This window comes from Pecten maximus, chromosome 11 (assembly GCF_902652985.1).
Source record: "Pecten maximus chromosome 11, xPecMax1.1, whole genome shotgun sequence".
NCBI classification, from domain to species: domain Eukaryota; kingdom Metazoa; phylum Mollusca; class Bivalvia; order Pectinida; family Pectinidae; genus Pecten; species Pecten maximus.
This window is the reverse complement of record NC_047025.1, coordinates 24,507,746-24,616,204: the sequence shown is the minus strand read 5'-3', so window position 1 is coordinate 24,616,204 and position 108,459 is coordinate 24,507,746. Positions and strand designations below refer to the sequence as shown.

Sequence of the window (108,459 nt, the reverse complement as noted above, 5' to 3'; positions counted from 1 at the left end):
GTTACCCATCGTCAATAGGAATTCTTTAATATATTTATACAGAACAACAATTTATCTCGGACACAAAACACGGGGAGAGACTTACAGTATTTCAGGTTAAAAAGATTTCCTATTCAATTTCTTAATCTTTTACAGTTGTTCCCAATGCAACATGACTTTTGGGTATTGAAAAATTTGAAGTATTTTCTGAGGTAGTCAAATCTACTTATTAAGTATGCAAAAAAAAAAAGCAACGCAAAAAATCTACTTATTGAATGCAAAAAACAGCAACGCAAAAGCTAAGAATCTAAAAATGGAAATGTGTTGTCTTTCTCAAGTTTCTGCATTGTGGCTGAAAACATTTTTGACAGATGTATAAAGATAACTGATATTTTATGAGATGATGTTAAATAATGCAATAACAACGGATAGATTTAGGCATACCATGTTACAACATAGCAAATACACACCTTCTCCACTAGATTCTGGATTGTAGAATTCGAGGCAATGGATTTTGCAGTTTCCAGATCAAGAGCAGCTTCACAATCTTTCACACTAGGTAAGCCAGTGGGCTGGGGCTTACTTGACTTGAACTTCTTCGCTTTGCTTTTCCCCATTATCTCTTATTTTAGGCCTATATGTTATTACACTATAATGACAACTAGTATCGGGCATATCGCCGATTTATTCATTCTCAGAATACACACGTGTCTGCTAAACGTATGGAAGTCGCCATTACAATCCGGAAGTTGTGAAAGAAAGGGATGCACTACAGTCAGATAAAAAATACCGGATTATAAACGTCATGCAGGAATTGGAAATGGAAAGTGTCCAGGGAGATACTTTTCACGCCCAGGAATTCGTTAATGACGATTTTTTGAATTTTTTTTCTGTAACGTACATATTGTCCCATTATCTACCATCATGCAAAATCTCACTTCGATCGGACCAGTGCATATTATTAAAATGCACCGATGAAGTTGCAGTGCAGCGTGCACTCGGGTGTCCCGGGCGTATTTTACACGCCCAGGAAGTCGTTGATTTAAATTTTTTGATTATTTTTTCTGAAACATACAGATTAAACCTTTATCTAACATCATGCAAAATTTCACTTCGATCGGACGTGTGCATAATACTAAATTTTACCATTAATCTTACGAAGTTACGATGAAATTGCCCTGTATTTCGGCTGCGGTCAGCACGTGAGTGTCCAGGGCGTATTTTTCACGCCCAGGAAGTCGTCGATTTATTTTTTTGATTATTTTTTTCTGAAACATACATATTATACCTTTATCTAACATCGTGCAAAATTTAACTTCGATCGGACGAGTGCATAATACTAAATTTTACCATAAATCTTACGATGTTACGATGAAGTTGCCCTGTAGTATTACGGTGTACCTAATGAGTGACCAGGGAGTGTCCAGGGACATTTTGCACGCCCAGGAATTCGTTAATGAAGATTTTTTAATAATTTTTTCTGTAATATACTTATGAGACCATTATCTAACACCATGCAAAATTTCACTTCGATCGAATGATTATATAATATGGAAATGCACCTCTGAAGTTGCAGTGCAGCGTGCACTGGGGTGTCGGGCGCGCCCAGGAATTCGTTAATGAAGATTTTTTAAATTTTGTTTCTGTAACATATTAATAACATCATTATCTAACACCATGCAAAATTTCACTTCGATCAAATGATTTTATAATACGGAAATGCACCACTGAAGGTGCATTAAAGCGTGCATTTGAGTGTCCGGGGCGTATTTGACACGCCCAGGAAGCCGTTATTGAAGATTTTTTTGATTTTTTTTTCGGTAACATACAGATAATACTTTTATCTAACATCGTGTAAAATTTCACTTCGATCAGGCGATTGCATAATACTAAATTTTGCCATTAAATCTTACGAAGTTACGATGAAGTATTACGGCTGCGGTTGGCACATGAGTGTCCAGGGAGGTTTTTACACGCCCAGGAAGCCGTTAATTTATATTTCTTTATTATTTTTTATGTAACATACAGATTATATATTTATCTAACACCATGCAAAATTTCACTTCGATCGGACGAGTGTATATTATAGTATTTTGTTACTGAATCCAGCCTTAGGTGATCACTTCATTGTCCAGGCCATTTTATATCTACCTGTGATCTGACAAATTAATCCCGTAGCGCCGCCCACCTGCGGTGTGACCGGTAATTGTATTGGTTTACATAACAACTTGACATGTCCCTGTTAATTGATATATAACATATTGCAACCCGGAATAAAATACAAATAAAAACTTACTATTTCATCAGTTACGATTATTCCTTCAGTTCCGTAATTAGAACGTTTAATAACATCGTAAACTTTGAGTTTTAAAATAAATACGAAAATCATACATTCCAAGTTAAATACTAACATTATTTTTACAATATAAATAGTTTTAATGAGTGACAAACCCGCGTGTTCGGCTTATCTAGGTAGACACTCGCTAGATAACATACAATCAGAGGCAAAAATATATTGTTTTATTATTCTAGTACAATTAACGACTTAAAAATAAATATAGCAATTATTTATCAATCTCCTGCAAATCAAATAGAATATAACGCATTATGACAGAATTAATTGTAACGTTATAACTCCGTTGCCATACCTGATAAATGTATTAAAATCGGCTATAGACTTATTTAACATGCCCGTATTCTGGTTCGCCCAATAGGAGAAAGTCGGAGGTTTGATTTTTGCGGAAAGGTTATAACAATGTAAATTGTAAATAGAAAAACAACCAAGGACCTTTAGGGTCGTTCAAGGATTACCACACATATAATCAGGAGAATTAATTTTAAAATTTGCTCTGAAAAGGTCATAGTTAAGAGAGCTAGCACGGTTCTTCAAACGGCTATGCAGTATTTTTAACATGCGGGAGCCACACACCAAGATGCCTTTATTATTGGACACTTCCTAGGTATATTTCTTTTAATGAACTTCTAAGTAGACGAATCCTTTAATATCTGGATCGTTCCAGTTTGATGGACGACGGAAAGAAGGAAATACGCATATTTTCTAATCGAAAGTTAGGTTGTCTCAGATGATGGGAATCTAAAATATTACGGATTTCTGCTAATCTTTCTGGCATGATGTCACAAAGAATATTTATATCTATACCATTTTTGGTAGAGAAGAATAAAGACATTCTCTGCGTTTCTTCTATAAATCGGCAAAAGTTCCAGCCTATCACAAGGAGACTTAACACGAACACACCGCAGCCTCCCAAAACACACATACGCAATCACCACACGCATGTATGTCGCACGCACGGGAGGCTGTCCTTAAATGACCTTAGCTGTTAATAGGACGTTAGACAAAATAAATCAAACAAAATTATGTACACGTCTCTAATATGTCAATTGTGGAAACCTGAAATAAAATACTTATAAAAACGTATTATTTCATCAAAACCATGAATACATTCTTACAATTTCGAAGTGATCAATAAATGCATTAATATTTTATAAAATAATAATTGACCGAGTCAAGTGAAAAAGATCATCTATCGGTGACTCCGCCCACCTGCGGTGTAGTCTAATTGGATTAGTTTATATAACTTTGGCGCCTGTCTAGCTGTCAACTAACCCGCGTCTCCGCCTCACTTGTGTTCAATGGAAGACGAGTGACAGGTGACGAAAGCCATCAGTAGGCGGAGTCACGTAACTAACAAATTAGGTGTCGCGCTGTTTGTCCCTCACCATCAGTTTGCTTATTTCTATTCTAATATAAAAAGAATATTTTGTTGCTACCAGAAAAATGAAAAAATAAAGTCATTTTATTACCAAATGTAATTTTCTGCATCTTGTACTGCTGCAACAACACGTGTACAAAAATGACCGTTTGTTGCCCGAGTGAATAATCATCAATTACTGTTATTGATGACTACGTAATACCACCAATTGGCTTTTTGAAGTGTAAGTTCTATCGATTTAAGTTGTGCATTTTCGAGATTTTTTTTAACACATTTCGTGAAGGGGTCGGCTTTGAAAAGGGCCGTTTTAGAGGTACTGATCGTTTATTGTCGGAACAATGTGGTAGGGTAGGGTTTATCTAGATCCCAAGAAGATGGTTCTAATCACACTAGGTATCAGCCCAATATGGTCGGATAAAAAATAAAATCAGTGGCCTTTTTATTTTGGATATGAGGGACTTAAGATTTTTAATTGATCTGTCCTTGGTTAAACAAATGTAGGAGTATAGTATGTCCCTGCATGTACAAACTTGTACACATTTATCTTCCCGAAATGGCACGAATTATCACCTTTTATTTCAGTTAAAATCCATCGACCGTTTTTTCTATTATTTGATACGAATCTCGTATCATGATTCACAATTTGGTTGCAGACTCTAACTTTGAAATACTGCAATACATTTTGACAGATCATAATATTTTTTACACGCGGACTCCTCTGTACACTCCATGTAAAACATTTATTTCATACAGTTTTCGATGCCATTTCACATTCTTATCCCATATGCACGTTCTTTTTATCATTATATCAACAAGTTTTTATCAGTATTTCATTTCGAGTTTCAAACTTTGAAATAGATTTTGAAGAACTGTTTATTGGATATGGGACAGTTTCCAATGCCAGTTGACTGTTTTATTTGTATTTCATTTCAGATTTCAATCTCTCTAATTTATATGATTATAATATACACGCATTTCAAAAGAATCATATGTTAGATATGATTTTTTTTCTTCCTTTAATTTCTCTTAAAAGTCTGTTGTCTAATACCTTTATTTAATACATTACTGTTTCATTTTCTATGTTATACTACTTGTACTTATACTTCCTTGCTGTGTTAACAATCAATGTTTGAAATGAGAAAAACAATAAATAATATACTTACACGAAAGAAACATCTACATATGTGTACATGTATTTGTTTTAATTTACTTGTATACTTTAATTCTTATGACGTTTCTTACGACGTTGAAACAGAATCCCATTTTTTAGGCAAATATATCTTTTATAACCAAGAACATTAAAAACTTTATAATCATGACAAAACAGTGAATGCTGACTTTCTAAATTACTGTTATGATTCTAAATTTTATTTCTTAATGACAAAGGAGAAAGTACAGCCGGTTTTAGCTAGCACAATATTTAACCTTTTAAAGAAGAGACAGGACAGGAAAAAGGGTAAGAAATGCCAAGACAACTGCCAAAAAAATGAAAGTTTAGGATACTCTAAAAGTAAAATTTGTTTTTTTCAAAAGGTTTCATACAAAGTTTAAACACTCTAAAGGGAATATTGCAATAGAAAAAATATATACAAAATAAATTGATTGTAAGCTCTTATAAGATTTGTAATTATACTGTTAAAAGAAATAATGCTGCATATTAAAAACAAAAATCACACTGTACATAGCATTATTATCAGGCAATCCTGTCAGAATTTTTCACATCAGAATAGTTTTACAGCAGTTTATTAAAAAATGTAATTATATAAATATCCAATTGAACAATTTATCAATAACTAAGTAACTAGCAACAACAAAAATTAACTAAAAGTCTAAAACAGTTAGTATATATAACTCATGTAAAGGCATTCAATAAATAAATATCATAAAAAATAATACATTAATAAAGATGAATAGATCATGACTTACAATAACTATTATGCAAAGTACAATGCAGAAATTGGTTAAGATATTAAATCATCATCAAACATTGTGACATTATTCAGTAAAAAATACACATAATATAAGTTTTATAATAAATTACATCTTCATCTATAATCAAATAAATAATGTTTTAATGCAAAGTGAGGAAATTATTCCAAATAGTATATTCTGATTTTATACTTGAAAAACTTTATCATAAACAATATCTTAGTGTTAAGAAATAAAATAAAATTATGGAGAGTCAAAAAAATAAAGTAAATGTGTTGCATATAGCCAATATATTAGTTATACTCATTATAAAATAAATAAATAATGGACTCTTTGTAGAACCGCGTCCTCATCGCAGTCTGGTAACATTCTTATTTTAACAATAGAGTTACTTCCCTTCCAATCTTTGGAGTACACTACTTCGTAAGATTAAACGGTAAAATTTAGTATTATGCACTCGTCCGATCGCAATGACATTTTACATGGTGTTAGATAAAGGTATAATCTGTATGTTACAGAAATAATAATAAAGAAATATCAATCAACGACTTCCTGGGCGTGTAAAAACCTCCCTGGACACTCATGTGCCAACCGCAGCCGTAATACAGGGCAACTTCATCGTAACATCGTAAGATTTAATGGTAAAATTTAGTATTATGCACTCATCCGATCGAAGTTAAATTTTGCACGATGTTAGATAAAGGTATAATATGTAGCCTATGTTTCAGAAAAAATAATCAAAAAATCTAAATCGACGACTTCCTGGGCGTGAAAAATACACCCTGGACACTCACGTGCTGACCGCAGCCGAAATACAGGGCAATTTCATCGTAACTTCGTAAGATTAATGGTAAAATTTAGTATTATGCACACGTCCGATCGAAGTAAAATTTTGCATGATGTTAGATAAAGGTTTAATCTGTATGTTTCAGAAAAAATAATCAAAAAATTTAAATCAACGACTTCCTGGGCGTGTAAAATACACCCGGGACACTCCGAGTGCACGTTGCACTGCAACTTCATCGGTGCATTTACATAATATGCACTGGTCCGATCGAAGTGAGATTTTGCATGGTGGTAGATAATGGGACAATATGTACGTTGCAGAATTTTTTTTCAAAAAATCTTCATTAACGAATTCCTGGGCGTGAAAAGTATCTCCCTGGACACTCATTACTCCCTGGTCACTCATTAGGTACGCCTATGTAGTATCATTTTACTTAATGATAATATTGCTTACGTTTTATGTCTGTTGGTCAATAATAAAATTATCAAGGGGAGGGCCATTGGGTTATCTTTTGTTTTATTCCTGACCACAGGAAAGTGTCAAGCCCCTGTGGATTTAAATATTACCATCACCAATCAAAATAAATGTATAAATTACATTTTACATGTCCTATCGTGTCCACAAGCCGCCCGATTCCGGTTGATCCTGTATTAATCGTCTTTTGGCCCTGTGCATTTTTATGAAAGAAAATCCACGTATTTCATACCTCTTATGTTTTTTAAATGCCAATTCAACAATAAAAATAGGTACATAACTAACCTTTTAAAGGTCTGACACTGACCACAAATATGCCTCTTGATTCTGCTTGGTCCGGTAAATCGTCGTTTACTTTAAACATATTTTATTGGCAAAATAGAGACAAAGGATTAGGCACAATTTTTTTTCAACTTATAGACACCCATTCCCATCATACAAATACATTACATTGAGATAGGCATTGACATATAGAATATTTAACATAGACACAGGTCCGCAAGAAAGAGTACGTACGTGAATACACATAAAAAAAACATGCTATTACTGGATTTGATGTAAACTTTATTTCATTTCTTTTGATAGATTATATGACAACATTTTTGTAACAACAAACAGAAACAGGACATGGAAACAAGCTTGAAAGCTAATACTAGTCCACTTCCTTCAATTGGTGGATTTGATGTAGTTTTTGCACCTATCGGAACACAAGAGAGTTTTGGTCTACAGAAAGATCTGAATTTCCAAACAAGAGAAGTTCTAAATAAAAAGTCCAAACCTAAGGCATTTCAACTTTGAAACATATTTAATATTTCCAGTTCATATAATATGCATTGAAACAAAAAGTGAAAGGCGTTTTCGCAAGGATGTCCACATGTGAAAAACGGATCATTAATAAGATTTACTCGATACAGATCATATTTGTATTTGAGAACAATACATTTGTGCCCCAATCTAGCATATAAAAATGTTTAACTTTCTTTCACCATAGCTGTAGTCGTAAGGTGGAGATGTATAGGGCGCCATTTTATTATTTATTCCCATTTGGTGATATCACCTATTCGAATGGGTGATATCACCTATTCGAATAGGTGATATCACCAATTCATTTTTCAAATAAATGATATCACCCATTCGAATAGGTGATATCACTTAATGAAACGAATAGGTGATATCACTCATTCGAAAAGGTGATATCACTTAAAAATATTCTTAAGTGATATCACCTATTCGTATAGGTGATATCACTCCTTCGAATAGGTGATATCACTTAAGAATTTTATAAGTGATATCACCTATTCGAATTGGTGATATCACCTATTCGAATGAGTGATATCACCTATTCGTTTCATTAAGTGATATCACCTATTCGAATAGGTGATATCACTTATAAAATTTGGAAAACTATATCAGTCGTTTGTATTGATTCTAAAGTGATATCACTTATTCGAATAGGTGATATCACTTATGAAATTTTATAAGTGATATCATCTATTCGAATGAGTGATATCACCTATTCGAATTGCTCTTGAGACAAATTCAACATGAACTGCTTTGCAGTTCATTAAAGTCTTAAGAGCAACTCAATTCATGACCCCATGAAATCGACCAAATCAAGATTCAATCCTTAAATATGTAATCCTTAGTAACTGGGATCAATCTAGGAGCAAATTCCCCGGTAGATAAACCTCTCTGAAGCCAAAAAAACCCCTTCGGAGCTACAAAATAGACGGGTTTAAAAAAAAAAATTATTTTCTCAAAATTGTTTATTGTCAATTTTGATGGTTTTAGATACATACCATTTTACACGTATTTCCGTTTTTAGAACTTTGTATATTACATTAGTAAGAAGCAGACTTGAGCACTGTGCAGAAACCTGGCCTCCTTATCAGTCCACTTTTATCAAGCATTTAGAAATGGTCCAAAGATTAAAAAAAAATGTTTTAAAGCCAAAATAAGATTTGATAACAAATCTTATACAAATGTTTGTAAACATTTTAATTTAGCAAGTCTCGAATGTCGATGGAAATACTTCAACACTGTTTTCCTTTTTAACTATGATGTGTCCATAACATCTTTGACTGCTCTTATCTGATCAATTCTGTATCTCACCATTCACCTAGTCGACATCTTAGGAATAATGCAAAATCTTTATTTTGCAACTCATTAAACAGACTTAATATTCCTGAATTCAGCCTTTTTATGAGAAGCCAAAATATTTTAATGTTATCATGGGCACTTACAATGTAGACAGTATATGTGCCATTCTCTGTCAATTTTAAGGAACAGCTGAAAAAAAGTACTGTTTTAGGCAATTGTTGCTTTCTATTTTGTGTTGTTATTGCTTCTCTTTTTGTGACTATATTATAATTAATTTGCATGTTGTTATCAATTCTATTATAGGACCACACCAAGTAGTAGGGTCTGTTGAATTGAAATAAATTGAAATAACTTTTCAAAATAGTGCATAATTTCTATATACTTCAATTTGATTGACAAAACTTTCTGCAATTTCGGTTCTAAACACATGCTTTTCTGAAATTTACACATGATACATGTAATTGTTTGATAACTGTTGGTTTACTAAAAAGATTACGGCAATTTCTGCCTCTAATTACAATAGTTGAATTTTACCAAAACATTTAAATATTTTCCCCTATCTGAAAAAAGGTAGCTTCCCCCAAAACCTTGATTGTTTCCTGAATAAAGTTTCTTGTATCTTGTAAGGCCCGGTCCTGTCCGATCCTATAAATTTCTAACGCGTTTTTTATCCCAATATTAGCGTGTCCCGACTTTGCACAGCTCCTTTGTTTCCGGTGGTTTTCTAGCATGGCGAGTCACGGCAGAACTCATGGTTGGCCTAAACAGAGCTCAAATACAGCATCGTATGCGGCGAAATATGGCATCACACATCCGTCAACAACTTTGGACAGACCCATTGACTTGTAAGAATCAAATGATCACTCAAATTATGTGTGCTTCTGCGAAATCGTATCATAACAAACCGCTGTAAACAAACCGGTACAAGCTTACATTGTACCGACAAACAATAATAATTGTTATCATTTATTTACATTCATAGATGGTTTTATTGCTTGTTTCTCTGAAACACTTGTGATTTAATTCGAACATATTCATGTGTAATTAAAATCATGACGTTCCAAAACTAGATTTGCACGTAAATGCTATGCCAAAAATATAGCATTTCTTGGCGGGGAAATTCGTAATTAAACTGAAAGTGCAAAAGTGGAACATGCATAAATTATTCATTATTATATGCAATATTATCCAAAGGTTACAGAAACGTATACTTTACTTTAACTACATTATTGATACAACTGCAGTTATATAAAACATGAAAATATGTGTAAGATCGGACTCAATTTTCTTATTTCCTGTTGGACAGCTGACCATCAATTATGCAAAAAAGACCAAGCTTAATTAATTGTGTAAGATGCAAATAAGGCCAAGCTTGATTAACTTTATAAGGTGTCGAGTGTGAAAGTCTACAGTAACGTTTCACTACAGGTATATTTAGTAAGGTAATCTGGTCAACTAATCAGGAAGGGGGTTTTGCACATCAGCATGCTCAATGCTGTTGTGAGTTTTCATTAGTGTAGGTAGCTCAATATTGGTAGAGCATCTGGCTTGTGTTTGGAGGTCCCGGGTTCATACCAGGTCTGGAAGAGCATTTTTCTTCACCTATTACATATGACTCCCAACTAAATACCCATGGAAGTGGTATAATGTTTCGACGGGGTCGAAGACTTTGTTGCATTTTCCTTTCCTTTAACATTAGTATAAAATATACCACTTCATCTAGCTACTTCTGCAGATTGAAGGCTCTGTAATCTTAGGTTGTGGCATAGACCATAATAAATTAGATAAAAAATGAATCCAAAAGAAAACAGTCCCAGTCCTATAAAAACTTATATAATTATTTATAGAATTTTGGATATATGACAATTAATTGTTCTGCTTTGTTTTGAAAAAGACTGCAATTTGTAACTTTTAATGTGATTTTGTGATATAATCCACATTATTATCTTCCTAGATATCCACTGACAAATTACACATTTGGAACCAAAGAACCTTTGTATGAGAAAGACAGTTCTGTGCCAGCACGTTTTGCTCGGATGAGGGAGGATTTTGATAAAATAGGGATGCGACGATCAGTGGAAGGGGTCCTCATTGTACACGAGCATGGACTACCCCATGTGCTTCTCCTCCAGCTTGGCACCACCTTTTTCAAATTGTGAGTATATAAAGATTAGACAGATTTAAATTAGATCACATATATATCTGGAAATTGTAAAATCAGTTTACTGATTTAGAGATATTTATAATCGATTATCATTTCTAGTTCTGTTCTATCAGTTGATTCTTTACTTTTGCGGATTGAATGCTCTGTAATTTTAGGTTGTTGCATGAGTCATGAAAATAGATGAAAAAAAACCTGACACACATTAATAGCTGGAGTACTTGAATTGCTTTGAATGGTCCCTGAATACGATAATTCTTCATACATAAACTACCAGAACATAAAAAAAAAGAAAAGTGATGAAAATAAATTTAAGTTATCAATCACCTATGGTAATTGTCACTCTTTATAATTACCGGGTAGTGAGCTTTTGTGGTAATTGCAGTGAATCTGAACATGTATATGTAGGTGATAATTATATATATTACCATGCATCCATGTTTGTAGAGCAACTCACTTTGAATTGCCGTATACAAATAATAAATGTATTTGTAACTATTGTTTGACAGACTCAGAACTAGTGCCTCTGATTAAGACTATCTTTACTGTATAAGTACAAATATATTTTGTAGACCTGGGGGCGAGCTGAATGCACAAGAGGATCAAGTGGAAGGACTAAAACGTTTATTAACAGAGGTATATATTGTATTACTGTTCACCTGGTAAAATTGACATTGTAAATGAATAATTGATCATCATCATACTAAGTTTTCTAGAGATCACATCAGATAATAAAAGATAATTTTTGAAAAAAGAGAAAAGGAGTATGGTATTGAATGAGAGTAAATTTGACTGGTTTAGATCTATACACTTCCCCAGCTGCATCTCGTCCAGAGCAGTATAATACATTTTGTATTTTAAAGTTGAGAACTTTAACTTGATTGAAACATTGTATCATGTAGTTTTTTGTTAATTTTTATAATATTGTTCAGAGATCGCCCGATGACTGAAGTAGTGTCCATGAAAAATAAATTTTATGCTGTATACAGTGGAAAAATTTCAACCTTGGAAAGTTGAAAAATCTACTTCACATGGTTGCAGTTGGAATGTGCATATTTATCTAGATTAGTCGGGGTAAACTCCTACATTCTCAATATTTGTTTCTAGACATGTTGTTTTGTTTCCAGACATATTTATCTAGATTAGTCGGGGTAAACTCCTATATTCTCAATATTTGTTTCTAGACATGTTGTTTTGTTTCCAGACATATTTATCTAGATTAGTCGGGGTAAACTCCTATATTCTCAATATTTGTTTCTAGACATGTTGTTTTGTTTCCAGACATATTTATCTAGATTAGTCGGGGTAAACTCCTATATTCTCAATATTTGTTTCTAGACATGTTGTTTTGTTTCCAGACATATTTATCTAGATTAGTCGGGGTAAACTCCTATATTCTCAATATTTGTTTCTAGACATGTTGTTTTGTTTCCAGACATATTTATCTAGATTAGTCGGGGTAAACTCCTATATTCTCAATATTTGTTTCTAGACATGTTGTTTTGTTTCCAGACATATTTATCTAGATTAGTCGGAGTAAACTCCTATATTCTCAATATTTGTTTCTAGACATGTTGTTTTGTTTCCAGACATATTTATCTAGATTAGTCGGGGTAAACTCCTATATTCTCAATATTTGTTTCTAACTAGACATGTTGTTTTGTTTCCAGACACTAGGAAGACAAGATGGTGGTACCATGGAGTGGGTCATTGAAGATACGATAGGCAATTGGTGGAGACCTAACTTTGAACCACCACAGGTAAAATTCTAATAGCATCGTGGGTGTGATATGTAATGGTGTTTCGATTAGTTGTTTTAGATTTTTGACCAATTAATTGAGTAAAGAATCTGTAATAAAGTTTCATTAGAAATACCTGACATCATGATACACGTAAGAATATTAATGGATTGGAAAAAAACTGGTTGCTTGATTGTGGTTATCACTTATATAATAAAACACACTTAAAGCACTAGAACAGCACAATAGGCACTAGGAAGTAATGTAAAACAAGGTTTGAATACCAAAGAAAGAAACCCTGGTAATTAAAGATTAATCAAGTTTAATTGATTTGATAGACAAAACGGATGATCGATCTGGAAATTTCAACCAATTCCCATCATTAGTGATATGCTTATATTACCAATGCAAAATACACGGATGAGTTGTCTTCAAAGTAAGTGCTTTAACTAAAAAAAACATTCAAAGGTAACAGGTAATAAGTATGAATTACCTGTTACCTTTGAATATGTCAGTGGCATTTCTGTCCCATTTCGATATTGGCTGGTTTTCATTTCCATTTGTGGAATTATTTAAGCTAAAATTTTCAATTGACATCAGATTTTGTGTAGCATCATTTCTGCCAAGGCAAATTATAATGGGAAAAATGCACTAATAAAATAATTAATGGAATATTTGCTAGTACAATTTTGTTTTGTTTGATATTTCAGTATCCCTATATCCCAGCACACATCACAAAGCCAAAAGAACACAAGAGGCTTTTTCTGGTCCAGCTCCCAGAGAAAGGTAAGATGGAAAACATTTATTTCTCATTTATTCCCCTGATTTGACAATAGGAAAATTAGTATTTTTCAAAATATCTGTCAAACATTATAACATTGGAACACACGCAATTAGATAAATATGGACAAGTTTGGATGTAATTGTTATTGTGTCACATAAAGATTAAATTACTTTTTGTTGACATATAAAATATGACCTCTGCATTGAAATCAAGAAGACAAATTTCAAGAACAATTTTTCCTCTGTTACCTGGTATAAAACCATCTCTCTTGATAAATGACTACCATAATTAAATCTGGAGAAGATTATAAAAAAACATTTATCTTGATAATTGGCTACCGTCATCTGGAGAAGATTATGAAAACATCTCTCTTGATAAATGGCTGCCATAATCTGGAGAAGATTATGAAAACATCTCTCTTGATACATGGCTGCCATAATCTGGAGAAGATTATAAAAATGTAGAAAACAGAGATTTTCAGTAACTTGTCTGTGTGTGTGTTTGTATGTACCTTCAGTTTATATCATATTTCAGCATTGTTTGCGGTACCCAGGAATTACAAATTAGTAGCTGCTCCTCTGTTTGAATTATACGACAACTCAGCGGGCTATGGACCAATCATATCCAGTTTACCACAAGCCCTAAGCAGGTAGGAGCAATCTTTACAAAAGTAACAACAAAAACAGTTATATTAAAGATATCTTTATGCGACATCATGCTGTAAGAATCAAGGAATGTTACTTTATTGTTTTTAGTTTAATTTTCTTAGTCGTGTTTTGTCTTTGTACTCTTTCTTTAAGCTTATAACATTTTATTGTGAAGTTCTTCTAAAATTGATTGGCCAGTAATAGGTGGATTATGACATGATTATATTGGGGGGGGGGGGGGGGGGGGGGGGGGGGGCATAAATACTCATATTTGATTATAGACGGTTAATGGTTAATGGGGTTTATATACATTTAACCCAATAGGAAAATAACTTAAGATGGTTTAGAGTTTAGAATACATAACTATCATCTTCTATATGTTATGTATATATCTGAATAGCCCTTTAAGGAAATTTACTAAAGAGAATCATGAATGAGCAATCCCTCTGATCCCAGGAATGTAAAACGGGGCCCTATGTGTTGTGTATTTGTAGGTAGTAAAACGGGGCCCTATGTGTTGTGTATTTGTAGGTAGTAAAACGGGGCCCTATGTGTTATGTATTTGTAGGTAGTAAAACGGGGCCCTATGTGTTGTGTATTTGTAGGTAGTAAAACGGGGCCCTATGTGTTGTGTATTTGTAGGTAGTAAAACGGGGCCCTATGTGTTGTGTATTTGTAGGTAGTAAAACGGGGCCCTATGTGTTGTGTATTTGTAGGTAGTAAAACGGGGCCCTATGTGTTGTGTATTTGTAGGTAGTAAAACAGGGCCCTATGTGTTGTGTATTTGTAGGTAGTTTTGTAGGCAACAATGAATTCATTTAAGAAACAAAACTGGCGTTCTATGTCCTATACTGTAGATAGGAAGGTACACTTTATATATGTTGATTACGGTTCTAAGAGATGATGATGAAAAGAAAATTGTCATTGTCTTATAGGGAATTTTCAAAGAAGAATCTTCAATATGAGTTATGCCCCCTTATCAAGGAAAGGAAATTGAGGTCCATTGCCTGTATTGATTTTGTAGGTGTTGAAAGACTAGGTTAAATATTTTGAGAAGAGAGGTGTATTCTGGTAGCTCTAATAGAGACCACAATGTCAAAGTACAATCTTGTGATATCAATGGTTCTGGCATGTTACATGCTGGCATTAAGAATATATTGATTCTGAAAATGAAAGTTTACTAATTACTAATGATAATGTAATGGTAAGGTTGATGTGTGTTTCATTTCTTGGAGATGCCAGCAATGTTTTGCACACTCAAAATGAAAACATCTTGTCTCAAAATTATGATGAAAAAAGGTTGATTTCACTCATATGAAATTGTATTTCAAGCTAGAATATAAGGCCCATTTCTATATGTATGGGAGTAGACTATGTCAGGTTTACATGTACCTGAGTTCATTATTCACACACATCAGATTTGTTAATCAGTAAATTCAGACCCTGACTACAGGTACCCAGTAAATCAGACAGCAGTTGGGAGAATTAAACATGGAGCCTGTGCACATTCATATCGTTATAGGTAAACATGAAATGAATAGTTTGCTTATACAGATGATGGTATTGATAAAACACTTCTATTTAGTTAATATAAACATTAAAAAAATGTTTGGTCTTGATGACAAATACATGTATTTCCAACTTACCATTGCTGCACCTTATGAACAGCCAACAATTAAATACATTTTAACCCATTGGATGTAGAAGTGTTGCTCCCCTTTAGATGCTAGGCTGTGATTGCAGTCATCATGTATTTAACTCAGCTGAGGTAAATTGGTATTCTATAAGAGTTACTCCCCTTTATCTGACAGACTTTGCTTGCATGTAACATCATGTTGTAAGGATCCAAGGATGTTACTTTATTGTGACATCATGTTGTAAGGATCCAAGGATGTTACTTTATTGTGACATCATGTTGTAAGGATCCAGGGATGTTACTTTTCTGTGACATCATGTTGTAGAGACCAACCAACCAATTGTTTTCCCATAGACCTTAGTGTTAACGTTTTGGATTATTTCATTCAAATTCTTGAATTGAATATGACGATTATGGTTTTAATATAACAAAAGTTTAGGGTCTGATATAACACCTAATCAAAAAAAAAAGTTGGGTCCTTCAGCTCAAATTTTCTCCAGGGTAGCCATTTTGAAAATAGGTGAATTTCGCAGTAAAAATTCTCAAAAATCTTAAATGTTTACCTGTTTACTATTATTACGTGAACTTTTGGGGAAAAAACCAATCGGACTTAAGAAATTTATATCAACATTTCTTATTGATAGTTACCTATCAGGCTACATATCTATTTTCTCACTTCATAACATACTGGCCAATCAGTGGCTGCCAGACATTTTATCCTTGGCTCAACGTTCTATACACAGGGGCTGTTTCAAAAATATATTTTTTTCAATTTGTTGGTTGTTCCCTATAGCATCTTTCACATTTTTCAAAGATAACTTTTCTGGAACAGGATAGAACCATAGGATATGCTATTAAAATATGCAGTGCCTGACTGCAAGTCTTAGGCTGGTAGGTTGATTCTTCTATTGGTACCGGATATGAAATTCTTAAGAGAAAACCACATTAAAATTGAGTTAATTTTGAAATGTAAATTTTAATATCTTGATAAGCTTTGAATTTAAAGTGATGGCTTTTGGTTAATAGCCAAGTATAGAAATCGTGCTACTCAGAAATATAAACAAATAAGATATAGAATAAAGATCAGGGGGAGATAACTCAATGTTATCTCCTCCACCCCCTAATTTCTGGTCTTTTTGTAAAAAACGAAGAAAAAAAGGCCGAACGAGAAAAAAAATTAGGAGTGGAGCCATTATTTAGATAAAAGAGTCGAAACACAGACACGGAACCGGGCAGGTGACAACAAAAAATAACCAGATATATCACCAAACACTGAACTGGGGTAGTGACAACAGAACAACCAAACATATCACCGAATACCGAATCGGGGTAGTGACAACAGAACAACCAGACACACACCCACACATTGAACCGGGGTAGTGCCAGCAGTACAACCAGCATACCACCGTACCCCGAGCCACGATATATACCGCTACAATTGAAATATAGAATGTATGTCCGTATCTGTCCGGTCTATGGTCCTCCTTGTAACACTACATGTGTCATATTTTCATCATCAATCCCCCCTGAATCTCAATTTCTCTCTAAATTCTGCTACAATGCCTCCAAGATGAGAATCCCGTCCGAAAATGTGCTAGTCGGTCCCATCATCTGGTTTCCAGGGACGCTAGATGGCACAAAATGTCATATGCGGTAGCTATATGTAGAGACCAACCAACCAATTGTTTTCCCATAGACCTTAGTGTTAACGTTTTGGATTATTTCATTCAAATTCTTGAATTGAATATGACGATTATGGTTTATAACAAAAGTTTAGGGTCTGATATAACACCTAATCAAAAAAAAAAGTTGCGTCCTTCAGCTCAAATTTTCTCCAGGGTAGCCATTTTGAAAATAGGTGAATTTCGCAGTAAAAATTCTCAAAAATCTTAAATGTTTACCTGTTTACTATTATTACGTGAACTTTTGGGAAAAAAACCAATCGGACTTAAGAAATTTATATCAACATTTCTTATTGATAGTTACCTATCAGGCTACATATCTATTTTCTCACTTCATAACATACTGGCCAATCAGTGGCTGCCAGACATTTTATCCTTGGCTCAACGTTCTATACACAGGGGCTGTTTCAAAAATATATTTTTTTCAATTGGTTGGTTGTTCCCTTGTAAGGATCCAGGGATGTTACTTTTCTGTGACATCATGTTGTAAGGATCCAGGAATGTTACTTTATTGTGACATCATGTTGTAAGGATCCAGGAATGTTACTTTATTGTGACATCATGTTGTAAGGATCCAGGAATGTTACTTTTCTGTGACATCATGTTGTAAGGATCCAGGGGTGTTACTTTATTGTGACATCATGTTGTAAGGATCCAGGAATGTTACTTTATTGTGACATCATGTTGTAAGGATTCAGGGGTGTTACTTTTCTGTGACATCATGTTGTAAGGATCCAGGGATGTTACTTTATTGTGACATCATGTTGTAAGGATCCAGGGATGTTACTTTATTGTGACATCATGTTGTAAGGATCCAGGGATGTTACTTTTCTGTGACATCATGTTGTAAGGATCCAGGGATGTTACTTTATTGTGACATCATGTTGTTAGGATCCAGGGATGTCACTTTATTGTGACATCATGTTGTAAGGATCCAGGAATGTTACTTTATTGTGACATCATGTTGTAAGGATCCAGGGATGTTACTTTATTGTGACATCGTGTTGTAAGGATCCAGGAATGTTACTTTTCTGTGACATCATGTTGAAAGGATCCAGGAATGTTACTTTTCTGTGACATCATTTTGTAAGGATCCAGGGATGTTACTTTATTGTGACATCATGTTGTAAGGATCCAGGATGTTACTTTATTGTGACATCATGTTGTAAGGATCCAGGAATGTTACTTTATTGTGACATCATGTTGAAAGGATCCAGGAATGTTACTTTTCTGTGACATCATGTTGTAAGGATCCAGGAATGTTACTTTATGGTGACATCATGTTGAAAGGATCCAGGAATGTTACTTTTCTGTGACATCATGTTGTAAGGATCCAGGGATGTTACTTTATTGTAACATCGTGTTGTAAGGATCCAGGGATGTTACTTTGTTATTGTGACATCATGTTGTAAGGATCCAGGAATGTTACTTTATTGTGACATCATGTTGTAAGGATCCCGGAATGTTACTTTGTTATTGTGACATCAATATTATTACAATAGCTAGCCTTGTTACATTTTGAGCATGTTTAAGTTGAAATAGGAAACATGAAAGAGCTAAAATTTGGAATACCATATTGTTCAATTCTAGGTTGTAGTGATAGTGTCAACAGATGTTGTGGTTTGTAATGTAAGACTGCTGTCCCATCAGACCAGTTTGAATATTTAATCTGAACGAAGTGATAAAAGTTTAATACAGAGGACTTATATAGAGGTTATTTCAATACAGATAGAAGTTGGATTTATAGTATGGTTTGTTATTTGGAAATAAGGTTTGTCTGTCTGGCTAAATAAATCTGAGAACAGCTCGTGGTGTGAGGTACCGGTGTACATGCTACTGGTGAATGACAGTTCTGGGAATAGACCTTCCGATACATGCAACGTCTTTTCTGATAGCAAATTCTATATAGGTAATTAATAGATATAAGATTTACATGAGCTTGGAATATAAATATAAAAACAATATTGTGTATTTAGAGAGAAAATCCTGAGTTAATTACAATAAGCCATTATCATTTAATTAACTAATCTCAGTACAGTTTAATTAATGATTCTATCAAAAAAAAATCAACTTGGTACAATTTCTGAAAATGATGGGTGATGTCTTTGTGATTATTTTTCCTGAGTGCTGTTAAACTGTCTGCTGGGAAAAAGTTGTGAATCATTTACTATTGAGTCATTACTGACATACTCCCTTTAGAAAATATCTAAAAGTGTTTGTGGAGAAAAATGACCATCCAACATGAGTCATGTGACTGCTATTCACATTCTGAGTCATGTGACTTTTCTACTCAATTCAAGTGATTTATTTTTCTTGGTCATTTAAATTTGGCTTTCACAAACTTTTTTGGTTGAAAATTCAGACAATTTAGAATACTGTATTTATCTTAAAATAAACTCCCTTCCCTAGTATAAAAGTTAAGTATTCAAGTTTTGAGAGGGTTTATCAAAGTGAACCACTTTGTATTTTAAAATTACGCTTCTGCAAAAATTTGCAGGCATGCAGGGGCTTATTTGTGGATAAATACAGCTAATTCTGTTTTAGTATCTGGAAAGAATCTTGTACTTTTATTTCAATATCTCAGTTTCCACTTAAGCCATCATTTTATTTTAGTTTTATCTGTTTATACTTGTTAAAAGGTCACTGAATGAATTATTTTTTTATTATAATTTTTTCTAACATGTCTTTTCTCTTCTTCCTAAACAACTTTCTTCTTCCTGATGTTTCCCTGGACACTGCCTTAATTTTGGCCTTAAGTTGAGCATTCTCCCCTGCGAGGAAAACTTTGGGTTCTGTCCCCTGGCTGAGATATACAACTGTACGAGAGTCTATAAAAATGGTAGTTAATACGCCTGCTTATAATTAATGCTCAGCAGTTTAGGAGTGGGATGACTGGTTCGTCCATTGTCAGTACAATGCGACTAGATGAGGTGTTCTGTTGGATGTCTTTGGCAGTATGCTTCATTGAGGAACCACCATAAAGTTACACGCTATCACAAAAAGTGACAAACAGGAATATACAACAGTCTTCCAAAACACATACACTACGCACATGCATCTCGCACACAGCGGAGGCTGTCATTAAATGTCCATAGCTATATTGATAGGACGTTAACCGTGCAAAACCAAACCAAACATGTCTTTTAACTATCTATATATATAGTCTAATTAACCACTGATACTACTGGAGGGGCCTACAGGTTTGCACTCTGTCCATTTGTCAGTATTTGCGTTCTTTTAGTATTGAAATAATTACCCAGGTATTCTGTCTGACCATACATACATGGGAATTGAAAAACATGTGTTTTTAGGCCCCCGCCTTGAAATGGGGCTAGGGGCATTAAGTGTTACCCATGTCCGTCTTGTCCCGTTCTGTCCCATTCCAATACAATCTAACTAGCTAATCTCTGAACTGCTCATGCGATCCTCCCCAAACTGTGTTTCAGGGTTTCAAGTGGCAGCAAGGGCATTTATGTCTTACAGACATTTTCTGGTTTTTAGTACAAGCTGTATGAGAAAAGACTTCCAGACTTGAGAAAATACTTAATATTACAAAAATAAGTTTTTGCAGCCTTGGGGACTAATGTTCTCAGATTTGATAAGAACACTAGTTGGCACTCATGTACTTGTACTACAGTTGTGAAATATCATTACCTGGTGGTTACCCAATTACCTCCCTTAGACCCAGACGCTCAGTAATATATTATAAAACTTTACCACTTCAATTTTTAGTTCAAAGTTCCTTTATTACCTACTTCCAAACTGTAATACCTTAATTAACATTATCAGTTTCATCTAAGTTAATTATTTCATTTTAAAAAGTGTCTGTGAATCCAGCAAAGTTTCAATCTTTGTTATAATCAGACTGAATGATATTGTCTGGGTGTCGTTGTCGTTGTGTCTCAATAATTGGTAAAATTCCTATTGTGTACAGTGATGGGTTGTTTGGATTCTACCTGGAATAAGCCACAGGAAACTGTTGGTAATGTTGTACTGTACTGATATTTAGAAAATGTAAGTACTTACAATCTCCTCGTGAGGTAATTCCAAATCCTGCCAATTAATGCCAGACAGGAATTGGCATTGGTACGGAATATAAGTCTGATCGCAAAGAAAAAAAGGAGAACAGAACTTATCTTGAGCATAAAATTGAAACTTGAAATCAGAGTCTATATATAATGTGCTTCAAGATTAAAAGAGGTTTCACTTTTGTTTAAAGTTATATACAGAAAAAATAAAAAATAATCAATATTTATATATTTTTGTAATTAACATAGTTGCATTAATAATGATTCAACCCAGAACATTAGTTTGGCAAACCAGTACTCAAAATATTAGTTCATTAATTTTCAGAACATTATGAAACGTTTTGTTGATGTTGATCCCCACTCAAGTTACATGTAATTATAAATTGCCTGACTCTATCATATCTCAGAAGACAACAGTAAAAAAACCTTATCCTGCTTGCTGTAAAGAGGAAGTTTAATATAAAACAATTATCAAACATCAATAATTAAACAGTGATTCTTAGTTCCAATTAATTTGCCATCACAAGTAGGTAATATTGTTGTATTTGTATTATAGTTGCCAAAGTATCCTATGAAATCATCTGCATACAAAGATTAAAAGAATTTTGCAGATCAGTTGAAGATTTCTATTAAGATAATCAACAGATTGTCAAAAATTAAAAGATCTTTAAAAATCAACTGAAGATTTCCATCAAAATCATCTTCAGTCAAAAATGTCAATGATGTACAGATCAATTTCCATCAAAACCATAGACAAGAGACAGTCAACAATTGAAAAAGAAATACAGATCAATTAAAGATTCCATCAAAATCATATATACAAATTCAAAAAAAATTTAAATTACAAATCACAATTGAAGATTTCCTTTTAAAAAAAACATCTATAGATTATCAAAATTTACATATAGGGAGTCTCAGGATTGTGTCATCAAGACATATATAGCTGCCTACAAAATTAACAATTTACAGATGTCAGGATCTATTTAACAAAATTTCCTATAACATTATCAACAAAGAGTAAAACAAAATATCAATTTTTTTTTTTTACAGTTGACTTTTAAATTACGAGTGTGTGTCTTTCTATAAAACAAGATTTAGTTCTACTCTTGTGTGATAAAATCAAAGTCTTATACACACAAAATATCTGATATTTTTGTAAAACAAATAAATAGAAGGGCAATGCTGCTGGATGGTAAAATAACAGTACCGATGTTACAGGAGACGCTGGACATGTAATGATGGCATATTTGTTCTTTCTTGTGACCTTTTCAGAAATGTACTGTGGAGAGTCCAAGAGATAAACAGGCCCCTTTGGCCTCTTCTCTGCATGTCCATTAATTACAGGCATCAAGTACTTGTGTGAGCGGTCTGACCCCCCATGGTGTGAATATGTACAGCTGTATACCGTATACATCACCGGGGCCAAAGGGCCTCCAGTCTCGTAAGCATTCCCCATGGGTGCTTTGCTGTCGCCTCCGTCTGCGCCTCCGCGTGCACTCATACGGGGCGCGCAGCACTGTCTGTCGTCTGACAAGCATAGACTTGTGAAAGGCGACAGACAGAGTGCCAGACAATTGTCTCACCCGATGCACCAGATCCTCACAAATCCAAATTAAAGACACATGTCTGTTGTGACAGTTATTAAGCCGTGCCCCTAGAGATGCAGCGATCTGACCAGAGTGATATGGACATGTTGGATGAGTCACACCTACCCATCTTCTACTCCCCATCGTCCCCATCCGCCTTGGTCCCACCTAATCCTGTTCCTTTCCTGTTCTGCCCCTCAACGGCACGAAAATCATCTCAAGTGCATACAGAATCGGTGACAACTCCCATCATTTTTTTCTGGCTTAGATGTTAGGCTGTCATTAATTACTAGGCAAAAAGTGGATTGGGGGAACTTCCTATGATTTCAGTGCCTCAAGAAATAATGAAGAAATTAAGCCCCATTTGCATACAATGAAAGACATGGTTGGCAGTTTTACACTAATCAGTCATGAGTCAGAAGGGTCCATCTGGCATTTGCTAGGGTTTTACGTTTTTATCTAATTTTTAGACTTTCCATCACTTAATAATTTACCATTTAAAATAATTGAATATCTTTTAAGGGTTTCATTTTCTTTCATAATTGTTGGTAGCCATCAAGTGCTAAATCAGATCTGTGTCATGCTGACGACTCGCTCGCTAACAACTTAGTCGTTATTTATAAGAATAATGACGCTCGCTGCACTTTAGTATCCGTGGTTGCTTGGTGCTTTGTCATAGAAATGTAGAGAAAACTTTCTCTCAGCCCAAAAAACAATTAACAATTAATACTCCTATATAAAACTTCATCAGTGACATTTTCCTCGAAGTTGTTAAATTATTAGTTAATGAATGCATTTCAAAACAGCTGAGAAACCAAAATTACAACTTGAAATAATACTGTCATATTTTTGTTACCATGGAAATCTACAGACCTGAAATTTCGAGGAAAGTGGTAAATTGAAATTTATTTCTCAGATGTGTCATCTTTGAATGAATAGTGTTATTTTTGTTTGGTTGTTAATGTTTCTTATTCTTGCTGATCAAGGAGGGTAAGATGTCTGCATGTTGCTGCAATCTGACGTGTCATCATCAAAATCATGATTGAAATCACGATTGAATATGAAATAGTACTGTGTAGACAATTGATCGTCGAATTAGTGTAGACAATTAATCATCAAATTAGTGTACACTATTAATCGTTGAATTAGTGTAGACTATTAATCGTTGAATTAGTGTAGACTATTAATCATTGAATTAGTGTAGACTATTAATCGTTGAATTAGTGTAGACAAATAATTAATCATCAAATTAGTGTAGACAAATAATTAATCATCAAATTAGTGTAGACAATTAATCATTGAATTAGTGTAGACAATTAATCATTGAATTAATGTAGACAATTAATCGTCGAATTAGTGTAGACAATTAATCGTTGAATTAGTGTAGACAATTAATCGTCGAATTAGTGTAGACAATTAATCGTTGAATTAGTGTAGACAATTAATCGTTGAATTAGTGTAGACAATTAATAAATCATCGAATTAGTGTAGACAATTAATCGTTGAATTAGTGTAGACAATTAATCGTTGAATTAGTGTAGACAATTAATCGTTGAATTAGTGTAGACAAATAATCGTCGAATTAATGTAGACAATTAATTAATCGTTGAATTAGTGTAGACAATTAATCGTTGAATTAGTGTAGACAATTAATCGTCGAATTAGTGTAGACAATTAATCATTGAATTAGTGTAGACAATTAATTGTCGAATTAGTGTAGACAATTAATTGTCAAATTAGTGTAGACAATTAATCGTTGAATTAGTGTAGACAATTAATTAATCATTGAATTAGAGTAGACAATTAATCGTTGAATTAGTGTAGACAATTAATTGTCGAATTAATGTAAACAACTAATCAGTTAATATTTAGCATTGTAACATAATTGATGTAAATTGTGTGCAAGCACTGAAATCCAGAGCTGTAAATATGTTGCAAATACAGAGCAACCCGCTTATTTGCATAGCCCTTTTTCCATGACAAAATATGCAAATAACCGGAGTATTCGTATAGGCGGAGTTGGGTTTTGGCCCCTCTTATACACTATGTAGATCGTCAGGTCGGTACTCAAAATGGGCGCTATGTGATTGTTTACGTTATTTGCATTAAAAATATATTTAAAAAAAAAGACAGAATTTAAAATATAAGAGTAAATAAGAAATACATGGGTTGTTATTCTTTGTAAATGTACAAATATTTGTATATACTTCATCGTTTACTACTTGTCACTCCGAGTCTCTGGGTCCGATATCGGTCATACACACGTGGGTTGGCACTACGATGTACAATGTCATCGTTTCAATTAACATTCATTATCGTCTCGAGATGCGTTTTGTTCCTGCTATGAGTATATTAGTTGTTTGACCATAGATGATGAACTGCTTAAGCAATAGACTGTCTTAAATGACCGTGAGATGTGTATTGTCGTTTTGGTTTGTTTTGGAAAATGGCGCACACACACAAAGAGTTGTCGTTCATTACACATATGTCCCCACAATGCAACGCGCCTAGTGAACAATCATGGCGATCGCAACCTGCCTCAGTGAGTGTTCAAGTGCACAGAACACAGGATTGGATCGATGATATGATAAATAAACAAATCTTATCAAAAGATGAGACATATAAATATTTTATTCAGTAATTCTTCTGCACATTGCTACTGATATGGTATGGATAATAACTTAATGTCGATATCGATGCATCGAACGTAAACTGTAATGACGAAGTGTGAACCAATGATAAGATAACGTTGTACATCGTGTCGAATCAATATGTAAGTTAAAACACTTTTCATAAAACTTTTCTTACGGGAAAATCACAAAAATACCCTAAAATCAATTAAAATTTTTCGATTTTTTGGAATTTTTATATGCATATAAGCGGGAGTCGGTGTTTTAGTCGATGCAAATACACGGGATTAAAATACAAAGATAAAGAAGAAAAAAATAGGGACCTGAGAATTTTATGCAAATAAGCAGGATATTCAAATAACCGATATGCAAATAAGTGGGCTCCTCTGTAATCATATTAATAATTGTCGAACTTATGTCATAGTGAGTCAGGTTTCAAGATGTTAGTTTTCCTACACACAGATATTGTTTTCACCATTAAGAATGACAAGTAATCAGTTAAGCTATTTATCTAAATGTATGTGATCAGTGATATAGTCAAGTTAGTCAACTGACCAAGTCTCACTACAATTGTTTAAAAAAAGCAAAAATTAGCTTCAATTAAATCAAAGTTTTTTCACACTAACAAATATAACTTACCATGAAAATTAACCTAATAAATCCTTGCTGTGATATGACCATTAACAATATAAGCAAATCAACATACTTTCGCTGTAGATATATAAAAACTATTGATCAGATAGAAGTTTTGATATTTTTTTTTTGACCTTGGACAACTTTTATTCAAATATCTGAAAACAAAATTACTCAGTCCTTTTAAAAATGCACCCCACATCTTTTCAGAAAGGAAAAAGTAAAATACTTGTAAATTGCACATCTGTCATATTTACAAATACATTATATAGAATTTATTCTGTAACCATGGTACTTGTTAAAAAATAATAGCTTTGTGTTATCTATGGTAAGGAATGACAGACAATGAGGTTGCTAGGAAGAAACGACATAGGGTGACAAACCGACTTTGGTTCAGCCTGGCACTAACGGCCGATTATATGTAGCCTCCATATGAATAAGTGTAAGAAATGAAGATAGATTAGGGTTGTACCGGCTGTATAGGGGCCGAGTTTGAGAGGAGACTATAGTTACAATCCCACTGAATTGTTGTCCAGATCCTCCCCATTGATCATAATCTGCAGGCTCCGATATCGCTTGTTGACTAGAGTTGAACTCACTAAGATACACAACTTTGTCCTCTGCAGATTTGAAGCTTATTGGAGCCTCATCTGTGTATTTTATTGAGTTGGCAATGATGAATATATTTTCTTTCACAGTTTATATAAATATATAGCGTTGGAAATCACTATAAGAGTCATGTTCATGATCGATCATTACTATCTCTTAAAGAATCAGTGATCAAAATCAATCATCAACAGAAAAGGAAATATCTTCAACAGAATTAGCTCAAATGACAGAATTTTAAATGTTGTGGATAATATTGGATTAAGGCATCGAGCTATATATATATGTGTGATTTGTTCATTTATTCATTTTTCAAGTCTTCTGTAAATCTCAATAACCCTTGAAAATTTCCATGTGATAGTCAAACAATAATCATTGATTAAATCATGATCAATTAGTCATAGTAATAGGTAAAACTACTAATCATTGATTAAATCATGATCAATTAGTTATAGTAATAGGTAAAACGACAATCATTGATTAAATCATGATCAGTTATAGTAGTCATAGTAAGAGGTAAAATGACTAACCATTGATTAAATCATGATCAGTTATATAATTAGTCATAGTAAGAGGTAAAACAATTAACCATTGATTAAATCATGATCAGTTAGTCATAGTAAGAGGTATAACTACTAATCATTGATTAAATCATGATCAATTAGTCGTAGTAAGAGGTAAAATCCCCCTACCATGGGTTTATAAAAGTCTTAACTCCAGATTTGAGGTTAAGTGTCAGAAAAATGGTTGTTATTTTAGAAATTCAGTGGTTATGATTTCAATAAGTTACGACAATTATAAGTGGAAGCAACCTGTGGAATTTTTAGTTCATGTTTGGAATTGATACAATACAGATCTAGAGTTAAAACATTTAGATATTTCAAAATATTTTTACACATGCAGTATCTTTTTATTTGATGTTCTCTTGATCATTCTTGCAATGTATGACTATCTCCAAGTATATCCATACATTTTGATATGCATGCCTTGAATATCAAAATGAATACTTTTTGCTCTAGCCTACATATAATTATATATTTTTAGCCCACCATCTGGGCTTGTTTTGGATACATTTACTCCTATATAAATTAAGTTTCACTAAAATTCCTTTGACATTGCCAAAATCTAGTTGGATTGATCAGGTTTGATAAAAACTTCAACATAAATAGTCTTTGTGAAAACTTGCACATTTGATGAATTTATCAACGGGTAGCCAGCAACTCGATACATCTGTGTGTAAATTAAACAAACTTTATCAAATAATGTGATTCCTCATTTTGAACTTAAAAGGATTGTAAATATCTGTAGGATTCGCTCATCATCAGTATTGGTGGACACTTAGAAATGAAGGACAGAAACACAAAACTCTTTAAAAAATCTAGATAATTTAAATTTCAATACATCAGATGTAATGGAGAAAACATTTCGTGTGACACGTAATATACAGATATGTATATATCACAATCAACAGTAATTATGGAGGAGACATCGTCAGATTCACTTTTCACACAATCGATCTTAGTCAACAGAGTGCTTTAATTGCTATTGTCTTGTGCCGACAACTTTTCAGAGCAGACAAAAGCCATCCAGTATAAAAAACCATTATACATGCACCCCCTATTGTATGCAAATGAGTCCTACTTTCTTATTGTCGCTAGCTGTTGGCAGATCTTATGCCTGTCAGTATTGGTCATGATTCATCCAGTTCATAATTGTTTGTACAGCCTCCCGAACATTTTTTCCCTTGACAAACTTAATTTTGCTGTGAATTCTTGATTCCTTTGTTCCGTATCTGATGTAATGTTTAAGCCTGATTGCTTCTTCTGCAGACATGCGTTTAGCATTTACTGTGACAAGTTTGGTGGAAAAGAGACAAATTTCCAACCACCTGGTCCAATGGTTGACTTTGAATTGGTGACGGTGGTGCTTAAGCACGTGTCAAGTGAGACGATGTCCTTCCAATACACAAAATTTAATTGTCTTCAACGCACAAAGACTGCTCATGTGTGTGTCTGGTACAATGTATGCAAACAGCTATTCCTATTCTATCTGTTTTTGTGTCCTCAATACAGTGTTGTGTCCTCAATACAGTGTTGTGTCTGTAATACATACAGTGTTATGTCCCCAATACATACAGTGTTGTGTCCCCAATACATACAGTGTTGTGTCCCCCAATACATACAATGTTGTGTCCCCAATACATACAATGTTGTGTCCCCAATACATACAGTGTTGTGTCCCCAATACATACAGTGTTGTGTCCCCTAATACATACAGTGTTGTGTCCCCAATACATACAATGTTGTGTCCCCAATACATACAATGTTATGTCCCCAATACATACAATGTTATGTCCCCACTACATACAGTGTTGTGTCCCCAATACATACAGTGTTGTGTCCCCAATACATACAGTGTTGTGTCCCCAATATATACAATGTTATGTCCCCAATACATACAGTGTTGTGTCCCCAATATATACAATGTTATGTCCCCAATACATACAGTGTTGTGTCCCCAATACATACAATGTTGTGTCCCCAATACATACAGTGTTGTGTCCCCAATACATACAGTGTTGTGTCCCCAATACATACAGTGTTGTGTCCCCAATACATACAGTGTTGTGTCCCCAATACATACAGTGTTATGTCCCCAATACATACAGTGTTGTGTCCCCAATACATAGTGTTATGTCCCCAATACATACAGTGTTGTGTCCCCAATACATACAGTGTTGTGTCCCCAATACATACAGTGTTGTGTCCCCTAATACATACAGTGTTGTGTCCCCAATACATACAATGTTGTGTCCCCAATACATACAATGTTATGTCCCCAATACATACAATGTTATGTCCCCACTACATACAGTGTTGTGTCCCCAATACATACAGTGTTGTGTCCCCAATACATACAGTGTTGTGTCCCCAATATATACAATGTTATGTCCCCAATACATACAGTGTTGTGTCCCCAATATATACAATGTTATGTCCCCAATACATACAGTGTTGTGTCCCCAATACATACAATGTTGTGTCCCCAATATATACAATGTTATGTCCCCACTACATACAGTGTTGTGTCCCCAATACATACAGTGTTGTGTCCCCAATACATACAGTGTTGTGTCCCCAATACATACAATGTTGTGTCCCCAATATATACAGTGTTGTGTCCCCACTACATACAGTGTTGTGTCCCCAATACATACAATGTTATGTCCCCAATACATACAATGTTATGTCCCCAATACATACAGTGTTGTGTCCCCAATACATACAGTGTTATGTCCCCAATACATACAGTGTTGTGTCCCCAATACATACAGTGTTGTGTCCCCAATACATACAGTGTTGTGTCCCCAATACATACAGTGTTGTGTCCCCAATATATACAATGTTATGTCCCCAATACATACAATGTTGTGTCCCCAATATATACAATGTTGTGTCCCCAATACATAGTGTTGTGTCCCCAATACATACAGTGTTGTGTCCCCAATACATACAATGTTATGTCCCCAATACATACAATGTTATGTCCCCAATACATACAGTGTTGTGTCCCCAATACATACAGTGTTGTGTCCCCAATACATACAGTGTTGTGTCCCCAATACAAACAATGTTGTATCCCCAATACATACAGTGTTGTGTCCCCAATACATACAGTGTTGTGTCCCCAATACATACAGTGTTGTGTCCCCAATACATACAGTGTTGTGTCCCCAATATATACAGTGTTGTGTCCCCAATACATACAGTGTTATGTCCCCAATACATACAGTGTTGTGTCCCCAATACATAGTGTTATGTCCCCAATACATACAGTGTTGTGTCCCCAATACATACAGTGTTGTGTCCCCAATACATACAGTGTTGTGTCCCCAATACATACAGTGTTGTGTCCCCAATACATACAATGTTATGTCCCCAATACATACAGTGTTGTGTCCCCAATACATACAGTGTTGTGTCCCCAATACATACAATGTTATGTCCCCAATACATACAATGTTGTGTCCCCAATACAATGTTGTGTCCCCAATACATACAGTGTTGTGTCCCCAATACATACAGTGTTGTGTCCCCAATACAATGTTGTGTCCCCAATACATACAGTGTTGTGTCCCCAATACAATGTTGTGTCCCCAATACATACAGTGTTGTGTCCCCAATACAATGTTGTGTCCCCAATACATACAGTGTTGTGTCCCCAATACATACAGTGTTGTGTCCCCAATACATACAGTGTTGTGTCCCCAATACATACAGTGTTGTGTCCCCAATATATACAATGTTATGTCCCCACTACATACAGTGTTGTGTCCCCAATACAATGTTGTGTCCCCAATACATACAGTGTTGTGTCCCCAATACATACAGTGTTGTGTCCCCAATACAATGTTGTGTCCCCAATACATACAGTGTTGTGTCCCCAATACAATGTTGTGTCCCCAATACATACGGTGTTGTGTCCCCAATACATACAGTGTTGTGTCCCCAATACAATGTTGTGTCCCCAATACATACAATGTTGTGTCCCCAATACATACAGTGTTGTGTCCCCAATACAATGTTGTGTCCCCAATACATACGGTGTTGTGTCCCCAATACATACAGTGTTGTGTCCCCAATACATACAGTGTTGTGTCCCCAATACATACAATGTTGTGTCCCCAATACAATGTTGTGTCCCCAATACATACAGTGTTATGTCCCCAATACATACAGTGTTGTGTCCCCAATACATACAGTGTTGTGTCCCCAATACATACAGTGTTGTGTCCCCAATACATACAGTGTTGTGTCCCCAATACATACAGTGTTGTGTCCCCAATACATACAGTGTTGTGTCCCCAATAAATACAGTGTTGTGTCCCCAATACATACAGTGTTGTGTCCCCAATACAATGTTGTGTCCCCAATACATACAGTGTTATGTCCCCAATACATACAGTGTTGTGTCCCCAATACATACAGTGTTGTGTCTGTAATACATACAGTGTTGTGTCCCCAATACATACAGTGTTGTGTCCCCAATACAATGTTGTGTCCCCAATACATACAGTGTTGTGTCCCCAATACATACAGTGTTGTGTCCCCAATACATACAGTGTTGTGTCTGTAATACATACAGTGTTGTGTCTCCAATACATACAATGTTATGTCCCCAATACATACAGTGTTGTGTCCCCAATACAATGTTGTGTCCCCAATACATACAGTGTTGTGTCCCCAATACATACAGTATTGTGTCCCCAATACAATGTTGTGTCCCCAATACATACAGTGTTGTGTCCCCAATACATACAGTGTTGTGTCCCCAATACATACGGTGTTGTGTCCCCAATATATACAGTGTTGTGTCCCCACTACATACAGTGTTGTGTCCCCAATACATACAGTGTTGTATCCCCAATACATACAATGTTGTGTCCCCAATACATACAGTGTTATGTCCCCAATACATACAATGTTGTGTCCCCAATACATACAGTGTTATGTCCCCAATACATACAGTGTTGTATCCCCAATACATACAGTGTTGTGTCCCCAATACATACAGTGTTATGTCCCCAATACATACAGTGTTGTGTCCCCAATACATACAATGTTGTGTCCCCAATACATACAGTGTTATGTCCCCAATACATACAGTGTTGTGTCACCAATACATACAGTGTTGTGTCACCAATACATACAATGTTGTGTCCCCAATACATACAGTGGTGTGTCCCCAATACATACAGTGTTATGTCCCCAATACATACAGTGTTGTGTCCCCAATACATACAGTGTTGTGTCCCCAATACATACAGTGTTGTGTCTGTAATACATACAGTGTTGTGTCTGTAATACATACAGTGTTATGTCCCCAATACATACAGTGTTGTGTCACCAATACATACAGTGTTGTGTCACCAATACATACAGTGTTGTGTCACCAATACATACAGTGTTGTGTCACCAATACATACAGTGTTATGTCCCCAATACATACAGTGTTATGTCCCCAATACATACAGTGTTATGTCCCCAATACATACAATGTTGTGTCCCCAATACATACAGTGTTGTGTCCTCAATACATACAGTGTTGTGTCCCCAATACATACAATGTTATGTCCCCAATACATACAGTGTTGTGTCCCCAATACATACAGTGTTGTGTCACCAATACATACAGTGTTGTGTCACCAATACATACAGTGTTGTGTCCCCAATATATACAATGTTGTGTCACCAATACATACAGTGTTGTGTCACCAGTACATACAGTGTTGTGTCACCAATACATACAGTGTTGTGTCCCCAATACATACAATGTTGTGTCACCAATACATACAGTGTTGTGTCACCAATACATACAGTGTTATGTCCCCAATACATACAATGTTGTGTCCCCACTACATACAGTGTTGTGTCCCCAATACATACAGTGTTGTGTCACCAATACATACAGTGTTGTGTCACCAATACATACAATGTTGTGTCCCCAATACATACAATGTTATGTCACCAATACATACAGTGTTGTGTCCCCAATACATACAGTGTTGTGTCACCAATACATACAGTGTTGTGTCCCCACTACATACAGTGTTGTGTCCCCAATACATAGTGTTGTGTCCCCAATACATACAGTATTGTGTCTGTAATACATACAGTGTTGTGTCCCCAATACATACAGTGTTGTGTCACCAATACATACAGTGTTGTGTCACCAATACATACAGTGTTGTGTCACCAATACATACAGTGTTATGTCCCCAATACATGCAATGTTGTGTCCCCACTACATACAGTGTTGTGTCCCCACTACATACAGTGTTGTGTCACCAATACATACAGTGTTATGTCCCCAATACATAAAGTGTTGTGTCCCCACTACATACAGTGTTGTGTCCCCAATACATACAATGTTATGTCCCCAATACATACAATGTTATGTCCCCAATACATACAGTGTTGTGTCCCCAATACATACAGTGTTGTGTCTGTAATACATACAGTGTTGTGTCCCCAATACATACAGTGTTGTGTCCCCAATACATACAGTGTTGTGTCCCCAATACATACAGTGTTGTGTCTGTAATACATACAATGTTGTGTCCCTAATACATACAGTGTTGTGTCCCCAATACATACAATGTTATGTCCCCAATACATAGTGTTGTGTCCCCAATACCAACAGTGTTATGTCCCCAATACATACAGTGTTGTGTCCCCAATACATAGTGTTAATTTGTGTCCCCAATACATACAGTGTTATGTCCCCAATACATACAGTGTTGTGTCCCCAATACATACAATGTTATGTCCCCAATACATACAGTGTTGTGTCCCCAATACAAACAGTGTTATGTCCCCAATACAAACAATGTTGTATCCCCAATACATACAATGTTATGTCCCCAATACATACAATGTTGTGTCCCCAATACATACAATGTTGTGTCCCCAATACATACAATGTTATGTCCCCAATACATACAGTGTTGTGTCCCCAATACATACAATGTTATGTCCCCAATACATAGTGTTGTGTCCCCAATACCAACAGTGTTATGTCCCCAATACATACAGTGTTGTGTCCCCAATACATAGTGTTAATTTGTGTCCCCAATACATACAGTGTTATGTCCCCAATACATACAGTGTTGTGTCCCCAATACATACAATGTTATGTCCCCAATACATACAGTGTTGTGTCCCCAATACAAACAGTGTTATGTCCCCAATACAAACAATGTTGTATCCCCAATACATACAATGTTATGTCCCCAATACATACAATGTTGTGTCCCCAATACATACAATGTTGTGTCCCCAATACATACAATGTTATGTCCCCAATACATACAGTGTTGTGTCCCTAGTATGCATGTATACAATGAAATACAGTGCCGTTTATTAAAATAAATTGAAATAAAAACTAGATAAAAACAAAGTATATTCAATATTTTGCCTCCATTTCAGTACACTACAATCAGTAGATAGCTTTCCTGAAATCTGTCCCATTGACATATTGACTTGTTGGATTATTTTGAGGTTTTTCAGAGTTTCAGGAAGATCAAATAGACAGTTTGATAGTGGACTGATTTTGAAAATTTTGCTAACTGTTTTGAGGATTTGTATAATGATCAGACTGTTTTTGAGTATTCAGCTTACAGTTTTTGAAGATTTTAGTGTTTTAGGGTGGTATGGTTGTGATGCCAACTACTGATTATGTTGGCCGGAGGGTTACAGATGCGTCCGTTACAAACGTGTGCCTGTAATGGCTCCCCCCTTACCGGCCAAACAAAGCAGCGACACTTGTCCCCCATCTTAATTTACACGGATTTGCTGTTGCTTTGTCTAGCCAAATCTTTGTCAGTAGTAATTACTGGCGTGTTGACTGCTGGGGGCAGGCCAGGGAGAGCTAAGCGGGGCATTGATCATGACGGAAGCGTCAAGGATTGTCAGCACTAAATGGACACCTCTTACACACGCCTGATTAATCTTCAGTGTTCATGTTTAAATAAAATGCCATATAATATAAAATAATGATCAGTAATGAATATATTTTTGTACAAAGAAATGGTCACCTTCATCCTTATATTCTGATAAAATGGCAAATAATTTCAAAGCTGAAAGAAATCAGTATATATTCATATGAAGTAGTCCTGTCTCCATGCATTTTTCATATTTAATATTTTTTCTACAGTACTAAAGTTGATTGCCTTTTCATTTGAGATGAAGAATGAATTGATCAAATATCAAAATTTTACCTATCTTTTGGCAAAGACTCGATCCATATTGTATTTTAAGCTCTCTTTTTTGTTAATTTAGATAATTCCCTGTGAAATATGATTCTTCAACCAGGAGATAGATATCAGCTGGAGTAACATGAATCTTTATTTAATGGTATACAAGGTTTCACTAAAGCAATTGAGCCAAATGACAAAAAAACAACAAAAAGAAATATTTGTATTAAAGTCCTGCAAAATTAAGATAAAACCCTCAAAGCAAATTTATAACTCTCCAGTATAATAATTGAATGACGAACGCTGAGACTGGGGGGCATTTATTGCTTTTATAGAATTTTGATCCTAGCGAGATTTCTTTTGTCACCAAAATTGTTGCCAATTCCTGGAGGACTGATTAATTACTTCTGTAAAAAGGAGAGGCTGCCAGTCAGAAACCATTAAGTATCAAAATTGTACAAGACACAAAATAATTTTTTTGACAGAATGACATTTTCGGGAATAAAGAAGTGTCCTAAGCACCACAAGTGACCATCTCCAGCCACAGTTGACCACATGGCTAGAGGTTTCCTTCACTAGTATTGATATCTTTTTGTCATCTTCATTAATTATGTACCATCTGTTGAGATGTCCCTTGTTCTTTGTTGGTAGTGCTAACAACAGTTCCTGGTTGAAGCATGGGGGTTCATTTAACTAATACTGGTCACTGACCTTGGGATATCATCCTCTTGTACAGATTTTGTGAGTTTCAAGTGTGGAATTTGATATATTTACACAAAGACAAATTATCAGAGACCCATAATAATATCCAATTTTGATATGGATACAACTTTTGACATCTAGTACTGTAGTCATACTTTGGTTTGGTTTGTTTTTGTTTAACGTCCTATTAACAGCCAGGGTCATTTAAGGACGGGCCAGGTTTTGGAGGTGGAGGAAAGCCGGAGTACCCGGAGAAAAACCACCGGCCTACAGTCAGTACCTGGCAACTGCCCCACGTAGGTTTCGAACTCGCAACCCAGTGGTGGAGGGCTAGTGTTAAAGTGTCGGTATACCTTAACCACTCGGCCACCGCGGCCCCTCTGTAGTCATACAATGTTTGATCTCTATGTAAGTCTGTTGTCACTACAATGTTTGACATCTAGTACTTTAGTCATACAATGTTTGATCGTGACCTCTATGTAAGTCTGTTGTCACTACAATGTTTGATCTCTATGTAAGTCTGTTGTCACTACAATGTTTGATCTCTATGTAAGTCTGTTGTCACTACAATGTTTGATCTCAATGTAAGTCTGTAGTCACTACAATGTTTGACCTCTATGTAAGTCTGTTGTCACTACAATGTTTGACCTCTATGTAAGTCTGTAGTCACTAAAATGTTTGATCTCTATGTAAGTCCGTAGTCACTACAATGTTTGACCTCTATGTAAGTCTGTAGTCACTACAATGTTTGATCTCTATGTAAGTCTGTAGTCACTACAATGTTTGATCTCTATGTAAGTCTGTTGTCACTACAATGTTTGATCTCTATGTAAGTCCGTAGTCACTACAATGTTTGATCTCTATGTAAGTCTGTTGTCACTACAATGTTTGACCTCTATGTATGTCTGTTGTCACTACAATGTTTGACCTCTATGAGCATTAAGGTAAGCTATGTTATGTATATAGAATCTGAAATCTTTGTAAAATTTAGAAGTGACCAATTTTATTTCAAATTGCCCCTAAGCTACCTAAGCCTCATATATTCAATTAGAATGTAATCTCAAGCATTTTTAAAAGTGAAGAATAGTTTAAATGCCAGTAACCATTTTCGACCCCTATCTTTCAACGACTTTGTTTCGGTGTAGAGATGGGACAACAGCATGCTAGTGTCTTTGACCTCAGTGTGAGGACAATGTGGTCAATGATTATAGATAGAGCCCGTAGGATATAATGACCATCACTGAATGGTCATTGTTGACCACAGGTATTGGGTAACTATTGTTTTGGCAAGAATCCTTTCTGACCGGTTCGTAAGGACATGTGGTCATTTGGCGTGTGTGATTATTCTGGACATGGACAGAGAGAAGCCAAAGCTGTCTGTTAAGTGTTATCTATTTTTACCATTGTTTTGGTGAGATGACCGGCAGTGTTGGGTAACTATTGTTTTCTTCCGAATCTTTTGTTACTGGTGTTAAGCCATTCATATTTCACCTGATCTTGACAGATGAGGCAGATGACCATTCTGTCTTGACCATTGTGTTTTTGGATGACCAAGAGTGTTGGGCAACTATTATTTTGTTCAATACCTTCAAGACCTGTGGTCAGCGTTGTTTTTGAATTTGATTTTTGCCTGGAGATTTATTTGGTTATAAATCCTTTGAATTGCATGGCCAGCAGGTGATCCCTGCATTGACTTCCTAGATTAAGACACTATGTATTTCATGCAATTATGGAGTGGTCAGTATTTAAGATTTCAAGTTTGGCCTGGAGGAAATGAACTATTTAATAGAGGGATTTTCATATTAAGCAGATGATATTAGAATCGTAACACCTGTGTCCAATGGATTCGTGAAAAAGAAGGAATTATAAGTACAGATTTTGTTTGACTCTTTTATATATCGTAGACAATGTAATCAATAATTGCTATCAATTATTTTAAATAACTTTCATGTTTTAATTGGCATTAGTTTTTATCTCATCCTTGTAGGACCTATAACTGTAGATATATAGTTAACAGTAACTTAGCTACTTTGAATTGGTATTGGACTTATAAAACAACTTTTTCAAGGTGGTGTATTTTCTCTTGTTTTCAAGGAAAGAAGAAAAATGCGGAAAAATCATGCAATATCTTGAAAAGAAATTTCTGCAAAAAATATATCCTGATTACTTAAAAAGTTTGTTTTATTACACATACATCATGATGCACTGAAATAAAAAAAATTACAGTATGCAAAAACTAAAAACAACGCATGAACTTTTTGAAAGTTTATCAGATGTATTATTAATTGATACTTTGATCAGTGATGAAATTTAAGTGATTTTCAAATTGAAGTATACACCCAAATTATGGACTTAGAAGGATTTTGTTTACATAGCATGTGTTATAGAAGGATTTTGTTTACATAGCATGCGTTATGATCGTGAAGTTTATCAAGTGTTGATGTCATTTTAAAAATCCTCTCTTTGAAAAACGACCGATCCTACATTAGGGTTACCATTGAGGATATGTACAAGTTGCCGTTATAATCCTGCACTCTGAAGACACGTACAGCGCTTTGTTATAAGGACTCTTGATCTGTTGCATGAATTAGTTCATAAATAACATTTACCTCTCGAAAATGTTTTGATCCAATGACCTAAAGTGAGAAAATGTTTAGTTCCAATGACCTAAAGTGAGAAAATTGCAGAATAGAATCGTGAGAAAACGGAAATCGTCGGAAAAGATTTAACTTTCCAAAATCCTTTTTCCAAGTGATTATTTGTTGCCCTTACCAACACCCCCATGTGTGAGGTAATCGGATTAAGACGGGGAGACAAAATACACTGCAACAAGAGGAGTCCATCATAACGGCGATAATGTAATTTGCCGAGCCCCAGGGTACAGTGTATTTGATTCCCAGTGGTTGTCATTTGGTACAATACAGCCCTAAAATAGGGATAGTCTCCATCAGTGTTGTCAAATCAGTTACGGACAATATCTGTGGTTGTCCACCTTATAAATGTTCTACGAGGAATAGTCATTCACATTCAACAACAAACCACATGATCGGGACAAGTCCTGGAAATCAAAGTTAAATAGCTAAGGTACGGGGTAACCTTTTGTCTCCAGTGCTTCAACAGGTTCATCTTAAAGTATAAACTTAAATAATTTTTTTCTTATAATTAATAATTCAATATTCTTCACCATGTAAAAAGTCCAAATAGAAATTCTCTAAATGCAATGGACAATACTGTACAGTTATTGGTATATATTTGATGGGGATTTATAATTTTGCTTAATTCTTAATGCAAAAATTTATACCCTGCAGTGAATATCAATATATATAAAGAAATGTTTAGAAGCATTTACTGCAGAATGTTTATGCGGCATGATTGTTGGAAATTTAACCCCCATGAACTTGGATCTGACTTATATATATAATAGACAACCCAGAAAATAAAACCCCCATGAAAATATAATAGACAGCCTAGAAAATAAATCCCCGATGAAATTTAACAAATATATAGTATGGAAGCTGGAGGTGTGTTGTCCATCATGGTGGTGTCTGAAAAAATGTTGGAAACTATAACTTTCACAGTATATATTCTCTAGGTTCTGTATTGGGTCTTTGTTTGTCTAGATGTTACCTTCACACATATATTAAAGTAACATTAGTTATAAAAATTGTACTTTCATTTGCTGCTTGTGCTAGCATATAATTTTATTTGAAGAAGATGCACCAGAAAATGGATTTAATTAATTCCTTGCCTGGATCAGGTATTGTGTTTATAATTGGTTAAGATGCTGGTTATAACACTCATCTGTTATAGTGTTTTAAGATGTCTAGGCCATTTGTTTACATTTTTTGATTCATCGCCTGTGATATCCACCAGCCAGTATGTCCAGTGGCTGAGCAAAAGCTGGACAGCAGGGGAGGCATTGTCTATCAAACTGGTCAACAGACGCTGCTTCTGTCGCTTGGTCAGATCTGGAGGTCAATATCCCATCAGCCAGGTCATTTTTAGGACACTGACCATTTTAATAGGGTGCATACTTTAATTGGATTAGCAGGTTAGCTAGCGCTCTTGGTTAAATTATGCTAATTCATAAAGCATGAATATCCATGCGAATAATGATTTATTAAGAAGCTTGAAGCTATAAGGTTTATATGAATATTCATGATTTAAACCTGAAGGTTTATGCAATTCTATGATTAAGATCTAAAACATTTCTTCTAAGGTATCAGCACTATTTTGAATTGAAAAATTGCAAAAGAATTGTTGCACCAAGCTGGAATTGAAACCATATTGACTAAAATATTAAATTCCTACAGACACTGCTCTATATAGAGTAATGATACCAGTTAAGAAAAAGAAAACCATTTAACTAGACTTTGGTAAGGTAAGCTGATAAGGAGTAATTAAAAAAATGTCCAGTTTTGTAAATTATTTAGGCATTTAACTTTAATTAATTATAAATTTTAATTACAGTTGTATCCAATGAGAACATCAACCTCCTAAATTAAGTCAATTTCCCCTAAATTTGTGGTGACATGTGATTTGTTGTAAAAAACAAAATATGTAATTGATCAGTATAAACATGACAATGAGTTTATACAATCTTGAACAATTAATCCCCTGGCTGAGTAAGCTGGCGTTTCCCCTTCAAATTGCTGAAGTTGGCCTGAGCACCATATAGAACATAGAAGTTGAAGAATAATGTTGTTGATATAGATATTTGATTTAAAGGGGGATAACTTATGAGTCTCGACTAACAACATTTTGTCTGTATGTACATGTGTACACTTGATTTGAAGTCAGAATTGCCTGAGGTGAACTGCTGACCGGAAGCCTGTGATATTTTTAGGTTATGATTTAGACTATAAATGAATCTGATCAGCCATATTGTCAAAAGTTTTATTTGTTGATGACCGCTGGTCACTGTAAAATATTCTGACCATTGGTCAAGATGAACAGATGTCCTCAAAGTAGCCTTTATCCTTGATTGACCTCAGACTGAGGGGATTTCAGATTCATCAAAGCTCGAGGATACTGAATAAATATGTAGATCTAAAAATACATTATAGTCATCTCATCATAAGTATTTAGTAAATTACTCATATCATTTTGAATTATATTTTAAAATTTTCTGTTTTTAAAACTAAAACTACCTCTGGCCAAATTAACTGTATTTGATCACAACTGAACACTGTTGATGAGTGGTCAGTTGGCCAGAGTTGATGGAGTGTCAGCTGACTTGATTTTGTCCTCAGCTACATTCGCGGCTTGACCTTGAACAGAGATGGTTCAGGTATTCTATTTTGAACTTTGACTTCTAAAATACTCACTGACCACAAAGACTACAATAGTATAACTGTTGCTGACCAATGGTGTCCGGAGACAACCTTTTGATCAATTGTTGAAATTGGGCAGATGGTTTTAAACAGCCTTTATGCCAAATCTGACCACTGGTCAATTCATGCCTCTGGAATTTAGGTGGCAGCTGAGTTTTGTCCTTAACTGGTCGTATTTTTGTAAATTATAATTTTAGTGAGGTGAAATCTTGGCCATGTGTGGTCATTTTATTTCTAAACGTGACCATGCTGTCTGTGTTTTTCTGATGTCCTTTGATATATATAATTGTAGCAAATTTCATGAATTTCCTATATAACTTAATTAGAGCCATGCATTAAATTTGCTCTGTAATATTATTTTCAAAATTATTGCTGTAAATGTCAATATATATATTGATTCAACTGTAAATATTCACATAAACACATAACCGTATATACAAGCATGTACGTCATATCATTGGTTTAAAAATTTGTTATCAGGCCATATGATGTTAAAAATAACATCCCCACTTGTAATGTTGCTTTTATTATGGAGTTAAAAATCTGGAGTTGTGGTTAATTAAGAGTAATGAAATTTTATTTATCTTTTTTTCTTTGTGTGTGCTAATATCTCCAAAGCATAAAACATATATTTAAGTTTATCCTTAATTAAAGCTGCTGAATATCTAAACCTGACATATTTAAAATTATTACCGTCTTGGGTGGTTGGGAGGTGGTAAAATGTAAAGAATATAAATGATAAGTGATGTTGATTTTTTTTTTTTTTTTTTTATCATATGTCCGGGGTTTTTTTTTCATTTAAATCGACCAGTATTAGCATGACTGTTGATCATGCCTTGTCCTCAGCAACCTTTCCCCCATTTTCCACTTGTATATTTGGCTTCACATTAAATTGCCTCGGACAGACCGCTCATAAAGACAACAATGACCTAAACTGTTGCTGACCATTGGTTGAAAGACATGGTCTTGACCAGTGGTCAAGTAAGCAGGTGTCCTAAAATAGCCTTTATCCTGGTCTGACCAGTTACCTTGATTGACCAGTGTCCATAATTTTAGCGCCCTTTTCTGAAAACTGACTACTGACCACTTGCAGTCTCTGAATTTCTCTGGAGCAGATGATGCCTTAATCTTCCAACACCTGTCTGATTGTAATTATGTAAATTAGTAAATACAGGTGATGATTGGCCAAGCACTATCCTGATAAATTTGTAGAGGAAAATTTACCAGTTCCTCCTTACCTATTACCAAAAATTTTGTAATTCACTGAAATTTACTGTAACTTTTTTATATTGTGTAACTGTATATCTTGATATAACTATTATTAAACGAAATCTGCGATCAGAGGATCTGCAATGTTTCCTCGCTAAATCATCGTCTGTTTTCATTGATATATCTGCCAGTATATGATTTGCAATGAGTAAATGTATGAAACTTTCTTTTATATTGAATATTTCACAAGAATGTGATTTTTGTCCTGATGAAAATCAGTAGGTGATTATTATCAGTACGATTATGATAATAATTTGGGGGGAAAACCGATCATTAATATTTACTTAATTACATTGATGACATGACAGTAAAAACAAAACAGGTAGATGTAAGGTATTGTTTTAATTCCTTTATTACGTATACCCTGAGGGTTGTTTCCCAGAAAATTTAATTGACATATGTTTCTTCCATCTAATAAGTGGGTCAATCACAACAGCCTTCTGAGTGGTGCTGAAGAGGGAGGGCGGAACCAGTCAACTAAGTAAATTTTAGATCATCCACTCTGAAGGCTGCTGTGATTGGTTCACCTACCTGATTTTATCTATTGCTATATCACCCGGAATACCATTGGGTATCCAGCTGACTAGTGAAGGAACTTATAGATAACCCACCAAAACAGAACCAACGACGAACTTATAGATAACCCACCCAAAAAAATCAATGACGAACTTATAGATAACCCACCCAAACAAAACCAACGACGAACTTATAGATAACCCACCCAAAAAAATCAACGACAAACTTATAGATAACCAACCCAAACAAAACCAACGACGAACTTATAGATAACCCACCCAAAAAAATCAACAACAAACTTATAGATAACCCACCCAAACAAAACCAACGACAAACTTATAGATAACCCACCCAAACAAAACCAACGACAAACTTATAGATAACCCACCCAAAAAAAATCTACGACGAACTTATAGATAACCCACCCAAACAAAACCAACAACGAACTTATAGATAACCCATCCAAACAAAACCAAAGACAAACTTATAGATAACCCACCCAAACAAAACCAACGACAAACTTATAGATAACCCACCAAAATAAAACCAACGACGAACTTATAGATAACCCACCAAAATAAAAGCAACAGCGAACTTATAGATAACCCACCCAAACAAAACCAACAACGAACTTATAGATAACCCACCCAAACAAAACCAACAACAAACTTATAGATAACCCACCCAAAAAAATCTACGACGAACTTATAGATAACCCACCCAAACAAAACCAACAATGAACTTATAGATAACCCATCCAAACAAAACCAACGACAAACTTATAGATAACCCACCCAAACAAAACCAACGACAAACTTATAGATAACCCACCAAAATAAAACCAACGACGAACTTATAGATAACCCACCAAAATAAAACCAACGGCGAACTTATAGATAACCCACCCAAACAAAACCAACGACGAACTTATAGATAACCCACCCAAACAAAACCAATGGCATTGGCTCTATTACCTGAATTTTTTTCTATATATTAACTTTAATTGATGCAGGTAACTGGATTTTTGATGGATTCCAAATCCAGGTTTTTAAACTGTGTTCTATGATTTTCACATTTTTTTCCCCCATACATACAAATGGTCTAATGTGTATACATTGCAAATGTCTATAGTATTTTCCAGCACCTGAAAAATCTGCATTCTAGATTCTTTTGTGATTTCTTATCTTTCAAATGTTAGCTGTTTAAAAGTTTCAGATATGTGAAAAAAATCTAATTTGCAGTAATTTAGGAATTATCATGTGAATAAGGAAAAAAACTGTGGATAACATGATATTTATTTATTTATGTATAAACAATATCATTGCTTAGTTTACTGAAGAAAAATACTGATTTAGTAGAATGCTTAAAGAATCCATAATCATGAAAATAAATGTCCTAAAAAATCAGATGATGACATATCATAATGTTTATTTGACAATTCTTTTGTTTGAAATGTAGCTTTGATATACTTCATTGTTAGTACAGGTGGTGAGTGATTCTTATCGTAATCAGGGGACAAAAAAACCCAATTCATTACCATCGATAATGAGGGAGAGATTCTGAACACGATTCGGGGACTAAGCCTCCACGATTCATTACACTGATATAGGGTTTTTTAATTACAGATAATCCCTAATCTCCTTTACTTTACTGGGTAAAAAATCTGGATTTGTAACACATAATCATCGTAATTCTCAACAGGGGAGATAACTCACTTGACAAGTGGAGTGAAATGCCCAGTGATAAACATATTGTCACCATGACTCAAAGCAAGGTTGTGTTGTGTCTAATTATGTGACGGCGAGTCGTAAATGTCGGACTAGCGGTGAAGGCCAGCCTCCCTCTAGAGCTATACAACCCTTACCAGCTTGCCAGATCAGCATTAATCATATTTTCATTGCTATCCAGGGATTCTAGTAAATCTGGATATTGAAATGTTTCAATTTGTTCTAATTGATTAAAAAGAAGGATGCTTGCAGATGTTTAAATGTTTCTGCCCAAAGAAAATAATGTAACCAGCAGAAAGCTTAGAAAAGTGTTTTGTATACGATAACTGCAGGCAGCATAGGAGAGATTGTTCTTAGTTCAAATCAAAATATGTAACACCTCTCTTTCTCTCTAAAACCAATTTGTAAATATGTAAATAAAGTCTACTGATATTGGAAAAAAAACTTTATAAAAGGGGGTGTATAACATTGCCCTTTGTATATATAAGTTACAAATAAAAATATGTTTTAATCAAATTAATGATCAGTTTCTTATAACTGATGCCTGGTGGCCATTGCATAATATGGTCTGAATGAAGGTAAAACAATTTGATCCAGGGTCATCCATATCAGTTTAAGAATATTCAGAACATCATGATTGGTATATGTCTTACTACTTTGAATTTTTTTTCAATATTTATTCTAAAAATCTATTGTAATTAATGAGCAATTAATAAAAAAAAAAAGAGTAAAACTTTGGACTGTATGTTTTTAAGTTTGGCTCCTTGGCATGCATCTATTAAGATTTCTGAATTTATCTTTGGACGTTACTTGCATTGAGAAATAAGTGTGAAGTTATGAAAACGTAAATATTCTTGGCTTGAATTTGTTCTGTCTGAATTAACTCGGATTTGACACATCATAACTGTATTAAAATGTAGATGTAATAATATATAGCCTGCATGGACCTGCACAAAATTTCTTACTGATATAATTCAGAAGATGAAATCAGTCCCAAAGGGCCTGACTGATCGCTATTTCTCCCTGTATTAGTGGGGTACAGATGGTCACATGACACAATGCCAATATTAATATTAGTTACTCAAAAAATAACTCTAATATTATCTAGTTTCTCAAACATAGAAAAGTGATTTTGGATATTATTATTCACCAGGGTGGGTATTTGGCAGATTGGATTGCACAAACATCCTTCTCTATTCCTATATAGTTATATGTGCTATTACCTCTTTTGGGGTGGAAGTTATTGAAAGAGAAAAAAAGGAATATTAGGGAAGGAGATGGGGGAGGTAATTATTTTACATACAAAGAGGAGGGAGTGTTTACGTTTTTCATGCAAGTGCATAAGGAAATTTAGTCCTAGCTGTGTTGTTAAATTAAAACATTTTTGCTTTAGTTTAATGTTTAAGTTTTAATTTGCTTCTGGAATATTTTATATAAAATTTTGATTTGGAAATTTAGTATTTTTAATTATAAGAGATAACATTTGGACGTACATGACCTGTTGTGTTTCAAGACCCATAAAGTTTATATATATCTATTGGATTTGAGATGTCTATTGGAGTCAGGATGCATAACTAACTCCATCTGTTTTCCTTCTTTATTCCCTAACAATTTAGTCTGTTTGTTTGGCAACATATGGATTACAATGGATTTCAAATTGTGTATGGTTATAGAAGTTCCAGTAGAACTGTTGCTGATAAGGTTAAATCTTATAATGAACAAGAATAGCTACAAACAATCATAAATTTTACAGCACACAAAAGGAATTTAGACCACCTCGAGAACAGGTAATTGTTTCAGCTGACGCAGCGTAGAAAACTCTGACGCCCTCTTAGACCTAAATTCAATGTGCAAACACATACATCTAGATCTGAAGACATTAGAAATATGTCTCGCTATCGGGGGAACGTAATTAAACCTCAATCTGTTTGTTTGTTTTGTAAATTTGTATCAATTAGAGATAATTTCCGCCAGGTACTGTGGCTTTATTTTATCTGTCCAAGTTAAGTTTGACTCAAGGTTTGCCATTTTTCTTAACGCACAAAATATCAAGATTCATTGCCCCATGAACACAATACAAATTGAGTAAGGGGAAAAGGAATTGCAACGAAATCTAGAAAGAGGCCACAATGATGTATTGCTGAAAGTTAATTAGCCATACTGATCAACAGTGTGAGCCGACCTCCACAGGTTTTTTCTGATTGTTGGCTAATGTCGTGCAGTAATTGTGATACACGGAGTATTCTACACACTAATTCATGGGGCTGTAAGGGAAAAAAATATAGCCACATGGTGCAGTGGTGCTTTAAGATAACTCTTACGATTTTTTCTGATAAGGTGTTATTCTATAAATAAAATAGTCTCACAGATGTGACCTCTTAGTATCAGTTTAAAAGTTAAAAATTTGTATGTTAAATTGTCTGTTTGTCAGTTTGTATATCACATTGTCAAGTGTATGTTTTATACTCTTTCACTTAAACTAAGTTTTTCATCGATACCTTACTCTTCATACGGAAGTCAGAATCTCAGATATCTAAAGAGTTGTGGGCCTTTGTTTACCATATCCACAACTGTCAAACTACTTCTACTTGCTTATTTTTTTGTAAATCCATAAATTTGGAATGGCAGAGTATTAATATTGGCCCATTGTTCATCTGATTCCAAAGTTTGGATGAAGATTGGGAAACAACTAATTGATTGGTGTACGGTCTGTCTCTTGTTAAGTTGTAAATGATTTGTTTACTTATTTACTGGGTTTATTGCCCCTTGAACAACCAGCTGGGTAATTTTGAGGCAGAATCTCCTTGTAGTAGCTGGTGACTACTTAACTAAATAAAACATATGGGAAGCTGTTGTATCCAGAGTAATTGGGGTTGTTAAGTGTGTGTTGCTCCAAGGAAAACACCACAACAACATTCTCAGGGAATCGAGGCTCACTATTCACCTGAGCTTATATATAATTACATCTTCTACCCTCTACCACCAGATCAATCATGATCACAGTAAACAATAAGCCTCGTAAATAATACATATGGTGAAAAAGAACTCACTTTAAACATTTGTTCATATTGTTCAGAAAAAACAAGGCAAGGCAATATGTTTTAAATAGCACACACATCCTCTTTTTATGAAAAAAGGTAGCTGGGGTGTGTGCTTATCGGGGTAGGTGTGCTTTTGTTGAATCTATACCATTAAGTTGTGAATTTAAGAATTATGTTATAGAATAAAAATGACTAAATATTTTCATATTTCATCTCACATGGTTTAGTACCATTGAAATGGATCAGTAGCTTAAAACATTATATTTTTACTCTTGTACTTTTACATAAAACAATTGGTTTGGTTGAGAAGAATTTTATTGCAGCAGATAATTAAAATTATTAACAAGAATGTGTATCAGGAGGTTAGTATTTGACCTTTTTTGTACTTTTATCTTCCATTTTAATCAGATCAATTAAATATAAAATGTAATTTGGGGGCAGACATCTCAAAAGGAAAATAACTTCACCTTTTTTAGTTTATATATAATCTCAGTAAAGCTAATCTGTGGTTGTCGTCTCTTATAGTTGTTGATAAATTATGGCTTTAAGATCTGTGTGTAATTGACGTTTACTGGTGGACTGGAGTTGTCCTGATTCGACCTTTCTGATAAATCTGACCTTAAATGGCTTGTTTGATGAGAGTGCCTGTCCTCAAATGCCATTTCAGATGAAGATTGCCTTAATTGACCTTTAGCAGGAAGATGTCCTGAAATGTACTTTTGTTAGATTAAAGGGCTACTGCTATCTCTATACGAATTAAGTCCTTAGAAACCTCAAGTTTCAATTGGAAATGCATGAAATTTTTTGTATTCACTGATATAAATGATTCTTTTCTTTCTTGTCAATAAATGAAATTATTTTTTTTCTGCAATTGACCACCTGCTTTTTTTCAACCTCTTTTGATATTTCTATTGTGCTGTATTTATTATTTTGTAAATTACATTTGAATTTATTCCATTTTGTTCAAGGCATTCATAGAAAGACATCCCACTACATACATTTCTGCAGCATTAAATGCTAATGCTGCCCAATTTGAGTATGCAAGCTGCTTATTAGAATAGCAGAAACAACTGAAGAAAAGGCAAACATTTCACATTGAGCGAATTATGAATGGGAATTATATAGAAATTGGACACATACTGATTTAGGCCCTTAAAGTGATGACTTGGTGTATAAGCCACCTGCAATGGTGAAGTTTTCGTTTGTTTTGAGGGTATTGTTTGTAGCCATTGAGGTTAGAGATAGCCTACAAGTTCAATAGCTGCTGCCCATACACTCAGCATTCACAGTATGATATATGATATAGGAGAGTCAACTTATATGACTATAGTTCTGACCAATGTTAATAGCAAATAAATGGTTTTATATTGATTGTGTGGCTTAAATAACTATGGAGAGTGCTTGAATTAAAGCTGCCTGATATTAATATTTACATGATTAATAAATAAACAGATATAAATTGGTATAATTGAGAAAATATATATAAATAATGAAGATATTTCAAAATCAATTCTGAGATAGAGAAAATCTTCAATTTAAAATCTTTGTTACTTTAAAGGGAAAAAAAAATTAAAAAAAAGGGGAAAACCTATTTTATGATGATACCTAGATGATAGCTTTAGGAGTAGAATGTGGGATATCTCTAAAGCAGATCTGTTGTTTGAAATGCATTGTGAAACTTACTTAAGATGAGAAAATATTATATTTAAAAAAATTATCTTCTAAATTTCCTATAGGAGATGTTCAATTTTCTTTTTTAATCTTACAATTAAATTAATGTAAAAGATGCTGGTACTAAGATATTGGAGAATGAGGTTTTGTGTTGAATGCAGGATAATACTAAAACTAAACCAGGCTAACACGAATAGCAAAAGGAACATTTCCCCAAATAATTTCATTTTGTAAATCTTATTAATCTTAAACTACATGTAATTGCTTTAATTAGTGCTAGTGCACTGCATTTTTCAAATTGGAAATCTGCCGTTAGATGATATAACTTTATTTTTTAACATTTATTGCACTGTTGGCATACTAATATAGAATATATGTATATCCTGTTGTGTTTATACCACAGTAAAAAAAAACAATAAAAATGCTGTTAAGTCTCTATATGAGATCTTTATTCTTCTTTTACAAACAAATTATCTTTCCGTTTTGGGATGATGTCAATCTGTTTCTAGCAGGAGAATCATGGATCTCTCTCATGGGCTATAGAACTCGGAGAAAATGGAGGATCATTGAATTTTTTTTAATTTTTTTTTTTTTTTTTCACAAATTCTACTTTCACAGTTGTACTCTTACAGGCTTGGACATTAATGTCACACATTACAGGGAAAGGAAACAAGCAGCACTAGTTGTCTTTGATTTTTTATTTGCCATACAATTTTGATAACTTGTTGTCAACTTGAAACTGCCGTGCTATATTAAAAGTCTTTATTTTTTTTCTGAGTTTGATTTTGAACCACAAAACCTGATGATTTAAAGAAAATGGTTTAAAATACTCTCTTGGTGTACCATCATTTGGCAATGATTGTGCTTCCCACATTTCCTTTTTATGTTTTCTTCTTTAAAATGAATCAATTTGTCATTGCTACTGCATTAGAAGGTCAGGAATCCTGTTTACATTTTCTGTAGATTTGTAAGTGTTTGACAAACAGAAGCTGTTTTCACCCTTGACATCTTGTCTTTATGATAAGTATATGAGCTTGCTGGGACCAACTTTACTGAAACTTTCCATGCTTTGTCAGAATTTCATTAATTGTCCCCAGTGAATTTTCAGCATTGTGTGTAATATATCATCCGCTGTATTCCTTCCTTCTTCAAGGACTGTGTTTTTTATGGCAGCCATGTTGCTTTCAGTAAGACATCATTGCTCATCCAGTCTGTTAACTTTGTATCATTTATTGACATCATTGCTGTTAACTAGATTTATATTGCCTCAGGTAAACACCGTTAACCGACATTGTAGAATGGCAGTAAACATCAGAAAGCTTGGAGTGTATCCCTGGTTACAGATATATATATATGGTTTGTTTTTATGTCTAACCTACATCACCCTGATTTTACCACTTTTGTTAAGCTCTCACTTTGGTGAAAATAGATGTTGTGAATTATGAATAGACTCAATATGTTAAAAATTAATGTTGAAAACCTCAAACATTTTTAAATAGATCTTTAAGTTGAGGGAAATCGTAAATATGGTTTACTCTCAGCTTTGTGTGCTGGGTTTATAATGCTCTGTAAGTAGCTATATAAATAGAGGATATCTAACTGTGTCCTCAGTAATATCAAATCTATTTCACGAGTGGGGCTAATATTTTGATATTTTTCACTCGTGAAAAATATTCAAATATTAGCCCCACTCGTGAAATAGATATCCTCTATTTATATAGCTAACACATGAGTGAAATATATTTGGTATTACTGAAGATACTGTTAGATATTCTGTTTATTACATTTTATAGCAAAATATACTGCGTCAGCTCAACTCTCCCAGAATTCATTGCAGTCCCCTATCAATGGCTCAAAAATGTACGCCAAATCATGATGTTATGTATTCTATCTTGCAGTATAACGTCAAATAACATGACTGAGAGTTATATGTTAATCATTATTTTCCAAATTGCTGTTTGTAAGCAGTCAAATCAGAAAAAAGTGATATTCTTCACTAGTGAAAAATATCAGTTTTATAGAATGAATAATTTTCGATATTTCACTGTTAAAAATGTAATAATTTTGAGGTGGGGTTTCCATGAAGTAGCTGTTGGTAACCTCACTTGTCGTGTCCAAAGACAAAATCATGACAGCACAATCAAGCTGAATGGTCTGATCACAATATAATGAGGAACACAAGTCATATGTCTTTAGAAAATCATTGAGGAAAATCTGAAGCAGTGTTAAATCAGTGAAAACATCTTAAGTTGAGGAAAATCTCAATGTTGATTCATGTTTTGGGGATTCTAAAGTTGAAGAAAAATTAAGAATTATGTTTAATAAGTGTTGTTAAATGTTGTCTTGTAGATTTCAGCAATGACAAATAGAGTAATTTACAGAATTGTTTGAAAAAGTTACTTTGCATATTATAAGTAATTGATGCAGCCTAATACAGCTTTGAAGTTGTGTTCAAGCTCTGAGGGAAATCTAAGTATATTTTTTAAGCACAGTTAAAAAAGAATGCATAAAGAATCCACCAGATTTACATGAGCAATACAAAAAATGAAGAGTTACTTCCCTTGTTCAGATATTTTTCTCTCATTCTGATGCTGTGCATTTTTAATTTGGGCATAGCAGTAATGGCAGAAAATTAGAACAGCAATGAAGTTATTTTATTTCACTTTATTGCAGGAAATTAGTTAATGCGCTATATTTTAAAATTATTTTTAAAAACATTTTGGAACACAATGTATTCGAGCTACAAATAGTAAGAATTAAACAAGAAATATATTGAATACTGGTATGTACATGTATGTTATAATAAGAATAACTTTTTTTCAAGATTTTTTTATTCTATTTGTTTTTAGAAAATTACACTCAGATGTATGCCAAAACTTTTATTGCATTTTTCATGGTTAATTGATTGAATTATCTTCTTTATAACATGGGTTGGTTGGTCATGCAGTATTATGACACTATGATGTAATACATTATCAGGTAGCTTTGTGGCAGTCAGTAGCAATATTTCAGACTTTGACGAATATTGCTGAGTTATAGGCCTGTTACACCTTGGTATTAAGATAATTTTATCAGTTAACATACAGAAAGTGCTAAAAGACATGTTGACATTTTTCCAAGAGTCTAAAATTCCTCTGAATTGATCATAAGAATGAAGGTCTACTGTATTTATTGGAGTTTAAACCATTAGTCACCGGCGGTGTTGGTAGGGCTAGGTTTAATGTAATTTTTTGCCTCCAATCACCACTCTCATCCTCTAATAAACAGTAGTAGAAATGAGGCCTTCTGTAATATTTTCACTACTCTCATTCTGTTTCTTAGACATTCTGGATATAGCATATAAACAAAATCAACTTTAATTGGTTGATAATGACATTACAAGGTATTCTATCTGTAAAATGAAAATGTGTTGTGGTGTATTTATTGTTGTGATTTCTATATAGATATGTAGATTCTGGTCTAAAACTAGAATCATGCATAATATAATTATGAATAATTTCAAGGTTTGATTATTTGGGACAATTAGACCCACGAAGGATTTACACCTGGATATAGTACCTGTAACATTTCCATGGTAACTGTTTTGGGATAAATTTACTGTAATTTTGAGCTGAAGTCGACATCATCTTTGTGATATCGGACTGTACCTGATGTTGGTGTATATGCCTGGTGATAGATATATTAGCCGAGTCCCTCGCCTTTTAAAACATTAATACTGCTCAGGGTTGAAATTGTCTGATGTAGTGTATGTATCTGGCAACAAGCCCAAACCCTCCTCACTCATCTATTGTAGATCATCAGTGCTTACAACTATTATTGCATATCCATACTATGGAACACGTAAAACTTTTGGGGTGGGCTAATTCTGTGACAATGAGCTAGCAGACTCATAGCAATGGTACTAATGGCCCTGTCACACTGTTGCGTATGAGAGAAACGTATGAGTTGCGTATGATAATTCATAATATAATTTTCATACGCACAAAAAGCCCTTGACAATAGAGAATTGTGGGTATACTTACCGTATTGAACCTATGAGTAGCATATGAGTAGCGTATGGCCAGCGTATTGAAAGCGTATTGACAGCGAATGTCAGCGTATGACCAGCGTATGAACAGTTTATGGCCAGCGTACTCTGCGTATGGCTAGCGTATGAGTAGCGTATGAACTGTGTATGCCCAGCGTACCGTCTATCACATGACAAAGTGCCTATATAAAGGCGGAAACATTGCTGCATTATTGCAGTAGACGGCAGACGATCAACATCTCCATCATGCCTCCTAAGAAGCAATCATCGTCTGCCCGGGCTGTACGATACACCTTCCGCCAACGTATGGCAACTTATAATGTCCAGCGTACTCGACCTATGAGTAACGTACCTATATCGTACCTCTAGCGTATTCAGCGTATGCCTAGCGTATGCTTAGCGTATTAACCATACGTCTGCATACGCACAAAATTTTTGAACATGCTCAAAAATTTATTTCTGCCTCAGCGTATGCCAGCGTATGCCAGCGTATGCCAGCGTGTTTGAAACGTATACAACCTATGCCTAATGTACCCCTAGCGTATGTCAGCGTATTCCAGCGTATGAGTGATAATTTTTCATACGCTGGCATACGTAGTACGATACGCAACAGTGTGACAGGACCATAAACAATGGATATAGGTACGTAGGCTTGTTACCTGACAATGCCAGATAAGTGGATACTATCATGCTATATTATGTGTAACCCCCTATAGCTACCTATAATGCAGAAATAAGTGCAGTACAGTACCTTATTTTCACCTGTAATAAGCCCCATACATTCTACTACAGTTGAATAGAAATGCCAATTCTATTGAATTGTACTGCTATATAAGCCTTGCATACCAAACATTGAGTAGGATCTGTGGTTGATGGTAGGATACATACTGGTGGATTATAAGAAATTATATTGCCTCAACCAGGACTTACATTGCAGGTTAAATACAGTACTTCAATGATTTTGCCTTTTTTTGTGAATTTGTCATTTGAATTTTATTGGTCTGAGAGCAAAGAGACTAAAAGTTCTTCACTTTACAGTACACATATGATTTGAGACAGAATAGATTCCAAATACATGATGTGAAATCTAATTATGACATTAAAATGCTTAGCGATATTAGTAGATATTTTCAGAGGTGACTGGTACAAATCGTTATCGACTCCCAAGTGATCATCTTTAACCAAGGCACAGAACCAGGAAAAAGTTCAGACACATTAGAAGGAAATGTTGGGAAAAACCTCACAGGAATAATTTGATACTTAGAGAAATTTTATCTTTATATTTTTTGTTTATATTTGTATGAGGAAGTTATTGTTATGATCTAGATTTCCTGTGTATGATATTGTACCCCAAATACTGTGACTGGATTCATTATCAATTACAGTATATTTACTTTGTTGGTTTAAAAGACTCGTTATTACAGTAATAGGATAGTGGGATTACTGGCCCTTTACAGGAATAGGATATAGTGGGTTTACTGGCCCTTTACAGGAATAGGATAGTGGGATTACTGGCCCTTTACAGGAATAGGATAGTGGGATTACTGGCCCTTTACAGGAATAGGATAGTGGGATTACTGGCCCTTTACAGGAATAGGATAGTGGGATTACTGGCCCTTTACAGGAATAGGATAGTGGGATTACTGGCCTTTTACATGAATAGGATAGTGGGATTACTGGCCCTTTAAAGGAATAGGATAGTGGGATTACTGGCCCTTTACAGGAATAGGATAGTGTGGGATTACTGGCCCTTTACAGGAATAGGATAGAGTGTGATTACTGGCCCTTTACAGGAATAGGATAGTGGGATTACTGGCCCTTTACAGGAATAGGATAGTGTGATTACTGGCCCTTTACAGGAATAGTATAGAGTGGGATTACTGGCCCGTTACAGGAATAGGATAGTGGGATTACTGGCCCTTTACAGGAATAGGATAGAGTGGGATTACTGGCCCTTTACAGGAATAGGATAGTGGGATTACTGGCCCTTTACAGGAATAGGATAGTGGGATTACTGGCCCTTTACAGGAATAGGATAGTGGGATTACTGGCCCTTTACAGGAATAGGATAGAGTGGGATTACTGGACTAAGATAGAGTGGGATTACTGGCCCTTTACAGGAATAGGATAGTGGGATTACTGGCCCTTTACAGGAATAGGATAGAGTGGGATTACAGGACTAAGATAGAGTGGGATTACTGGCCCTTTACAGGAATAGGATAGAGTGGGATTACTGGCCCTTTACAGGAATAGGATAGTGGGATTACTGGCCCTTTACAGGAATAGGATAGTTGGATTACTGGCCCTTTACAGGAATAGGATAGAGTGTGATTACTGGCCCTTTACAGGAATAGGATAGAGTGGGGTTACTGGCCCTTTACAGGAATAGGATAGAGTGGGATTACTGGCCCTTTACAGGAATAGGAAAGTGGGATTACTGGCCCTTTACAGGAATAGAACAGTGTGATTACTGGCCCTTTACAGGAATAGGATAGAGTGGGATTACTGGCCCTTTACAGTAATAGGATAGAGTGGGATTACTGGACTAAGATAGAGTGGGATTACTGGCCCATTACAGGAATAGGATAGTGGGGTTACTGGCCCTTTACAGGAATAGGATAGAGTGGGATTACTGGCCCTTTACAGGAATAGGATAGAGTGGGATTACTGGCCCATTACAGGAATAGGATGCAAGGAAATAGAGTGGGCCACTGCCCTTACAGGAATAGTGACTAGTGGGATTACTTGGCCCTTACAGGATAGGAAGAGTGGGATTACTGGCCCTTTACAGGAATAGAAGGGATAACTGGCCCTTTACAGGAAAGGAGAGTGGATACTGGCCCTTTACAGTAATAGGATAGAGTGGGATTACTGGACTAAGATAGAGTGGGATTACTGGCCCATTACAGGAATAGGAAAGTGGGATTACTGGCCCTTTACAGGAATAGGATAGTGGGGTTACTGGCCCTTTACAGGAATAGGATAGTGGGATTACAGGACTAAGATAGAGTGGGATTACTGGCCCTTTACAGGAATAGGATAGAGTGGGATTACTGGTCCTTTACAGGAATAGGAAAGTGGGATTACTGGCCCTTTACAGGAATAGGATAGAGTGGGATTACTGGCCCTTTACAGTAATAGGATAGAGTGGGATTACTGGACTAAGATAGAGTGGGATTACTGGCCCATTACAGGAATAGGAAAGTGGGATTACTGGCCCTTTACAGGAATAGGATAGTGGGGTTACTGGCCCTTTACAGGAATAGGATAGTGGGATTACAGGACTAAGATAGAGTGGGATTACTGGCCCTTTACAGGAATAGGATAGAGTGGGATTACTGGTCCTTTACAGGAATAGGAAAGTGGGATTACTGGCCCTTTACAGGAATAGGATAGAGTGGGATTACTGGACTAAGATAGAGTGGGATTACTGGCCCATTACAGGAATAGGATAGTGGGATTACTGGCCCTTTACAGGAATAGGATAGTGGGATTACAGGACTAAGATAGAGTGGGATTACTGGCCCTTTACAGGAATAGGATAGAGTGGGATTACTGGCCCTTTACAGGAATAGGATAGTGGAATTACTGGCCCTTTACAGGACTAAGATAGAGTGGGATTACTGGACTAAGATAGAGTGGGATTACTGGCCCTTTACAGGAATAGGATAGTGGGATTACTGGCCCTTTACAGGAATAGGATAGTGTGGGATTACTGGCCCTTTTCAGGAATAGGATAGAGTGGGATTACTGGCCCTTTACAGGAATAGGATATAGTGGGATTACTAGCCCTTTAAAGGAATAGGATAGAGTGGGATTACTGGCCCTTTACAGGAATAGGATAGAGTGGGGTTACTGGCCCTTTACAGGAATAGGATAGTGGGGTTACTGGCCCTTTACAGGAATAGGATAGAGTGGGGTTACTGGCCCTTTACAGGAATAGGATAGTGGAATTACTGGCCCTTTACAGGACTAAGATAGAGTGGGATTACTGGCCCTTTACAGGAATAGGATAGTGGGATTACTGGCCCTTTACAGGAATAGGATAGAGTGGGATTACTGGCCCTTTACAGGAATAGGATAGTGTGGGATTACTGGCCCTTTTCAGGAATAGGATAGAGTGGGATTACTGGCCCTTTACAGGAATAGGATATAGTGGGATTACTAGCCCTTTACAGGAATAGGATAGAGTGGGATTACTGGCCCTTTACAGGAATAGGATAGAGTGGGGTTACTGGCCCTTTACAGGAATAGGATAGTGGGGTTACTGGCCCTTTACAGGAATAGGATAGAGTGGGGTTACTGGCCCTTTACAGGAATAGGATAGTGGGGTTACTGGCCCTTTACAGGAATAGGATAGTGGGATTACTGGCCCTTTACAGGAATAGGATAGTGGGATTACAGGACTAAGATAGAGTGGGATTACTGCCCATTACAGGAATAGGATAGTGGGGTTACTGGCCCTTTACAGGAATAGGATAGTGGGATTACTGGCCCTTTACAGGAATAGGACAGTGGGGTTACTGGCCCCTTATAGAACTAAGATAGAGTGGGGTTGTTATATACTGGCCCTTTATATATAATTACAGGACTATAGGATCGAGTGGGGTTACTGGCCCCTTACAGGACTAAGATAGAGTGGTGTTACTGGCCCCTTACAGGACTAGGATCGAGTGGTGTTACTGGCCCCTTACAGAACTAAGATAGAGTGGTGTTACTGGCCCCTTACAGGACTAAGATAGAGTGGGGTTACTGGCCCCTTATAGGACTAAGATAGAGTGGGGTTACTGGCCCCTTATAGGACTAAGATAGAGTGGGGTTAATGGCCCCTTATAGGACTAAGATAGAGTTGGGTTAATGGCCCCTTATAGGACTAAGATAGAGTGGTGTTATAATTACTGGCCCCTTACAGGACTAAGATAGAGTGGGGTTACTGGCCCCTTACAGAACTAAGATAGAGTGGGGTTACTGGCCCCTTATAGGACTAAGATAGAGTGGGGTTAATGGCCCCTTATAGGACTAAGATAGAGTGGTGTTATAATTACTGGCCCCTTACAGGACTAAGATAGAGTGGGGTTACTGGCCCCTTACAGAACTAAGATAGAGTAGGGTTACTGGCCCCTTACAGGACTAAGATAGAGTGGGGTTACTGGCCCCTTACAGGACTAAGATAGAGTGGGATTGCTGGCCCCTTACAGAACTAAGATAGAGTAGGGTTACTGGCCCCTTACAGGACTAAGATAGAGTGGGGTTACTGGCCCCTTACAGAACTAAGATAGAGTGGGGTTACTGGCCCCTTACAGAACTAAGATAGAGTTGGGTTAATTGCCCCTTACAGAACTAAGATAGAGTGGGGTTAATGGTCCCTAATACAATATTGAGTGGTGTTAAAAATATGGCAACAAGAAGTTATAAGAATTAATTTGATAAGCATTTACAGTAAATATCATATATTACCATTTTGAGGCTATAGGAAAAAATGACTTATGTATAAAGGAATCCAAGTGGCTGGATGGCATTGTGGTTACAATTAAATTACACACTTGCCTTTCACCTAGGCAACTATAGGATTCAATTCCCTAATCAGGTGTGAAAAAAGATTGTGTCTTCTGCCTGATCATGTGGGTTTTCTCCGGGTATTCTGGTTTCTAACCACAGTTAAGATCGACAGAACAGACCTTTCCTGCTTCTAATCGGGCCAACAAGACCGACAGAACAGACCTTTCCTGCTTCTAATCGGGCCAACAAGACCGACAGAACAGACCTTTCATGCTTCTATTCGGGCAACAAGAGTGAAAACTAAGCTGATATGTCTCGTTTTCCAATTGCTGTAAATTAAATGAAGTTAACTTTATGAAGCAGTCCTTCAAACTCAAAATTGATAAAACAATGGCAGAATATGTTATATAGAGAGAATATATGATATATGTGCTAGCTGGAAAAAGTTAGAGAAGCTATCCTGAGTTATATATACAGAGAATATATGATATATGTGCTAGCTGGAAAAAGTTAGAGAAGCTATCCTGAGTTATATATACAAAGAATATATGATATATGTGCTAGCTGGAAAAAATTAGAGAAGCTATCCTGAGTTATATATACAGAGAATATATGATATATGTGCTAGCTGGAAAAAATTAGAGAAGCTATCCTGAGTTATATATACAGAGAATATATGATATATGTGCTAGCTGGAAAAAATTAGAGAAGCTATCCTGAGTTATATATACAGAGAATATATGATATATGTGCTAGCTAGAAAAAGTTAGAGAAGCTATCCTGAGTTATATATACAAAGAATATATGATATATGTGCTAGCTGGAAAAAGTTAGAGAAGCTATCCTGAGTTATATATACAAAGAATATATGATATATGTGCTAGCTAGAAAAAATTAGAGAAGCTATCCTGAGTTATATATACAGAGAATATATGATATATGTGCTAGCTAGAAAAAATTAGAGAAGCTATCCTGAGTTATATATACAGAGAATATATGATATATGTGCTAGCTAGAAAAAGTTAGAGAAGCTATCCTGATTTTGCTTGAACTATTACACCTGTCGTGTAATTCTAGCCACAATTTAGGATAGATCCTTATAATGTTATGTCACATTATATATATAATTATGTGGAAGATTTTGCTATGGTTTGGTTGTACTCTATCATTAATAAGTTCAAGGACTTTTTGTCATGAATAGCTAGGTCTTCGATGGATAGGTTTAATTGGTCTTCCATAAATAGGTTCCTGGTACGTCTTAGATTCATAATCTTCTATGAAGGTTCACTGTTTTCCATGAATAAGTTCATGATCTTCTATGGATAGTTTCATGCAATCATGGTCTTCCATGTATAGGTTCATGATCTGTGTATAGATTCACGATCTATTGAATACTGGTTCAAGGTCTTCAGTGATTAAAGGTTTATGATCTTACATCAGAATATATATGTTCATGACCTTGCACAAATGGGTTCAAGGTATAAAAAAAACTTTCTGATTCAAGATGTTCCAAACTAGTGTCTGAAATCACAGAATAAATATCTTAGCCTGATTGTCCTCAAAGATCATATAATATAGATCAAGAGTAACTTTGGTATTTGCCCTAAAATTGGACTTCAGGATTGGTGAAATGTTTAGATTTTGAATTGAGTAAACATTCACCTACAGGATTGGCCTAAATTCTGCAGCAGAACCACAGTAAAATGTCAAGAAGCCTTATATACTGGTAATCATGTGGCCCCCCAGTGAGCCAATGACAGTCGACAACGCTCGTGTTGAGTTTTGTAATTTTAGCCAATGAATAATGGATAGGTACATGTTAGCGTGAAAAATGAATGTGCTGGAACGGGCCATATTTTCATTGAACCAGATTGGAAGAATTACTGTAGTGTCAAGCTAAAAGAGGTGATAGGATTATTAATACTACTTTAGCGGGTCATAAACCTGGTCGCTTTTCTTGGCAGTGCCATTATTCATGAGTTTGGAGACTGTGTACAGGTTGATTGCGCACCTTTGCACGATGCCAACAGGGCATACAGTACCAGCATATATCCGTCTTAGGCCCTGTGGATCACGTTCCTTCATATTTCATTATACTTAACCAATCACAGATCTCTATAATTATATAATATAATATTGATAATGATATAATGTAATACTACTCTGAGATTTATTTCATTATTGAACGTACCTATGTTGTGAAGAATCTAGAATCATCATTTATTCTGAAGTTCTTCATCCTCTGTGTATAGTGATGGATTTTTTAACTCTGGAACTTTGAAATAAATTTTGGAGGACACCTGCAGTCTGTGTGACAGTATTAAAGTGGTGCCATGTACTTTAAGATTTACTAGAAAATATTTTATTCTCTTTTGTATGAGGTAATTAGGGACTTTGATCTCTACACAACTACTCAGCATGCTAGTTTGATGGTACTTGTCACAAAATGTTCTTATAAAGCGGATTCTTTTACAGATTTATGAAGTCAAAGTCATTGAATATCTGGTCCTAGCTTCCTGTAGACATGTCATTCTTCATTTATGAAATGTACTTTCAGTGATTTCAATTGATTCTTTTTGCAAACAATGTGTGTCGTTACACAGTCGTGCCAATTAAAAATAATCAAAATTTGGACTGGATTAGATCAGGTAATATGTCGTTGTTTAAAGCTTGAAAATTTAAACCAGATCTAGAGACAAAAAAAAATAAGAAATGAAACAGAAATATTAATAAATGATATCGGTATTGGACATTCACTCATTGTTTTCCTTTCAAGGAAGTATGCTTGCAAGGAGAGAAAAAAAAACTTTCACTACTTATAAACATCAGTTTTACACCTATTAAGTGCTGGGTATATATATGAGTCCATTGTAGAATTGAACATTTATTGATTATTTCTGGTAAATCAAAATAAGAATTTTGCATTTTTCTCCCAATAATTCATAAGCATATATAGAATTAATTATGATTATGATTATATTCAAGCAACTAGTAGCCCAGTTCCTACAATTGATCCTACAAAAGAGGAACTGAATAAAAAAAATCTTTTAGTCATATGCTTCAATGTACATTTTATATAAGTTGGAGAAGAACTAAATGAAAATAAATACAGTGTAGTAAGTTAAATGAAAATAGATAAAATAATGAAAATAAAATTTAAAAAAATTAAGTAATAAAAGCAAATTAATGAATAAATATGATAAAAATAAGTTAATAAAAGAAAATAAATCAATAGATTTGATAAAAATGAATTAAAGTTTTGTGTTACCATAGGGTTAAGTCTATACTGATGTTTAAAATGATATCTGCAGGATTCTTTGTTCTACGCCTCTGCATTTATTCTTGTCTACATTTGTCAGCAGTTAATCAAGTCCAAATTGATGTTGTTTCAAAAATAGATCAATCTCTTTATAATAAAAGTACATAGCATGTCACATCAAACGTAGGATTTTAACTACAACAAATCAAATGACTTTGATATATTCACAAATATAATACCATTAGAAACAGAGGTTCCAGCTTAACTCAACCATTTACAGTACATAGCATATATCACCTTAATTAGTGGTCCAAGCATAGATCAAACGACTTACACAATGTAGTTCTAGGCTGTCCTCAGGTATGAGAGGTTCACCTACAAATCAACTATATTATTGATTCATAACAAGAAACAGTAAAACAGGTTCAAAACACAAATCAAGCGAACAGAGGTTCAAAGAAAAATCAAGTGAACTGAGGTTCAAAGCACAAATCAGGTGAACTGATGTTCAAAGAATAAATCAAGTGAACAGAGGTTCAAAGAACAAATCTAGTGAACAGATTCAAAGGACAAATCAAGTGAACAGAGGTTCAAAGAACAAATCAAGTGAACAGAGGTTCAAAGAACAAATCTAGTGAACAGATTCAAAGAACAAATCAAGTGACAGAGGTTCAAAGAACATATAAAGTGAACAGCGCTTCAAAGAATAAATCAAGTGAACAGATGTTGAAAGCACAAATCAAAGGTCTCTAATTGATATCAGTGGAGTGATAGAACTGTATGATACCATTGTACATGTACAGCTGATGACCAGAGGTTTATCAAGACATTGAGAGTTTTCTTAGGTATTCTACTTCCTCCAATACTGTAAAGACCACCATGATATTCCATCATTGGCCTTACATATGCATCGTTCAAGTGATTATAAAAGGGTAAACTAATAAAATTGAATGGTTCATGATTTTCTCTGTGGGGTATGTCAAGTTTCACCCATTTCCCAGTTAGGTGATTTAAGTGTAGAAAGGACGCTTTAGATATTAATAATATTGATCGATAGATGTAGACAAGAGTTAGTTTCATATGCAGACTAGACTACAATATTTGATTTATTCAAAATATAAGATTTGCAGATTAACAATTTGAACCTGTATTTGAAATTTGAGAAATGCTTTCCTGATTATTGTGATCTGATTTCAATTGATTGCTCTTTTTTTTGTGGTGGTGAAAATTGAGGGTGCCAAAGAGCTCTCTGATGATTAAAATTAATGGGAAGTAAGATGGACAATTCTCAACACTTGAAGGGGTTGTAGATTTCTCACTGTCACAATTTCAATAGAATACATGAAATTGAAACAGGTGGATCATTTGTCAAGGTACATCAGTGACTTCAAAATGAAGTAAAATAAAAAAAATTACCCCCAGAATTTTTTTTTGCAGACAAAAGTCAAAATACACGATTGGAATTTCTTCCTGAAATTTCTTAAAGGAAGATTAAAATCGAATGATCTGTTGAAAGTTATAAAGTCCTGCATGTATCAGGTGGTCGAGTGATCAGGGTGCCCCGATTTTACTTCCACAACCTGTAATTGTAGATATGAGGTTAGTCTGATAAATGGTGCACAAGGGGCCAGAAACAAGGGGAGATAATTGTATTGATTTAAGGGCTAGTACATGTACACTATCATGTTGTGACTCCCTAAGGGATGTGAGTGGCTAGTGTAACTCACCAGTATACAGATAAACCACCAATTACTCTCAACCAGCTCATGTTTTGGGCAACAGATTAGATCATAGAGGTATTAAATACTCCAGTGATGCTAGGTTTAATTGTGGTTTCGAAATGTGAAAGGCTTTTGTAACATCATTATGTATAAAACCAAATTTCTCTGACATATGCTCCACCATGGGTGTTTTTTTTGTCAACAGAAACCGAATTTCTACCTTGGTTATGTTTATATTTATACACTCTGACTCCTAAATTTAAAATTTGTGTCTGTAGCCTGATGAACTGGCATCTATCCCATTTTTAGCCACATATATACGTAGAACCAGAGACAACTTTTTATATTGATAATAGAGCAGTATAGATCGACTAGCATCTGTAGCATTTAAGCTTGCTGGGTATAAAAACAGTTGACAATATAATTCAATTTTGAGTAAATATTTTTGACCACGCACATGAAAAAGGTCACATTAGGAAAAATTAATTATATTTTTCAAATAGAGCTTTTCATGCAATGGTTGACTACATTTATATACAGTATTCATATAGTTTGTAACATGTGAGGCTGTTTTTTGTTATGTTTAAATAAAATTCGACATTTTGCCTTTCTGGTTTAAACATATTGCCTTAAATGACAAAAAGGATAAGGCACAAGTTCTTTCAACTTAGTTAGCCTTCTCCTAACTTAAATACATTTTACATACATCATGGCTGTCTTAACATGTACATTTTAAAAACATTATTTCGGATTAAATAAATTGAATTAACAAAATAATTTGTTATAATTTGTTGACAGTTGTTTCTCTGTACCCTAGCTGAACTACTCGAGAGTATTAACCAAGGTTTCACACAAAAACATGATGTAATTTTCTAAAGGTCATTGATATGTGAGCAGTTTGACAACAGGTACAATGTAGTCCCTCGAGTTATTGACAACAGGTAGTCCCTCGAGTTATTACCTTGAGCAATACTGAGCTATTGAGCCTCTTGACTTCAAATGAACTTAATTTTAAGAAATGACATTGGCTGAAGGGAAAAAAGATATGGAATTTTTTTCTCTATATTTGATTGTTATGAATTAAGTTGAGTAATTTACTTAATTGCTAAGCTCCATATATTTAGTAAATTGGAAACAGATGTCACTGTTAAGCAAATGTCCTACTCAAAGTATTTTGAAATAAAGAGAAAGTCAAAAAGTTTAACAATATATCTTTCCGGAGTTTCCAGAACATACATAAAAATTTGGAAAGGTATATGCAGTAGTCAGTATATAATTCTTTTGGGAAAGCACAGGAATGTTGTAAAATCATTCAAGAACACTTGAAACTGCAAACCCTGAACACCAATTAAAAGTTGTGTTTTAAGGTCAGACGCATGATACTAGGATGGCCGATCAGACCGGGCAGCTGTTAAAGTGGCCATATCACTTCTTACATGGGTCCCTAGCCTGTTCAATATATCCTTCTCAGCCCCGCTCCCAGCAGTGCTGACTGGTTTTAATGGCCAACTCAATGAAGCCTCTTGCCAAGTAAGATTGGAAAAAAGTCGTCCGAATTGTTGAGTACGTTGTAATGGGTTGTCAGGAAGATGTTTATGCCCATCAGAGCTCATTACAGCGATAGTTTTACAGGACTTTGATGTGAGGTAATTGTATTCCTCATACTGTTTTCATGAAATTGTCTTGGAAATGTATTGTGCAACGAGCAAAGACTTTACAAAATTTATGAGACTGTCAGTATCTCTGATTCTCGCACAGGTGGGGACATTTCAGGCTGCCTCCATTTCAACAATAAACTTTACAACAGTTTTTTCGAATTTGTTGTGCATTAATTGTTTTGTAGCTAATCTATTTTCATTCTTACACCAATAAAACTCTACAATGAAATATTTATCCATGTTTTATCGCTTCCACAATTAATCCTCCTTGGCCACAGCCAGAATCTATTGGTAGACTATGGTGTTCACTATGGCATACATGCAGTCTTCATAGCTACTTTGGTTTGGCTAGAGTTAAGCGTTATAAAGCTCAATGGGTCCTCATTTACCAACCTAAATGATATTGAATGATGTCAAAAGATTGGAATTATCCTCTAATTACTGTAATTTGTCAACAGTTATTCTACCTTTCCCATTCCCCTTGTCTTTAAATTCTGTTCTTATTACCAAAAGTGCGCAATGAACCTTTTAAATGATCACTTGTTTTCAGCCATGTACATACTCAAGTTTTTATTTGGAATTTGCTTAAGAAATAATCAAATTTACTTTGATGAAAATCAAAATTTCAGAATTTATGAATATAAAAAAAAGTTTTATCAAAGGTAAAAACTATTGCAAATACATTAGTTAATTAATTGACATGTAGATTGAAATATATGTACAATTGGTATTTAAGGCTGTATACTACTCTTTTGATTTGGTGATTATCTTCTAACCTAACTAAAACCCAAAACGTATTCTTAGATACTATATGTTAAACTTGATATAAGGCTTTCATTCCATTTGTGTTACTATATACCTAAGCATTTCTGAATCCACCATTGGCATCCTTCTGTTGTTATGATTATTAAAATGTAGATTGTTGTGCAAAATTAAGACACAGTTGTGCCATTTTGAATGTAAATGGGGGACATTTCATGCCTGCCTTACATAATAGTAGATAGCATGATGATCTCTAAAACATTCAGTCACCGATATATCAGGTACATCATTTATGACTTCCCCAATGTAACTACGTTCTTGACCTAGTTGCTGTTGGTTTTGTGAATTCAAACTGATATCACTTTTCTTTTGCTGTCTTTTCAGATTTAACTTCATCTACAACTAAGCATGATGGGACAGGAAACAGAACCAGTTGATGATCGATGACTGGTCATACAGACATCGACTGTACAAGCTGGTGAACTTGACATTTGTATATAAGGACATCGTTCTGTAACAATATTCATGACACTGAATATCATGTGGAGTGTAAACATTGAATTGTCAGGAATAGTTGCAGATTCATAAGGAAAAGAATTTCTGCCATTTGCAACAATGCATCGAGTAAAGATCATTTCATACTTAATCATCCATTTTGAATAAAAGTTGTTGTGTCGTACCATAATTCAGTATTTTTGTTATCACTGAAAAAGAAGATATCGCAATAGTGAGTGTGTTCTTATCCGACTCATATAAACTTTAAAGTGAATCACATTTTCTCTTGAGTTCCTCTACTGGCAATCCTTACTCATAATAAAACCATTTTATGTTGTTGTCAAGTTAGCGAGATGCTTTGATTTGATACTAAAATATACCTGGCATACAAACATGTAAAAGATACTTTTCAACAGCAAACTAATGCAGGATTCAAAGATTCTTTAACATACAGGCTCAATATTACATATAGAAAATGGACGGAGGCAAAAAATAAAACTTCTTACACATTTTTCCTGAACATTCTCCATCATGATTCATCATGAACTGTATCTTTTACCAAATCAAGAAGTAATTAATATGAACAATCCTGTGAAGGTCCAGAGGACTAACTTAGGAAAGGTGTTTTACAACATTGGATTAAATGAAATCATTTTACAACCTTTATTTTTACTTTCTTAAATAAAATTCATCAGCCATTCTTTGCATTTGTATCACTTAATCTGCTTGAACAAGCAAATCATATCGTCGCTATATTTTTCTGAAGGATGTTTTGCAACATGTATGAATGTATTGGAATATTACAATCTGTGAAAAAATGAATTTTCTTAGATTGTTGTAGAGCCAACATAAGTGAATTAGATGTTATAATGACCTTAATGCTATGTATACATGCATATGATGCATTGGATAGAAGTGGTACTATTTTCGTCATGTTTGTAAAAAATTAAACAATCATGTAAATTAGAATCTAATGCACTTAATCAAATTGAATCAAAATTTGTATTCTTTATTTTTATAGTCAGTAGATATGTGTTTGTGATTTAAAGTTTGCAGAAAAACCATTTTTGATCGAGTCATCTTTGTTAAAATATTGATTGCTTCATTTTGTCTGCTATGAATACCAACTTTTTTGTTGCGTGTAGTAAGCATTAGCACCACCTGTTCAGTTTGTCCTCCAGTATGTTGGTATACATATTGTGTGGTATTGTAAATTGACAGCAGTCCAACACTGAGGTTTATATTTTCACCTGAAGAAAACAATAAAATAGAACAAATTCAAATAAAATTTGGAAATATACAGAGTGTAGTAAGCTTTTGAAAATGTAAAACACCATCTGTCCGCAAGCGACTTTCAGTGATATATGTATATACATATACAAATGAACAATGACATTTATTATAAGCATGTGCTTTACACCACCTTGGCTTATTGCATGTACAATGTACAATGTTTTATATAAGCTTAGATACCTATTTTCCTTATTGAGATATATAGATATCATTGTGTTATACACTTACATATGTTCCACTATTTCTTTTAATGTTATATTTCATCAAATCACAAACAGGAACAATAATCATGTTTTGTTTTTTACTCAAATTTAAAAAAAAAAAAGAATGTTTCTAATTTGAATCTTTTCTTATTTCTTCCTGTAATTTTTTATCGTTGACTTTTAATATTGTACAGTGATGTTTCATACTGCTTTTGGCAAACGATTAATTGAATATTTTAATCATCCTAACACAAGAGTCGTTAAAATCTTAAATGTCCCCTTAAATCCATCCGATACTAAATTGTATCAAACTTCACAAATAACACCAAATACGTTTTGAATTTCTTTGGAATAACACAGTCATGAACATTTTATTTGTGCGCAATCACAAGGCCAACAATCTCTTATTATGTTATGTATTACAGAAATTGAAGCTAAAGGCAACATTGTTTTTTTCACTGTTCAAACAAGATTGCAAAATAGGCTCTTTGGGAGCATGTGCAAGTCTGTTCTGTCTTTGTTAGTTAACATGTGTACAGAGTAGTGTGCTAGAAGTTTTACTGGATAAGATATGTTCCAGATTTGTGTAAGTGGGTTCAAGATAGTTTCTGTTGTGGGGAACATGTGGGAACGTTTGCAGTTTGATCTCATAGTGAGAATGTGTGCAAGCGATGGTCTCCACTCTGAGGAAAAGCGTGAAAGTTGGTCATCGTTCTGGGGAACGAGTGTGAGATGGTCACCATTCTGGGATACCTGTTTCTGGTCTTCATAGTGACAATGTGTGCATGATTTTCTCAATGTGAGAATGCATGAAATAAAATATACAAATTTATGTTAACTCTACAATACACGATAGACAAGTCTTAGTTTTGGTGATGCAAGGAAGAAAATTGTACTTTTTCAGATGATGCGAACTTCTATAGTAATCTCTATTCACCATGTGTACTTGACAATTTGCACATTTTACGTGATCCGAAGTTATCTTCTGGGTCATTCGGCAGTATTTCAAGTTTTGTAAAAACAAGTCATTATGAAGTAGTTATTGTTGTGATGAAAAGGGGAGTTTTTTCTGTATTGTAATTTTTATGTTCTGATATGTAATAAATGCACAATACATAACACCCCTCGTCTTCTGTTATACTCGTAAATGTTTTACAAACATGATCTTAAATATGTCATACAGAAAATACTACGAGGAGAGGCGAAACACTACTAAAACCTGTACCTATGAAAGGAAATTAAATGAGGGCGCAATATCAAAGTCATCATTTGTTTACAATGAAGAATAGATTTAACACATTGAAACAATATCTATGGTGAGTGGTGTAACTACATGTAACAAGATAACACAGCGTAATGGTGTCTTTGGTGAGTGGTGTAAATAACAATGATAACACAGTGTAATGGTGTCTTTTGTGAGTGGTGTAAATAACAATGATAACAGTGTAATGTTGTCTTTGGTGAGTGGTGTAAATAACAATGATAACAATAACACAGCGTAATGGTGTCTTTGGTGAGTGGTGTAAATAACAAGATAACACAGCATGATGATGTCTTTGGTGAGTGGTGTAAATAACAATGATAACACAGCGTAATGGTGTTTTTGGTGAGTGGTGTAAATAACAAGATAACACAGTGTAATAATGTCTTTGGTGAGTGGTGTAAATAACAATGATAACACAGCGTAATGGTGTCTTTGGTGAGTGGTGTAAATAACAATGATAACAGTGTAATGGTGTCTTTGGTGAGTGGTGTAAATAACAATGATAACACAGCGTAATGATGTCTTTGGTGAGTGGTGTAAATAACAATGATAACACACCGTAATGGTGTCTTTGGTGAGTGGTGTAAATAACAATGATAACACAGTGTAATGGTGTCTTTGGTGAGTGGTGTAAATAACAATGATAACACAGCGTAATGGTGTCTTTGGTGAGTGGTGTAAATAACAATGATAACACAGCGTAATGGTGTCTTTGGTGACTGGTGTAAATAACAATGATAACACAGTGTAATGGTGTCTTTGGTGAGTGGTGTAAATAACAATGATAACAGTGTAATGGTGTCTTTGGTGAGTGGTGTAAATAACAATTATAACACAGCGTAATGGTGTCTTTTGTGAGTGGTGTAAATAACAATGATAACACAGCGTAATGGTGTCTTTGGTGAGTGGTGTAAATAACAATGATAACACAGGGTAATGGTGTCTTTGGTGAGTGGTGTAAATAACAATGATAACAGTGTAATGGTGTCTTTGGTGAGTGGTGTAAATAACAATGATAACACAGCGTAATGATGTCTTTGGTGAGTGGTGTAAATAACAATGATAACAGCGTGATGGTGTCTTTGGTGAGTGGTGTAAATAACAATGATAACACAGTGTAATGGTGTCTTTTGTGAGTGGTGTAAATAACAATGATAACACAGCGTAATGATGTCTTTGGTGAGTGGTGTAAATAACAATGATAACAGCGTGATGGTGTCTTTGGTGAGTGGTGTAAATAACAATGATAACAGTGTAATGTTGTCTTTGGTGAGTGGTGTAAATAACAATGATAACACAGCGTAATGGTGTCTTTGGTGAGTGGTGTAAATAACAATGATAACAGCGTGATGGTGTCTTTGGTGAGTGGTGTAAATAACAATGATAACACAGTGTAATGGTGTCTTTGGTGAGTGGTGTAAATAACAAGATAACACAGCGTGATGGTGTCTTTGGTGAGTGGTGTAAATAACAATGATAACAGTGTAATGGTGTCTTTGGTGAGTGGTGTAAATAACAATGATAACACAGTGTAATGGTGTATTTGGTGAGTGGTGTAAATAACAATGATAGCACAGTGTAATGGTGTCTTTGGTGAGTGGTGTAAATAACAATGATAACAGCGTAATGATGTCTTTGGTGACTGGTGTAAATAACAATAACACATGTCTTTGGTGAGTGGTGTAAATAACAATAACACAGTGTAATGGTGTCTTTGGTGAATAGTGTAGATAACAATGATAACACAGCGTGATGATGTCTTTGGTGAGTGGTGTAAATAACAATGATAACAGTGTAATGGTGTCTTTGGTGAGTGGTGTAAATAACAATGATAACACAGCGTAATGGTGTCTTTGGTGAGTGGTGTAAATAACAATGATAACACACCGTAATGGTGTCTTTGGTGAGTGGTGTAAATAACAAGATAACACAGCGTGATGATGTCTTTGGTGAGTGGTGTAAATAACAATGATAACAGTGTAATGGTGTCTTTGGTGAGTGGTGTAAATAACAATGACAACACAGCGTGATGGTGTCTTTGGTGAATGGTGTAAATAACAATTATAACACAGTGTAATGGTGTCTTTGGTGAGTGGTGTAAATAACAATGATAACAGCGTAATGATGTCTTTGGTGACTGGTGTAAATAACAATGATAACAGTGTAATGGTGTCTTTGGTGAGTGGTGTAAATAACAATGATAACACAGCGTAATGGTGTCTTTGGTGAGTGGTGTAAATAACAATGATAACACAGCGTAATGGTGTATTTGGTGAGTGGTGTAAATAACAAGATAACACAGCGTGATGATGTCTTTGGTGAGTGGTGTAAATAACAATGATAACAGTGTAATGGTGTCTTTGGTGAGTGGTGTAAATAACAATGATAACACAGCGTAATGGTGTCTTTGGTGAGTGGTGTAAATAACAATGATAACACAGTGTAATGGTGTCTTTGGTGAGTGGTGTAAATAACAATAACACAGCGTAATGGTGTCTTTGGTGAGTGGTGTAAATAACAATGATAACACAGCGTGATGGTGTCTTTGGTGAGTGGTGTAAATAACAATGATAACACAGTGTAATGGTGTCTTTGGTGAGTGGTGTAAATAACAATGATAACACAGCGTAATGGTGTATTTGGTGAGTGGTGTAAATAACAATGATAACACAGCGTAATGGTGTATTTGGTGAGTGGTGTAAATAACAATGATAACACAGCGTAATGGTGTCTTTGGTGAGAGGTGTCAATAACAATGATAACACAGCGTGATGGTGTCTTTGGTGAGTGGTGTAAATAACAATGATAACACAGCGTAATGGTGTCTTTGGTGAGAGGTGTCAATAACAATGATAACACAGTGTCTTTGGTGAGAGGTGTAAATAACAAGATAACACAGCGTGTCGACGTGTAAACAATACCTTAATTATATCTCAAAATCGAAAAATAATGACCGACATATACTTTATTATAAAGATTCAATAAGAAAACCTGGGGTAGCTGTTGTTAGTTGCGATGACAGCGAAGTTATTTCTTTATCTTTTTTTAACTGGGTGGTCGTGTGGCACATTGATAACACTGGCCTTTCATCAGGCGAACGGGATTCGTTTTCCCGATCGGACGTGGAAATCTATTTTATCACCTGCACGACCACGTGGGTTTTCCTCTGGTACTCTGGTTTCCTCCCACAGTCCACGCTTTCATCCAGTCCAACAAGAGTATTTTATAAAAGTTGGTATAAATTGCTTCGCAATTATTGTAAAATAAAGTAAATGTGTCGGCATAAGACGAGATATTCCTGAAGGGCAAACGTTCGGCTTCCCGGACGATACACGCCATGTAAGACTTGGCCATACTCCGTATGCGCCATGTTTAACGGAGGAAACAAGTCAAACGTTCCATGTTACGTTTTGGTAAATCCACTCTATACTGTACAAGTCTGTAATGCAAAGACATGCTAGACACTTCATTACCCCTATATATTTATATATAATCAACCTAAATCAATCGGATTGGGTGTTTTCAACTAAAAAACATTAAACCCAAGATTAAATGTTATACAATATTTTAAAGAGCGACATCTCGTATCCGGTCCTAACTGTCTTTCAAAGAATCATAAAAGTATAGTAATTGATGTAAAGGGATGAATATAGCCGGATGTGAAAGAGAAAAATAACGTTCTGGGAGTATAAGACAGAATGGGGGGTATATCGCAAGGGTATTCTGAACTTGTAGCAAGTCGTTGTTTGTTAAAAATCGGACACAACAGGCTCGTTTCTGCTCCTGTAGACAGTACAGGAAGTCATCATTTTAGAAGGATTGATATGGAAGGAGTTGTGTGGCATTTCTAAACGACGAAGTGTTTATAAACGACCGCTGAATTGCTTAAATCTTCACCAGACGAGGATTTCATTGCACACTGGTATGCTGCGTTTACACAAGGCCGCACTCTCTACGAATCCAAAAGAGCTTGGAGCTCCACGATATTTTACATTCATTTTTTTTTCTTCTACGTTTCGCTACGTGTTGCTACGTTTCCATACGCTCTCAGTATGTTTTGTTACTATCTGTTACGTTTTGTTACAAAGTCAACACGATTAAAGTCAGTAACTGCCACGTCCCCTTGCGACCACCACGATATGCTTTCACGTTCGGTCACGTTCTGTAACGTTCTACTGAGATCTCTCAAGTTCATTAAGTTCTGTTAAGATCTCCTACGATTTATGTTCACGATTTGCATGAGCGATATTTCCACGCTTGTTGCATGATCTGATATTAAAAGGAGGTTGGGGTTACTCTCTCATTCTCCCCCAGACAACACAAAAGCCATGAATCCAAGAGATGAAGAGGATGCTGAATGGCCAATTTTAATTTATTCGTATATAGTTGCTGGAAAGAAAGCGATACAACAGCATCATGGCACAGAACAGGACAGGAGAAAAAGGGAAAAAGAAGGCCAAGATCTTGTTGGGTGAGACCATGGTTGATTGTATACAGAAGGCACCAGTTGGGACATTATTCACAACTTCTCAACACAAAACTCAAACGTGAAGAAGTTAGCTCCTATGTGAACTTTAGTAAAACCTGAAGGAACCGTGTTTCCTGATTCACCAAGATCCCCTACGATAGCGCATCAAGTTATGCTTCGCTCTAATACGATCACCACGTTCTATCACGTTGTCCCTGGATTTGGCGTCAAATCAGGATAATCGTGGCAACATTTTTAACAGTCTTCTTGACTGTCAAATATTTTGCCACGATCCTTACGGTCATCGCGATTCCGCCAAGTTCCCACACGATCACTACAATTCGACCCCACGACCCACCACGACCCTCCACGCTCATCACGATTCTCTCAAAGCGTGGACATCGTGGACATCATGGCCTAGTGTAAACGCAGCATTAACGATACGGTCATGGAAGAGACGTCGTGCATGCGTAAATAATTATAATGGAATGCCTACTTCTGACGTCTGAATCAATGACATTGAAAAATGGCAAATACTTATTATTGGTAAACATTATAGGAGTGAGACTACAGGTTGGCCCGCTGTCACTATAATGTGACCGGGTAGCCGTCCTGTTGGGTGTCCTCATCAGTATGCGTTAGTGAGCTAGAACTAAGTCAGCATCAGTTCCGCGCTATCACAAGGAGACAAACACTAAGATACCGAAGCCTCCAAAAACACACTCGCCTTATCCATGTATCTCACAAGGGAGACTGTCCTTTAATGACCTTCGCTGTTAATAGGATGTTCAACTGATGCGTATTACGAAGTCATTGAATTTGTACCTCTTCTTAGCATATTATATGCTTTTCAAAAAATTGGTGTTTTAATCGGTATTATGATATGCATTTTGGTTAATTTTTCTTGGTGGTTTTAACGTACATTATATCGAGTAAAACAAAGATCAAGAACGCTAACAATACTAACTCATAAAAACACAAACACGACAGCTCGCATGGAAATAATATTGAGAATGGATACATGTGCGATGTTCTTATGCCGTGTGTATTGCCATCCTTACTGCTGTGAAATCCACAAAAAGTCGAAAATGATCTATGACATTTAAGTCAGAGGATGCTCAGCTTAAGGTTATACTTCAAATCATGACTTTCGAATGAAATGTTATGGTTGTGTTTGCATGAAATTTAATTCGGTAAAAGATCAATATTACTAGAATACCGACATAACTTTAACTCTAAATCGACATAACAAGAGAAAAATACCAAGATTTACATGGGGACCATTTAAAAAGTACACGGAGAAATAAAACCAGTTTGTCCCGGAAGGTCAAGCGTCTTCTACTTCATCGACAACACCCATCATGTAAATGTAGGTCAAATCGACAACACCCATCATGTAAATGTAGGTCAAATCGACAACACCCACCATGTAAATGTAGGTCAAATCGACAACACCCATCATGTTAATGTAGGTCAAATCGACAACACCCATCATGTTAATGTAGGTCAAATCGACAACATCCACCATGTAAATGTAGGTCAAATCGACAACACCCACCATGTAAATGTAGGTCAAATCGACAACACCCACCATGTGAATGTAGGTCAAATCGACAACACCCATCATGTTAATGTAGGTCAAATCGACAACACCCATCATGTAAATGTAGATCAAATTGACAACACCCATCATGTTAATGTAGGTCAAATTGACAACACCCATCATGTTAATGTAGGTCAAATCGACAACACCCATCATGTAAATGTAGGTCAAATCGACAACACCCATCATGTAAATGTAGGTCAAATCGACAACACCCACCATGTAAATGTAGGTCAAATCGACAACACCCACCATGTAAATGTAGGTCAAATCGACAACACCCATCATGTTAATGTAGGTCAAATCGACAACACCCACCATGTAAATGTAGGCCAAATCGACAACACCCATCATGTTAATGTAGGTCAAATCGACAACACCCACCATGTAAATGTAGGTCAAATCGACAACACCCATCATGTAAATGTAGGTCAAATCGACAACACCCATCATGTTAATGTAGGTCAAATCGACAACACCCATCATGTTAATGTAGGTCAAATCGACAACACCCATCATGTAAATGTAGGTCAAATCGACAACACCCACCATGTGAATGTAGATCAAATCGACAACACCCATCATGTTAATGTAGGTCAAATCGACAACACCCATCATGTAAATGTAGGTCAAATCGACAACACCCACCATGTGAATGTAGGTCAAATCGACAACACCCATCATGTTAATGTAGGTCAAATCGACAACACCCATCATGTTAATGTAGGTCAAATCGACAACACTATTTGTAGGTCAGATTTGGTTTACCAGGTAAGTTACCTTCACAAATGAGAACTAGGATGGAGACAACTAGATTGCATATACACTGCTCCGCTACATCTTTAGATTTTTATTTTTGCTCGTGGACCTTTTCAAATATGGGAGAAAAAAAATCTGCGACTTTATTTCACCAGCGAATGGGTTTATAATCTTCAACGTGAATGAATGCCATTATCCCCTCAGAAGAAGTTTACTATACGGACTATATTGATTCCTAAAATCTGATAAACAGCTAACTGCCTACAATTTTTCAACCGAATTTAAAGGATGTGGTGATTCGATTTACAAACTATTAGGCGATGAAGTACAATGACAAGTGTTATCGACAACAGTTATATAAGGATCTTTAAACAAATGTTTTCCGCACTTAATCAAATGGCGTGTTCTTAATATTGTTGATGTATTGGTCTCGGGTCAAGGTCATAAATCTGCGAGCGATCGCAGTTCTTCACGTTTTATTATATTGAAGGCCGAAACTTTAACAAAAGTGCATAAACATTGCATAAAATGGCAATGTTATGAAATGAAAAGTGCCTGATTTATGAAATTCAATGTTAATTTTTCAGGGAAAATTTTAATTATTTTTGTAGGTGTACTCGATTTGATATTTTCATGAAAATCTAACCAGTGGAGTAGGCATATAAAAACAAGAAACTATTGGCATTTAACCAAACTACCACTCGAGCTCCAAGGGTAAAATATAACATTTGAACGAGCAAAAAGACAAACGGCCAGGAACTAAAAAAGAATCAGCGTTCTCCAATACACCGACTACACACGCCAAGTTAATCTAAGTCAAATCAAGGTAATGTAACGTCGGGCATTTCAACCGAACCACCAGGTATATCAACCCAACCACCAGGTAAATCAATGGAACCACAGGGTATATCAACCGAACCACCTGGTATAATAATGGAACCACCAGGTAATCAACCGAACCACCAGGTAGATCAATGGAACCGCCGGGCGTGTCAACGGAATCAAAGGAATCACCGGGCGTATCAACGGAATCACCGGGCGTATCAACGGAATCACCGGGCGTATCAACAAGGGCCGAACACGATGATGACAATAACTCGTCCCCATCGTCCTTTTCAGCTAAAGACTGAACATTTCAACAACAAAATACCCGATCATTAATATGTAGAAGATATTGAATGGTTTCCCGTTCAATAAGACTTATATTTCTCGAGTATGACAGAATATCAATATTTTCAAGAATGTTAAGCACGAGTGAAAAATATCGAAATATTCTGACATACGAATGAAATATGCGTAATATTTAACAGGAAAAACCATTCAATTTTTTGTCGCTATCAATTTTTGATGTTTTTTGTTTTTTAGCATAAAAATGCAATAAAAAATTGTTTCCCATTGAATATAACATATATTTCATTCATGTGTAAGAATATATCGATATTTTTCATACATGCAAATATCAATATTCTGTTATACTCGTGAAATATGTTATATTCAAATGGGAACCATTTAATAACCTCTATATATTTCACTGGCAAAAATGCAATAAATACTTTACAAAGGTGTATGATATAACACGATGATTTCAAATTTCCTATTGTGTATTTCAGGTATTATATTCCGTCTTCCTCGTCCTGCCGGTGTTTGTATTCCAGAGTTAATTCGATATTAAAAGACTCTCCTGATATCCAAACGTTCCTGATAAATGCCGGATGCTAACGGGAAAATAGTGTTTCAAGAAATGTTGGTTGATGACAGTGAGTAATTGTACAGCCGTCATATAGTTGTCATTATGATCGTACTGGAAAAAAATCTGTGTGTGCCTAACGGTCGTTAATGTGCCTACCAGTCCAGCTGTCCTATCTTGGCTCTCACTTAGAGAACTAAACATTAGCGGATATTTACGAAATAAAATTACAAAATAAGAAGCTATTTTGATCACCTGCCCTGCCCTTATTCCTCGTGTACATTTTACAAATCATAAAGAAGATATTTCATTTTGATTTATCGCCTTTCAAAGTTTTCCTGTATAGCTGTTTTGGAACGATATTAAGGACAATTTGAATAACGAATAAAATAGCAAATCATTAAAAAAAATTGAAAAATATTTTCTGTTTTTATACGAATTTGCTTTACTTACAAAATATTTTTGCTTTACTGATTTTCTACATATTTTATCTTCCACACTACTTTGAATACGCTGGCTTTATTATGGCTTTTCTTGCGAATTGATTTATAGATCGAGCAAATCCCGTTGTTCAAATCAACGGCAATTTTTGCCATTTCGATTAAATTGCACGAGGTGAGATTTTCAGTTTAAGCGCTTGGTCACATTTGTCAACTGATCCTACTTGAAATAGCACTTCAAGTAAGTGGTGCACACAAAGGAAACGAATATAAATGCTTTTAAGCAGCCTCTTGTGTTATTACATAGTGTATCTTGTAGAAAGGGATATATCCTTGACTGGGCCATTACAATGGCCCCAAACTAACCCTGTTGTCATATTTTAATTTATATTTGTGTGTGGAAATGTATCATTACTCGTGTGTGGTAAGTTAGGGTACCGTACTTGTGTGTGCTAAGTTAAGGACCAATATCGTTATTTAGGTTACTCATCTTCTTTATCTTAAAAGACAACAGGAATGAATGTCTTCAATTAAAAAGACTTTTGTATGGACATAAATATGTTTCCAATCTTTTAATACAGAAATTCCTGTAGGGACATTTTGAGATTGATTAAGTTTCACTAGAGGTCTTCATCCCCATTAAATAATCTAATTGTTTCTTAATTTCTTAAAACAAAAGGCTAATGAAACCTCCTTATGTTGAATATTTTCTGTTAGAATATATGCCCGCCTTTAAAAGTAAAACAAAAATATATCTTTTATCATTTTGTGACCTCTAGCCTATTTGTTACCTAGAATTACTAGACTGTAAAATCTGAGTGAATACATGTGACATTTTGTCCTATCATATATCTCTTATCAGTATTTTTTATACAAACCATATTAAATCCAGACTGTTATATCTTATAATCCTTTCATGAGCACTTCACCTAAATATCACTTGTGGAAGCCTGTAATATAAAATAAAACCAAAATAAATTTCTTATCTCTATGTCTGATTTATAATGTCATTCTAAGGCTTTTACTTTTTTTCCGTCTATGAGTACTACATTTTTTGTATTTCGAAATTTAGTCTCGAAGGATGTTACTAGAATTATACAATTGCCCCTGTGCGTCCATGTAAGTAGCCGTAATGTTTTTTTGGGTTTTGTTTTTTACTGAACGACAATAACAAATGGCTAGAGCGCCTTGAAAAGGGAGTGCGAACATTAAGATTCAAAATAAAAGACATTGCTAGCATAGACGATTTTGTTCCGACATCATTTTGAAACAATACTACCTTTGCCTATACAGGCACGCAATATGTCAATTTGATGGTGCTGCCTGCGTGTTTAATTCGGCTCTGTATTATTTTACAACATATTTCATTCGACGTGTTGCTGTTTAATTCCTACCATTTCAAATCATATGGCAACCACAAACTTATGGTACTGTTTAGATTTGGATTTTAGCCTTCTGTTATTCCACGCATATAGAGGCGTGTTGCTTCTGAGCTAGAAAATCAAACTTGTGGAACAGAATGGCAGAGTGTTATAAAATTGAAAATCATATGAAATTAATTTGAAATCCACCAAAGTTAAACATTTGCCTTGTTCTAGACTGGAGCGTGCCATCTGCCGTTTCCTTTAACCGCGACCGCTCTGCCTACTATCCGCTGCCTAGCATAAGCCGAGCCTGAACGCTCCTCTTAATAACTAACCGCCTAATATAAAACGGATTGACGACTAAAGCGCATATTAACAGGTGTTTGGTTTCATTATTAATCAAAATAGTGAATTTTACACCGTCCAATTTTGTTTGGCATGCATGTAGTCCTGGTCTGTTGTCGTTTGTCAATAATTGATTGAATCCCCGTGTTTTGTACGCCGGCTCGCTTGTTGAACATTAACAGCCGAATCGTGAATCGTTTTAACGCTTGCAAATATTGTGACGTCACGGCACGTGTCTCATACCTTAAAGAGGTTATTGAGCGAGTCTCCTCTGGCTATTGACATACCTGTGTGTTTCCGTACAACAGGTGTTTGTGATAGCAAACAGGTCCGGGGTGTTCATAACAAATTTCATTCGATTTCTTTTCAATCTATTTACAAACGATAATTTTCATTGTATACATGTAGTTTAGAGACATTATCAATCTGTCACTAGAATTACGCAGTACAGTAAAAGGAATTCCAGTTAGGACGTAATTAACTATTTAGGGGTATTGCCGAGAGCAATGGCCGACACTATCAGGTGAAGACAGGTGATTAAAAACATGCATAGTAACGTTTTCATACAAGATTAGTTATTCACTGACGTTAATAGGGGATGAAATAATGGGAAAATGTTGGCAAAAGTGAAATTTTTCGATTTCATTATAAGTTATTACATATTTTGTAGGTGTTCACGGGGCTGCAGTATTATCGTTTTATGAAATATAAATTATTTTCTTCGCGTGTGTTATCCTGTACTTATGTATTATGTCAACCTATCTATTAAAACTGGCGAGAAACAACAAAAAGCACATTCATGTCCATGTCTACAATATTCAAAATAGTAGCTGGGTGACAAGGCTTTCTGCGTATAAATCAAAATACCTGTAGCACGTGCACGTATGCACGAGCGCACCTGAGAGATACATATATGTAGTAATGACTCCCAGTGCATACAAAGCTTTGTCAACTCAGCTTTAATTATAATTCACAAATTGTTATAAACTGCACCCATTCACCTCTTACATAAATCTTGAGCATGACTATGCACTCTTCTTTCAAATCAAATACATTTGAAATGGATATACATAATACCATTATCTTATTTTGGCTACTATTAATGTATGACCGATTACTACAGCCATAGATTATCGCAGAGGAGTTTTAAATGCTAGAAGTATATATTCCTACTATTAAGAATGTTATATTGAGAGTAATATCTAGAAAAAAAATGCTGATGTGTTACATATGTACAGAATTAATACCACTTTGTATGAATCCGGTAGAGCGAAAAAATAATAATAATGGCACAAATAATTAGCTGCTGAAACAAATACGTCAAAGAATCGTAGGAAGTCTACAACATGCTTGTTACGAGAACTTATAACTACTTGTCACTTTGCAAATGTAAATAAACACTTGTATGGAATCCTCGTTTAGCTAAGGATATGATAAATAATCTTGTGATAGATAATATATTTATGTCTCAATTAAAATAAAAATCATTAAAAAAAAAAAAAAAACGTGTGCAGTACCTTTTTGGACAAAAGTTCATAAAAATAAAGTAAGCAGTACCTTGTCGACAGAAAGTTCCTGGAAATAAAGTATTCAGTGCCCTTTTGGACGAAAGTTCATAACAAATAAATTGGTCAGTACCTTGTTCGCGAAAGTTCATAAAAATAAAGTGGTCAGTACCTTTTTGGACGAAAATTCATAGAAATAAAGAGTTCAGTATCTTGATAAACGAAAGGTAATAAAAAATAAAGTGTTCAGTTCCTTGTTGAACGAAAGTTAATAAAAGAATAAAGTATTCAGTAACTTGTTAAACGAAAGTTCATAGAAATAAAGTGTTCAGCAACTTGTTGAACGAAAGTTAATAACAAATAAAGTGTTCAGTACCTTGTTGAACGACATTCAAAATTACCTTCGGTAACGGCACCAGTCCAAGCTTGCATTAAAACTTCATACTTATGTTCCTCATTAATTGTAGGTAAAAATCTATATCACCGATATCCTTGATATACTTTCATTATCGCTATAAGTATCTATCCATATTACATTCAATATACAATAGCTTATTAGTTAACATTATATGGCCAAACATCCTGTTTTCGTACTTAATTTCTGTTCAATTAAACTTCATTTCTTTCATTGTACTCAAAATACAACACACCCTGAACTGTGGAGGTATAGTCTATTTGATAATGTTAGATGCCTTAAAAACAATAAATGAATAAATATATATATTTTGATATTTAAGAAAAAAATAACTTTCATAAATATAACGTTATGTCTGAGTTTCGAATCCTGTTTCCGAAACGTTTAAATATGGAGAGCCACAACTTGATAATGCTGATGGTAGTACATGTATTTAAATGACTTCGATCATACTTCAAATTGTCTTATTTCCAATACTTCATAGACTACATTCTTTGCCATCATGGATCCTATCTGGGTGAAAATTAGATTAATTATTTATCACGCAAATAGCAAATCTGATGAACGTCTAATAGTCATATGAACGTTTCAAAGATATGTAATAAATAAATTATTTTTTGTATCTATTTGATCAAATTCCAAATGGTTCATCCTTGTATATTTATTTGCAAGAAGAACTTTATAAAAGTCATGGTTATTTAAATGATTGATGTTAAGCTATAACGTATTATATCTGGGGTGACATGCCAAGCGTTAATGTAACGTAACGAATACACCAATCGGACTTGTTATAACCGGAAAAGTAATGACTACTCTAACTTGGCACTAACAAAACGTAGATTGACGTCTACACTGCATGATGGAGACACAGATTCTGAGTTTCTTTTAGAAATGAGCAATACCACAGGCGGTTTTATTTCACATTTCCATTTATCTAATGGTTATTTATATTAGACAATTTTACCAATTTTGAATATAGAAACACGAGATTTTTTTATACAGTCTGATAATGATGGGTAAGAATGTGAAACAAAATAACTGTTTCTTTTATCGGTGTTATGACGTGTTCATTAAATTGATTTTGTCATCATAATTCGTGCAATAGTCATAATACACCGGAATGTGTACAATAGTCATAATACACCGGAATGTGTACAATTGTCGTAACGTCGTCATCAACGTGTGTGCAAATCGAAGTCTCTACAATGAGATAGACGTCACGCGGAGGTAGGAGGTCCACTGTTATAACCAATGGTAGGAATCAGAGTGGGTCTTGAATCACAAAATTACAGAATTAGGAAGTCTTTGAATGGGCTGTGAATCATAGTTTCTTAAGCTGAAGAAATCTAATATCACACCGGGACGCACAATGCAAGGATAATGAGCTGATTATATCTGTACAATTAATGAAATTTAGAATCAATTTCAAGGCTCTATGGCAAAGCATGAATATTTAAATTACCAAGTAGTTTTAGTGTTATGCCTAACCTTGTATCAGACAAGTAAAACTAGTATTTACACTTTAAAACTAACATCATCTCAGGTCTACCCGCAGCGAATGTTGCATGAATGTCGTGGCCATGAAATTTATTGCGTGGTACAATTTTGGTGGTTTGGTAAACATACTACTTGAGGTATTGCATATTGAAATGAAGTTTATTAATTTGGTGTTAAAGAAAATGTTTGTTTCAAGTATTAACTTGATAAATACTAGGTGTTGTTTAAAATAATTTACCAGGATTCAGCTAAATCAGGACGTAGTCCTTATATGGAATATAAAGTAGATTATTATTCATGGAATATCAAAAAAATGTTATTAAGGTTGAGTGATTTCGTGACGTCATGCATTGAATATTTCTTTTTGTAGGAGCTTAACGTCCTCGTAACAGCCAGTGTCATATAAGGACGAGTGGTAAGGAGATACCTAGAGTATAAGGACGAGTGGTAAGGAGTACCTAGAGTATAAGGACGAGTGGTAAGGAGATACCTAGAGTATAAGGACGAGTGGTAAGGAGATACCTAGAGTATAAGGACGAGTGGTAAGGAGATACCTAGAGTATAAGGACGAGTGGTAAGGAGATACCTAGAGTATAAGGACGAGTGGTAAGGAGATACCTAGAGTATAAGGACGAGTGGTAAGGAGTACCTAGAGTATAAGGACGAGTGGTAAGGAGTACCTAGAGTATAAGGACGAGTGGTAAGGAGATACCTAGAGTATAAGGACGAGTGGTAAGGAGATACCTAGAGTATAAGGACGAGTGGTAAGGAGATACCTAGAGTATAAGGACGAGTGGTAAGGAGATACCTAGAGTATAAGGACGAGTGGTAAGGAGATACCTAGAGTATAAGGACGAGTGGTAAGGAGATACCTAGAGTATAAGGACGAGTGGTAAGGAGTACCTAGAGTATAAGGACGAGTGAGAAGGAGATACCTAGAGTATAAGGACGAGTGGTAAGGAGATACCTAGAGTATAAGGACGAGTGTAAGGAGATACCTAGAGTATAAGGACGAGTGGTAAGGAGATACCTAGAGTATAAGGACGAGTGGGAAGGAGATACCTAGAGTATAAGGACGAGTGGTAAGGAGTACCTAGAGTATAAGGACGAGTGGTAAGGAGATACCTAGAGTATAAGGACGAGTGGTAAGGAGATACCTAGAGTATAAGGACGAGTGGTAAGGAGATACCTAGAGTATAAGGACGAGTGGTAAGGAGATACCTAGAGTATAAGGACGAGTGGTAAGGAGATACCTAGAGTATAAGGACGAGTGGTAAGGAGATACCTAGAGTATAAGGACGAGTGGTAAGGAGTACCTAGAGTATAAGGACGAGTGGTAAGGAGATACCTAGAGTATAAGGACGAGTGGTAAGGAGATACCTAGAGTATAAGGACGAGTGGTAAGGAGTACCTAGAGTATAAGGACGAGTGGTAAGGAGTACCTAGAGTATAAGGACGAGTGGTAAGGAGATACCTAGAGTATAAGGACGAGTGGTAAGGAGATACCTAGAGTATAAGGACGAGTGGTAAGGAGATACCTAGAGTATAAGGACGAGTGGTAAGGAGTACCTAGAGTATAAGGACGAGTGGTAAGGAGATACCTAGAGTATAAGGACGAGTGGTAAGGAGATACCTAGAGTATAAGGACGAGTGAGAAGGAGATACCTAGAGTATAAGGACGAGTGGTAAGGAGATACCTAGAGTATAAGGACGAGTGGTAAGGAGATACCTAGAGTATAAGGACGAGTGGTAAGGAGTACCTAGAGTATAAGGACGAGTGGTAAGGAGATACCTAGAGTATAAGGACGAGTGGTAAGGAGATACCTAGAGTATAAGGACGAGTGGTAAGGAGTACCTAGAGTATAAGGACGAGTGGTAAGGAGATACCTAGAGTATAAGGACGAGTGAGAAGGAGATACCTAGAGTATAAGGACGAGTGGTAAGGAGTACCTAGAGTATAAGGACGAGTGGTAAGGAGATACCTAGAGTATAAGGACGAGTGGTAAGGAGATACCTAGAGTATAAGGACGAGTGGTAAGGAGATACCTAGAGTATAAGGACGAGTGGTAAGGAGATACCTAGAGTATAAGGACGAGTGGTAAGGAGTACCTAGAGTATAAGGACGAGTGGTAAGGAGTACCTAGAGTATAAGGACGAGTGGTAAGGAGATACCTAGAGTAAGAAAATAATACAAGGAAAGACAGCTCAGTGAGGAAAGAAAGGACATATCAAAGACCCCAAGTGTTGTAATGGGACAAGAAGATAGATTTTGGTCTCCTTAATAGAAGACGAAGAGGAAAATCCCCGGTTACGTTGAGTAAAAATCATCGTTTTGCTATAACTACTTTTCTCAAAAAGTTCAAGATTTTTTCCAAGCAGTGTTGGATCACCAGTATAGAGAGTGTTGACAGAAACCGGAGTGTTCCCGTAAAACGCACGTTAGGTTAATCCATTTTTTTTTCACGGCCGATCTTACTCGGCAATATTCCTTAAATTTCTGTTATATTAGAAGCAATTTTGTTCCAAACCGTGTATAATGTTGTATATTGTACAGCGCTGAATTACCAATGAAAGATTCACGAGATAATAACAGAAAAATGATCATCTGCAAAGTACACTCAATTACTGTTTAAAGATAATTATATAAAGGTAAATATTGTGAATTAATATACGTGTGTATAATCCTTTCTCATATTATCTATTACTACAACAGAATGTGCTTTAAAATAAAACACATGATATTTACCCGGGTAACAATATGATAGTCTTATTTTGAGTAGTAGCTTTTGAGTTCATTCCAATTAGAATGTAGTTGCATCGACAAGGAAAAGCATAGAAACGTGGATGTGTATTTGAGTATATTATATGTTATCTAGTTCGTAAAAGGCGTCTTTGTTGGTTTGGAATGTAAATCCAATCAAAAGATCAATTAAAAAGTATTTATCTTAATACATCAAAGCAATATCACCATAACTATTATTTTAGACTTTTTAACTTCAATACTTACGTTTGAGGCTAACCAATATAAGGTAAACACAGCAGGTAAGGGCTGCGGATTCTGACAGGTTTATTCTGAAGAAACATCAAATATATGCTAATTATCAGGGAATTTTTTTTATTCATATCAGTTTTTTCCCTTCATTATCAATATTGAAAGAAATTGAATTTCTATATCAAAATAAGTTTGCTTTCTGTGCATGAAATTCAAAATAATGAAATATGCTATCTGAAGCACTAGATAATGATAAGCTTCCCTGTCATTTAACTTACGCTTATTTCGCCCCCTTTGCATGAGAACGAAAGCAAAACCTGAGCTGAAGAGATGAAATCACTGTAAACGTACTTTATTTGGCGTACTCAAATGTTAGCATATTTCCGAATTTTAAGACATTAGTGCATTGATCGATTTGTACGCAAAAAAAATATTTTCTGTAGAAACAATGTACACCTTGTATATAAAGTGCCATTGGCGCAATCATAATTTAGTGTAATACTTCTAGCGGGAAAAGCGCCTAAATATGTATGTTCACAGATAACAGTCGTGAATAGAAAAAGTTTACTTGACACAATGTATTGGACGAAAAGAAATAGTTTAAGGCAAAAGCGAAAAACCGACTTTGGCGAATGTTGTCATATATATACAGTGTACCTATTAACATTTTGAATAATTTTATGGTAACTTTTAAACGGTTTTAGATCAAACTTAAGCTCAGTACCGCATGATTAATTTTTTACGTCTTATTTCTTTTTTAAATAAGTAGTTATTTTACTTGTCTTATTTTTGATAATGTTTCTTGTGTTATGCTTATATACTGAATAAAGATGACCTGGCTGAAGTTTTTGTACTCCTATAAAAATCGCACAAATACGCAACTTTGATATGCAACGCCTTTCCAGTACCATCCCAGAACGTCGTGCGAGTCTGTGTCCTCCGCAGTGAGTAGGATGTGTTATATAACTCCCATACCCCTATGTATAATGCGCAGTAAACATAGTCATTGAACAGGCCATACATGCGAGGATGACAGTGATACCAATCTAATTATTTCATACTGATATGGTTTAACGTCAGCTGTACAAATGAGCAGAAGCTCTAATTAAGCAGGCATGTTTTACAATAACATAATGGAAAGAAACGTTTGTTTTCGAAATATGGGTTTCTCCGTATGCATATCATTCCAATACGACACCCATTGATTGATTAACGCTCGAACAATTAAATCATAGATGTCAATTTCATTACTAATTTGTGTTTGTTAATTGTCAAAAATATCTCTTGGAGATAATTTGATGGCTGTAGTCACTTGCTAGAAACAGCGCCATAACTCCTGTTGGTTTTAAAAGCCTTCTACATATACTCGCTAGTATTGATAGTTGATTCGCACAATATTAGTTTTAGAGAGTTGGGTTGGTATAATAGTTTGCTTTCGTGGTCGGCCCGATCTGTGAGCCTTTCTCTTTGCTAGATCGATTTTACCTTTGTACGTTGTTATGCCGTTTATTATGCTTCAGTAAGAATCAATAAAGATTTTTGTAGATTCAACGGAAAACACCTGTCGGCTGTACTGTATTGTTTACCCGATGGATGTTTTACCTTTCCCTACATAATCTTGCCAGCATACCAAGATACTCTGGTTATCATCTTCATTGTCTGCTCTTACAGCGTATCCCGATTCACCCATCAATCCCGAGACTTTATTGTGTGTCTGTCGTACCCGGGTAGGCTAGACCCTACCCTGTCAAACATGATACAAAACTGATGTTGATTACCCATCAAAATGATCTGGTCTCTCTCTCTCTCTCTCTCTGAAGTCCGGGTATCATAGACCTCTGCAGTATCATCTGCTTCGTCTACTCCAACCTTTTGTATTTCTTAACCATTATATGATTCCTCTAATCCGATCTCAAGAATAATCCTATCTTTAACTAATATCGAAATCCCATCTCCATCTACCCTGATAAAATATTATCTGATATGATCGGGGTAAACCCCAGTTCATAGTCATCTGGTATTGTCGCTGTGCCTGGGTATCTCGGTTTTCTTTACCACTTTTCAGCATCAGCTGGTTTAGATGTTATGTCCGGGTATCCCCACTACCCCTCTCTCCATCAACCAGTCTGTCGGCAGGGCTGTGTGATTAACCGGGTGTTAAATTTTACTGATGACATCGTAATGTTTAAAACCATCCAGGCACGCGGATCTTTCTTCAGTGCGCACGCGCAAGAAATTGCACGATGCTACCCAATTAGAATAATGAGATTGTATGGAGCAGCAGATGACTGAAGCTAAGAACAATCCATACAACGTTGAATGGGATAATAGTAACTGTTTGTATTTGTCAAAGGCGACACCACTATCTCCATTGTTCGCTGTCTCAATTATTCATGGTAAAAATCATGCCTGCTTCACTATGATTCGCCGGCGCGTGCCCGATGATTGGTAAGGGTCAGCTATTTAAAGCTGCGCCAAGGCACATCACCCAGTCTCCAAGTAATAAACGGGACGTTTTGAAAAAACGGTGGTGCACACATGGCTAAGTTCACACCATATAGAGAATATATACTTTAATATTCACCCGTTACAACGTTGAATGGATAACAAAACATATTGATACAAACACACACACACACGAACAGCCACACTCACACGGCTGGAGAGACAGCCCATTATATGATCGTCTGTCTTTGAGCACACGTGATTGAGTGAGCGTACGCAACAGTGTTGATATACCCGGTGTAACGACACCATCAGACGTGGACCAAACAGACGATGTCAGGCCACAACAGTATAACAACCTCCAAACAACATGACCACACGGGACACTAGACAGCTTCAGGGGATGACCTTACTAGGTAGTGCTGATAAGGAGTCTATGGTTACAAATGATGAATGACATTAACTTTGGTGTATAGACAGTTATTAAATCTGGGATTGTGTTGGATTGAAAACTCCCGAAAACATGCCTCGGTCATTCCTTGTGAAGAAAGTGAAATGTGACGATGACAAGTCTATGCATGGTCATTACTGGTCCAAGGAGATATACGAGGATGATGTGGACAGTGTCCGAGCAGTCACACCCTATACGCCCAGCACACATCCTCTGGCTGTTCGAGTTAACAACGGTACGTATATTCATATGTCCACAGGTTCTCAATGGAATCATATAGCAGTTCTGAGTAAGCTGGAGGTTTATATGTATACATATCTATATACACCTTGGTGACTGTCACATAGTATAAAGAATAAATAGCCTCATATCAACTCTTCAATTCTTGAATTTTGTAGAAAGATAGTGATCAAGCTCATACACTCCATTATTTGTTTTATCTTATGGTTATAGACTATAGAATGATCAGGTATGTTATGTTTCCTAAAATCTGTTAACATGTCGGCATGGTCAGAAAATGAACCTAATTTTAGTCCAATATGTATATCTGATAGGAATAACAAGGCATACCATTGTTGATGATAGATAACGTATTTATCACAGATACATATACTTGATAGAATCCATTTAAAACTTATTGGTAGGTAGGAATTGAGTAAAATAGATTTTACACCTGTTGGACATAATAATGATAAAAAAAAAATATATACTAAATGTATATCATGTAAAAAAAAATCTATATTCTTAAATGAAGGACACTTGTATCAGTAACACTACTTTTATGGGGTTTTCATGTAAAACAAAGTTTTAATACAATTAGGGAAATAGAGGTAAATACTTTAAATCGCTACTTGTCGTGAATGACTGAATGGATTTTGATCAAATTTGGTCTGAAATATTATTAAGCAAAGGAGATCCAATGTTGTATAATTGGGTTTATGCATCCACTAGTGCAGACATAAATGAATTGTTACTGTATATAAGGAAATACCTTTATGTAGATATGCATAGCCTCGTATAAAACAGTTTTTGTTTGTTTCGGCGACAATAACGTACTCTTACAATTGTTAAACACTCGGTCTGCATAATTCAAATTATGATTGTTGCATAAGAGATGATAATACTCTACATGACATTGTACTCAATGATTCAATGATTGTCATTGAGAAGAATGTTTAGATTTGATAGATAACATGGGTCCTTATATCATGTAGTTGTTTTTCTTGTCGGTTACGTTTGAATTGATGCTATCAGGATCAGATCTGAATTATTCTTTAGTTAATTAGTCAACTATGTATCATCGGACAGAGAAAGACGATAATTAAATCTCGTCAAAGTATTGTTCAACAATATACAGTGGACAGTAACAAGATGGTGATATAATTAGAGGGAATAGTAAGGAGCTAATCGAATACTTAACAATGACCCTATTGTTTGGTAGTGGTTCATCGTCTCTGGAGTTTGTTTACTAAGGTCCCTAATGGTTGTTGATTGTCCTTCAGTTTTCTTAGAGGTGGCTGCCGTTGACAAAATATCAATAAGTGGTTACTTTTATAGGGATGCTGAATATTGCGTAAATGATATTTTGATTTGGAAGATATTACCGCCGAGATTTTATAACAAGATATCTACTGAGGTACTAGCTTTCCAATAAAATGTTTTGTATATTTGTCAATGTATTTCATTGTATGATCCCCAGATTATCAGATTCCCATTATAATTGACAGTAGGGCATGTATAGTCCACTTTAAAGTTTTAATTTGATGAAAATTGCTTTTACTTAACCAACAATATACCAGTACATACCTTTATAGAATGGTTACTTTCAGTAAGATGTTTGATAATAAAGATCAATTATTAGTATTTCGAATAGATTTGATACTTCACCAAGCATATTGACAAAAACAAAGCAAGGCGTCATTAGCTTTGATAGAAAACTTACACCATGTTATAATTTAGAATATGTTTCAAATCTCCAATAAACAAAACAAAAAACCTAACTTTTATCAAACTTTGTAACAAAAGGTGGTAATTTTGTGTCTGTGAATTGTAAATGTGTAATTCAGAATTAGTTTGACATACAAAACACATATGTTGGTGATTCCAATTTCCCGTAATACAAGCTGAATTAGGCATATAACCTTAGCATGCATATCCTTATTAAAGTTCGATCTGTTCTGATAGCAATTTGAGTCATGGGACATGTTATGCTAGGTTTTGAAGCGATGTGCAAGCGTTTGACGGTTATGGTTTGGTGTAGTGAAGTGTTGACATTATCAGAAGACTGTTGCTGAATCGAATAGTGTTATAATGTATATATAATTGATTTAACCCCTCAGACATAGACAGTCTATTCAGCGTTTATAGTAATCGGCCGTGTACCCACGAGTAGCAAAATAAATCAATTATTATCGAATTTTGCATTAAAGGCAAGACGATACTTGTTTCGGCTAGCGGGGTGGTTTTACTACAATCCCTGAAAGAGATTATGGAGAGCAAAGCGGAATACAATGATAATAGTTTAAAAACTGAATTGTTGTACAGTGTATAATACAATGCTAGGGGACAATAGGAAGCTATTGTTAAATGTGCTGAAACAATATTGAAAGGTCGAGCTTAAATATATACATATTTCTTTTATGAATACTTATTAAAATAATACAGATAATTCACTGGTTCATAACATGGGTAGAAAACAATGGGTTCAGTAGTTGTATACGATATGACGGAACTTAATTTAAAACTATAGTGACCAGTACTGACACTAATCATATTTAAAACCGTGAAGGTAGGACGCTGATACTGTAAGCAAGGGTTGCTCTGCATGAATGTCCGGGTTGAATAAGTATATTTATATAAGAGGTGAGATCAAAACATACCTTTGTTAAGCACACAAACCATGATGTAAATGGCTGTTCTCCCATGTCTCCTCGCCTTCTTGTAAAATAATCCAATTGTTAAAAAGATAAAAAATAAATAAATAAAAATAAATAAATAAAAATTCTCTCGTTGACTGATTATTGTAATAGTCTCTGGACATATTCTATTTTGATATCTAAGAGGATTAAGCACTACAGTACAATTAAATATGACAATAACATATTTGCACATCCCGCTGTCTGTTATCTTTTATTGTACTATTGTCTTACAGTAGTTAGTCGCTCAGGTTGGAATGGCCGTTACGTTGGTAATACTTACTTCTAAATATCATTTTAAATACGAGTTTGTACTATCTAATATTTAACATATATATATCTACATGACAAAAAATATAAATCATATCTTTATTTCGTCTGGTTATTCATCACAAAGCATGTAAGAGACAGCAATATATTAGTAGTAGCAATAAGATATTTCTGATCAAGACTTACTAGTGGTATCACATCAAATCAATCTAATCACAAATCATGTCAAAATTAATCACACGATTCTTTTAATGCAATAATTCGACGACTGGTCAATTGCACAATGAAAAACACGTGCAGACAGCTTGATTGTCCTTGAAAATCTACCAGTTTGTATAAATCAGTCAGTCTATGGTTGTCAAGATCATGACAAATACTCTGCTGTCATAAGGTAGCCTGTCACCCGCTTCCTCTCGACATCTCAATCCTCTTCATTACTCACGGGGGAAGTTTAACGACGTTGTTAAAATGAGCACCGGTCGTTAGTCTTGGGCGCAAGTAACACGGTGCAGTGTCGTTCTCGAAGAACTCGGAGCTTTCTGTGACTTTCGTCATACAAACATTATCGAGATTTTATTCAGTGTAAATCAATATATTGCGTTGTCTTTCAAAATCAAATGACACGAGTTAAAATATTCCCTGGGTAAGCATTTTTTACTCATTTCACGGATCTAAGCCAGTTACTACGGATTTTTTATTCTCAATGTTCTTTGTTCTTGGATAAGAACCGAACATATTTTGTTGTTTAAGCTATCATTATAAGTATAAGCTATCATTATAAGTAAGCAACCAAAATGATTTACCAATATATCTTTATGTTGTAGGATTGTTTCATCATTCACCGTCCTTTAACCAAGCTCCGTGTTACTGATTATTCCTGACTAGTTTCTTAGTAGAGACATTCTTGATTTCTGTAACTTTTATTGCCACAAACCCATTCAGTTCATATAAAAGAACTTTTCAGTCCAGATTTAAACTTCACTCTTTACTGAATGCTGTTGCGGTATGGATATTTAATATGAAGTAGACATTACGATGAAAAACCAAATGCTTTTATGTAAATATTTCTATTAGATTTTAAATTGACATTTCGGGCTTCATCATATGCAATTACTATCGGACTAATTGATGTTACTTAATTAAGAATGTGTGTTATAAGTCTAACCATTACGTGAAAGGAATCAAATTTATATATTTCACAACAATTCTAAAACAAATTTTATCAAATTTTATCAATCACTGTTTTCATCTATCATAAGAGGAAATTTATATACTTGCTTCTTTCCAAAGTTAGAGATATTTTACGTTGCGAGAGTAAAATATCACAAATTATGATGCCATATCAATCATGACGTCAATAAGTTGGCGTTGACATTTATAGATGATATACATGTCATCGGAATGGGGCAGGGTTAATTAATGTTACTATTACGGAGTGGTAAATATAAACTTCTGACTCCTCTAAATTGTGAAATTTCTTCCAAGGACTAGATTACCTAATCTCAGTATCTACTGATTACCTATCGGCCATCTCCTAATATCTGTTAGCTTAATTCTTCAATATATTGAAACACATAATAAAACTACATGTGTTGGTATTCAAAATGATTACTGAAATACAGATGGTACAGTAATATCTGTAAAAAAGCGGACCATATTTAAGAACAAAAGGCCATTGAAGTTTCAACAAACTGACGTTTATTTTTTAAGCAATCACATCCACATCAACCATTCTTCCCTACTTTATTCTCCTTGAATATTGAAAACCTAGGTTAAGGGAGTCATAGTATAGTAGCATTATTTTTTCCGTAATGCTACGTTTCTGGTTTTTATACACAACTGATAAGTGGATGTTTTTATTTGCGTCATTCGGCTTAGTTTAACAAATCATTTTTTTTTCTATCATTTAGTTGCTTTATTCGGCTTAGTTTAACACTGAAACTTTTCTATAATTTAGTTGCCTCATTAGGCCTTGTTTAACACGACATCTGTTCTATCATTTAGTTGACTCATTACGCCTAGTTTAACACAGCAACTGTTTTATCATTTAGGTGCCTCATTCAGATTAGTTTGACACAGCAACTTTTCTATCATTTAGTTGCCTCATTCGGCCTAGTTTAACACAACAACTGTTTTATCATATAAGTGCCTTATTCGGCTTAGTTTAACACATCATCTGTTCTATCATTTAGTTGCCTCATTCGGCCTAGTTTAACACAGCATCTGTTCTATTATTCATTTGATATTTTACTAATGTGTAAGGTTTGCTTAAGAAAAAAAATGATGATAGTAATAACGTTTAGAATGCAGAAAATTAAATTTTAAAAACCTGATTAATTTTAGTAATAACATCAAAAATTTCATCAATGAAAACTGAACATGAATGGCCGTCAGAGGCACTTATATTGCAAAGAGTTATTGGAAATCTATTTTATAATGTCTTGTTTTCGATAACTCAAGCTTTAAACATCAAATTAAAGTCCTATTGGATTCGCGATATAATTGCGCATACTTTTGGCTTCATTTGTGTAAAATATGTGATGATTCTGTTTTAAAAGTATTATTACTTAAATTTAAGTCTATATTTGTTGATAATTCAAATGTTACATATTTTATATTACCGCATTAAGCTAATGAGAAGATGAATACGATCCTGCCATGGTAATCAAATAAAGTATGCCTTTGGATCTAAGTTCAACAATCCTTGTAGAGTCGAGTGGATAGCGATAGACATCTGCCCAGCACGCGACTGTGTTTGTGATTCATTTAATGGTCGATTTCATGGTCCAGTGATTTCCTGATCACGCCTCTACATCCCGAATACGATGGTGGTAGATACGACTGCTTGATTACATGCTCCAGTAAACACCAGTGTAAAATTACCACTTTCCCTTTTTTCTGTCAAACAGAATCGCATTAATAGTAGAATGTGTCAAATCAAATAACAACCAACATTAAACATAGTAAAGACGAACAATTGCCAATCAGGAAGTAAGGACACAGATTATGTTTCATTTTATAGCCTAAAATAGTAACTCCCCCTTTTTTGTTCATACGTTTATATAGGTTTAGAGGTATATAGCATTATGTTTTCGGGTCTTGGTTTTAGTCGATTACAATATTGTATCTACAACGGTAATTATTTATCCAATACATTGAGACAGGTGAGACAGATGTTAATGACCCAGTCTATACAACAATGTTTTAGAGTCTAACACTGGGAATGGAATCTTCACCAGGGACTCGTGACTGCCAATTAATGTGATTGCATCTGAAAATAAAAGTAGAAAGATGTAATACAATCTTATAATGAAGATTTGATAAAACGACATTTCATTCAGCTTTGTTAACTGTGATTGTATTGGTAACTAGGATAGGATCTCGCTTATAACATTGTTAGCATAATTAGGACTAATATTTTATGATTTTCTGAAATTAATTGTGTTTGTTTAATAATAACGACACTATTTTTTAACACAAAATAATTCTTTATTTGCAAAGAATTGATATAAAAGACATTGATTATCTAACTAACATATCCGTTTACTAATCCTTGTTCTTTTCAAAAGTATCCGTGTAAACCTGTTTTTGTTCTTTGCGTCAGAAAACGGATTCGTTTACTCACCGTTAATGTTATGTGGACAGTATTTTTTTCTGTAGTGGTGATAATCATATATTTTAAATTTAATGACATTTCGTATGTGCTGCTACCTGTCTCGTTATCAACACTTCGTGGATATATGTGTTCTTTCAAAACAGTATTTATGTTGGTGATAGATGGTGATTTACATCATAATTAATAATCAATTATTTACGCTCACAAGAAACATATTTTGCCTAAACGATGATGTGTATACCTGTTTGTTAATGTAACGAGATAGCTTTCATTAGTGTCGTCTATTGTGCAATTCCTGCTGTATCTATAATCTATTCAAAATTCTAAAAATACATTATATGACTGATAATGTTTATTTATGGTGACTAGGACAATGGGAGCCAATCAAACTTGAAAGGTTATTCGGCGTTTTCAGTTTCACTTAAATCAATAAACTTGATTTGTATTTATATCATTGTATATCAATGGTTAAATATCAAATCGAGCTTAAGCTGAAGTATAATTTTATTGATAAGCAGCAGCAGCGAGTTTGATTGAACTAATTATCATTTCTAGGAATAGCTGTTATGGTGTTACAGCTGCCTTTTATCAAAAGATTTATTTTGCATGGAACAGTCGCTGTTTTTTGTGATAAAGAAGGGATCACGAAAGAAAATTAAGGGAATTTATTCAAAATGTTACCCTATTATTTGTTTTATATTTGGTATCCCCTGTCTTTCTAATTCCGGATACATGAATATTGATGAAGAGTTAACTCCAGAAATCTTTTTCGCAAACAATTTCTCTCTGGATTTTACGGGATTTAAATAGTAGTTTACAGTTATAGAAAATATCTACTTGACAACAAAAACGCACATCACCATCATGTTTCATTTACATTATTTTACATCTCGATAAAGAGGATGATAACCAATCAAGCCAACTTTACGTTTACTGTCTGACAGAGAAATGTAAACTCAAATGATTTAGGAGATATATCTTTTTCATATAAAGATAACTTAAATATTTCAAAATTTATATTCATCTTTTTATTTTACGGATATCATTATTCAATTTGAGAAATTTGAAAGGAAATTAAAAAAGAATCTCTTCAAGAATTCAGGATATCCCCTTTTAGTTCCTTTATTGTGTAAGGGAGATATTAGTTATTGAACATATTTCATTTTCATTTTAAGATGCCTCTAATGCTTTTCATCTCTCTGATTGAAAATACATGTACATCTAATTATCTATACTGTATGGAATTCGTTATTCTGTCATGTATCTGAGTAGATGTGCATTTAGTAATTAGGTGACTTTGATGATAAATAAACTTTTTTATAATATTTTGGAGTTTGAAAATCATCGACATTTACTAAAATGGGCCTTCTAAGGATATAACAATGAGATGATGATATGTCTGCATCAATCAAGAATTCTAATATCGAAATTCAGTACTATTTATATAGATCTTGGACATCACATCGACAGGGACGTCACTATTAATGCCACGTGTTCATAGTCTTACTTATCCTGGCTACCTGTTTTTTTATGACTTTCCTTTTATTCTTTGTATTATAGATCAAAATTCGAAATCGTTGCTTAATATTCATTATGCATGCTCTAATTATTCGTCTTTTTGTATTTGTAGGGTACATAAGCGACCTTATAGTGCCGTCACTTCCAGTTAACGCATCTGTTGCTGAGAGCGAAGAGAAACCACAACCCCCAGCTGCTCATGTAGAAATTCAGTTTGAGGATGTGCGTGATGAAGAATGTCCCGTTCTTGATCTCAGCCCTGATCGGAACAAAAACAACATTGAAGAAATTGGAAGAGGCGTTACCATAGGATACACCTACGACGCGTTCTTCATAAGCGATGGGCGTTCCCGACGTAAAAATGCATTTGGTATTCCCGAGAAGGTATCCAAGCAACGATACACGTGTAATGAGTGCGGGAAAGATTACGCAACTTCCTCCAACCTTTCCCGCCACAAGCAGACACACAGAAGTCTAGACAGTCAGCTAGCGAAGAAGTGTCCCTATTGTGACAAGGTTTACGTCAGCATGCCGGCTCTGTCTATGCATATTCTAACACACGAACTCAAACATCGTTGCGATATCTGTGGAAAGAGTTTTTCCAGACCATGGTTGCTGCATGGGCACAAACGTTCTCATACCGGAGAGAAGCCATACGGATGTGCACATTGTGGAAAAGCATTCGCCGACCGCTCCAACCTCCGAGCACATATGCAAACTCATTCGGCATTCAAACACTATACCTGTAAGAGATGCAACAAATCGTTTGCCTTAAAATCATACCTAAATAAACATTACGAATCGGCTTGTATAAAAGATGGTTCAGAATCTTCTTTAGATATGCTGAAACATAGCATTTCTCCTCATTCCGAAAGTTTTAACTTTTCGTAATGATGACTGGATAGAATGGTTTATGCAGTGAATCACCGCAATGATTCCCCCTGATTGATGCTCCGTTTATGAAGTATGACTACTTATGGTACTAACCGCGTTACTCACAATTAGAGCAGCAAACATCCCTATATCACAAGGAATTGTGTCAACGGGGACAAGAATCCGATGATACACATATTACCAAACAAACACTCGTAGTGTATGTCTAGATTCACAAATAGTGGAATAGCTACATGCTTTATCTCTACACGGATAGCTGTGTTAGCGGAACGAGGTTTACTTCATTACTAACGCAGATTTAAAATGAATTTGTTTGTATAGACGTTTTAACCCAACGATTTTGTAGATTGTATGAATGTTATACCCCCTTTTAGTGACCATTCACCTTCCTACCGCCAGTAGTGCCAGAACATGTGTGATAACAGAACAGTATATAACCAACCAGTGCCCCTTAATCCCCATCGAAAACACATTTTTTCTATTTTCTATTTTCTTACAAAATCCTGTTTAACAATTTTGATACAAACACATTATATATGTTGGTGTTATTTCCCACCTACTAGTCTACGTATTTGTTGGAAAGATGTGTTAAACATACATCATGAAATCATATATGTTGATGTTATTCACCCGACCTAGTCTTAAATATTTTTGGAGATGAGTGTATTACATCTAGTCAGTATTATGTACAGTTATTGACACAAACCCACAAGTGCAATCAAATATATGCATGTTTTGTAGTGTTAGTTAGAGTAAGTAGAACCTCGATAGAATCCTCCGCTACCGAAATTGTTTATGACTTAATCGCATATGCTTCCTTTCAATGACATCAAACTCTTTTCAACCAAAAGTTTGACCCTAAAATTATTTATAACACTCAGGTAATTATGAATTATTGCAAACTGCTATCAAAATCAACGGGAGATAACCCTGACACAAATTCTAGGTATAATGGCAAAGTATCATATACCATTAATTTAATCCATTTTCATTTTTTATATTTTATGAGATCTGTAACAAATACCTAATCAATTATCAATAATTACCAATATTCTGCATAGTGACGTATTACTTATTATGAAAATATAAGTTTTTCTAATTGAAATGTATAAAACATTTACGACCATCCTCAAAATACCACTCTTGAGTATTCGCTCCCTGCATATTTTCTTCTTGTTATCAAACGAATAAACACTTTGAGCAACGAGGTTCTACTCTATCTCAGAATTTTCCTATTATTTCTAACCAAATACACTATTTAGTGTATATATTTGGTTAGATTTGATGTTTCCTATTGGTTGTTTAACGAAGGAGAAACAGTATTTTCAATTTGTCCGAATCACTATTTATTGGTGTTTACCAAGCACATGTAAATAATTGTAGTATTGATCTGTGTTGTTGCTTGCGAATATCTCTTTGTACCTGTTGATTAATTGGTGCTCAATGTTTTCCTTTATTATTTCAAAATAGTTTACAAACCACAGACAAATGACCCACATATAGCTGATACACAATTAACTCCCTTAACGTAAGCATTAAATATCAACGATTGCTTTATTACATAGTATTTCAAAAGTATGTTAATGTAAGTTTATTTTAGTAGACGCAAAAGTAAATTATGCGTTACCATAGATAATTTTAACGAATTTTAAAATGATTGGTAAATATTCTGATTTCGTTTCAAAATTTATAATAGGGAGTGTTCACTTGTCGATATGAAAGACTTACCAATGCACCATTATATCGAAGTTTTACTGGGAGATTAAAGAGTAAAACACATAATTTACTGTCAAGTTTGTTTTTGACTGTCTCTCTATGTCTCTATTTTCGATTTTGTTTGGCATTGTTGAACGTCCTATCGGTGCATAAAGGTCATTTTAAGACGGTCACTATTTTGAGAAAAGTTTCGTTGAAAAGTTTGGTAAAAAAGGAAAATTTTAACCATTAGTAATTGAATTTCAGGATAATCATGTGATGTAGATATGGTTTATGATAACACAATGTGATAGTAATGTGAAAGTTTTCTTGTTACCATAAAGTTCAATACTCAATTGCGAACTCCTTCAGGAGAATGGTCTAAAATACCTTTGTAGCATACTGAAACACACCTGCATATTTTTGGTTTTCATTCATATAACGTGGTAGGATCGATTGGCCTAAAAATCCCATAGAAATACGCTATAAGCCTAAGGCATAAATAATTGTATGATGCACCGTGTGATTTTTTTATCAGTTAAACCATGATATGAAAGTCCCAATAATTCCGTAATCAGTTATTAATCTGATACTGAATATCTGAATATAAATGTTCATTGCATTATTTAGCAGCAATCAATTGTTGACATTTTGTATACGCATCTATTGACGTCATTTTCGCCGTTTAACTCAAGGTCAAATTTATCAAATCGTCCTAAACAACGATGTGTGTAGAATAGAGATGATTACGTCACAACGCATTTCGATGATATCATTTTTGGGTTGTTTTGAGGCATTTTGTGAAATATTTATGATTGTTTTCATAGTTTTAGATATAACTTATACTACAAATAGTATAATTTATCAATTATTTAGATATTTATCACTGTATTAAATTCGTGTGCCAACAATTGAAAGTAGATGTTGTCTGCTTGCATGTAACGCTACATATGTACATAAGTTTTCTTTCTTTATTCACTACTTTTATACTTTTTCACCAAACCTTTTTGCTCACCATTGTCCTAGTGTGCAAAACAGACAAAAGAATTGAGGATACTGCGCCAATACACCCATTTTCGGTAGCAGTGTGATTCTGTCTCCCTAAATCATTCACAGTTGTCCTGAACACTATGTATATAGGTCTCCTCTTGACATTTTTTTTTTCATTTTGTAGGAATTCTAACATTTTGATCAACTTTTGCATGTATTGAATGCAAATAACAATATATTACAAGGCCTGATTATAAAATCTGTGTTAGAATACCATACTATTTATGATAACTTAATCGAATTCGCACTTACCTTGATTGTCTTATGTGCCATATATCTTTCATATATGATTGATATTTAAAAATCGTGCGATAACCCCCCCCCCCCCCCCCCCCCCTCTCCCCCCTCCCCCTTTTTAAAATTATTATTCTACACTTGTTGAAATACAATTTTTATCTAAAGAAAGCTGAAAGGTTTTATAATTTTTCTAATTAACCGTGTTTATATACTACACAACATAATTTATGACATACTATATATACGTATGATATATTAGATTGTATACAGTTGAATACCAAATATCATTTACGAATATGACAGGCTATTGATATTTTCCATGAGTGCGGTGGTGTCCAATATTGCACTTACAAAATTACATAATATATGATATGTAATTCTATTTCTTGAAGAAATAATGGGATCTAAATATGTGTATATCAGTTTTGTTTACCGGCGAAATTATTTTTGACATCAGTTTAATTTGTATGATGTACCATTTCAGTATGGATACTCCATAAAGTATGCACATATACTTTTTTATTTTTGTTGGAAAGGATGAATACAACATATGTTGCAAAAAGCAATTGCATATCATATTAGACTTAGTACTCACATTTCCACTCGAACTTAATCAAATCAAAACATTTTTTTCTTGCTGACTATTTAATTTCAGTTTATATTTAGAACCACATTTCTAGTAGTTGAAATCCTGAATGTTCCGAAGGAAGTTGTATATTTTCGTCCAACCCTGTTTGTCCCTTACATCATCGTGCCTAGTCTAGAACTCTTTGCATGTTAATTTATTATTTATTAAACCAATGTGGCCCAGTTTTATGAAATCACGCCTTGTATAGTATTATATAGGTAGATATTAAAGAGAGATTATCATGTAATACGTTAATTGTTAGACCTGTCTTATTGACATTCCCGTGCAATATCAGAATCCGCATATCAGTATTACTTAAAAGATACCATAGCTGTGGTTAGTTTTTTACACACATTTTTCCTTGTTCATTCCGGGTTTAATGAAATAAAATATTTTATGATGGAACTTGTAAGTTTTGTTTTATTTCGTTTCTATTTCAGTAGCACCTTCAGGAAAAATAACAAAGAATACTGACATAATATGTACTTGCATGGAGACTCCTGAAAAAAAAGTACAAGGAAATTAAGACCAGGTGCTCCGGAAGAGTAAGCTGCGTCTTATTCATCGATGACACCCGTTATTCAAATTCAGACCAAATCCGGGTCAAGTCAAAATCTCAAATGACAGCTAGGGTAAAGACAACGGAACCCCTAGGCATATCAGCAAGCATCAAACACGTATGACTTCAGCATAAGGAAAACGAATGTTTATGAAGGAAATCACAGTGTCGAACATAAAACTTGTCCGTGGTCTTTATCAACCTGCATCTCTTATCAAATACCAAAAAAAAGGAAACTGATTAAATTATGAGGCGCCTCACTTGCAATGTTTTAGCATTGTTTTATGCGAACTATGGTTTTCCCGGATCCCATTCAGGATCTATGATTTATGACTTTCACACTTTTGGTTGGTCCCTAGCATCACTGGTGAATCCTAAAAGGACGACACAGGTGTATGGTGACCAGAGTATCACAGATGAGTTATAGAAGGACAAAACATCTGTATAATTTGTCTAACATCACCTAATGTTTGGTTTGGTTTGGTTTGGTTTATTTTGTTTAACGTTCTATTAACAGCTAAGGTCATTTAAGGACGGCCTCCCGTGCGTGCGACATGTATGCATGTGATGAGTGCGTATGTGTGTTTTGGGAGGCTGCGGTATGTTTGTGTGAAGTCTCCTTGTGGTAGGCCGGGACTTTTGCCGATTTATAGTGCTACCTCACTGGAGCATACTGCCGAAGACACCCAGCAGCACACCCCACCCGGTCACATTATACTGACAACGGGTGAACCAGTCGCGCCACTCCTAATATGCTGAGCGCTAAGCAGGAGTAGCAACTACCATTTTTAAAGACTCTGCATCACCTAGTGACCTAGAAGGACGAAACAGCTGTATTATGTCCCTAACATCACTGAATAGCCCTATAAGGTCGAAACAACTGTGTGGTGCAGTTCTATATTCATCCTTCAGCATATACTCTATCTGTTACTAAATTAATATTTTTAATGTATGCTCATCCGTGTTTTTTGTAGTAACCAATGTAGACTGTCTATACGTATTATATTGAAAGTAACTTTACAGCACATGGAACGGAGTTAAAATTCGTCTTTTCAGATAAATATATATAGAATCATTCATTGTATTTCTTTATTAAGGAAAGAACGCGTCTGTCTGGAGAGGGAAAATACATAGGCACGAACCTGTTCCATCAAGCTTCATGTAATGGCCTACTATCGGGACTGTGTAATGAACTACTCTCGCATGAATGTCTGTTTGGCTTCTATATCCAACGGTTTCTGAGCTTAATTGGGCGCTATGTAAATTCGCGATAGCAATATGATATCACAGGATTTTAACGGAAGGATAGAATGGTTTTAATACATTACATGATATAAATTACTAAATATAACTATAGACAGAAAAACCCAGCCGATAACTATGCGGTTGGAGACGCTTTTGTCTGATTGTCGCGCCTCTAACGACCATACGTAGCAGGAAGACTGGAATCTATTACTGGGCCTGCTCACATAATTACTCAATCAGGATACGATATAAAATCATATGTGAAGTACCAAAGTCTGATATTAGAATATATGTCCAATCACTTAACGATACCATACCGTGCGAAGGTTTTAGTCCGGATAGAAGAGAAAAACGATGATTTTGTTATTTGAAGCTTAAACTTCATAATATGAAACTAGGGCCTCGAAAGTGGCGTGAATTTTTACACAATTGACATATTCTCGACAAAAGAATCGTAATTTGAAGGTTTAATGTCTTCAACAGTTTGGATATCAGCGTTTCAAATTATTTACTTTATTTTGTAACTACCCCGGAGATATTGTGAATGGCGATTAAATAGAAGATGCGTACCCTTACAGAAATCCTTATTTGATTATTTTTGTTCTCTTTCATTAATCCACATGTAAATCTTGTGCGATTGAGTGCCCCACATGATCACTTACAGAAAAGACAATTCCATTAAGACAAGTCTGCGTATCTATAGTAATAATAACAAAAATGACAACAGCCACGTACGTATAGGCGTGTTTATATTATACTAAAGGTAAAACAACGTAATTTGCATTAATAGTTTACTTTATAACTTATTTTATCAAATTCATTTCATTTCTTTTATCAAGAGAGGGAATCTATTAAGTACGTATCGCCTGATATGCACTTTATCAATTTCCCAGCGGAGATGCGAAATAGAGTTGTGATCACAAACATCACTGTCTAATTTATCATCAAATTTGACTTATATTATTCTATATATGTAAAGGGTGTTGTTCTGTATGATACCCACGTTGCACACTGCTATTCTCTTTGCCTTTTGGTGTTACTCTGCCGTCATAACGAATACAATTTCAAAGCATCCATTTTATTACAGCTATATGATGAAACCATTTGTTTTCTTTAAAAGTGTAAATTGAGTGGAAGATCAGCAAATACCCAAAGGTGAAATAATAATGTCTCATTCTGTTCGTCTTCAGCCGCATACTCCTGTCTGATGAAAATGTCAGGATGACATCCAAGTCGACCATTCCATACTCAAATTCAGCCACTCCGTGTTTCAGTCTATTAATGTAGACGAATTTAGTGCCTTTACATTCATCTCGAGTAGGTAAGGCAATAAATCTGATCATTGCCACAGAACTTACGAAGAACTTTCTAGAAAAAATATACAATGGTTTTAACACACAGGGATAAAAATACCTTTAATAAAAGACTACAGCAGGAACTGAGTAGTCATCAAATTAAAGGCAGGCAAATGCTTCATAAAAACAAAAACGAACCAAGCTACTCTAGACGAACTTCCTGTAATGGTACCCTGCCAGGATAGTCATCAAATAGTTCGATCGTTTATATGCATTTATACATAATGACCGAAGACAAAAAGACTTCCTGTATAAATATGTACGTTGTAAGAGGCGACTTATGTGGTGACCCTGTTTTTTCTGTCTCTGTGCTTATAGTAATATATTATCATAACACTTAATTATAATCTACGATTATCTATAATAGAAGCACACTATAAAACGTATAAATATAGAAATGTAAATACAGCATGCCCAGTCATTGTTGAAATGATATGACAACGGTCATGTCGTGAACAACCCTGTATTATAACAGATGTCACGTTCTTTTGGAAACGTGATTTGTTGTAGACATCTTACCGATACAAACTGCAAGGTCCTTTGTGTCCAAACCAGTGAAGGCTCATATGTACCAATCAAAACCAAAGGAGACTACAGAGGGCGCTCTAGGTCAGAAACATGTAACTGATGATACAACTACAGAAACTCTTTAACGTATGCTATGTAACAAAGGGTCCTTCAAGGCAGCCTTAATTAAAAAAAGAAGATTAAAAGTACGTTGCTTTGTTGAAACATGTCTGCAAAAGCTAGTACAGGAACACAACATATACGGATGTAAAGTTTGAACAATGCCTTGTGAACTATACTATGAAAACGACCATGTTTGATACTCATCGGAAATATAAGTTATAGCTTATTTTCATATTAATTTACAAAGTCTGATTAATTATATCCATGTTATCTGTGGTTATGGTCAGTTGTACTATCAGACATTAGAGGCATGGGGTACTTTCTCTTGTATAATATTTATTTGTAAGAAGCTGACAATTTTGGAATGGTAGGTTCGTACAAGGTGTTGCCAGCCAAGCACTTGTTGATACGGGATACGTGGCCTCAGACGTCAAACTAGATTACAAGGAAATAAAATTTCTGTCCATGAGGGCCCGGCGTAATCTTTAAAGACCAATTGCTGCAAAAGGCACGAAAAGGTAAGAGTGATATTACATCATGAATTCAGAATTGTTGACGCCACCGGTAGATAGACACAATAATATATATCAAATAATACATTGATAATTGCCTACCATTCAACGCAAGGTATTATATCAAGTTATATATTGATGAGGACATGTACGGTGTTTATAAAACACCCGTACACACCCAGACATAATGACGTCAACTGCATATATAGTATTGAATAATATCTGACAAGTCGCCTCTTGAGATTATGGTTTTGTATCTATTTTAAAGTCGTTGGTATTCTCATTACATTTTAAGTCTTGTTATTTTCCTAGAAACATCCCAATTTTTAGTAATATTTTGTAGTTCCATCCCTTTGGAAGCCTCAAACAACATGTTTTCTGCGAGCATTTATGCCCACTCAGGGATTCATGAAAGTTATTCATTATTAATGTAACGACAGGCTCGTCTTTTGGGAAATGTTCCAATTCAGTTCGCATCACATATAAGCTAATGATCACCTTGACTTCAAGCAACTGGTACCGAACGTGTTGCTTATTAGGACGAGGTTTGCTATAAGGGTTAAAAGATTGGGACTGGGTTTCCAAATGGGTGAGGGTCTGTGTTGATAATTCTGAAAATACGACGAGGCTCACTACGGGTTTTGGAAAAGCAAGAATTGGGTGTCTCATGTCTTCAGAGAGGTGGTTCTAGTATATGTATTTACTTTAACACGCTGTCAGCTTTTTATTGAAAACAAGCGAAAATAAAAAATCCAACCCGGCATTAAAATAAAAGTGCGGCGGAAGGCAAGAGCAAAAACACTGACATATTCTTCATCTACATCATCGTACTGAATAACACCTTCTGCAATATAAGCATTATTCAGTGAGAATGCTACCTACTCTTGGTTTTCACAGGATTCTTTCGAGCCATACCAGTCTAAAATAATGAACTAATTGGAGCCACTGATGCGTAGCGACTTTCACAAGAATAAACAATTGGAACTATTGAGGCATGCGAGTTTTAGATGGATACATTTAGCGACCTTGTGAGG

The 108,459-nt window shown here is 35.0% G+C and overlaps 3 protein-coding genes across 3 annotated transcripts in view; 2 read left to right on the top strand and 1 right to left on the bottom strand.

The window, feature by feature from the left end:
- The window catches only part of LOC117338023 (HEAT repeat-containing protein 3-like), a gene marked incomplete in the record, with an annotated part of 17,815 nt that extends 17,088 nt beyond the window's left edge, over nt 1-727 (bottom strand). The window contains 1 exon segment of the mRNA XM_033899183.1: nt 450-727. Coding sequence (XP_033755074.1) covers nt 450-596 — 147 coding nt within the window.
- Nucleotides 728-9,707: 8,980 nt separating this feature from the next.
- Nucleotides 9,708-70,187, top strand: LOC117337436 (cleavage and polyadenylation specificity factor subunit 5-like). The gene is made up of 7 exons (XM_033898420.1): nt 9,708-9,848; nt 10,958-11,158; nt 11,737-11,800; nt 12,835-12,924; nt 13,614-13,689; nt 14,222-14,336; nt 67,460-70,187. The coding sequence occupies exons 1-7, from the start codon at nt 9,733-9,735 to the stop codon at nt 67,479-67,481; spliced, it is 684 nt and encodes a 227-aa protein (XP_033754311.1). The 5' UTR covers nt 9,708-9,732; the 3' UTR covers nt 67,482-70,187.
- A 19,732-nt stretch (nt 70,188-89,919) lies between these two features.
- LOC117338117 (transcriptional repressor scratch 1-like) lies at nt 89,920-102,576 on the top strand. Its single transcript, XM_033899320.1, has 2 exons — nt 89,920-90,536; nt 98,733-102,576. The coding sequence occupies exons 1-2, from the start codon at nt 90,374-90,376 to the stop codon at nt 99,509-99,511; spliced, it is 942 nt and encodes a 313-aa protein (XP_033755211.1). The 5' UTR covers nt 89,920-90,373; the 3' UTR covers nt 99,512-102,576.
- The last annotated feature ends 5,883 nt before the right edge of the window (nt 102,577-108,459 follow it).

What these genes read in the sequence shown, in the direction of transcription:
- LOC117337436 (XM_033898420.1), top strand. Translation starts at nt 9,733, where the DNA reads ATGGCGAGTCACGGCAGAACTCATGGTTGGCCTAAACAGAGCTCAAAT. An exon ending in TTGGACAGACCCATTGACTT is followed by an intron (nt 9,849 to 10,957) that starts GTAAGAATCAAA and finishes TTATCTTCCTAG; the next exon opens with ATATCCACTGACAAATTACA. An exon ending in CTAACTTTGAACCACCACAG is followed by an intron (nt 12,925 to 13,613) that starts GTAAAATTCTAA and finishes TTGATATTTCAG; the next exon opens with TATCCCTATATCCCAGCACA.
- LOC117338117 (XM_033899320.1), top strand. Translation starts at nt 90,374, where the DNA reads ATGCCTCGGTCATTCCTTGTGAAGAAAGTGAAATGTGACGATGACAAG. An exon ending in GGCTGTTCGAGTTAACAACG is followed by an intron (nt 90,537 to 98,732) that starts GTACGTATATTC and finishes TTGTATTTGTAG; the next exon opens with GGTACATAAGCGACCTTATA.